We start from the raw sequence: 144,179 nt of genomic DNA on the forward strand, positions 1-144,179 counted from the left end.
GGGGCTCTTAAAGGGGCCCTCTCTGTTCTGTGTTTTTTCCTTAGTAAAAATCCTGGTCCCACGCCCTGAAAGATTGGGCGTGTGCACCGCGGAAATTCCCCCGCCATAAAGTACGTCACTGAGCGAGTTTCTATTGGTAAGACTTCCGTGAGTTGTTCAGGTTCCATGTTATGGATCTGTTTCAGGGAGTTGTCAGAGCCTCCTCCTCACGAAGCTCCTCCTCAGGGAGAAGTGCCTTCTGTGAGTTCGGACCCTCCTTCCCAGTGAGGGAGCCTCCTCAGAGTTTCAGAGCCTCCTCCTCAGATTGTCAAGGTGAGTAGAACTTCAAAAAGGAGTTCTGCTCTATTGTATGTGTATTCGATTCAATTCGATTATTGAGTGTGTATTGGTTCAGAGCCTCCTCCTCGGAGAGTCCTAACCCAAGTATTACATAGCTCAATGTTGCAATATTTCTTTTCAATCTATACAGCTCGCGTGGGAAGTCTCTCTGGGGGTTCCCCGTCCTCTCCTTTTTGGAGTAGGTGGATGGGGTATTGTTTAGGGTTTCCCTGACTCCTCGCCTTACAGGTCTGTTGAGTCATGGGTTTCCCCCCGTCATAGGGGTACGTCGCTCACCGTCCCCTCTTATGAAGTGTGGTTGACGGGGTGGTGTTTCCCTCAGCTGCGTCGCATGGGACCCATGTCCGTTTTATTATTTTTTTTTCTGAAAAATGTAAAATAAAAAAAACTGCTTCTTGTTGTTCCCCAGGCGGCTTGGAGGAACGGTATCTGGTGTCTTGTTAGACTATCCATTGATGTGTTTTGGGTCTCGACGTGTACATAGTGCTGGCTCTGGGTGTTTCTGATAGGAATCACGCATGAGGCTGGTGCGCCTTGGTTGCTCGTTATTAAAACTGCGTTTTTATAGGGCAACTGGGATGGAGTTTTTCTCTTCCAAGCGCCAGTTTACTAGGTTTGTCTCGACGAATTCTCGTTCATATCTGGGGGATGTTAACGGAATAGATCAAAGCATAGGTAGAGGGGTCTCACGCCCTTGGGGTGGGCCACTGAGCACGGTACGAATAGGACCGTCTGGGTGGCGCCCTCTATAATGTTTTAGATCGACACGCGTACCTACCCCCTCTCCTGGAGTGGGGATGTTGGCGTGATTAGGGCACGGGACTGGTTCTGGTCACGCTGGTCCAGGTCAGTTAACCCGTTGTCCGCCGGGGACGCAGATCTTCTGTTCTGGTACCCCGAGGGACTTGTGCTTTTTTCAGGGGGAAAAATTCCGGGTCAGCCCGGGTGTCACAGGGTTGGTTGTTGGAGACACTGTTGTTTGGTACATGTTGTACCTTGTGCTGTCATGAAGGGGCTTGGTTCTCCATTCTTTTCGCCCCTCTCTTCTCCCGCTTACGCATGGCTGAGAGGGGGCTGTTGAGGTGGTCTTTATAGAACGCCTCTGGCATCCCTGTGTGCTTCCCGGTCCGCCGGGCCCGGTCCGAAGTTGTTTTCGTCGCCCCGTAGGCCTGGGATAACCCTTTTTTGAAAACTAAAATACTTGTACTGCGGTATAGCCAGTGTATACCCGCAGGTGTGTTTTGGAGTTTTTCTTGAGGGGTTATAGGAACAACCACCGCATGTGGTACCAAGAGGGTGGTTGATTTCCTGGTGTGTTGGAGCGGAGTCAACTCCCGGGTTACCCGGTTTGAGTGTGCCCCTGCACGTTCATGACATCTGCCAATCGTGTCAGCCTTCTCTGCCTCGGCCCCTCTGGAGTATCAGGGTTTTTTGGTGGAGGCTTTGTCATGGTGCTCAACAATGCCAGCATACGCCCCTTCCGCCGGGGTGCTGTTTTCAGTTGACCCCTTTGGCGCCTGTCTCGTCCGCAGTGCTCCAGGCTCGGGTCAAGTGCCTGCTGCCTGGATTGAGGGATCGACCTCTTCTGGAGGTTGTCTCCCCGGTACACTGCCTGCTCCCACTGTAGTGTAGCCTCTTGAGTGCTTCGAGTTACAGCCATGCTGACTGCCTGAGTATGCCAGGGTCAGTATGCCAGGGTCAGTGTGCCAGGCGGCGTGCTAGTGGGGGGAAGGGCCTGCTCTTGGATGGGCCCTGTCCGAATACGCTGGCGATGATGGGGGCGGTGTCACTAGTGACCGCTTGGTGAGGTCTTGATGCTGTGGCGTTATTGGCCTCTCCGGGCCCCCTTTTTACGGGGAGATCCAGTCCCTTCTGGGTCTGGGTCTTCCTTCGCGCTCCGCTGCTACGGCCTTGCCACGGGGTTGAGTTTGCTCTTGACCCCGTGATTTTGGGGGCGGTAACGAGGTTTGTTCCTTCCGTTCGTTCCCTGGTGGCATGCGGGTTGTGCGTAGTCGTGGGGTCAAGCCACGGTCTGCTCACCCTGTGCGTTGAGTTGCTCAAGTTCCTCTTCGCACGGTCGGATCCGTCTCCCTCCCGTCCTCCAATAGGGAGGGTATCCCTCCATTAGGGAGGGTCGGGGGGCTCGGTCCTCCCCGGTTCTGATGGTTGTGGGGGGCCTCAGTGGGGTACATTTGTCGAGCTTCAGCTCCCGCTCAGACAATTGGTTTGTCATGACAAACTAATAAAAAATCGCGATTTCCGTTCATTGTAAACAATGATGAATGTAGTCTCTGTGTGTTGTTGTAGCCACCGGGTAAATCGCGATTTTTTATTAGTTTGTCATGACAAACCAATTACATAATCCAACATATGTGTAAAGGCACAACATATTCCAGTTAACGGTATATATATATTTTTTTTTTTTTTTTGATCTTTTTCCCCCTCCATTTTCCTCCGATTTTCTCCCATCCCAATGTTAGTCGTATGCCAATTCCCAGTCCCTTCCTGGTCGCTGCGCACTTACCCCCCACAGTCAGATCATCTGGGAGAGTGGAGGCTACCACGTGCTTCCTCCGACACACGTCCAGCCAATCACCGCTTCTTTTCACCTGGCAGCGCGGATTCTCATCGAGAGGGCGTAGCGTGTGGGAGGATCACACTATCCCCCTCAAGTCCTATCCGCGCTTAGCAGGCGCCCCGACCGAACTGTAGGAGTCGCTGTTTACAACGACCCGGACCCACCCCGCCAGCTTCTCCCACCCTCTAATACAGCCAATTGTATTAGTGCAGACGGCCAGCCAAGCTGGTGACAACCCCGGAGCTGTGAGCTGGATTCGAACAGGCGAATCCAGCTCACAGCTCCGGGGTTGGTGACGAACGCAATCTCCGCTCGGCCACCTAACCGCCTAACGGTATATTTTTTTAATGATTTGTTACGGCGCAATCAATACTTCCATGCGTTCGGGACCTCCATGTTTTGGGGGTATTCATCAGAAAAATCGGATCCGGGATTCGGCTCCCATCAGTCGGGCAAGAATTGCGTGTTTTCAGCCTCTCTCCTCTCTCCTGGAGCTTAAGGGGGAGCTTAGTATTCCTGCCTCTGAGGAGCGCGTTGCGGCTCATGCGCACGCTCGGCCAATCAGAGCAATTCAGAGCAACGCGGAAGCGCATGTTGGTTGCCTAAAGTCTTCACGCGCCCGAGCCACCATACAGACTGCTGTGCGCACTCCCTGCACTTTACCATCCCCTGGTGGCCTTCATGCAGCCTGGCAAGCACATCATTTCTCATTGTTGAAGGGATTACAAGCCTGCTTCCCCTCAGCAACAGTCCATCCTCTACTGTGAGTGACGCCTGTTCTGCCCAGTACAGCCTGAGAGCCGGTTCACTGTTGTGTGCTGGCCATCCCTCTGCACACCGCTGCTTCACCTGTGCGCACACACTGTCCCCCTCCAACTGCTCTCTCAGCTCGTCCAGGTAGGCAGTGCTCGCTGGCAGGTTCTCCATTATCATGTCCACATAAATATTTGTATTCTCAAATAACTCCTTCTCCTCTGGTGTCTCTCTCCTCTTCACAAGAGCACGTGAGAGCGTATCAGCAGTCCACAGGCTCTTCCCTGGCACATGTGCAATGGAATAGGAATAGCGCATCAGGCGCATCCGGAAGCGCAGAATCCGTGGAGGGAGATCATCCAACGCCTGAGACCCCAGGAGACTCAGGAGAGGCTTGTGGTCCGTCTCCAGCTGGAAGTGTCTGCCGATGAGAACATTTCGAAACCTCTCGCAAGCCCAGGTCAAGCCCAGGGCCTCCTTCTCAACCTGCGCGTATCTCTGCTCAGTCTGTGTGAGAGTCCGCGACACATAGGCTACTGGTCTCCACACTCCATCCCATGGAAGCACACTCCCCAAGCCGTACGACGACTCATCCGCTGAGACCTTGCACTAGACATCTAGTGGACTCCTCCCAGGACCCATCAGTGGTTTTGTTGCTTTCTGTAGGGTAGGTGGATCCTTGTGTCTGTAGATCTCTCTGAATACAGTGTGAGGCATCACAGTAACATCAGCGCCGATGTCTATTTTGAATGGCACACGTCGGCCATTGATGTCTATGTTGACCATCCATGGCTCACCATCAGTTGTGATGCTGCCCAAGAACATGTGCTCCTCCTCCCCATCACAGGAGCAGGAATAGTCCTCTTCAACCTCATGTACATTTTTGGATGATTTACACACACGCTTATAATGCCCCATCTTCCCACATGAATGGCATTTCACCTCATTAGCAGGGCAATCGCACTGTGGGTGGAACTGAGAACTGGCACATTTATGACACTGGACACTTCTCCCCCTTGAGTACTGGGCACTGTGTGATTTGGCTGGGTAGCTGTTAGCCTGTTGCGGGCTGTTCTTAGCATAATTCTTGCTACTGCTCTTAAACACCCTGTCCACCGATTTAATGTCACTTGCCTCTGTCCTGGCGTCCCCTTGCAGAGAGGATTGCTGTCGTTTCACCTCTTCACTCTGCCTCACCATGTTCATTGCCCTCTCCAGGGTCAAGTCCGGGTCCAGCTGCATGCGTTCTGACAGCCGCTTATCCATCAGACCGACGACAAGCCTGTCACGTATAAGTTCATCATGTAACACTCCGTATGTACAATGCCGTCACAAAGGAGTCGACTGTTTCACATTCTCCCTGTTTGCGCATATTAAATTTGGCGCGTTCGTAGATCACGTTTTTCTTGACCACGAAGAAACCCTGTAATCCATCCCGCACTCCTTGGTACGTACGTCGTAGATCAACAGTCAGATTTAATCCACGTAAAATATCGTCCGCCTCATCGCCCATACAATATATTAGCGTGTTGACTTGATTATCTTCAGAGCTAGCATTTAGGTTACTTGCCAGATGGAATCTTTCGAACCTGCGTATCCACTTGGCCCACTCTTGCGGCTTTGAAAAGTCGAAGGACTCGGGAGGCTGGATGCTAAACGTAGCACTTGAAACCGCTGCCGCTCCCGGGGCTACAGCGTTATTAGCCACGTTCATCTTTTTTTCTTCTTTTTTTCTTCTTCTTTTTTTTTCTTCTTTTTTTTTCTTTGTCTGTTAACGAGTCTCAAATGGCACTTATCGTCCGACCGAACTCATACACAACTCTTGCAGGACTTCTGACACTATGTTGTGTTACTTCACACGGTAACAAATACTGTACGTGAGTCCTCTGCTTTGGTTGTTAGTATCTTTATATCCGTAGCTACATTACACAGGTGTCCATTCCAAGTTCCTGTCGCTGTCGTACTCTGCCTGAACCTGAGTACGGTGGCCTGTACCTCTCGTATAGCGCACACACATTAACATAACACCACACTATGGACATTAGGGAAGCTAAATCTCTTAATATTTTCAAAAATAAGCTAAAAACGTACCTCTTCACCATAGCCTTCTAATACACTCCGCTGTTGATTGTACTGTAGCACTATTTTACTCTGTCCATTCTATTGCATAATTTTACTATCTATTCTATTCTACTATTTTATTGCACTGTATTATTTTACTCTGTCTATTGCTTTTTATTACAGGTTCAAAATTGTCAGGTATTAAACTATGTGGGAATCAAACAAGAGACTGTCAGGCTTTAAAACTGTAGGACCCAGGCCTAGAACTCCTACTCTCCTACCATTGTTATGCCGACGATACTCAACTCTTCCTCTCCTTCCCTCCCTCAGATATCCATGTCTCTGAGCGGATCTCGGCCTGTCTGTCCGACATCTCCGCCTGGATGACGACCAACCACCTCAAACTGAACCTAAGCAAAACAGAATTGCTCCACCTGCCGGCCAAATCCTCCGCCCTGACCGACCTTTCCATCACAGTCGAGAATGCAGCTGTGACCGCGTCCCCGACCGCCAAGAACCTTGGTGTTGTCCTGGACGACCAGTTGAACTTCTCTGCTCACATCGCAGCGACAACCAGAACCTGCCGATTCCTCCTGAGCAACGTCAGAAGGATCCGCCCCTTCCTGACAAAAGAAGCCACCCAACTCCTCGTCCAATCAACAGTCATCTCCCACCTCGACTACTGCAACGCACTGCTCGCTGGCCTCCCGGCCACTGCCACTAAGCCTCTTCAACTCATTCAGAACGCAGCGGCCCGCCTGATCTCAAACCTACCGAAGTCGGCCCATGTCACCCCACTTCTTAGGGACCTGCACTGGCTCCCCATTGCTGCACGAATCCACTTCAAGGTCCTCGACCTAGCATACCGTGCGGGTCAATGGTCTCTAACTACACACCCTCAAGACCCCTACGCTCTGCATCTTCTGGCCGCCTCAGACCTACTCCTATCCAAGCTCCGGGAGGGTCATCAAAGAGAAGTCGCCTATTCTCGGTCCTTGACCCACAATGGTGGAATCAACTACCCACCCCAGTTAGGACAGCCGAAACATGTCCAATCTTTCGCCGTCGACTAAAAACGCACTTCTTCAACCATTATCTGAATAAAAATTAAAAAAATCTAACCCTAACTAACCGTACTGTCATGCACTTGTCCTAATAAACGAACCTACACTGTAGCACTCAACACTTTGATGAACATTGTTTCTCAGCTGATAGAGTTGTGCCCTTCCTGATGGCTTGTCGTACAGAACATGTAAGTCGCTTTGGATAAAAGCGTCAGCTAAATGACTAAATGTAAATGTAAATGTAGAACTGCACCCTGAGAGGGAGGTTTGCCCTGGGTGGGAGGTTCAAAGGGTCAAAGTGGGTATAGACTGTCAAGTTTTAAACTGTGGATATACCAAACAGAGAAGGTAAAGACGACTTTGAACTGTTGAACAGTAATCCAGAACTATTTTATTGCACTGTAAAATATAGATATATTTTAATCTATTCTATTCTACAATTTTATTGCACTGCACTATTTTATCTTGTCTTTTTATTATTGTCTATTTAAAACTGAATCAAACCATAAACAAGGTGGCCTGTTGGGATGATCCTAATGTGAAAAACTGTGATTTTATATGTCTGCACTTTATGTGCTCATTTTATGCCTGTCTTTTTTCTGTTGTGAAGCTGTGGTAAATATTGACGTTGAATTTCATAATTAATATGTGTGAATAAATTAGAGGACCACATCAAAAGCCAGATGTACCTTTCAATAGCAGAGTGGGTTTTCAGTGCTAAATATGACAGGGGGAACAGAGAGCCATTCTCAACCCCCACTCAAGCAATGACTAAATTAGAGAACAAACACCTTTTCGAACTGACTGTATGTAAATGAAGAAGCAGTGACAGCTGGGGTGACCACAGGGCAGACCAGTTTAGACTTGTTGAAGAGATGATTAGGCATGGACACTAAGTCACAAACAAAGTTATCTATAAATCAACTGTTTAGTATCAAAAGAGTAAACCATAATATTAGAAATGTGTAAATTCATATATACGGGAGATACAGTTGGTAAAAGGTTTATTGGAACAGGCCTCTGTAATCAGTTGAGTTGAAAGACCACATCAAGGGAGGGGGGGCCATAAAGACCCCCCTTCTGATCACTGAAACCACATCAAGGAAGGGGGGGCCATAAAGACCCCCCTTCTTATCACTGAGGGAAGATGACATCACACCAACCCCCACCTGGAGACAAGACCCAACCCCTCCCACAAGAAGACGCTGGATTGGACCAACCATATTATTAAGATGTGCTATTATTGGCTAGAAATTATAGGATAAAAGGGCCCACAAAGTGTTATTCTGGAGCCCAGACCCCACCCAGGTCTGCGTGCTCCAACCGCTCCCCACCGAGAGACTACTGCTGAGCTGTTTTAATGTAAGTAAGCCGAATGGAACCACCATGTTTGGTTAGAATAGAATGTAAACTTAGCTTAGAAACCAGGCTTACTTATATAGAAAAAGGGCTTACAGTGTTGTCAATGTATGTTCAAATTATGTTAACGAGTGACTGTTTTCTGTACATATTGGGGTTTGAGATGCAAACCTTGTTGTTGATTCCTGTACACAGCAGCCATCTAAATGTTTTCTGATAATCTTTTGTATGTGAAAGGCAACCTCTTATTCACTCTTGGCCTCTGGCTCAAATAAATGTTGAGTTGAACTATAGTTCTGGTTTGTCTGGCTACACGTTTATTCTTCATCTGCTTTAAGTCAGATGAGGAGACCAACAATTCTATCACGTATGATCCCTTTCTCCTCCTTCCAGTTAAGCAATCCCATTGTACTGTACTACAATAACCTTAGATTATTGTAGGATTCTGTAGGAATATACTACAAAGCACTTTGAGCTGCAGTTTCTGTATGAAAGGTGCTATACAAATAAAGTTTATTCTTTTTTTTTATCCACTTTTTCTCCCATTTTCTATATTTTCTCCCATCCCAATTTTGTATCATCCAATTCAACCCTCCCCTGTCACGAACGCTGTTTCTTGCCTCCCACAAGCCGGCTGCAATGTGGACTAAGTCATACATAGCACAAGTCCCCTCCGGTACTTGAGGTAACAGCAGTCGCATCTTTTCACCTGCGCAGCTCGATCTCTCAGTGGCGAGGAGTAACATGTGGGAGGCTCACGCTGCCCCAGACACTTCCTGATTCTACTCCGCAGGCGCACCAACCGACCTGTAGGAGTCGCTGTCCACAACGCCCGATCCCCACCCATCAGTTTCCCACCCCCTAATACGGCCAATGTGTATTAGTATGAACGACCAGCTAAACTGAAAGCAATGTGGAGCGCTGGGCTCGAACAGGCGAGCCCAGCGTCTCCGCATTCATGGCGAGCGCCTTGCCCACTACGCCACGTAGCCGCCCACCAAATAAAGTGTATTATTATTATTATTATTATTATTATTATTATTATTATTATTATTATTATTATTATTATTATTATTATTATTATTATTATTATTATTATTATTATTATTATTATTATTATTATTATTATTATTATTATTATTATTATTATTATTATTATTATTATTATTATTATTATTATTATTATTAGGGAAGGGAAGTAGAAGCCATTCTGGAAGGATTTCAGGTCTGAGACAATAATCAATAGTTTAACATAAAAATTCCTCAATAGGTGCTTAATCATGATTATTATGCCCTATACAAAAGTGCTTAATGAAGAAGTCATAAAATAAATGCAACACAACAATTGAAATAGGAATAAAACAACAACAAATAACTAGTGGTAATGAAGTAATGAATTAGATAAGAGCTAATAAAATAGCATGGTGATTGGTGAGACAGATACTCTGACCGCTATGAGGGCCGTCTCTGTGGAGTGACCAGTCCTGAAGCCTGACTGATCTAGGAGGTCATTCTGTGAAAGATAATCAGAAAGTTGGTTGGATACAGCACGTTCAAGTGATTTAGAAAGGAAGGAGAGAAGAGAGACAGGACGATAGTTGTCTATGACGGTGGGGTTTATGTTTTTTTTTATGAGCGGTGTGACTGGCTTGTTTTAGGGAGGTGGGAACCAGACCCTACCAAAGTAGTGCCAGACCGAATCACCCATGTCATTAGTTTAACCATTTATTATAATGCAGAATAAATGTCAATGGTAATAGTTATTCTTGGTGAGGTGGTTCTACTCTTAGGGGTGCTTCCTGCTACAAGAGATTAAAGCATAACGTTTAATGTTGCTCCAATGTTGCTCCATAGACCTTTAGGCCGTGGTGGGACATCTTAAATCCAAATGAAAACCTATAGCGATTAGCGAGCTGAAAGGTCCCACTCTATCCTTCCTCATCATAACTATATGGCTGAACACAGCTCTTCTGCTCAACGTTGACACTCTGACCCTCCAGATGTGTTCTGCACATTTACCACTAGAGGGCAGAATGTCCCCATGTATAACATGAACGTCACTCCTTACAGTGATACAGGTATATAGACACTATTGTAATAGAAATAGAGCAATAGGCTGCTCTAGGGACGTGTTAGCACACGGTGAATGAAAGTGATGGTGAGCAGAGAAGAGTCACAGTCAGATGACTGGTCAGGTTTGAAGACAGGAGAGAGTTCCACTTTAAACTCTCGTGGGTTTTATTCATCACGGAAATGGTGGGGAAATGCGTGTGTGTGCTGCAACAGACAGAAAGATTGATCAATTAATGGATACAATTTATATAATCTCAGTCATGCAAATAATAGTTATATAATAATAGGCAAATTAGATACTTTAAATAGCTCTTACCAAATAAAACAAGTATATCTCTTACCAAATAAAATAAGTATAAGTCTTTATTTGTCATCAGATTAACACAAACACACACATGCGATGGGCGACCCACAGGAACACACACATGCACTGAGTCGCTGATGAAATGTTCTCTGCACCTCCCATCCCGTCGTCCTTCCCCCCAAGGGCAGCCGGGAGCAGACAAGGGCTGCAGCGAGCGCCGCGCCCGGGGACCAATCCAAGTGCTCCTGTCCGTCTTCGTCAGGGACACAACAGCGTTAGCGATCTGTTGTGCATGTTTTTCCATTGGGTTTATTTTATTGGGTAAGCCTTGCAAGCACGGGGAGAACATGCAAACTCCACACAGAAAGGCCTGGGAGATACCCCACCTGGGTAACTGGCAACCTGGTCCCAAGCGGGAATCGAACCCACAACCTTCTAGCTCTGAGGCGACAGTGTTAACCACTATACCACAATTTGTTTTATGTATGATATTGTGAGGAAGGGGCAGGACTAGATAAGTAATTGCTTCCTTCTGCTCCTTCTCGAACTCATTTGTTTATCGTTTAATGAAGAATGGAAGATTTAATTTTTTATTTTGTTTATCCATTTTATTGTGTTTTTATATGGTTGATTGTTCGAGATCAAATAAACTCAACTCAATTCTCTGGGGCTCATACAGAACCAAGCATTTCACTGTAATGTACATATGTACTTTATACGTGACAAATAAAAGCAAACTTGAACTCGAAACTATGGGTAATAGTGCTAATCAGTAAGTCATACTGGTCAGCAGTGTAACTAGCGAGAGTACAGTAGGTAAAGGATATATACAGATATATATATATATTATATATCTACTGTGGTGTTGGGGAACACAACACAGACACTGTATTTAAGGGGCAAACACCATGTTTATTGTCCATAGGGGAGAGAGAAGAATTGAGGGCAAATTAGACAAATGATAAATATAATGAAGGGGAATATCTACTGCTTTCTACAACTAGCCTACACAGTAATCATAACTACCTACCTCATAATAATTAATATTATAATAATAATAATGATACACTTTATTTGAATAGCACCTTTCATAAAAGAATTGCAGCTCAAAGTGCTTCACCACAGTAAGAAAAGACAGGCATAAAATGAGCACAAAATTGGCAGATCAAGAGCAATGCATAACGTGCAGACATAAAACAAGTATAGAATAGACAGCAGCAGGCGGCTGAGTGGCGCAGTGGGCAAGGCGCTCGCCACTAACGCAGGATATGCTGGTATCGAGCCCAGCTCTCGGCGTTGCTACCGGCTTGGCTGGCCTTCGTACTAACACAATTGGGCAGTGTTAGAGGCTGGGAAAGCCGGTGGGTGGGGATTGGACGTTGTGGACAGCGACTCCTACAGGTCGGTTGGTGCGCCTGTACAGCAGAATCAGGAAGTATCGGGGGCAGCGTGAGCTGAGAGACCACTGAGAGATCGCGCTGTACAGGTGAAAAGATGCGACAGCTGCCTCCTTGTGTACCGGAGGGGACATGTGATGCAAGGCTTGGTCCACACTGCAGCCGACCAGTGGGAGGCATAGTCTAGCAACGTTCGAGACAGGGGAGGGGAGAATTGGAAATACGAAATTGGGATGGGAGAAAAATTGAAAAATGGGAGAAAAAGTGGATAAAAAAAAAAGAATAGACAGCAGCAAAATAGACAAAGTCAAGGTAAGACAGAGCATTAAATCACGTAGTTTTTCATATTAGGATCTAACACAGGGGTGGGCAATTATTTTTCCCAGGGGGCCAAATGAGCAACTGAAAATATGTTGGAGGGCCGGGCCAAAATTCCAAACTCAATTATGCATAATATACATTTTATTTCTATATAAAAAGCAGTAAATGGCATTGTTTTGACCCCTGGTAAGAGTGTATGTTATTATTTGGCAATTAAAAGGTGAGGTTAGCTTTCAAAAATATCATTTATTCAAATAGAATTTATTTCCAAAATGATAAACAAAATGTGAAACATTAATAACAAAGGGCATTTTGAGTTTCATATACTATTGAAACAAGGATTTTCTTAGCTTTCTAAAGACATCACATCATCTTATAGCAAAAATAAACAAGACATGTCACTGAACTGTGTAAAGAAAAGTGTCCCAGTTTTGTAGCCTTTTTTACTTTACATGCCTATATTAAACATTTAATGTTTTCAGAACTGTGCAAAAAAAAGAAAAGAAAATATCAAGTGTCCCATTTCACTTGTTATATTTCCACATTTTAGTGTTCTTCAGTTCTTTTTTTTTCATTCAGTGTGAGAAATCCAGTCTATGTTGAGCTTTAACAAGTCCATCAAAGTCAGGTTGCATGTCTGAGGTGGAGATGCGAAGCACAGCTGCCAGATATTCATCAGTGAGAGAGGATCTGTACCTGGACTTGGTAAACGTCATGACTGAGAATGTCTGTTCACATATGTATGTGGATCCAAAGAGAACCAACATCTTCTGAGCATGTCTCCTCATGTTTGGAAAGTTCTCCTCCTTGAGAGCAGAGTAGAACTCTAGCAATGATGCTGACTTAAAGTGCTCTTTCAGTAGTGAATCAGACTGCTGGTCAATGAGTTCAAGCTGAACAACTATCAACACTGCAGGTAAAGGGAGAGGAAACCAGCTGCATTTCATCCTCAACCTTTTTGAAATCTTGAAAACGCCTTGAAAATTTATCATGCAGTGCTCCCAACATGGATGAGTACCTGTGCCGGTGATCAGCTGATGGTTTGACTTCTTTCAGGGTTTTCAGGTGTTTGAGATTGTTGCTGCCTAGTTGCCTTGAAATTAATTGCAACTTTGTCATGAAGGCTTTCACATGGCTATGCATTTCATAAGCGTAAGCGTATATTGTGCGTGTGAACGTTGACATGAAAATAAAAAAGTTATAATAAAAAAAAAATTTAATTAAAAAAAATATATTTTTTTTATTATCATGTAATCTTTCGCGGGCCGGTCAGAATCATCCCGCGGGCCGTATCCGGCCCACGGGCCGTACAATGCCCAGGTCTGATCTAACATCTTAATAGGCATCTTTGTTTACGGTTTTATTATCACTGATACAGTGATTTGATACAACTATTTGATTCAATGGTTGGTTCGGTTTTATTTTATGCTGCTGGAGTATGGGGTTTTGATGATGCACCTGAATGTAATGCTATCCAGAACCGTGCCATGAGATACTTCTTGGGAGTCCCTAAATATACAGCAAAAGGGGCTATAGAAGGGGACATGGGTTGGGACTCATGCTTGGTCAAGCAAAAAGGTGAAATGGTTAGGTTATGGAACCGCCTGGTCCAGCTGCCAAATGACAGGGTGACAAAAAAGATAATTTAACTGGGACAGAGCACACGGTCATCCCTGGTCAATAGAGATGTCCATGATTTTTTCTTCTGCTGACTTAAGTATGATTTTTATGAACAATCTGCAGTGTAAGGTTCACATAATTAAAACAAAATTATCAACAATCCATCAGGATAAGTGGAAGGTGGAGATATGGAAAAAATCTAAACTTAGAAAATATGTTGAAATTAAAGATGAGTATTTTACTGAACCTTATGTAATGTTAAACTTAAAGAGAAGATGGAGGTCTCTGTGTGCCCAGTTGAGGTCTGGCACCCTGCCATTGGCTGTGGAAGTGGGTAGATTCCAAGGTAAACCTGAGGAGGAGCGGTTGTGTGTTCTCTGTGATCTGGGAGTGGTGGAAGATGAATATCATTTAGTTTTTTATTGCCCCTTGTACAACGATTTGAGGAGGGCTTTATTTGAGAAAATTCCATTTGTAAATCCGGATTTGTTTGGGCAGTCTGAGAGTTGTATGAGTTATTTCTTTGTGGAGATCTTCAGTTTTGCAGGATTTTTGGAGAAAACATGGCACTTGAGACAAAACACACTATATCCTATATAATTGTATATGAATTCCTCTTGTTTCTTTGTTTACATACATTGTTTACAGCTTGTTATCTTAAGTTTTATTTTGTTTTCTTTTTTGGTGGCCATCTTGGTCTATATAACGTATTATCATGTCAAGTATACTATTATATACTTATTGTTTACAGTATGTGTCTTGTAGGCCCATATGGGCTACACCAGGGCCCCGTTCCCCGTACCTGGCTAACTGAGTTAGCCGGATAATTTTCAGCATAGCTTGACTTAAGCCGGACCTTTCCGTTCCCCGAAGTCGGATTTTCTAAATCACCATGGTAACAGATCAGAAAGTTTGAACCTGGTCCGGAGCAGGGTTAAGTTCAGTTAGCTGGATGAACCATGGCCACGCCCTCGCAAAGAAATGCCAGCTCGCTTCCTGAAATATTTCTCACAGTCTAGATCCCATTATACCATTCTGAATTATGTTTTTGTGCTTCGTTTTCCTAGAGGGGGCTTTTGAAATGTATAATAATAGAACTAAATGCTGATAATAAATCATATTCAGCCTATAGATTTACTTTGTCCTAAATAAAATAATGCACGTCATATACGGCGCTCGGAGTCGCGATACACGCTGCATGTGGTTATTTTAATAACGGCGCATTGCAAATGTGAATCCCGCAGGGATATTTTTAATGAATGAAACCTATCGGCCGTTTGGCTCTGATTAGTTTCATATATTCTCCGCTGTAGATTTGCTTAACGGAGCGCCCGGATTGTGTTTCATTCAAGCATAAAATTGAAGTGTCTATGCGTGGATTGTGGTTTTTGTGGATTATCAATTACGAGGAATCTGAGGATTGTTGAATTGTATCATCACTCACACGTTATTGTGATATTGTAACTGGGATTAAAATGTCATTAATGCATTTGAGAATAAAGAGATAAAACTTCATTCAAAAGAAAAATATTCGAAACACGGGTCTCTTGTCCTTTGATGGATACACAATGGATATATCCCGTCTGGCACAGTGGTGCAACGGCTAGTGCTCACTCCTGTCAAGCGGACGACCCTAGTTCGAAACCCCGCGTTTCCAATATAATTTTTTTGGAATATAATATTAATGACTATACGCAAAAGTAGCCTAGTTTTAAGTTAAAATATTATAAATCTACATGCATTGAGGATGTCATTCTTTATATAGCTCTCAAAGTGCACCAAATTGAAGCATTTACATTGCAAAAAGAAAAACAAAAAATAGAAAAAGGGGGGATTCGAACGCGGGTCGTCCGCATGAAAGGCATAAGGACCAACCATCACACCACGTGCCAGATAAATAAAACATCCACCATACATCCATCAATGGACAAGAGAGCCGTATCCTTATTCTGAAAGAGTTGAACTAATTATTTTCGCTAGCAAGATCTCATTTGATTATTCATTCCATAAGCCTACTGCCAGCAGGCACGTTTAAAGAAATATAATCTGATTGATTGGGGTAATGAGGGACTTAAAATTAGGCTATAGATTATGCATTTAACTTGTCGGCGAGGCTATTGAGCCGTACTGCATTGTACCCATTCTGCAATCTGTTAATAAAGTTTTAAATCAATCAATCAATCAATGCCGTTAGAAAATCAGGATTTCTGCGATCGACACCTGCTGTCTTTTCAGCTGAAGCGGCCGCGCGCAATTATCCTGAGTCTCAAGTCTGGTTCAAATGAACGAGACTGAATCAGCGTTCGAGGAACAGGAAAATCCCGGATTCAAACATCGGGTTAATTGAATCTGGATAATGGGACTCTTGATCAACTTAGTTGAACCAGGTACGGGGAATAGGGCCCTGTATGTAAGACACGAAAATAAAAAAACATCAAATCAAATCAGATCATCCTTTTAACGTTAGCCTTTGTGATTTATGATCACAGGGATTCGAACCCACGATGGTCTAGTAATTTTGACACGAAAAATGACTTTGGAATTAACAAAAAAATTCTATGTACTCATACTATAGTCTACCCATATAACTCTGTATGATAGCATGTTCAATAGTGCTGTATATATACATTTACATTTACTGCATAATTTATATCCATATCTGTCTGAATATACCTGCATATAATGCTTCTATATACTTATACACCTGCATATCCCATAGGCTATAACTCTGTATGATGCCATGTACAATAATTCTGTATATAACGTACATATAATTATTGTCTTACCATATATGAATGAATGAATGAAAACTTTATTTAACAGATTGCAGAATGGGTACAATACAGTACGGCTCAATACACACAATTGTTAAGGGGATGCAGACCAGAGAAAGACGTTTGTCTTGTTTACATCAGGGTCCCCCATTTTCAATTCATAGTGACATTTATGACATACACAACATACATGACATCATGACATTTATGACATAGGGACATACATGACATACAGGTATATAGTACTGTTACATTTGTGACATATACGATATGCAAATATACAGTACTGTTACCCAGAGATCCTAACAGAAAATATATACATATGATGGGGAGGAGACTACATTAGGAGGGGGTGGGTGGGTGGGAGAAAATATATACATATGGTGGGGAGGAGGGGGGTTGGACATTTACGGTGGCCAGTTTCGAATTGTAGGTGCTCTTTAACACATCCAGTGCCGTTAACGTAGATCTACGTTTCTGTGGCCCAGCGGTTGAGTGCCAGAAACGTAGATCTACGTTTCTGTTTCGTTATTTCTTTCATTCGCTATTGCCATTCATAATCCATCGAGGCATCTTATGCAGGCTGTCCTGAATGTGTCCGACATCGCAAATGGCCAATACCGCCGCCTAACGCCTTGCTGCCGCTATTGCACTCCATTTGAAACGATTTCTTGGCCGAGCTGCGGCGTGGGGGCGGGGTCTGAACACTCCGGCAAGACAAGCGGTCACCACAGTTCCCTCGGCGAGGGTCCCCGCCCGCCAGATCATCTGCAATGCTGGATAACGTTGGACAAACGATCACGATGAATATTTGGAATGGCGATCAGATAATTGGATTATTCTGTAACACTTTATAATAACACTCAGTTATAAGACCTTTATAAGGTATTTTTAGATAATGAACTAATCATGAACAAACCATTTATATACATTTGTAAATTATTATTAACTCATTTATAACTATATTTGTATAACATTTACAAATTAGTTCTACATTATTTATAACTCATTATCAACATTGTTTGTACTTGATTTGTTCATCATTAAATAATGTTGTTTAATGTGTAGTAACACATTTGTAGATGCTTTGGAAAATGGATATGAAAAAACGACTATACTGTACCTCCATTTATTTGTTCATGTTCAACAAATGATTTGTTAAGACATTCATAAAACATCTATAAATCATTTGCAGATGCTATTGTGTGCCCTAATCTAAAGTGAAGCCTATTCATCATTAACAAATGTCTAATAGTTTGTTTATTTGTGGACTTTTATGAATACACACGAAGCAATTACCAGACTTGTCTTATCATGTTTAACAAATTATTTGTTAAGACATTCATAAAACATCTATAAATCATTTGCAGATGCTATTGTGTGCCCTAATCTGAAGTGAAGCCTATTCATCATTAACAAATGTCTAATACAGTTAATTATTTGTTAACTTTTTCATCACCTGTTACAAATGTTGTAGACAGCTTTCGGATACACCCTTCTTTGTGACATCAAACAGTGACAGAATTAGGACTAATAATAATAATAATAATAATAATAATAATAATAATAAATAATAATAATAAACTTTATTTGGTGGGCGGCTACGTGGCGTAGTGGGCAAGGCGCTCGCCACTAATGCAGGAGATGCTGGGTTCGAGCCAGCTCTCGGCATTGCTACCAGCTTGGCTGGTCGTTCATACTAACACAATTGGCAGTGTTAGGGGTGGAAAGCTGGTGGGTGGGGATCGGACGTTGTGGACAGCGACTCCTACAGGTCGGTTGGTGCGCCTGCGCAGTAGAAACAGGAAGCAACGGGGGCGGCGTGTCCCTCCCACGCAGACCCTCGCCGCTGAGAGATCGCGCTGTGCAGGTTAAAAGGTGCGACGGCTGCCTCCTCGTGTACCGGAGGGGACACGTGATGCAAGGCTTGGTCCACATTGCAGCCGGCCTGTGGGAGGCATGGCCTAACAGCGTTCGAGACAGGGGAGGGTAGAATTGGACAATACGAAATTGGGATGGGAGAAAAAGTAGATAAAAAAAAAGAAGAAAAAAATAATTTGTTGAACATGAACAAATAAATGGAGGTACAGCATAGTCGTTTTTTCATATCCATTTTTCAAAGCATCTACAAATGTGTTACTACACATTAAACAACATTATTTAATGATCAAGTACAAACAATGTTGATAATGACTTATAAATAATGTAGAACTAATTTGTAAATGTTATACAAATATAGTTATAAATTATTTAAAGGCGACATGCATTGCTATTCCTTGCACCATTTTCGGCAACTTTACACAATTCCTGTGAGTCTATTGAAGACATCTGTAAGTTTAAAAAAAAAATGCATTGTTTTATATTTCTAATCAAGTACTCAAAACCATAATTTTTCAGCCTCAGGATTTCAGGCTGTTATGGCCCCGCCCATAAGCACTTTGAGTGACAGTCAGCCCACACAGTCTGCGACTGGTAGACAGAGAGAGAGAGAGAGAGAGGGGGGGGGGGGGGGGGTGGGAGAGAGAGAGAGAGAGCTGAGAGAGAGAGGATTCACTTCCTTGTGTGTGTCCAGCAGACATGGGGCTGTTGCAGTGGAAAAAGACGGACCGTTATTTATTTTTTTAAATTTTTTTTTCATATTTAAAGTTTTTATTTTTCACAAGAAAGACAATACATACATGACAAGACAAACTAAGACAATAATAATAATAATAATAATAATAATAATAATAATAATAATAATAATAATAATAATAATAATAATAATAATAATAACAACAACAAGGGGGTGAGGGGGGGGGGGGTTGCAGAGTGTTACAAAGGTTCAGTACAGAAACATATTCCAGATAGTGATCTAATAAAGTTCAGGGGACCTTGAAGGCCATCGGGCCTATCACTCAGAGATAGAGCAGCCTGTTCCATTGATAACAAGTCCATGAAGTCCTTGCGCCAGTTCTCCAAACTGAAGCAGTTCGGTTTGCGTTCTTTCCAGTTCATTAAAATAATCCGTTTGCATGCTAGAAAAGCCAGTGCTACAATATTATTTACAATCTTTGCTTGAGCAGTGTCCATTTTTACACCCAATATACACGTTATAGGGCAAGGATTAATGTAAATTTGGAGAGTAACTGACAGGTCCTCAGCAATGTCCAACCAAAATTTCCTAATAAGCGGGCAGTGCCACAGCAAGTGCATGAGCGTACCCTCTACTCCACACGCATGCCAGCACAATTTGGGTAGGGTGCGATTCATTTTATTCAGTGTACAGGGTGTTATATAGGCCCTGTGTAGTATCTTTAATTGTATAATTTTATATCTAACACATTTTGATATTTTAGTACTATTCCTAAGTGCTGCTTCCCATTGTGTTTCAGATATGGGTATACCCATGTTTCGCTCCCATTGGACTTTAGTTTGGGTATTGGTATCAGGGGTGGTTGAACATGATAGTTTATACATTGCAGAGACAATACCTTTCCTGCCTGTAATTCCGCTTAATGTCTCTTCCAAGACTCTGTTTGTTCCTATAGCTATGCCTTTAGACAACAATGATTTAATAACTGATTGTATTTGTAAATAAGATAAAAATTCTGTATCTTTCAGCCCAAACTGTGTTTTAAGTTCATTAAAAGGTATCATATTTCCCCTTTCGATCACTTGCCCCACCTGTGTTATATTATGTTGTTGCCATACATTATTTTTAAGGGTTTTACCTCCTGCAGAGAGCAACAGGTTTTTCCATAATGGACATGATGGTAAGGAATATCCACTAAAGGTCAGGCGTTTATGTAAGATTTTCACTATTTCACATGAAAATTCTAAAAGCGGATTGTCCAGTCTGGGAGTGATTTCTGGGTTATACCACAACATTGAAAGAGATAGATCTTTGTTATGTTCTTCTATAATTTGTTCTTCAAGCCATTCCCAGCTGCCAGTTATATGTAATACTGGTGGATATCTGCTAGTCCTATTCCTACACTACTTCTTGGTTTTATAAGTTTTTTATGGCTGATTCTAGGTTTTATGTTGTTCCATAGGAAGCCAGAATTTTTTATTTCTTTGAACCAACTAGGAGGGAACTTTAACGGTATAGAGGACATCAAAAAAGCTAGCCTTGGTAACAAATTCATTTTTATAATATCAGATCTGCCCCATAGGGATAAAGGCAAGACTGTCCATCTTTTGATGTCCTCCTTTATATTCTTTAAAAGGTCCGATGTATTTACCTCAACCATTTTTTCAATGGGAGATCGGATTTTAATTCCCAGGTATTTAATTCCTTTTGGCTTCCAATTGAAAGGAGCAGAACCCAGATGTGATTGAAAAGTTAGGTTGTTAAGTGGAATAGCTTCACTACCCCTACCCTCTCTCCCTCCTTCTCTCTTCCTTTCTTCTTCTTTTTTTTCTTTCTTTCTTTCACTCTCTCCCTCTGTATCATTCTGCTCTCCGCGGGGCGGTGTGTGGGGGGGTGGGGACCTGCACGTGGAGTGTTTGCACAGTGGTCTCTCTCTCTCTGTCTCTCCCTCCCTCCCTCTCTCTTCCTTTCTTATTTTTTTTTCTTTCTTTCACTCTTATTTTTTTTTCTTTCTTTCACTCTCTCCCTCTGTATCATTCTGCTCTCTGCGGGGCGGTGTGTGGGGGGGGGGGACCTGCGCGCGGAGTGTTTGCACAGTGGTCTCCCTCTCTCTCTCTCTCTCTCCCTCTCTCTCAGAGTGCATGCAGAGGTGTCGGGTTTCACTCTGCCTCCCAGTATGAGGAAGTGGTTTCCACTCGCTGTTTAGTCTCGGTAGATTGTGGGCGGGCATTAGCTCCAACCACAGAGCCAATCGCATCACTGTCTGCTTACCCAGGCCCGGGTGACGTCACGACATGCCTCAAATCAGGATGACCTAATTAAATCTAGCAGGAAATGGTCTGAGCTGAATCAGAGCAATCCGCCAATATGGTATTTAGACACAAAGACACATTGATACTAACTCCTATTACTATAATACAATGCTAGAGACTGAAAAATGACATTTATAATGCATGTCACCTTTAATATTAATTTACGAATGTATATAAATGATTTGTTCATGATTAGTTAATTATCTACAAATACCTTATAAAGGTCTTATAACTGAGTGTTATTATAAAGTGTTACCGATTATTCTTTTTGCAGTACATCAGAGGCAAGGTAAGGACTATATGTTACCAATCTTGCGTTGATCCGATATTTCTTTTCCCGCGACCGAAGCGTGTCTGTGATGGTATGTGTGCTGGTGTGTCCCGTTGGTAATCACAGCACGGAGGGGCGCCCCGCTCCAAACCCCCTTTCATGCGTGCATGATGAAAGATAATACCGATAATCTAGCGTTGATTTCAGATTTATTGTTGATCCAAGCGAGGAATGGCAACGTGTTTAGTGGATTTCACTAAAGCGCTGTTTTCGCGTCTTTTCCTGGGATTACTCAGAATCACTCAAACTATACTCATATTCACCACGGTATAAAACGTTAACGTTAAATTATCTGTTTTTTGCATGTTGACCGGAAGAAACTCACCGACAATCGACAACGTTATTAGATCCATAGCTATAATATTTAATATAGTTTTTAGCACTGCAAACACGGCATTATCCCCATTGAACAAAGCGCTGGCACTGACAGCCCACAGCGCCCCCTGCTGAACGGCATTGGATGTGTTAAGAGCGGTTTTGAATGTGGGTAGGGATTTTTCTTTTACAGCTGTGGGTAGGGCGTTCCACATTGTTGTGGCATAATTGCGAAACGTGTTTAGTCCCTTGTTTGTGCCGAATCTGGGTTGCACATGATTTGTGGAACTCCCTCTGGTGTTGTGGGCGTGGTATTCACTGACCTTTGGGAAGTATTTCGACATGTACATGGGCACGTAACCTGAGTGGTGTAGTGTATCTTGTAGACCAGGCCCATTGCAAGTTGCTGTAGTGTACTCTGTCTTCTACTCTAAGCCATCCTACTAGGTATATATATAGTAGTATAGGAGTATATATATATGTAGTACATATATAGTAGGGGTGTACGGTACACGTATTCTCACCGAACTGTTTCGGTTGGGACCTTCGGTTCAGTAAGCGATGTGTACCGAACAAATGCAAGGTTATTTTAAGATAAACTGGAACAGAGCCAGAGACTAGTGACTTGTTGAGGATGGTTACTAAGCTAGGGCCAACAGAATTAAAAAACCTCCTTGCATGGATGTGGGTACAATATCTAGGGGGCTTGAGGAAGACTTTTGAGCTCACTGTGTGAGGGACTCAAGGGACCAACTCCAGTTGTAATGTCAGTACCTCGGTCAAGAGACCAACTCCAGTTGTAATGTCAGTACCTTGGTCAAGAGACCAACTCCAGTTGTAATGTCAGTACCTCGGTCAAGAGACCAACTCCAGTTGTAATGCCAGTACCTTGGTCAAGAGACCAACTCCAGTTGTAATGCCAGTACCTTGGTCAAGAGACCAACTCCAGTTGTAATGTCAGTACCTTGGTCAAGAGACCAACTCCAGTTGTAATGTCAGTACCTCGGTCAAGAGACCAACTCCAGTTGTAATGCCAGTACCTTGGTCAAGAGACCAACTCCAGTTGTAATGTCAGTACCTCGGTCAAGAGACCAACTCCAGTTGTAATGTCAGTACCTCGGTCAAGAGACCAACTCCAGTTGTAATGCCAGTACCTTGGTCAAGAGACCAACTCCAGTTGTAATGCCAGTACCTTGGTCAAGAGACCAACTCCAGTTGTAATGTCAGTACCTTGGTCAAGAGACCAACTCCAGTTGTAATGCCAGTACCTTGGTCAAGAGACCAACTCCAGTTGTAATGCCAGTACCTTGGTCAAGAGACCAACTCCAGTTGTAATGCCAGTACCTTGGTCGAGAGACCAACTCCAGTTGTAATGTCAGTATCTTGGTCAAGAGACCAACTCCAGTTGTAATGTCAGTACCTTGGTCAATGTTTGCTTTGTTCATTTCAAAAGAACATGCAATGCAAACAATATCTTAAAGGATTGTAATGACTCTTTGTGAACTGCAATACATTTGATTCCTAAAGATTGAAAATGTTCTGCCAAAGTGCTGGATTGTTTTAAATCAAGAAGTTTATTCCATTCAATCACATAATACAATCTTGTTGTGTCCTGCATGTCTTTCCATCTAAGTGGAACTACAAGATTAGTACCTACGACTGCACAATGACGAGAAGAAAATGAATACAAATGTATATTTACTGTTTAATGTTTATTCACTATGAACAGAATGTGAAAAATTTAAAGATATATCTTGAATGCATAAACATGTTACTTTGAGAGGATTATGTGCTCCAATATATTACACTCAGCACTATTAGTCTATATATGCAGATATCATTGTAAAAACATCACATATAAACATAACACTGCCTTCATGGCACAATCTTGATAACTAAGAGATTCTCTGAAAAGAAAAGAAAAATTTCATGCATGGATTACTAGATGTCAACCACAATACAATACGTTCTCTTGGGCATTTCCTGGTTGTTAACCAAGGTGAAATTAGTGGAGCTAAAGCCTGGTCTGGTTCAACAAAGGAAATCAATGATGAAATAACAACAGATTGGCCGCTAGCAGGTAAGAAGATTTTAAAATGTGTTTAAATAGAGGCCTTGCACTGAATGTTTGTGTAGTTCTGTATGTCATATGTTATGATGAATTGAAAATGTTACTGTATTGTACCCATTCTGCAATCTGTTAATAACATTTTCAATCAATCAATCAAACCTTGGTGCTCAACCAAAAATAAAGGGCATATAAAAAATATTTATATCAATATGGCAGTTGAAGAAATAGTGTACAGCGAATCAAGTTCCTCTCGTTTCTCTCCCAATCACTCATACACACACAGCAAATTGGGGAAAAAGTCAACAGCATGCAAAACACACTGAAGCTGCACTGGACTCCTGACAATCTGCACATTAATCGGAGGGGCTGTATGTGCAAATGCAAAGTTTACCCTCCCAGCACCCAAGTAATAAAACCGTGTAATGCCAAACAAAAACGTTTACATAGATTAACAGTTTATGAGTAATACAAACGTTTTGGATTGATAGTTTCACAATGTAAAATCCAGTTCTGTATCGTATCGCTCTCGCTCGGCATCGCTCTCTGCACTATCTCGCATACGTGCACGCGCACTGAATAAAGACCACAATGTACCTTTAATCCCAATATTCGTCTGACCACACCCCTATCAGCTTACCCATATAAGCAGGGGTGGGGCCACCCACTCTCCTCCTTCTCGCTTTCACCACAAGGAAGAAGTGCCTCGGTAGATCCCCACACTTGACACCATGATGGAAGAAAGGTTTAGGAGCAGCTTTGGGAAACAAGGATACGTTGACATCATATCTTTATTTTCTCTCTCACTATTTTCGAGAAAATACGGCGATATTGTCTTCGTACTGGAGTGTCTGGAAGATGATGATCATTCTAAAAACCCTCCACCGGTTTTCGTATTGGGAGCACGCCGCTGCATGCTTCTCAACTGCAGTTCCTTGCTGTGTTGTTGGGGTGAAACCTGTCAGGCCACAGCTGAACTGTCGGACATGCCGCTGTTGTGAGAAGCGGTGCGTTCCAGGTTGGGTGAGTAGTGTTTGCTGGCGGGCTCCACTTGTCTGTTAGTGCTATGGGGGCTACTTGACAAAGTTTATGGAAACCGGCCCCAGGCTAGGGTCCTTTGTTCAGCCACCTAGGCGACAGAAGGCCTTGGTCTGAAGACCATTATAGTTTTAACTAGTGGGCCGCGACCATTGACACTGGTGATCCCTGTGTGTTCTGGACGAGTGGATTCTCTCTGTCACCGTGTTAAGGCCCCATCTTTCATATCCAAATGAGAGTATTCCTTCACGAGGGGATATGTGCATGTAATGTGCGATAGCGGCAGATTCATGTTCAAAGTCAGCTACACAGGCCAGTTGGTACTGTGCTGATTCCGTCGGATGTGGTAAAGTCACCGTTGTGAAGCGGTGTTGACATCTTGTTTTCTATTTTCTCTTAAAAAGTGAGGAGAGGTTCAGAACGGCGGCCTGTCTGGGTGAGTGTTATGTCATTGTTTACATGTTCATAGCTTACGGTTAGCCAGTCAGCTGTTAACTGCTGCGTTAGCCTGCTGGATCGCTGCATGGCCTGCTTAGGGCCTACTATTAGCCAGTCAGCTGTTAGCTGCGGGGCTAGCATGTCGTGGTCGCTAGGTAACGTTAGCTTGCTGCTATGGCCATGGCCTGGCGCGGGGTAGCTTAGCTTCTCGCGCGCCGCCGTGAGCTCGCTTCTGATCGCGTGCGTCGTTAGATCGGCGTCTCGCGAGCAGAAGCAGTAGCACCCGAACGGTTGGAGCGGCCGTTAGCTTGAGGCTATTCTGTTGAACGTGCTTTGATTTTAACATGTTTTACACTCTTGACCACGACGTCATCCTTGACAGGGGATGTTTTCGTCGACCCTGCCCTGAGCCAGGACGGCAAGGTTGCATCAACAGGGGACTGTAGTGCGGGTTGGGGCGGTGACGCTGCCCAGTTCGGACAACACAGGAGCGGCTGTGTTTCCTACGGTGTCTGTGACTGCACTTCGCTGATCTGCGTTCCGGGTAGGAACGGGGTTGACCAGACCTCATAACACGTCTTCTGGTTTTACTTTGCTAAATGTATTGTGAATAACGGTGTTTTTCCCAAAACGTGTGTTGCTACAATGCATTTAGGATACGTTGCGGGTTATGTGTGAGCTGTTTTTGTCACTGGCAGTTAGCTTCTCCGTGCAAACGGGATGTAATGATCTGGTTGTTGTGTGAGAAACACGGCCGTGTACTCACAACTAAGGTAACTAACCTATGAAGCTATGCTTGGTGACAAGTGAGTAAAAGAATGTTCCTGGTCCCACGGCCTGGTATATTGGGCGTGTGCACCGCAGGAATTCCCCCGCCATAGAGTACGTCACCGTGCGCGTCTCTGTTGGTAGGACTTCCGTATGCTGTTCAGGTCCATGTGATGGATCTGTTTTCAGGGGGGGTGGTCAGGGCTCCTCCTCACCAAGCGCCTATTCAGGCCTTCTGTGAGTTCGGACTCCTTCTTCCATGTGAGGAAGCCTCCATCAGAGTACAGAGCCTTCCTCCTCAGATTGTCAAAGTGAGTGGACCCTCTAGAAGGGTCCTTTTCTATTGTATGTATATTCGATTCAATTCGTTTATTGAGTGTGTATGGGTTCAGTGCCTCTTCCCCGGAGGCCCTAAAACCAGTTTTTTACATGGCTCAAGGTGCAATATATTCTTTTCAATCTGTACAGCTCGCGTGGGAAGTCTCTCTGGGGATCCCCGTCTCTTTCCTATGGGAGGGTGGTGGGATGTAAAAATGTGAACATTTTTTACCCCGGCTGTGTAGACTGGGATACATACTGTTGATGCTTCCTTCTTTCTATTCCAGAAGTGTTGGAGTTAGGGAGTGTCACACCCCTCTTGTCGTTCCCCTGGGCGCCTTGGGGATTCAATGACAGGTCTAAATAGCCTGTTCATTGATGGGGGTGTGTCCCGACGCACGTATAGTGCTAGCTCGCTGTAAACAGGCGATTGACTGGCACGCCTTGGTTGCTTGTGGTTGAAACAGCGTTTTTATAAAGCAACTGAGATGGGGGTTTTTCCTCTTCCGACGACCACATCCCATGACCTGGGTGGGTTGTCGACGGATTCTCGTTCATGTCTGGGGGATGATGACGGGATGGATCTGAACATATGTGGTGGGGTCTCACGCCCTTGGGGTGGGCCACCAGGCGCGGTTCGTCCGAACGTCTGGGTGGCGCCTTCTTTTCATGTTAAGATCAACACGCATATCTGCCCTTCTCCTGGAGTAGGCATGTCGGCGTGGTTAGGGCACGGGACTGGTTCTGGTCACGCTGGTCCAGATCAGTTGAACCCGTTGTCCGCCGGGGATGCAGATCTGCTGTTCTGGTACCCTGAGGGACTTGGGCTTTTTTCAGGGGGAAAAATGCCAGGTCGGTCTGGGTGTCACAGGGTTAAGCGCTATGGAGACCCTGGTTGGGTATGTTTTTACTCAGCACTGTCGTCATGGCTTACAGCCATGCCATTCTGTACGCGCTCGATCTCGTCGGATCTCGGCCGCTACACAGGTTGGTCCTGGTTAGTACTTGGTTGGGAGACCGCCGGGGAATACCAGGTACGGTGTGCTTAGGGGCTGGTTCTCCATTATTTTTCGCTCCTCTCTCACGCATGGCGAAGAGGGGCCTGTGGGGGTGGTTTTTTGACCTCCTCTGGTGACCCTGTGCTTCCCGTACCGCCAGGCCCGGTCCGAAGTGATGTTTGCGACCCGTAGGCCTGGGTTAACCCTTTTTGGAAACTGAAACACTTGTACTGCGGTATAGCCGGTGTATACCCGCAGGTGTGTTTTGGAGTTTTTTCTTGAGGGGTTATAGGAACAACCACCGCATTGGGTAACACCGAGGTGGTTGATTCCCTGGTGTGTTGGAGCAGTGTCAACTCCCGGGTTCACCGTTTGAGGGTGCCCCTGCACGTTCATGACGTCTGCCAATCGTGTCAGCCTTCTCTGCCTCGACCCCTCTGGGTGGGGGTTTTTAAATGGAGGCTTGGTCATGCAACACCGCCAGCTTACGCTCCTTCCGCCGGGGCGGCTGTGTTCAGCTGTCCCCTCTGGCGCCTGTCTCGTCCGCAGTCTCCAGGCTAGGGTTAACAGCCTGTTGCCTGGTTTTTCCCCGGTGCGCTGCCTGCTTCCGTTGGTTAACCTTTTTTGTGTGCTTACGGCCATGCTGACTGCCTGTTCTGCAGGGTCAGTGTGCCAGGCGGTGTACTATTGGGGGGACAGGGCCCGCTCGGCTTACGGCCATAACAACCTGAACACGCCCGATCTCGTCCGATCTCGGAAGCTAAGCAGGTTCTGGCCTGGTTAGTACTTGGATGGGATTCCGCCTGGGAATACCAGGTGCAGTAACTGAGGGGCCTTTGTCCGAATACGCTGGCGATGTGGGGGGCGGGGCACTACGTGCCCACCTGGTGGGGTCTTGATGCTGGCATCATGGACTTCTCCGGGCCCCCATTCTAGGGAGTCCAGTCCTTTTGGTGGGTCTGGGTCTTCCTTCGTGCTCCGCTGCTACGGCCTTGCCACGGGGTTGGGTTTGCCCTTGACCCCGTGATTCTGGGGGCAGTAACGAGGTTGTTCCTCCGTTCGTTCCCGGGTGGCATGCGGGTTGTGCGTGTGTGTAGTCGTGGGGTCAAGCCACGGTCTGCTCACCCTGTGCGTTGAGTTGCTTGAGTGCCTCTTCGCACGGTCGGGTCCGTCGCCCTCCCGTGAAGCCCCTAATAGGGGGGGTGCCCGCCATTAGGGTGGGTCGGGGGGGCTCGGCCCTCCCTGTTCTGATGGTTTGTGGGGGGCTGTCAGCGGGGTGTATTTGTCGGCCGTTGGCTCTCGCTCGGCCTCCCTTGTGCAGAGAGCGATGCCGAGCGAGAGCGATACGATACAGAACGTTAGGTTATGACTATAACCAAGTTCTGTTAGTATAGCGACGCTCGGCATCCGACGCCGCTGCAGCCTTTGACCTCGCCTTGTGGCGAAAGCTTGGGAAGGAGGAGAGTGGGTGGCCCCACCCCTGCTTATATGGGTAAGCTGATAGGGGTGTGGTCAGACGAATATTGGGATTAAAGGTACATTGTGGTCTTTATTCAGTGCGCGTGCACGTATGCGAGATAGTGCAGAGAGCGATGCCGAGCGTCGCTATACTAACAGAACTTGGTTATAGTCATAACCTAACGTTTTTTTGCACTGTTGCTCATTCGCAGCGATGTCAGGTATAACAAGAAATATTTTAAATAAATATTTAAATGATGATCTTCATACTCAGGAGATATTGTCTCTTTCTGCATCCTGCCCTGCTCTACCTAGGAGCCACCCCTCCTAAACCACATGCAGTATTTCCTAGTGAGTCATGTTGCAAAGATTACAGATGTCAAAGAATAGTTGGGAGGGACGCAATATTTCAAAACTTAGAAATACATTGTTACATCTATATTTAGCACACATTTGATAGAATTGCAATAGAAAATAACTAGAGGTGGACATAGATAATTTTTTTTAATCTAGATTAATCTATCTGCAATCCTGGATTTAATCTAGATTAATCTAGATTAAAATGGCTAAAAAAAAAAAAAAAAACCTGCCGAAGGCATTCAAAATATGTGTGTTCTACCCAAATAATGACCAGAAGTAAGTCCTTACTTTTTCTTTCCTCCTTATGTTTCTCAGGCCAGGTGGCCCATTACACCATGAGCCCATCTCCCGTTTCCAAAATGCATTACAGACTGTTTGAAAAAGCTGTTTTGCTATGATAATTGGTAATGAAATATCAAAATAATGTTCAATAAGATGTACTTGTGTTTAATAAGTTGTTTTATTCAGAAGTTAACACAAATTAATAATATTACCAGTACAGTACAGTATCTAGCACACTCTCAGGAGCAAAACAGAAAGAATCATTTCAAACTTGAACTATGTGACATGGCTTGAATCAACTGCTCCAGTGGAGTTGCTCAGTGGTCAATGGTGTCAACTGTGGTTGTACTGGGCAGCTCCCAGGTGTGAATGGAACTGTGTGAATGTGAAGCAGGGCGTTCCTGAAAAAGAGCATCTGTGCTCAGCGAACCTACCCTGGGTAAATAAAGGCAAAAAAGAAAAAATGTAAAAATAACATTTCAATTAAATACAATTACCACCAGCCATTTTTTTTACTCTGAGGGAAAAAGGGCAAGTGCTCAAGCACCCCTTGGGCCCTATGTGTGTCTGTTTACAGTCATGTTGGAAGAGAGACAACTAGGGATGCCCCGATCACGTTTTTTGCCACCGATACCGATCACCGATACCGATCAGGTCTATGAGCCATATCGGCCGATACCGATCGTTTTTGGTTTTATATTAATTTTTATTTTATTTAAATATATACTTTTTATTTTATTAAATAAAATATATATATTATATAATTATACTTGTAGTTGTATTATCTGCGAGACATCGCCACCACACAACAAGTCAAAATGCTCGCTATCTGCAAACAGCTCCACTGTCTGTGTGTATACTCTGCTTTGGTCAAATCACATTCAGCATGGCCTCAGCTAGCCCCTTTCGTGACTGCGATGCAAGCCAGGGGCTCGAATACGCATCGAATCAATGTTATAAGACATTGATACCAGGAGCTATCTGTAGCTACTGCTAGCCGGCTAGATAACGTTAAGACAACGCCTCAGTGAACTATTTAGTTTACTTGGTCATTTCGTGTAAACAGTGAGCCAACGTGAGCTACCTAGCTAACGGAGGTATCATGCACTACTAGACTATTGCTGGAGCATTTGTTGATATCAGGAGCTATCAGTAGCTAGCCGGCTAGATAACGTTAAGACAACTCCTCAGTGAACTATTTAGTTTACTGGGACATTTCATTTAAACAGTGAGCTAACGTGAGCTAACGTTAGCTACCGAGCTACCTAGCTAACGGAAGTATCATGCACTACTAGACTATTGCTGGAGCATTTGTTGATATCAGGAGCTATCAGTAGCTAGCCAGCTAGATACCGTTAGACAATGCCTCATGTATTAAACTAAAAGTGGATAGTTGACTGGGTCATTTTGTTTAAACAGTAACATTAGCTAGGTAGCTAACGTTAGCTTACAGAGGTTGCATGCACTAGACTAGAGCAGACTATTGCCGGAGCCTCTGTTGACACAAGTCTGGGAGGGGTAGGAGGAGGAGGGGCAGTGCGCTGCAGCTCTGTGTGCTTGAGAGAGAAGTCAGCGAGTGAGAACTCCGCTAAGAATTGAATCATGTTTTTCGATCGGTTTTCATGATCTGCGAAAATAAAGCATTATCGGAATTCACCGATCTCATATTTATACTGAATATCGGCCGATACCGATCGCTGACCGATCGATCAGGGCATCCCTAGAGACAACTATTGTTGGAAGAGAGGACTAGAGAGCAAGGCTCTATTAAAATCATGAAACTGGTGTTTGAAGATGAGTGTCAGAAGTTGAATGAATGAATAGTTTTATTTTCGTGTGGACTTTCAAAAGGAAAAGAAAAAAATCACAAATGCACATATTCAAAGTAAGCTCACACACAAAATCCAAACTCAATGACCAAAAAAAGGAATAGGCTGAAGCACATGGTTATTTTTGCCTATCCTTTACAATTCTTAAAAACTAAATATAGTTTAATATAAGAAAGGACATTTTTAAATATGCTGCAAGATATAATTTTTTCTTTCTTTTTCTTTAAGAGAAAAGTTCTTCAGATGCAGACCACATTAGTTGGATTGCTGTCCAGGATGAATGTGTTGTTACTGTGAAGGTACATACATGTCATATACCCAGGGATTAAAGCAAAAAATATCTCCTGACTGAACTTTTTTTCAGGCCAAGTCATATTCTTATTTTAACCTCCACTGTATATATATATATTTTTTTAATAGCGTTAGCGTTTTAAGGGAACTAGATTATTTTGAACATCTTTTCTATTGCCAGTTTGCTTTTACGTAATATCAATGCTGTTTTCAATTCATTAAATAAAATTGATTGACTCCGACTTTGTCATACAAATAAACAAATGTACATACTGTAACTTTTCAATGCACGTTTTTATTTACATTGTAACACCGGAACAAGCTTATGACTTGAACAAGGAACTAAACAAGGGAAACAGTGCTTTAATAATACATAATGCAATTTTACAACAAAAAAGTGCAGCTTACATACAGAAAACTCCTGATTCTGGGTTTTATGCAAGCATAACATAAAATATAGATTTCAAACGTATGTGTCTTGTACTTAATCCACATGTCTTCTGCATCCAGAGGTTCCTCTAGTCTTTGGACTATAGACCACTGTGTTGTAGAGCCTACTGTCCCGACTGTGTCTATAGACCACTGTGTTGTAGCCTACTGTCCTGACTGTGACTATAGACCACTGTGTTGTAGCCTACGGTCCTGACTGTGACTATAGACCACTGTGTTGTAGAGCCTACTGTCCTGACTGTGACTATAGACCCTACTGTTGTGGTCGTCACGCCAGGCAGGGAGGCTGTGTGCTGGAGATCGCAAATGGGAGTCTTGTGGCTAGCTTCTGATTGATGGCGAGCTAGCATCCTTTTCCCATTACTGCCATACTGTAATTTCCTGTGGGATACGTTGCAAAAACACACACCTGGCAGGTCGGTCAGACCAAGTTTAAAAGAATAAAAGTGATTAACATTTATATGTTTAAAGAGAATGTAGCGTATATCAGCCTATGATTTATGGTAAAGTCGATTCCCACGGGGGTGCGTCATATAAAAAACATCTCCTGACTGAATTCTTTTTTTCAGGCAAAGTCATTCTTATTTTAACCTCCACTGTATATTTTTATTTAATAGCGTTAGCTAAAAGGAAAAGACAACCCGTACCAGGGTCTGACAGCACTACAATAACATTTTCATATAACAGGCTGACGCACTCAGCGGTAGAGCCGCGCCGCCGCCGCTAACCCTTCAATAAGCTTTGTGGTCCGGGCATAAATGTGTCCATGAATCCATTTAGTTAAATCCAACACTGTCTGAATGTATCTTGCGATTATTATACATTTCCGACGACGAACTATTAGCACAATCCTGTCTCTCTAGTCGCTGCATCCTGCCATTATTGCTCGCAAATTACTCTGCTTGGCGCGGCAATGGTAGAAAAAAAAATCCCTTTTTCATCATATTTGACGCCTCCGATCGGCTCAATTTAGTTTCAATCTGTATGCATCTACAAATCATATTATACCAGGTAGCCAATTGACGGAAAATCCGTCACGACTCCGAATCAAATTGACGGAAATCCATCTCAAGACGGAACGCTTTAATGCCTGTATACCTTTGATTTGGGAGTATTTGGGGACCAGCCTGATTCAGCCAGAACGCTTTGGGCTTATTGCACATAACGCGTTTTATCTCGCGACCTATGAAAAAATACTGGATTATCTTGGAAATGCGCGATGTTTAGCGTGTAATAAATTACAAACTACAGCATGTGGAAACAAACTATTATTCCCATGTTGCACTACAAGTAATGTTTGTCAAAATAAGCCACACCATGTCTCCACAGCTATAATACAGAACATACAGCTTCGCAAACAGTGAAACGACCGCGGAAACGACTATAAAGCTGGCATTCTAGGGGTAAAGATACGGGTGGCACCCAAAGTGTTAACACATTGGCGGCCATTTGGATGCGTCTAAAATCACTGTAGACGGCCAGCATATGTAAACAGACTTGCACAGTTCGTGAGGCTGTTTGTAGAGCTAAATCTATACTTTATAGTATTGCTATCTGTCCATTCTCATTGTCAATTGAGACCATAAAGTGTCCCTTCAAAATGGCTTAAAGAAATAATTTTTTCATCAATACATTCTCATTTTATAGCGTCTTGAATATAAGCGGTATACTTCCTGGAAGGCTGGATAAAGGGCTAATAGCTACTAACGTTATATCCAATGGCATTTCGGTTATACAGAAGCTACAGTTAAAACTCAAACTGCATATGATCGGTACGATCCTCAAGCATCAATGCATGAAAGGGGGGGGGGGGGGCGGGGGACGTCGTTTCTGATTATTGATTACCAATAACCGTGTTCGTCTCAGTAGCCACATACGCTGATGGGCTGGTTGAGTATCATAACAAGGCCTGATCGGGCTGTAATTTACGTGAAAAAGATCTTACCATGAGCCGGTTGGATCCGCCAGACCATTTCCCAGTTATCGATCGCCATCTGGTAGATCAATATGTCCATTGACCGATGATATATTCCCTTACTGCACACTGAAATACGCGATCCAAAACTTATTCCAAGCTTCAGGTGAGTAGAAAACTACATTGGAACTCCAGAAAAAAAAGACAACTTCTATCACAGGGAACTTCGATACAGCGCCCCTAAGAGGATCTGGCCGGTAATACACTTTTTCGAATTCAAAGAGTAGGGTGCATCTGCAGTGCCACTCAGCGACCTTGAATAGGTTATTAAAATGGAATAAAAGCCAAAACAACCTTGCCACGGAGATATCCGTGGTTAGTCCTTTAAGCATGGATTCGAACCACGGATTTATCCGTGCTTCGTCCCCAATGTGTTAAGGCTTCGCTCCTGTATGAATGCGCTGGTGTTTCTTTAAGTGTCCAGTTTGACTGACGCTCTTCTCACACTGGTCACAGTTATAAGGCTTATCTCTAGGGATCTCCGATATTATCGGCCTACCGATATTATCGGCCGATATCGGCATAAAAATGTGATATCGGAAAATATCGGTATTCAAATATATATATATATTTTTTACATTTATTTAACCTTTATTTACCCAGGCAAGCAAGTAAGAACAAATTATTATTTTATTTATTGTCAAAGTATGCATAATGTTGTGTTAATTACACAACAAGAGATATGTAATGTTAATTACCTGAAATGATTCCGTTTTTGGGTCGGTTGGGTCGGTCGGTATCGGTTGATATCGGTATTGGAAATTAAGAGTTAAGTTGGACAATATCGGTATATCGGTATCGGTAAAAAAGCCAATATTGAGCATCCCTACTTATCTCCTGTATGACTCCGCTGGTGACTCTTTAAGCTGTCATGTCTACTGAAGCTTTTCTCACACTGGTCACAGTTATAGGGCTTCTCTCCTGTATGAATACGCTGGTGTATCTTTAAGTATCCAGAGGTACTGAAGCTCTTCTCACACTGGCCACAGTTATAGGGCTTCTCTCCTGTATGAGTGCGCTGGTGTTTCTTTAAGTCTGTAGAGGTAGTGAAGCTCTTCTCACATTGGTCACAGTTATAGGGCTTCTCTCCGGTATGAATGCGCTGGTGTTTCTTTAAGCCTCCAGATTTACTGAAGCGTGTTCCACAAAAGTCACAGTAGTAAGGCTTCTCTCCTGTATGAATGCGCTGGTGTGTCCTTAAGCCTCCAGAGATACTGAAGCTCTTCTCACACTGGTCACAGTTATAAGGCTTCTCTCCTGTATGAATGCGCTTGTGTATCTTTAAGCTTCCAGAGTTACTGAAGCTCTTCTCACACTGGTCACAGTTATAGGGCTTCTCACAGTTATAGGGCTTCTCTCCTGTATGACTGTGCTGGTGTATCTTTAAGCTGCCAGATTGAGTGAAGCTCTTCTCACACTGGTCACAGTTATAGGGCTTATCTCCTGTATGAATGCGCTGGTGTCTCTTTAAGTGTCCAGATCTACTGAAGCTCTTCTCACACTGGTCACAGTTATAGGGCTTCTCTCCTCTATGAATGCGCTGGTGTTCCTTTAAGTGTCCAGAGGCATTAAAGCTCTTCTCACACTGGTCACAGTTATAGGGCTTCTCTCCTGTATGAATGCGCTGATGTTGCCTTAAGTTGCCAGATTGACTGAAGCTCTTCTCACAATAATCACAGCTATAGGGCTTCTCTCCTGTATGAATGTGCTGGTGTATTAGAAAAGTGGCCTTGTTGATGAAGCGCTTTCCACACTGGTCACAGCAGTGAGGCCTTGACTCGTTCATATCTCTGCTTGTTGTTGGGGAGCAATGCAGCAATTGTACCTGGAGAAGAGAGAAGTACACCAATGACGAGTTCAGATCTTGTGTGTTTTGTATTTGTTCAGTTTGTATTTCTCAATTTCTAAAAAAAATTGTATCCTCCAAATGTAGTTGTTGATGTGATTTAAAGATGCATCTGCTCCAAGGGCGGTTATTGAAAACTGGCCAACATTAATAAAATAATGAGATAAAACCCACCAGGCAGTTGCCTGCAATATGACATTGTGGTTGTATCTGTCCTTGTAACAATATCAATGTTGCTCCTAGTTTGTGTTGTTCTGGGGAGCAATTAAGAGTACACAGACCACTAGTACATATAATTCAGTCTGAAATTATATTTTCAATGGAATGGATATTATATTAGCAATATAAATTACATGTCAATGAATCCATGTATTGTTTAGCAAGAGTAGCCTATTGATCAATCGTTTGTAATGTTTATCAGATCAAGATCATGAATTAAGATCACATTTTGTCTGTTTCTTTCAACAGTCTTATAGTATCCAGCATCTGCCCAGCACCAAGACAACTGTTGCAGCCTTGATGCTGCTTGTTAATCCTGTTGTGGCCTATGGCTGAAAGGCAAAGGAGGAAAGACTTGTTACCTTTATCCGTTGATTTGGTCATAACTGTCTACAGTAGCAGTGCAATGTTGTTATTATGCTACTACTTATATTTTCATCTAAAGTAGTAGTTAAGGCAGATACACTTTTATTTTGAAGGAGCAAAGTGGGCAAGTTCGACTTTTATGTTGTTGGGGGTAACTTCCTGGTTTTTAGTCATTAATTTCCAAGTGTTTAGTTATAGATTTTTTTGGTTGTATTATTATTAAGGCTGTCAAAGTTAACGCTGTATTAACGCGTTATCGCCTGATTCTATTAACGCCACTATTTTTTTTAACTCACGATTAACTTTTAAGCAAAACAAATTTAATTTTTTTTTACATTTTTTTTTACTAGACTTCACTCAGGTGTATTATTGATGCTCTTATTGATACTATGTTTGTTTCTGAAGTGTGTAGTGTGTGTGAGATATATATAGAGAGAGGGGGGTGAGAGAGATGAGGAAGGGGCAAGAGAGAAAGAGAGCTGGGAGAGTGTGTGTGAGAGAGAGAGGGGGGTGTGTGATTACTCAGCCCTTGTGTGGGTGAATGTAACAAGTTCCTAACGTTTTCTTTTCCCTATTATTTCATGCACACTTTATTCATTGTTTTTAATTATTATTTTCTTTTAAGTTATTTTGTGCATCACTCTGTTTTGAATTTGATGCAAATGTGCAATGTATGAGGGTCATCCTTTTGTTTTGTTAAATGGCTGCATAAAGCAAGCATTTGTTGACTCGCATGTTGATAAGAGTATTAAAACTTGGAACTTGAAAACGATCTGTTTAAGGTAGAAAAAAAAAGAAAAAGAAAAATTCGATTCATTTGCGATTAATCGCGAGTTAACTATGGACATTCATGCGATTAATCAAGTTAAATATTTTAATCGATTGACAGCACTAATTATTATGTCTGCATTGTTATTGGGTGTTATTGGTTTAGTTTTGGTGCTGCAATTTTCATGTGTTTTGATAACTATTTTGTCCTGTGTCAAAAAGCTAAAATACTAGGGGTGTAACGATCCGATGTTTTCGGTTCTGCTATCAGTAGTCTGGGAGTGGATTAGCTACGGAGCTAACAGAGTGTACCATCCAGCAACACTGGAAACGGCGTAATGTTAACATATTGGTCGCCAAAAACGGCGTAAGTCGTTATTGCCCGCCATGCGTTGAATGCCAACAACGGCGTAAATAATTTTTGGGATCAATATTTCATTTTTTCGACATAGCATTCATAATTCATCCAGCCTCCCTCCGGACTGCAGTGGCACCCTGTCTGAGATTGCAACGCCTCAATACCGGCGCCTGGTGGATGGTCGGGCAAGTTACACTCACAGCAAAACCGGAAGTGGCCATCTGTGCATCGAGGAAATCCCTCCGGCAGTCATATCTTGTTACGTGGATCCAGACAAACACTAGAGTGCATTTAGATCGCTTTCGAAACGCAATAAAGAAAATATGATTTCGGTGTTTATTGTGCCATACAAACCGGAAATGGATGTAGGAGATCGACGTCAAATAATTGGGATCTTTTTCCTCCAGTCTCATCGGCGAACGGTAAGAGGAATATAACGTTATTTTCAGCCAGATTGTTTATTCATTTCACTGCAAACCATCTGCTCAACATATCAAACCATACTAAATAAAGCCGTTACTGACGATCAAGGAATTATAAACGACCCCCCCCCCCCCCCCCTTTCCTCCACGCATGATGAAGCATAACGTATACGATCATATACAGTTGCATTTTTTAATATAGCGTGTATAGGGAATAAACGGCAATCGATAATCTATATATGCGTTTAGGCCTATAACTCACATTCTAGGAATTACTGCAGAAAACGATAAAAACACTTATATTCTAGAAGGTATTTTTGTATGAATAGATAGATAATTGATGTTGAATGGGCCATAGTAATGTCAATATACCAATACAATTTAAAAAGTTATAGCCCTGCAAAGAAGGTGAGCCACTCCATAGACTTATAGCACTGGCAGAGAGGGGCATTAGATGGGTACAATGCTCGGCAGGCAATGTGTTAATATATATATATATATATATATATATATATATATATATATATATATATATATATATATATTTTTTTTTTATTATTATTATTATAATTTTTATTAGAAATGTTTTCCTCTGTGAAAAAAACCATGCCAGTGAATTATTTTTCTTCAAAAATGTCCAAGTGACAGCTCTGAGCTCTCTGATCTGGCCTGATCCCATAACTGCAGTAATGGCCAGATGTCAATCACTCAGTGCAAAAATAGGTGCACAGGTTGGGCTTAAGAATATAATTATCTAATCAAAATAGGGTATTTGAGTTTTAAAAAGGCGGGTAATGAGGTGCAGCGCACTTGATTGATTGGTTCACGCCGTGACACATTGTGTTGATAACCTTCAAATCCAATCAGAGATTGGCCCCAGCTAAACCTACGGAAGTGCAGCTGGACTGTTTTGACTGTGTGCACTGTCAGCCTTGAAAGCTGACATAGAAAAGAAGAGATTAATTTGCCTAATATAATAATTCATATTTTAAGATCTTTATTCAATTGTTGAACTTCATGAACTTATTGTGCACTGCATCGTTTGATGATATATATATATTTTTTTATCTCAGTTGAAGTAGTGTAGTTGTAGTTGACGTGAACGTGCCGTCTTGGACTGTGTAAGCTAACTTGTAGCTAGCTACTAGCTTAGCAAGGTAGTAGTTTAGTAAGCTCCTGTCCTGTCTCTCAATTTTTTTTCCCAAAGTCATCGAAACGTTCGCCCAGAGGAAGAACCGCTGTGCTGCCTTCCTCTTCATGTGAGTAGCACACAGCTTTGGTGAGTGAGTGCTACTGCGGACATTTCTTAGTTGGCAACTTGGTCCATATATGGGCTTATGAGAGTGCGTGACGCGAGGGATTCCCCTCTGCAGTCTGCAAGCATCCAGTTTACGGAGACCAGACTTACGACGGAGGAGGTCACCAGCGCGTGTGAGTAACGAGCGATTTGTTTTGGTCCGCTGTGGCCTGTGTGTGTGTGTGTGCACTAGGGTTGCACGGTATACCGGTATTAGTATAGTACCGCGGTACTAGAGTGTTCAAAATGATACTATACTGCGTTTGGGAAAAAACTGTACCTTAAAAAAAAATATTTATTCATTTATGCATGCAAATGCCTTCCTATTGGAGCACAGCGCTGCTGTCAGTGGTGATGTTGTGCTAGTTTACCGGAAGCAACCTTCTGGAATGAAGAACAACAAACTCTAGTTGAGACGAGAGCTAGCATAGCTCGTCCAACGAATGTTGGCATCAATGACATGACTACAGTACTGATAGGAGCTACTGTAGCACGTAACGTTAGTTATCATAACCATCGGCAATTGCAGTGAGGATCTTTATTGATTAACGTTAGCTAGCTAGCTTTAACTAGAATTATAGTTCGCTAGCCATATAAGCTAACGTTAGCCGAGTTTACTCTATGCAAAATGTGCTAGCTAGCTAACGTTAATCAATAAAGATCCTCACTGCAATTGCCGATGGTTATGATAACTAACTAATCGCAGTGAGGATCTTTATTGATTAACGTTAGCTAGCTAGCACATTTTGCATAGAGTAAACTCGGCTAACATTAGCTTATATAGCTAGCGAACTATAATTCTAGTTAAAGCTAGCTAGCTAACGTTAATCAATAAAGATCCTCACTGCGATTGTCGATGGTTGTGATAACTAACGTTACGTGGTACAGTAGCTCCTATCAGTACTGTAGTCATGTCATTGATGCCAACATTCGTTGGATGAGCTATGCTAGCTCTCGTGACTACAGTTCCTTATACGAGCATTAGAAAATGTCCACAATGCTATTCGCAAGAATAGAAAATAAATTGAAAAGCCTAATAATAAGCTATACACAGCCTAAACTGCCGTGGTGAAAGCTAGTAAACACAGCATCCCCTGTTTGTTGCCTACCCACAACAGAAATTAATTGATGCACACGTGCATCTCATCTCTATGGCTTAGTCACAAACGTGATATATACAGAGACATTTGACAATTGCCCATTAATGGTTCATACATACTGTATAAAGACAATGGAAATCTATTTTATTTTTGTTAAACAGCCTACAATATGACATAACCTAGTTCTAGAATTATGATAAGGCTATAATCAGTCTCACTCATCAAAATGTTTTCTGGGTAACTTATGGTATCTCAAACTAATTAGGCCCTCTGCTATGACAAATTTATAATAATACAACCATACTTTTTCTACCCCTTGAATTTTTTTTAACTACAGTAGTCTGCTGCATTTGGCTCACAGAGTGACTCCCCCCATTCAGAAGCAACCTAAACTCCGCTTTTTTTTAGCAGCATATTAAGTACACAAATTAGTCCAAAGATGATAAAAGGATCAACAGGGCAGTCGCAGAGTTCATCTGTATGGACCAAGTTCCAATATATATACAGTTGAGAAAGCTGGGTTCAGAAACCTTGTACAGCAAGTGTTTTGAGTGCAAAAAAAGTTCTCCAGCATTTTGAATGCCATTGCTTTTAATTTAATTTATTTATTCTTGTCATTGTTCATTGTTGTGTTTTAAAATAAAGAACAATAATGACATCAGAGAGTTTTTCCCTGATTTTGAGGAAAAGTATCGAAATTAATATTGGTATAGTATCGAAACTAAAATGTTGGTATCGTGACAACCCTAGTGTGCACGCGCGTGTGTGTGTTGTTCATTTCCTATAGTGCTGAGTGATGTGCATGTGAGATTGATCTGGTGATGCGTTCTGTACATCCAGGCGAAATGACCAACAAGTCCCAAGCTGTCGCGAGCGGAGGGTCCGTTTCACTAGCCTGGTGTGACGAAAACATGCAAGGGATAAACGTGCGAGCTACGGATCAGATCTGCTGTTATCTCCGCTGCTCTGCATGAGAATACGGCTTGGTCCAACAATCCCAAACGGTTTAGATTTCAAACGAATAATAACAATAAATAAGATGCGACCATCACTGCAGTGCCAGTGTGAATCCCTGGACTTGTGGGTTGCTTTGTTGAGTTACTTTAGTTAGACTGGGTGGTCAGTGTGTGTGTGTGTGTGTGTGTGTGTGTGTGTGTGATAAGACTGGGGTTGACTCCAGACCTATAATCATAAGTGATTGTAAGTCAAGCATGCAATTATGACTTTTGAAGAGAAAAGGATTATTATTGCAATAGGCTTTTATGACAAAGACATCGCAGAATTCACAAAGAATGATCGGAGGATGGACTTCATGTACAAATAAGGTAGGAAGTGTGCATATTTTGAGCATTATTTTGTATATTTGTGTATTGCATTGTAAATAGCTGCTGCGATTTGTTGGCCCGCTGTGGCCGTTGTGTTTATTGTGTGTGTGTGTGTGTGTGTGTGTGTGTGTGTGTGTGTGTGTGTGTGTGTGTGATTGGGTCTGTGCTAAATGAGATTCAAGATTCAAGATTCAAGATTCAAGAGTTTTAATTGTCACGGCATACAGGTATACAATGAAATGCGGCTGGTCTTGCCCGCGACGATGTGCAATACAGTGGTACAACATATAATAGAATCCAATAAAAATACAGTGGTACAACATATTAATAGAATCCAATAAAACAGTGCAATAAACAGGTACATGGTGTGCCATCTCGGTATCTGTACATTAGTATTTACAGAGCATATAGGACATGCTAGTTAGCTTTAGTAGTGCAATACACTGTTCCTGATGTTATACTACTTTAAGTGGCCTTTCCTCTGGCCATAAGTGTGCGTGTGTGCGGCATGAGTGTTAAAGTGGCTGCTAGTGTGTGAGCGTGCTCAGCGTGCGTGTCGTGTATGTACTTGTGTGTGGATAGTTCAGTTTCTGTGTCTCTCAATGTTCATTGTTCAAGGCTCTGATGGCCTGGGGGAAGAAGCTTAGCCTAAGCCTCTCCGTCTTAGTCTCTAGAATTCGCAGGCGTCTGCCTGACCTCAGCAGCTGGAACAGGCTGTTATTGGGGTGGTGGGGGTCTTTCATTATCCTGCAGGCTCTGGATTTGCACCTCTTGTTGTATAGAGCCTGCAGGGGAGGTAGCGCAATACCCGTGGTACGCTCGGCTGAGCGCACCACTCTCTGTAGGGCCTTCTTGTCCTGTGCCGTGCTGTTCCCATACCAGGCAGTGATGTTTCCGGTCAAGATGCTCTCTACAGCTCCTGAGTAGAAGGACTGGAGTATCTTCCCCGATACTCTGAACTTCCTTAACTGTCTCAGGTGGTAGAGGCGCTGCTTCGCTTTCTTTACTACTGTGTCTATGTGTCTTGACCATGTCAGGTCCTCTGAGATGTGGACCCCCAGGTACTTGAAGCTGCTCACCCTGTCCACGGTAGCCCCGTTAATCCTCAGTGGTGTGTGTGTCTCCCGCTGTCCTCTCCTATAATCCACGATCAGCTCCTTGGTTTTACCAATGTTCAGGAGCAGGCTGTTGTCCTGGCACCAACGTTCCAGTACCTCAACCTCCTCCCGGTAGGCCTTCTCGTCGTTGTCCGAGATCAGCCCCACCACCACCGTGTCGTCGGCGAACTTCACAATGGAGTTGGAGCTGAACTTGGCCACACAGTCGTGTGTGTAGAGTGAGTACAGCAGGGGGCTTAGAACACAGCCCTGGGGGGACCCGATGACAGTGAGTGCAGAGGTTTTCTAGCATCAGATGTAGCTTGTAGGCCTGTTTGAAGTGTGAGATGGAGGTTATTGCTCTGATGTGGAATGGGATCTCGTTCCAGATTTTGCTGTTTGTGTGGAAGAATGATCTTAGTCGTCCATAATTATTTGTGTAAGCCGGTAATGGAATGAGTGCATGTGGGATTGATGTGGTGATACTTCTTGACTTGTAGTCTATTGTGTCTTGGCAGTAAAGCTGTGAGTGTTGGGGAAGTGTTATTTCTGAGCATAAAATAGAACTTAGTGGCTAGATTTTTTGTGTAGTTCTGAAAGGTTGTAGCAGGGAAGTGTGAGTGACAGTGGTCGTGAGTCCAGGATGGACATTTACCATGCATTTTATAAGCTCCTTTTGCATGAAATTGCAAACAATTGCATGTAGATGTGTTTGAAACAGTGAGGATGAGAAATGGTCTGATCTTGCTGTAAACAAATAGTTTTTGATTTGCCTTCTTGACTAAGCTATTGTTGTGATGTGTGTAAGTGAGGTGTGTGTCAAGAGTTACTCCAAGGTATTTATTACTAGTGCCTGTTGTCTTTAACTGTAGTGTCTGTCTGCTGTCTTCATAACTACACTGTGTCTGTACTTCTTTATTACATTTTTTTTTATCTCTCCCGTCCTCCCCAATTTTTGAACTCACCAGCCACTACTGACACACATTGGGGGATGTTTTATAAATATAATATAATAATTTGTGCTTCACCAAAAAAAATTGGTCAGCAGCCGCCACTGATGTATATATATATATAAATGTGCGAATTGGCTATAATAAGGTAATTTATAAGCCTCCTATTCTATATTCTATAATAATATTTCAAATTGCATTGGTCCGGATGGGAGAATTCAGTACTGTATCTACAGAACCTTCTGTTTAATCATCTTCCCTTTATTAATTTCCTTAGATCTTTTGTACACATGATCTCAAGATGGTACTGAACGAGATCAGTGGCAGTTTTTTATGTTTGGTCATTATTAGCATGGTGTTATTCACTGTCAAAGATGCAAAGAAAAATCATAATTCATATTCTCCTTTGTTTCATCACAATTTAAGCAAGCCTAGTAATAGACACAATATTTCTGACACTGTGAATACATTCCATGAGGTCCATAGATGTACCTAGATACCAAGAATATGCAAATAGCCCTTGTAGAAGTGGAGCAATATTTACCTAGGTATATATTTTAGGCGGATTTTCACCACGGGTGGAACAGGTTAAAGGAAGACAGACACAGGATAACATAAGGAAGACAGTGCAGATAGTAGAGGAGATACAAAAGGAAGGAGGAAGTGCAGTATTAGTTAGCCTAGATGCAGAAAAAGCATTCGACAGTGTAAGCTGGATATTTCTAGGGCATTATATCAAGAACCGACGGCAAGGATTAAGGTAAATGGTAGTCTGACCGACCGGATTAAACTAGAGAGAGCTACCAGACAGGGTTGTTGTCTTTCGCCGACGCTCTTCGATGTATTCATCAAACCACTGGCTCAACTAATTAGACAGACCAAAGACATCAAAGGGGTGGAGATAAGGGGAACAGAACATAAATTGGGACTGTTCGCAGACGAAGTGATAGTATATATGAGACAACCAGACACAAGCTTTCCGATACTGATGGATTTACTGACAGAATATGGACATTACTCAGGGTATAGACTCAACGTGACGAAGACACAGACTTTAACACTGAACTACACTCCAACGATAGAGATCAAAGAAAAATACAAAATTAAATGGGACATGGACAGGATCAAGTACCTAGGGGTGAACATTACACGAGGGGTGGAGGGGTTATACCAGTGGTGCCCAACCAGTCGATCGCGATCGACAGGTAGATCGCGGGCTGATTTCAAGTAGATCTTGATTAATAAAATTTGATTATTAAAAAAAAAAAAAAAAAAAAAAAAAAATTGCTAAATCAACTCTTCCTCTCCTTGTTAACTACAACAAGCAATGCTGTTTGTTATTTAAGATGAGGTCGGACTCAGCACTGACAGATTTGTGTTCATTATGCTGCTTTTATAAAGCCTCAAATGACGGCTTACAATATACAATTTTGGCTGGTAGCTCTCGGGCTAGGTGGTAAATAAAAAAGTAGATCTTGGTTCAAAAAAGGTTGGCCACCCCTGGGTTATACGATGCAAACTATACACGGATTAATCAGAAAATCAAGAGAGACCTAGAAAGATGGACAGTAATGCCCCTAGATTTCAGCTCAAGGATCTAAATCATTAAGATGAACATATTACCAAGGTTATTATACCTATATCAGTCTTTACCTATATTAATACCACAAAAACAATTCAGAGAATGGGATAGACAGATATCAAGATTCATTTGGGGGGGAAAAGGCCAAGGAACAGATATGTGACTCTACAACTACCAAAGGAGAAAGGAGGAATGGAAGTACCCAGTTTAGAAGACTATTACTATGCAGCACAGCTTGGAACAGTAGCATGCTGGTGCAATGTGAATTATGAAGCCAAATGGAAAGACATAGAAACCAAAAGAGAGGGATTCAAAGTGCAGGCACTAATAGGAGATAGGGAGCTGTTCAGAAGACAGGAACAACTACTAGACCCAATTACCAAATTCACTATAAACATATGGAACACAATAGTAAAGAAATAAAAGCTAGAAAAAGAATCCAAGATACTGAGATGGATAACACATGACAACTAATTCAAACCAGGGATAGACGACCAAGGGTTCAAAAGATGGGAATGGGGGGGTATAACAGCAATATGTACAATGATAGAAGGAGTGGAGATGCAGACTCTACAAAAATTGAAAGAAAGATTTGGACTAGAGAATAGAGACCACTTTAGCCATCTACAGATTAGAGATTACTATAACAAAGAAATAAAACAAGACAGAGACAAAGAACAGAATGGGATAATTAAGATAATGGTAAAATCATATGAAGGAAGGAAGGGGAGGGTTATATCAGCACTATATCAGGCAATAATGGACAGTAAGGAAATTACAACCTTGTATATAAAAGAAAAGTGGGAGAAAGAATTAGAAATAGAGATAACAGAGGAGGAATGGTATAACACATGTAAGATACAACAATCAACCACAGGATCAAGGATATGGAGGGAGTTTGGGTGGAAAAACATAATTAGATTCTTTATAACACCAGAAATACAGGGCAATTACATGCCAACACAAAAGCCATGTTGGAGAAAATGTGGGCAAGAAGTAGCGAACCACACACATATTCTGGGAATGTCAAAAAATAAGAAACTACTGGGAGGAGATAGGAGGGATAATAAATGAAATAGTAGGATATGAAATACCCCAGACAGGTCAAGTACTATACCTAGGGAACTTAACACAGAAAGAAATTCAGGGAGAAGACAAATATCTGATTAAGATACTATTAGTAGCAGCCAAGAAAGCTTTGACTAAACTGTGGTACAGGGTAGAAGCACAGACGAAGGAACAATGGATAGAGATAATAGAGGGGATACAGGAAATGGAGAGAATCACATGCTGAGGCTACAAGAGGAGAAATTAGAGTCAAAATGGGAAAAGTGGGAGGAATATAGGAAGAAAGGAAACAACATCACAGAAGAATGAAAAAGAAACAAGAAAATAAATTGAAACGTAAATAAACAATGTATGGACCGATGAACCCATGTCACTCCTTTTTATTTATTTATTTTTGTCCCCCTTTTATTTGTTTTTTGATATTATTTTTGTATAATTTTGTCAGTAACTGTATTGTCTTTGATGTTTAAAAAATCGCAAATAGAAATGTAAGTAAAAAAAAAAGTGTATATAAAATCTGCAAATGGATTATGCAAAACAACTCCCAATGTAATATTTTCATCCCGATCTTACCGCTGACAATCTCTTGAGCGGGATTTCCAAGAGTCTTGTCTGTAGTTTAGCTCCACCTTTCTCTCCAAGCTCCTCATAACCTTGGATTACAAACCAGTCTGTGTCCTTTTCTGAAACTGAGAGAAGAGTCATATTTTTATTTGTTTATTAAAACGGATCCCCATCCAACGGCGACATCAATCATCAATTCATTCAACCTAGCGTGCACTTATTTTCAACCTAGAACCTAAGCGCTCTCTCTCTCTCTCTCTCTCTCTCTCTGTGTGTGTGAGAGAGGGAGGGAGGGGGGGAGGGAGTAAGGAAGGAAGGAAGGGGTGGGGAGTGAGGAAGAAAGGGGGAGAATGAGAGACGGAGAGCTAAGAGACATACTAGGAGAGAGATTAGTGGAAACTGTCAAAATGATTAACAGATGTTGACTGTAAGAATCTGTAAGGGCATCAATGGGAGCTATTTTTTTTTAAAGTAACTAAATAGTTACTTTTCACAGTAACGCATTACTTTTGGGTGTAAGTAACTAGTAAAGTAACTGAGTTACTATTTTTCAGTAACTAGCACAACACTGCGTAGAACACATATTTTGAATGCCTTCGGCAGACTTCAAATGAGCCATTTGTATCTAGATTAACTCCAGGATTGCAGATAGATTCATCTAGATTAAAAAAAATTATCTATGCCCACCTCTAATATATATATATATAAATGCCATTACCCATTTTCTTAGCCACTGTGTCAATGTGCTCTACCCATGTCAGTCGACTATCTATTATTACTCCCAGTAATTTAACCGTATCAACCTGTTGTATGGGTTCGCCAGACAAGTGCAGACTCACAGTTGCAGAGTGTAGGATTGGCTAATAGTTTGTGACTGGTTATGACTACTATGTGTACAGCTGTAGTGAAGATGTCTCTGTTCTCTCAGTTAGTTTACTATGTGTACAGATGTAGTGAAGATGTCTCTGTTCTCTCAGTTAGTTTACTATGTGTACAGATGTAGTGAAGATGTCTCGGTTCTCTCAGTTAGTTTACTATGTGTACAGATGTAGTGAAGATGTCTCTGTTCTCTCAGTTAGTTTACTATGTGTACAGATGTAGTGAATTTAATTGAAACTGAACATTTTAACTGAATTTAAACAATTTTTTTTTTTAAATGTTCGGGTCCAATATTCGGTCTTAACACATCCACCGCCAAAAACGGCTTACGACGGGTTTCAAGGTCATGCGAATTCCGCCAGTCCACGGCGTACGACGTTATTGAGATCATATTTCATTTTTTCACCATGGTATTCATAATTCCCTCACCCAGCCTCGGCTGAGACAGTGGGACTCGGCACAACCGTGTAACGCTTCAATACCGCTGCATGGTGGATGATCGGGCGAGTTACAACCGGAAATGGATCTCTGGTGATCTCCGTGCATCTGGGAAATGCGTCCGGCAGGCACATATTGTTGCGGGACTCTAGACACACATCCGTGTATATGGATCGCTGCCATAACTCAATAATCGATATGATTTGGGCGTTTATTTCGCCATACAAACCGGAAATGGATCTAGTCGATTGCGTCAAATAAGTGGGATCTTTTCCTCCAGTGTCATCAGCGAACGGTAAGAGGACAGTAACGTTACTTTCAGCGTGATTGTTTATTATTATTAATGCAAACTGCTCTGATCAATATATCACCCATACTACATAAAGCATTTACTGACGATCACGAAATTATAAACGACCCCCCCCCCCACGTTCATCCGCGCATGATGAGTCATAACGTTTAGGATCATGTACAGTTGACATTTTTTATATAGCGTGTATCGGCAACAAACGGCAGTTGATAATCTATATGCGTTTATGCCTATAACTCACGTTCTAGGAATTACTGCAGAAAACAATAAAAACATATTTATATTCTAGACGTATTTTCGTATGAATGAAAAAGTATAACGTTCCTACATCCTGAACGATAGATAATCGATGTTGAATGGGCCATAGTAATGTCAATTTAGCAATACAATTAAAAAAGTTATAGCCCTGCAAAGAAGGTGACCATCTCCATAGGCTTAGAGTGGTGGCAGAGAGTGGTATGAGAGGGGCAAACTGCGTGGCAGTTAATGTGTTAAGAACCAGCGATTTTCAAATAGCACATTTGCTAGAAAGTCTTATCCCTAGTACAGATGTAGTGAAGATGTCTGTTCTCTCAGTTAGTTTAGTATGTGTACAGATGTATTTGTTCAGAGAATATTGTACACCACTGCAGGGTTTCCCCCCCCCAAAAAACGGAATAATTAACATTACATATCTCTTGTCGTGTAATTAACACATTATGCATACTTTGACAATAAATAAAATAAGAATTTGTTCTTACTTGCTTGGGTAAATAAAGGTTAAATAAATGTAAAAATAAAAAAATAAAAAATTACAATTTTTCTTTTTTTTAAACAGATACCGATATTTTCCAATATCACATTTTTATGCCAATATCGGTAGGCCGATAATATCGGACATCCCTAGTATTTTCTTTTCTTATCTTTTAAACTATGTTTTATGTGTAATTTATTCTATGTATTGTCCTGTCTTTTATATGGACCCTGAGTCCGTAATAAAATGTAGATTGATTGACATCCATGAGGTGTTTAGGAATGATAGAAATTAAGAACAAAATTACTTTAAAGAATGTAATGAATGTAAATGAAGTGGTAAAATTATCACCTCTGGCAAGCTCGTCTATGTCCAGCAGACCATCCTTGTTGCCACGGGTGATGGGAAGCGTGTGGAGGTCTGGACAATCCATTAGGGTTTTCTCTAGATGTCGACACAAAGATGCCCAAAACAAATTCATCATGGTGGATTATTTGCCAAAAAAACTAAAGGCTAAATTACAGCAGGTTAAGAGAAAAAGATACCTTCATGTCATGGTTCATAATGTACCGACAATAGCCTACATCTAGGCCTGCCGCGATAAGCAATAAATCGATTAATTGCCGCGATAATTAATGCAATGATTTTGACGGGCGCGATTAATTGCTATTTGCGCGTTTGTTTTAATGAGGCGGAACCAGTAGTACCCCTCGTCAGTCACTCCGTGTGGGGGGCCGCTGGCCTTACTACAGAGCACAGCACGGGAGCTCCGTGGGGCACTAGCAACGCCACATATAGCTTAACTACATTTCTCAATAGTGTTGCTCCTTTTAACCAAATAGCGTTCTTTGTAGTGTAACGTTAGCTATTTTTAGACCCAAGTAGTTACTCGCTACTGCCCGGAGAAACTGGACTGCTAAATAAAGATTAAAGATCTAGTGTTGATGCTCATTCAATGCCAACAACATTAGCTAAATAGCTAACAAACGAAATACAACGTATAGCATAGCTACAACACAGAATAACGTTAATACAATTACATGCATCATTGTTTACAATGAACGGGTGGGACTAGTCAAAGGACTGGACACAGGGACAAGTTAAACATGAATACATTTATTATAACAGGTAATCGAGTTGCGCTCCCGTGCCTACGCACCACAGGGCTATTCTATTCTATACGGCTTTGACGCTTCCTCCTCATCGTTGATTGCCTGTAGTAGCTGCATCTAACGTTAGTAGCTAACGTTAAAACTAACCTAAAGTTAGTTGCTCACCAACAATCTCAACATTTGTTTTATCATTAGCTCAAAAACACAGAACCGGACGAGATGCTGCTAGGATAATAACAACAATACTTCCGCTCCGGTCGGTGGGCTTCAAAATAAAAGTCTAAAACCGGAAAAGACGGAGCGGTGGGCTTCAAAATAAAAGTTTTGGGAAATAAATTTCTCAAAAAAAAAATCTCTAACCGGTCGCAATAATATCGCTTATCGCGATATTTTCGGGGGCAATTAATCGCCCAGCAAAATGTGTTATCGTGGCAGGCCTACCTACATCTGTCAAACTTATTTTTGTTGTACTGTACTTGTGCTGTATAATGACAGCTAATCTAATCTAAATGAGGGAAACCTCCACTTCCTAACAAGTTGAAATAAAGGTTTGAAATGGAAAAAAAGGAAATGTTAGCTTTAGGCTAGAGCGGGGGTGGCCAACCAGTCAGAGACTAAGAGCCACAAAAAATACTGTGGTACCACAAAGAGCCACACCATATACCAGCGTTTCTCAACCTTTTTTTTCAGTCACGGCACCCTTCATAATAATAATAATAATAATAATGGATTCGATTTGTACCGCGCTCCACATTCGCGAGAATCTCAGAGCGCTTACAGGAGACAAATACAAAAGTTAAATGAATAAAACAATTTAAAATGAATAAAAACTATTAAAAAGACTAACAACCAGTAAATTGGTAGAACCTAAGAGTAAAATAAAATAAAAATAATAGTAAAATGAATAGAAGTAAAAAAAATAAAAGTAAAAGAAAATTCAGGCAAAAGCCTTGTTAAAAAGAAATGTTTTTAGGCCCCTTTTAAAAACCTCGACGGATTGTGGTGCTCTCAGGTGGATGGGGAGAGCATTCCACAGTCTGGGTGCGGCGGAGCAGAAGGCGCGATCACCCATGGAGTGCAGCTTAGTCCTGGGGGCTTTGAGGAGGTAGGCTGTGCCGGAGCGGAGGGAACGTGAGGAGGACTGGGGGGTGAGGAGTTCCTTGAGATAGGCAGGGGCACCACCGTGTACGCACTGGTGAGTGAGGAGGGACACCTTGAACTCAATTCTGTGTTCCACGGGGAGCCAGTGAAGGGATCTGAGGGTGGGGGTGATGTGATCATATTTGCGCACCCTCATCAGGATCCTAGCAGCGACATTCTGAATGGTTTGCAGTTTTTTAATGCTTTTGCTAGGAATCCCGATGAGGAGTGCATTGCAATAGTCCAGCCTGGAGGAAACAAAAGCGTGGACGAGTTTCTCCGAGTCTGCCAGGGTGAGTGAGGGGCGGAGTTTGGTGATGTTACGGAGGTGAAAGAAAGAGGTCTTGCAGAGGTGTTTGATGTGTGTATCATATGTGAGGTGGGGGTCCATTTTCACGCCCAAGTTGGTGACAAGGGTGGAAAGGGGAATGTCCTGACCGGAGAAGGAGATGGTGGTGATGGTGGTTGACCGGACCTGGTGTGGGGTACCGATCAGCATGGCTTGTGTTTTGGAGCTGTTGACCTGGAGAAACCTGTGGTTCATCCATGCCTTAGTCTCCTCCAGGCAAGTGGTCAGTGTGGGGGGTGATGAAGGTGATGATGGTGTGATCCGGATATATAACTGGGTGTCGTCAGCGTAGCAGTGGAAAGACACACCGTGCCGGCCGATGATGCGGCCGAGGGGGAGCATGTACAGGGTGAACAGCAGGGGGCCGAGGACGGATCCCTGGGGGACACCGCAGGTGACAGGGTGGTTGGAGGATGTTGCGCCCCCGAGGGAGACACACTCAGTCCGACCAGCCAAGAGGGACTGGAATAAGCCAAGGGCTAGGTCGCGGAGTCCGACATTGGAGTGGAGACAGTCCAGTAGAATGGGATGATCCACTGTGTCGAAGGCTGCCGATAGGTCGAGAAGGACCAGAATGGATGGGGTTCCCGCATCCGCCGCCATCAGTAGATCGTTGGTTACCCTGACCAGGGCTGTCTCTGTACTGTGCGCGGAGCGGAAACCAGACTGGAACTTCTCGAAGATGTTGTTGTCTCCGAGGTGTGCTAGGAGCTGCTTCGCAACTACCTTCTCCAGCACCTTGTAAAGGAACGGGAGGTTGGAGATGGGCCGGTAGTTGACGAGGGCCTCTGGGTCCAGGGTGGGTTTCTTCAGGAGGGGGGTGATGATGGCAGTTTTGAGGGCAGGCGGAACGTGGCCAGCCTGCAAGCAGAGGTTGATGGTGCTGGTCATGAGGGGGCCAATAGTGCGGATGTTGGCTTTCACCAGGGCTGTGGGGAGGGGATCCAGAGCACACGTGGATGACTTCATCCTCCCGATGATGGCCTCGACCTCCCGCTGCGTGGTGTCGCTGAAACAGCGGAGGAGCTGGGAGACTTCAGGCTGTAAGACAGCAGGTGGAGCAGGTGAGGAAGAGGAGCCGGGGAGGAGAGAGCGGATGCCCTCAACCTTGGATGTGAAAAATGACATAAAGTCATTACACCGCTTCTCAGTGGTCTCTCTGTGTGCCTGGGTTTGGGGTTTGAGGAGGTAGTGTATGGTGGAAAAAAGCTGTTTGGAATTGCCGGGGCTATTGTTGATGATGTTGGAGTAGAACCGTGACCGAGCGTCCTTCAGGGCTTTGGAGTAGGCCTTTTGGTGCTCTCTGTAGACCTCTCTGTGCACGGTGAGTCCCGACGCAGTGAGGCGTCGCTCAAGGACACGGCCAGCCACCTTCATCTCCCTCAGCTCGCTGGTGTACCAGGGGGCAGAGCGTGAGAAGGTGACCATCTTGGATTTCACGGGGGCGTGAACATCCAGGAGGCCACTCAGGGCTTTGTTGTAATAGCCTACCAAGTCACTGGCTGAGGAGAGGGCAGGAGGGGCAAGATGTTGAAGATCCAAGGCCAGAGCATCCAGGTTGATGTTTTTTATGTTTCTGAAACATATCTGGCGCTTGGGCTTTGAATGGGTGGGGGGGGGGGAACAGCATATCCATGGAAACGGCCATGTGATCCGACATGCCTGGGTCGTATACACACAAGTTGTTAATAGGGGCAGCAGGGTCGGAAATCACAAGTGTTTATAGGTCTCACCCTCTGGCCTCTGAAGTTGCTAATGTCTTTTTTATTTGGGCCTCACAGGGTTAAAAGGTACACTGTGAGACCCACGGTTGCAAAATTACAAAGTCACTTTTAGCCATTTAAAAAAAATAATGTTTATTTAAAAAATGTAAGCACATGTATAGTCAATTGGTCCTGTTGTTCAGCCTCACAATGCTATTTGATAGTAAATGTGTTTGTATGTCCCACCCTCTGGACTCTGAAGTTACTAATGTCTTTTTAATTTGGGCCTCACAGGGTTAACCTCTTAAGCCCGAGATATACAGTAAAAGTGTATATTTTCCACATTACTTTCGTTTACCAATGATTTTAACTGTTATTAGTGAAATATAAGATTATAGAAATCTCAGGGCATTGAGTCGGAAACCGGCGCATATTGACAGGAGGAAGTGGCACAGCCAAAAGTGAGTGTAGTCTTTTAAAGGAAGAGACTCAGGGCTTTCGAATTTCAAAAAACGACCCTACCCAGCTCACACCAGCCCCTGTCAATCATCTGACTTCTGGATTTACTTTTTTATTTCTCTTATTTTTTGGGATTATCTCCCACAAACCTGAACGTTATTGCCATAAAACAGAACGCAGTTAGTTTCTCTACCTTTCTGTGAACGTCTTGCAAAAAACGGTGTTGCAATACGATAAAAAATGGTGGAGAAATTTACATTATAAAAAAGATGGCAGAATTCAGTACTGTATCTACAAAACCTTCTGTTTAATCATCTTCCCTTTATTCATTTGCTTCGATTTTTCAGGTCTGGTAAATTTTAGCATGGTGTTATTCACAGTCAAAGATAGATTTGTATTTTTTTTTAAATAGAATTGATATTCTCCTTTGGTTCATTACAATTTACTCAAGCCTAGTAACAGACACACTATTTCTGACACTGATCCATATGTCCCTAGATTCAGATACCAAGAACATGCAAATGGACCATTTAGAAAAATTGTAAATGTTTATTCTATGTCCTTATGACATAAAAAAAAATTAAAAAAAATAGTATAATTTGATTTAAAAAAATGTATGGATGGAAGAGCCACACATTGACGGGCAAAGAGCCGCATGTGGCTCGCGAGCCGCGGGTTGGCCACCCCTGGGCTAGAGTGTAATGTAGCCTCCTAGCTCTCCAAACCATGCAACAGTAAAAAGTATAGGTACTGATCACAGACAGGTAGGATAGTTCTATGTATTGATCACAGAAATGTAGGATAGTTCTATGTACTGTCCACAGACATGTAGGATAGTTCTATGCTCTATACTGTCCACAGACATGTAGGATAGTTCTAGTATTGATCAAACATGTAGGATAGTTTTTATTTAATTTTTTTTATCTACGGTACTTTTTCTCCCCATTTTCTATTTTTCTCCCATCCCAATTTCGTATGATCCAATTCTTCCCTCCCCTGTCTCGAACGTCGCTAGACCATGCCTCCCACTGGTCAGCTGCAATGTGGACGAAGCCTTGCATCACGTGTCCCCTCCGGTACACAAGGAGGCAGCCGTTGCATCTTTTCACCTGTACAGTGCGATCTCTCAGTGGCGAGGAGTAACACGTGGGAGGCTCACGCTGCCCCCGATACATCCTGATTCTGCTGTACAGGCGCACCAACCGACCTGTAGGAGTCGCTGTCCACAACGTCCAATCCCCACCCACCGGCTTTCCCACCCCCTAATACTGCCAATTGTATTAGTATGAACGACCAGCCAAGCCGGAAGCAACGCCGAGAGCTGGGCTCAAACTAGGGTTGCACGATTTTGGGAAATAATCTAATTGCGTTTTTTCTGACAGATATTGCGATTGCGATTAAATTTGCGATTATAAAAAAAAAATTAAGCAGCCCCACAGAGGTTTATTGTAAAATGCGGCTTGCATCTGGCCTACGCGGTGGGTCTTTTCGGGACACCGAGCCTGAAAATGTTTCTTTTTACCTGGGAATCGATACCGGTACCCAACGGTACCTTTTTTTCTGTACTTTACTCTCCCTCTCTGAAGTCTAAACTTCACAACACACAATCTAAAACCCCTTACCTCCCTCTCCCAAACCGATCTTGTATCTCAATGGGAATTCCTGGTTAAACAAAATTAAAAAAAAAGTTTAAAAAAAATTGCGATATTTAGTTTTTTTTGCGATTTGATAATTGCATCATTCCAAATCGCGATTTCGATTTAAAATCTATTAATCGTGCAGCCCTAGCTCGAACCCAGCGTCTCCTGCGTTAGTGGTGAGCGCCTTGCCCACTGCGCCACTTAGCCGCCATCATGTAGGGTAGTTCTATGTATTGATCACAGACATGTAGGATAGTATTGATCACAGACATGTAGGATAGTATTGATCACAGACACAAGTGTTAATTTACGTATTGTGAATTAATGCTCAATGGTAATGTCCATCATCACTTACTTTATCAATTTTGATTGGAAGCTGGAATCAAAGTGCTTGAATCTTCCAAGAGATTGTAACGCAAGCTTCGTAACAAAGACCTGTGTCAAGCTAGCGACAACAATATGACTTTCTATCAGAATCTTTCAAAATAAAATTAAAAGCTGCAACGTATGCGTCTTTTCAGCTTTTTATACCATTTTAAAACATAGCCTACCAGGAATTATCTAGTTTCATAAAAAAATAAGTGATGGTAAAGGAGTGTAGGTGCAGGATATAGTCCGAATCAGGCCGGGGTCCAGTTTTTAACCGTTTAAAAATGTGACAGTGATCCTACAACACTGTTCTCCTGACCTGGAAACTTTCTCACTTTTTCATGAATTGTAAACCCTTCTACTCCCCCCGCAAGTTACATATTTTTTTTATTTCAGAATTATATTATATTGTGCTTCTATCTTAACTTAGTTCATAATTCATTTTATTTTACTCCACCTTTTTATTTTATTATCTGTCTGTTATTGTCTGTCCGTTAGTGTCGCACCGAAAATGACCAAAGCAAATTACTTGTATGTGAAAACTAGTTGACAATAAACACCTTTCTGATTCTGATGGTTGCTGGCTTGGTAGTGGCGGCTTGTTGCTTGAGGCACAGCAACTAACTGAGAGACTGGTGCTGGAGGGGCCTCAGTCTGTAACTAACAGAGAGACTGGTGCTGGAGGGGCCTCAGTCTGTAGCAACTAACTTGAGAGACTGGTGCTGGAGGGGCCTCAGTCTGTAACTAACTGAGAGACTGGTGCTGGAGGGGCCTCAGTCTGTAACTAACTGAGAGACTGGTGCTGGAGGGGCCTCAGTCTGTAACTAACTGAGAGACTGGTGCTGGAGGGGCCTCAGTCTGTAACTATAAACTGAGACTGGTGCTGGAGGGGCCTCAGTCTGTAACTAACTGAGAGACTGGTGCTGGAGGGGCCTCAGTCTGTAACTAACTGTTTTAACCCAGTAGCTGCTGCTAGCTGGAGTCTTGTGAGCCTGGTCTGTAGGTGAAGGTCGTAAGTCCTGCCTGTCTTGTGCTCCTGTTACCTCCTCCTCATCTCTTTCTATCTCTCTGGACACTTTGTAGTAATCCAAGTGTACTTTGCTTCACTTCATAACCGGTGTCTGTGTAGACAGAGAGAAATATGTTATGTGAAAGAATTCCTTTGAAATGTTTGAATAAATACACTGTTGCATAATGTCCATTTAGTTATTTATTAACTATAGTCAAGTTAGACCGCGCTCACAAGTTCTCACACTGGGTGCTGTAATCCCATAAAGTTCAGTATATCAAAAAGCAGGGTAGCCGGACCAGCACTCACAGGTTCAATGTTTTTTAATGGCAGCCTGAATAAATAGCAGACATGTTTCGGACAATGTCCTTCTTCTAGCCATATCACTGAAGAAGGACATTGTCCGAAACATGTCTGCTATTTATTCAGGCTGCCATTAAAAAACATTGAACCTGTGAGTGCTGGTCCGGCTACCCTGCTTTTTGATATACTGTTATTTATTAACTAAGAATGAGTTTTGATAATGGATGATTTATACATGGGGTTGAGCTGAACTTTATGGTGTTGTATTATTAGTCATACTGTGACTTTAGGTGGTGGGCAACTGGGGTTAGGCGGAAATAGTAGTATTCATATGGGATTTCATCCTCCTTTTAACTGGTGTTGATATTTTATGGAGAGAGGGGGTGAGTTCAGGAGAGAGGGGGTGAGCTCAGGAGAGAGGGGGTGACAGTGTTTCCCTTATATGCATTCAGCAGCGGCGCTGAATTAGGACCGCCGCTGCTATGAACTAGACTATTAAAAAAAATGATTAACAAAATAAAAAATTTAAATAATAATATATATATATTCTTTTTTTTATCATTTCATTTGGGCTGTGGGGGTGCTTAATGTAAAAGACTGACCTGAGGAAAAGGCTGCACGGAGACCATCTGGCCGCTTGTATGCGTCTCAGCATCAATGGGGCCCCTACCAGTGAATTCCCCTACCAAAGAGCCCTGGGCCCTCATTTATCAATGGTGCGTACGCACAGATATGTGTGTAACCCGTGCGTACGATAATTTCTAAGCAAAGTGTGTGACTTATCAATTTGAACGTGTGCTAGACTTTGTACGTATATTTACGCACAGCCCAGAGCATGCGTACCTGGCGCCCAGCGGTAGAATATGAATATTGCAACGCGGAAATAAGCTTCCGTGCATTAGTTTCAACACTGGCGTGTTCTGTAGGACCCATAATTCATTATAGTTAATTGTAATATAGCGACAGTAGTGTAATTATAACGGGTGTTTTATTATTTGTATTACTGAAAAACTGATTTACCTTACCTTGCTACCTCTCTATCTTTTTGTATTTAATTTTTTATGCTCGCTTATGCCTGTATTTTTTACTGTTGTGAAGCACTTTGAACTGCAACTTCTGTATGAAAAGTGCTATACAAATAGTTATTATTATTATTATTATTATTATTATTATTATTATTATTATTATTATTATTATTATTATTATTATTATTATTATTATTATTATTATTATTATATAAAAACTCAGGCTTAGAGGTGTGGATGCTGTTATTGTAGAATGTGACTGTATTTAAGACAAGCCTTTTATCTACCGATAACCATAAGAGTTCCCTATGCATACTGTTTATGTTTGTTGTTATGGGGCAATGTAGGACCGTCTGGCAGCTCTGTTCTGGGTAATTTGTAGTTTCCTCTGTGCACTGTCAGATGCAGAGGCCCAAACAGGTGAGCAGTAGTCCAGATGGCTTAAAACTAATGACTTAATGACCTGTCCCATATGTGCTGGAACATAAGGAAGGCATTTTCTTAATAATAATAATAATAATAATAATAATAATAATAATAATAATAATAATAATAATAATAATAATAATAATAATAATAATAATAATAATAATAATAACAGGGCGGCTAGGTGGTGTAGTGGGCAAGGCACTCGCCACCAGTGTGGAGACGCTAGGATTCGCGTGTTCGAATCCAGCTCTCCACATTGTTTTCAGTTTAGCTGGTCGTCCGCAGTAATACACATTGGCCGTATTACGGGGAGGGAAAACTGAAGGGTGGGGATCGGGCGTTGTGAACAAGCGACTCCTACAAGTCGGTTGGTGCGCCTGCGCAGTAGAATCAGGAAGTGTCGGGGGCAGCGTGAGCCTCCCACGCGTTACTCCTCGACACTGAGAGATCGAGCTGCGCAGGTGAAAAGATGCGACTGCTGTTACCTCAAGTACCGGAGGGGACTTGTGCTATGTATGACTTAGTCCACATTGCAGCCGGCTTGTGGGAGGCAAGAAACAGCGTTCGTGACAGGGGAGGGTTGAATTGGATGATACGAAATTGGGATGGGAGAAAATATAGAAAATGGGAGAAAAAAGTGGATCAAAAAAAAATAATAATAATAATAATAATAATAATAATAATAATAATAATAATAATAATAGATCAAATTTCTATAGCGCCTTTCATAGAACCCAAGGTCGCTTCACAATCAGGACAAAAGATAGGGCTAGGGAAGTAGGGGGGGGAATATATATATATATATATATATATATATATATATTAACACTTTGGATGCCACGCCTCCCCGTCTCAAAACCTCGTTGCGTGCCACCACCCACTTCAATGATAGCACTCTCATATTTGCGAACGCATAAACTACATCTTAAATTATGGCTATGTGTCTAATCTGGCCGTCGCTTATCAATGACTTGTTTGCAGTCAACATTGTCGAAACAGATTTTTTTTTTTTTTTATCGGTTCATTTCCGTTTGTATACCATTTTGAAAAACGCTCGTTTCTTGAAACTTCCCAGAAGATTTCAGAAGATTCTGTCATAAACGCCATTTACTGTAATACACAAAACACGTTGTCATTCTTCGGCCTATTTATGAATCGTTTTCAAATAAACGCTAGATTATCGATAGTATATGTGTACTTATGCACGCTATAGAAGCGGGCTGAAAAATCAAATCTCTTATTTCCTGATCGCACACACACACACACACACACACACACACAGGGCCCACGTTGATATCTCTGTGAAAAAAGCTCTGATTATCCTAAGACTGGTGAAATAGATTCCTTACCTCAGATCAGATGTTCTCCAAAAAGATTATTCCAATTCCTGATCGCCATTCCAAATATCGATCGCGTTTATTGATCCAACGCTGGGTGGTCGAAACACAGATTCCACGCTGTTCTGATGGTCCAGAATGAATCCGATCGTCTCGGGTGACTTGTCTGAGAAGTAAAATGAGGAAGCAGGATTCCCCCCCCCCCCCCCCATGCTTTTCATTCAGTCTAATCCAATGGGGTGCAGTACCACAGGGAGAGACAATAGGGGGCGGTATTTTCCCAATAGAGCTCAGAGAGAGTTCCAGTGGTAACGGGAGGCTAGATTGATGAAATATGAAGGAAATCGCTCGGGCTGTCTTAAATACTTCGAAGCTTCGTTCGATGGCACAAGCTTCGAAAAAAAAATCGAAGTTTAAAAAATATATATATATCTTGCGCCTCCATTCCAATGAAACTAAAGTAAGCGGCGCCTCGACTCCACCTCTCTACAACAAGCACGTGGAGATTATCTGTGTTGAAAACAACAAGGACATGTGCAGCAGACATGTCGACAAAGAAGTCATCAGACGTGTGGTTAGTTACACTTTAAAATGTGCAAAGACAATTCCTAAAAAGCCGAGTGCCAGATATGCCAGAAGAAAATGGCATATCACAACTCTACAACAACTTTGTCAAATCACCAAAAAAACGTAAGTATCGTTGTACACGGCGGCGACGCCACACAAAACATTAATAAGGCTATGCCTATGCTGCTATGACTAATGTGTTACCAAGTTGGCTAATTTAATTGTAATCATCTGCTTTTGTAGGTGCATTGTCTGATATAATTATAAATTATAAATTAAATATAATTGTTTGCTTGATAGATGAAGGTTGCAACATAATTATGTAATGTCATGTCGTTGGCTGTGAAAGCAGCCCCACTGCACCCAGGCAGCGCAGCCGAGTGAAACCTTGTTGGCTGCGTCACAGTCACGAAAGGGGCTACTTAATTAATTAATCCAATCCACTTTATTTATAGAGCACATTTAAAAACAACAACGTTTACCAAAGTGCTGTACAAGTCCCACAACATGAGATAAAAAAAATAAAAAATAAAAAATATATATTATATATATATTTTTTTCTCAAAGCTTTGAATTAAAATCGAAGCTCGGCCCCAAAGCTTCGATTGCCAAAAAAAGCTTTGAAGGTCAGCCCTAACGTGCACATATAGAGCCCAAGGGGTGCTCGAGCACCTGCCGTTTTGAGCGTCATAAAAAAGTGCCCTTAAAAAAATATATATATATATATAATTTTTTCCCAAAGAAATTCAGGATAGAATCAAAATATTAGGTAAAGAGAGAGATGCCCCGTATTCCATTGCAGTTTGCACGGCCTCCTCAGCGTGCCTCTCCGCGGACCTATATATTTTATGCATAGCGTGGGTGGTGATGATGATGATGATAGAAACCGCTGTGGCGCATTACAGTTGAATGCTGGTATTACACTCACTGAGGGACACGAAGAAGTCAAGTCCGATGGGATTTGGGAATCTCAAATACAAAGCGGGATTGGAATAAAAAATGCATTTATATTAAACAATACAGAATATACAGCACTTCTTGGGGTCTGTAGGGTAAGCACTTATCCCTCCCCCCTGAACATTTATGGAGATGTATGGGCCTTTTAAGTCAGTGATAAAAGTGTCTTTCAAGGATAAGTGAGTTGCTGCACTGATTATTATGTAAGGGATAATGTATAGCTACGAGGTCATTGTCGCAAAATAATTGACCGACACGTAGTTTAAAATACCGAGCCGCCTCGGCGAGGTGTTTTAAACGTCAGTGAAGGTCAATTATTTTGCGATGATGACCGAGTAAAGCTATACATTATCCCGCTTATTACATGGCTAACTTACTAACAATATACCTAATTCATTTGACAAATCGCAGTTCTGTGGCTCTGTCAGCCCAAATAAAGTGATTATTATTATCGCGGGCAGCCTCTGTTCTGGCTCCGCGTCACACACACTCCGCTGTCAGTGCAGCCGCGGCAGGTGTGTCCGATTTGCTGCACTGATGTGGGCTTGATTGCGAACAGCTGCGCACATCGGTCATTATTGTCCCACAGCGGTCATTATTGTGTAATAATGACCGCTGTCGGGGGGCTATTGACCAATCACAAGCAAGCATTTCGACGAATGTGAAAACGCCATGTAATAAAGTTCATTATTACATGGCGTTTTAACATTCGCCGAAATGCTTGATTGTGATTGGTCAATAGCCCCTGACAACGGTGAATTATTTTTCGATAACCACCGGTGATTATTGTTTTTCGCAGCTGGAGCAATCAAGCCCACTGACACACACTGTTTCAGTGCAATCAGACACACCTGCCGGCGATAATAATAATCACTTTATTTAGGCTGACAGAGCCACAGAACAACTGCATCTGCATTTGATCTCGTCTTGTCAATGGTGTAAAATGAATTAGGTATATTGTTAGTAAGTTAGCCATGTAATAAGCGGGATAATGTATAGCTATACTCGGTCATTGTCGCAAAATAATTGACCTTCACTGACGTTTAAAAAACCTCGGCGAGGCGCCTCGGTGTTCTAAACTCTGTGTCGGTCAATTATTTTGCGACAATGACCTCGTAGCTATACATTATCCCTTACATATTTGATCCCCAAAAAACATAAAAAGGGGGCGCCCCGCCCAAAAAGGACCCCGAAAAATCGTGCGCTTGGTTCTAATTCACACAGGTATAGTGCCCTTTTCAGCCTTTGAGCACCTGCCCCTCTAAAGTCCTGTGCACGTCCCTGGTACTAAGAACTAATCAAACTCACCAGATTCCTCCGGTTCCTTCTCCTCCTCCTCGTCCGCAGACTCCTGTGGGTTCTGAGAGAGAGAAGGACGTTCAGAGCATCGTGACCGTGTTCCACTACATTATCTTCATGTCAAGGTGAGCTAGGGCTGGGCGATTAATCGATTTAATCGATTAATTCGAATTCATGATTTAGGATGATTTTCTTTTAATGAAAATCGATTTTCAAAACAAAAAAAATCATTTTTATCCCCCCCCCCCCCCAAGAGTCACCTTTTATTTTACAAAAAGTGATGTTTGGTGAAAGTTAGATTTTCACTTTATTAATCCCAATGGGGAAATTCATTCTTGTTTGATGATCAAGAGGCACCTTTTATTTGTTTTTAAGTGAAGTTTGGTGCCCGATTGGATAAATGACAATGTTGGTGCTCTAGTGCGACATCTAGTGGCTGAACGTTATCTTCAGCACCTTTAAAAGCTCCCAATTATTTTCTGGACCCCCTGGAACCCCCTTCAAGGCCCCCCGGGGGTCCCCGACCCCCCGTTGAGACCCTGCCGTCTACATACCTCCTTGTAGGAGGCGATCTCCGTCTCGTAGTCCCGGTTGTGCTTGCGGATCTTCTGCCGCAGCGTGCTCAGGGCCTTGGCGTTGTTATTGTTAATCTTCTTCTTCCCCTCCTTGTCCTCCCAAAGCTGCAGGGACAGAACAGCAAGAACATTATGGGATGGTTTCAGACCCAAAGCTGCAGGGACAGAACAGCAAGGCTACATTATGGGATGGTTTCAGACCCAAAGCTGCAGGGACAGAACAGCAAGAACATTATGGGATGGTTTCAGACCCAAAGCTGCAGGGACAGAACAGCAAGGCTACATTATGGGATGGTAGAGTGAGAGGGGGGAGGGGGGGAAGCCTGTATACTTCCCACAAGCAAGTTGTCCTTTTGCGCGATCTGATTGGCCACTGACGTTTCTGGTCATGTGACATGTGCGCCCAATCGTGTGACGGCAAGTTCTTTGGACGGTTAAGCTTAGGCGCTCTTTCGAAGTTGGTTAAGGTTAGAGTTTGTCTTAGAGCATGGCGATAGAACGCCAGCCATGATTCCAAACTCTAACCTTAACCAACTGCGAAAGAGTCGCCTAAGCTTAACCAGTGATAAACTAGGCGTTAGGCCGTTTGCAGGCTGTTCGACGCGGAAATGGGCTAAGACACTGCTCGTCATGCGATTGGGCGCACATGTCACATGACCAGAAACGTGCGTGGCCAATCAGAGGCAAAACGGGAATGCGGAAGGACAACTTGCTTGTGGGAAGTATAGACGCGGGGGGAAGTGACACACCTGGGAGGGGGGGGGGGGGGGGGGGGGGGGTGAGTGACACACCGTGACCTGGGAGGGGGGGGGGCAGTGACACACCTGGGGGGGGGGGGGAGGAGTGACACACCTGGGAGGCGTCTATTCTTTCCCCAATACATTTCCAGTTCCGCGTTCACGTTCTGCGATCTGATTGGCCACTGCGTTTCTGGTGCGATCTGATTGGCCACTGACGTTTCTGGTGATGTGACATATGCGCCCAATCGCGTGACGCGCCCATTTCCGGCTCTAACAGCCTGCAAACTACCTAACGCCTAGTTTATCACTGGTTAAGCTTAGGCGACTCTTTCGAAGTTGGTTAAGGTTAGAGTTTGGAATCAGTGCTGGCGTTCTATCGCCCTGCTCTAAGACAAACTCTAACCTTAACCAACTTCGAAAGAGTGCCTAAGCTTAACCGGCGAAAGAACTTGCCGTCACACGATTGGCGCAACCAGAAACGTCAGTGGCCAATCAGAGCGCAGAAGGCAAACGCAGAACTGGAAATGTATTGGGGAAAGAATTCAGGCACCTGGGAGGGGGGGGAGTGACACACCTGGGAGGGGGGGGGGGAGCGTAGAGCGAGAGGGGGGAGGGGGGGAGCATAGAGCAAGAGGGGGGGAGCGTAGAGTGAGAGAGGGGGGGGAGATCGTAGAGCGAGAGAGGGGGGAGGGTAGAGCGAGAGGGGAGAGCGTAGAGCGAGAGAGAGCGTAGAGTGAGAGAGGGGGGAGCGTAGAGCGAGAGAGGGGGGGAGCGTAGAGTGAGAGGGTAGTGAGAGAGGGGGGAGCGTAGAGTGAGAGAGGGGGGAGCGTCGCCATAGAGTGAGAGAGGGGGGAGCGTAGAGCGTAGGGCTGGGCGATATAACGATAACGATAAATATTGCGATATATTTTAATAATCGATATCGAATATCGAAATTTTAAAAAAAATCGAAAAATCGTTTTATTTTTTACCTGCAACAGGGCAGTTTTAAAACCAGAGACAGTGGACAGACTTGTCTTTCTTGCCTGCAACTTAAAGTAATGGCTTTGCTTGTCCAAATGACAATACTGACCAAATTCAGATTTCTTTTTCTCTTGTCCATTTATTTTGTTTGCTTTCTAATTTAAAATACATTTTGAAACCGTCTGTACACAGTAGGCTATGTGTGCTAGCAGAACTAGACTCCAGTCACGAGTCACAGTGCACATGTGCGGTGGTTTGTCCACCAAAAAAGCGCCAAAAGATCGAAAATAAACTAGCAGAGCCAGAACTGTTCAACTCCTCTGGAGCCACAGCCAGCAGAGAAGCCGGTTTACTTTAGCTTTTAAACCAGCTGCAGCCTGAGAACTGGAGTGTGAGGGGATGTAACACTAAAGATGGCGGCAATGACAAAGAATTGCTGCAAAATAAACATACATCTGTTGATAAAAAAAAAAAAAAATTATACTTATAACAATTCGATAATTATCGATATCGAGAAATAAAATAAAATTATCATATCGTTATCGCGATATGATTTTTTTCCATATCGCCCAGCCCTAGTAGAGCGAGAGAGGGGGGAGCGTAGATTGAGAGGGTAGTGAGAGAGGGGGGAGCGTCGCCATAGAGTGAGAGAGGGGGGAGGGTAGAGTGAGAGAGAGGAGGGGGGTTACACTACACGCATGCAATTAACATTTCTCTGAGCCAAACCAAGCCGGAGTAGGATGTACAATATATATAGTTAGAGCTCTGTAACATGAATACATTTTAACATAAAGAATCGAAAATGGAATTGAATCGTGACTCGGAGTCAGAATATGTGTTGAATCTGGAGAACATGTTCCTTGCATCATATCCTGAATGAACTCCCAACAGTGTCACTGCTCTGCAGCAGGGCTTCGATTGGGACTCGCGGGAAACACAGATGTTACAGTCGATTACATCAAATATCAGTCGACAAATTCCACGACTATTAGCCGACCAAGCGTTTCTTGTAGTGATGCACGATATATCGGCCGATATGGCAGTTTTTTTACACCGGTATCGGTCCGATGTCAAGATAGGGCCGATATTAAAAAAAATATATATGTTTTGGCCTTAAATAGTTTCAAAATATCAGTAATTTCTGAAAATAAGTTACAAAAGTTACAAAAAAATACGCGTTTTGGAAAATAGCTCTTTATTTGATTATCATAAAAAAGTGTTTTCTATACAGATATGTCGACATCGGTAAATATCGGTATCGGCCAGAACAGCAATATTAATATCGGTTATCGGTATCTGCCACAATTTTCACATCGGTGCATCACTAGTTTCTCACGGTGGATGACGGCGGAGGGGAGCGGGGAGCTGACCTGGTTGAGGTCAGAGGAGGAGGGGAGCGGGGAGCTGACCTGGTTGAGGTCAGAGGAGGAGGGGAGCGGGGAGCTGACCTGGTTGAGGTCAGAGGAGGAGGGAGGAGGGGAGCTGACCTGGTTGAGGTCAGAGGAGGAGGGGAGCGGGGAGCTGACCTGGTTGAGGTCAGAGGAGGAGGGGAGCGGGGACTCCGGGGAGCTGACCTGGTTGAGGTCAGAGGAGGAGGGAGGAGGGGAGCTGACCTGGTTGAGGTCAGAGGAGGAGGGGAGCGGGGAGCTGACCTGGTTGAGGTCAGAGGAGGAGGGAGGAGGGGAGCTGACCTGGTTGAGGTCAGAGGAGGAGGGGAGCGGGGAGCTGACCTGGTTGAGGTCAGAGGAGGAGGGAGGAGGGGAGCTGACCTGGTTGAGGTCAGAGGAGGAGGGGAGCGGGGAGCTGACCTGGTTGAGGTCAGAGGAGGAGGGGAGCGGGGACTCCGGGGAGCTGACCTGGTTGAGGTCAGAGGAGGAGGGAGGAGGGGAGCTGACCTGGTTGAGGTCAGAGGAGGAGGGGAGCGGGGAGCTGACCTGGTTGAGGTCAGAGGAGGAGGGAGGAGGGGAGCTGACCTGGTTGAGGTCAGAGGAGGAGGGGAGCGGGGAGCTGACCTGGTTGAGGTCAGAGGAGGAGGGAGGAGGGGAGCTGACCTGGTTGAGGTCAGAGGAGGAGGGGAGCGGGGAGCTGACCTGGTTGAGGTCAGAGGAGGAGGGGAGCGGGGAGCTGACCTGGTTGAGGTCAGAGGAGGAGGGAGGAGGGGAGCGGGGAGCTGACCTGGTTGAGGTCAGAGGAGGAGGGAGGAGGGGAGCTGATCTGGTTGAGACAAGACACGTAACACGGGCCCTAACTGCTCCCGATGAGCAGGTTGGCACCTTGCATGGTTGCCTCCGCCATCTGTGTGTGAATGTGTGGCATACATTTTACAGCGCTTTGGATAAAAGCGCTATAAAAATGCAGTCCATTTAGTCCATTTTTAGAGGAGGGAGGAGGGGAGTGGGGAGCTGACCTGGTTGAGGTCAGAGGAGGAGGGAGGAGGGGAGCTGACCTGGTTGAGGTCAGAGGAGGAGGGAGGAGGGGAGCGGGGTGCTGACCTGGTTGAGGTCAGAGGAGGAGGGAGGAGGGGAGCGGGGAGCTGACCTGGTTGAGGTCAGAGGAGGAGGAGGAGGGAGGAGGGGAGCTGACCTGGTTGAGGTCAGAGGAGGAGGAGGAGGGAGGAGGGGAGCGGGGTGCTGACCTGGTTGAGGTCAGAGGAGGAGGGAGGAGGGGAGCGGGGAGCTGACCTGGTTGAGGTCAGAGGAGGAGGAGGAGGGAGGAGGGGAGCGGGGTGCTGACCTGGTTGAGGTAGTCCTCCAGGTCGGCCAGCAGACGGATGTAGAAGGGCGGCACGCCCTCCTTGTCCACTATAGTCTTGCTCTTGAGGAACGCCCGACAGAGCTGCTCGAACTCCTCCAGGCACTTGGCCATGTCTCGGATCTTCATGGCGTTACGGATGGTCTTGATGAGGTTGGTCAGCTCCTCGAACCTGTAGCGTCAAAATATGTTTAGGTTTTTTTTTTGTTTTTGTAGGAAAGCTATCACACTGAAATGAACAGACGGGGGAAAACCTGGAATCTAGATTAGATTCAAACGTATTGTCATCATGCAGCACAAGTACAGTACAACCAAAGAAGTTTGGCATCCAACCAGAGTGCAAATGTAACAGTAAAGTGCAACAGTAATATACAATGTACAGGTGATTAAACTGGGTATAACATATATAAATTAGTACTACTGAGTAATCAAGATGTTTGTACTAGGGTTGTCACGATACCAACATTTTAGTTTAGATACTATACCAATATTAATTTCGATACTTTTCTATACTTTCCCTCAAAATCAGGGAAAAACTCTCATTATTGTTCTTTATTTTAAAACACAACAATGAACAATGACCAAAATAAATAAATTTAATTAAAAGCAATTTTTGCACTCAAAACAGTTGCTGTACAAGGTTTCTGAACCCAGCTTTCTCAACTTGGTCCATACAGATGAACTCTGCGACTGCCCTGTTGAGCCTTTTATCATCTTTGGACTAATTTGTGTACTTAATATGCTGCTCAAAAAAAGCGGAGGTTAGGTTGCTTCTGAGTGGGGGGAGTCAGTCTGTGAGCCAAATGCAGCAGACTTCTGTAGTTAAAAAATATTCAAGGGGTAGAAAAAGTATGGTTGTATTATTATACATTTGTCATAGCAGAGGGCCTAATTAGTTTGAGATACCATAAGTTACCTAGAAAACATTTTGATGAGTGAGACTGATTATATATAGCCTATCATAATCTAGAACTAGGTTGTGTCATATTGTAGGCTGTTTAACAAAAATAAAATAGATTTCCGTTGTCTTTATACAGTATGTATGAACCATTAATGGGCAATTGTCAAATGTCTCTGTATAAATCACGTTTGTGACTAAGCCATAGAGATGCTGTGTTTACTAGCTTTCAGCATGGCAGTTTAGGCTATGTATAGCTTATTATTAGGCTTTTCAATTTATTTTCTATTCTTGCGAATAGCATTGTGGACATTTTCTAATGCTCTGTAGTCACGAGAGGTAGCATAGCCCATCCAACGAACGTTGGCATCAACGGCACGACCACAGCACCGACAGGAGCCACCGCAGCACGCAACGTCAGCCACCACAACCATCGACAATCGCAGCGAGGATCCCCACTGATCAACGCCAGCTAGCCAGCCCCAACTAGAACTACAGCTCGCCAGCTACACAAGCCAACGTCAGCCGAGTTCCCCCTATGCAAAATGTGCCAGCCAGCCAATGCCAATCAACAAAGATCCCCACTGCAACTGCCGATGGTTATGATAACTAACTATTGCAGTGAGGATCTTTATTGACCAACGCCAGCTAGCCAGCACACGCTGCCAGAGTAAACTCGGCCAACGTTAGCCCACACAGCTAGCGAACTACAACTCTAGTCAAAGCTAGCCAGCCAACGCCAATCAACAAAGATCCTCACCGCGACTGCCGATGGCCACGACAACCAACGCTGCGCGCCACAGCAGCCCCCATCAGCACTGCAGTCGTGCCACCGATGCCAACAGTCGCCGGACGAGCCATGCCAGCTCCCGTCCCAACTCCCAACTAGAGTTTGTTGTTCTTCATTCCAGAAGGTTGCTTCCGGTAAACTAGCGCAACGTCACCACTGACAGCAGCGCTGTGCTCCAATAGGAAGGCATTCGCATGCATAAATGAATAAATAAAATAAATAAAAAAAGTACCGTTTTTCCCCCCAAACGCAGTATAGTATAATTTCAAACACTCTAGTACCGCGGCACTATACCAATACCGGTATACCGTGCAACCCTAGTATGTACAGAGTTGTAGTATTACAGTGATACAGGTATAGAGACACTATGGTAGTAAGTCATACTGGCCAGCAGTGTAACTAGTAAGAGTAGGTAAGGGATATGTACAGATAGATATAGTATCTACAGATATGTAAAAAGAGTTATATGCAGGTATGTACAGACAGATGTGTGCATATATATATATATATATATATATATATACAATAAGAATAAATATATATATGGTATATACAGCATTAGTGTACATCATAGTTATATGGGTTAGATGCAGGTGTTAGTTATATGGGTTAGATGCAGGTGTTAGTTATATGGGTTAGATGCAGGTGTTAGTTATATGGGTTAGATGCAGGTGTTAGTTATATGGGTTAGATGCAGGTGTTAGTTATATGGGTTAGATGCAGGTGTTAGTTATATGGGTTAGATGCAGGTGTTAGTTATATGGGTTAGAGATGCAGGTGTTAGTTATATGGGTTAGATCAGGGGTGGGCAATTATTTTTCCCGGGGGGCCGAATGAGCAACTGAAAATATGTTGGGGGGCCGGGCCAAAATTCCAAACTCAATTATGCATAATATACATTTTATTTCTATATAAAAAGCAGTAAATGGCATTGTTTTGACCCCTGGTAAGAGTGTATGTTATTATTTGGCAATTAAAAGGTGAGGTTAGCTTTCAAAAATATCATTTATTCAAATAGAATTTATTTCCAAAATGATAAACAAAATGTGAAACATTAATAACAAAGGGCATTTTGAGTTTCATATACTATTGAAACAAGGATTTTCTTAGCTTTCTAAAGACATCACATCATCTTATAGCAAAAATAAACAAGACATGTCACTGAACTGTGTAAAGAAAAGTGTCCCAGTTTTGTAGCCTTTTTTACTTTACATGCCTATATTAAACATTTAAGAAAAAAAAATATCAAGTGTCCCATTTCACTTGTTATATTTCCACATTTTAGTGTTCTTCGGTTTTTTTTTGTTTCATTCAGTGTGAGAAATCCAGTCTATGTTGAGCTTTAACAAGTCCATCAAAGTCAGGTTGCATGTCTGAGGTGGAGATGCGAAGCACAGCTGCCAGATGTTCATCAGTGAGAGAGGATCTGTACCTGGACTTGGTAAACGAGAATGAGAATGTCTGTTCACATATGTAGGTGGATCCAAAGAGAACCAACATCTTCTGAGCATGTCTCCTAAGCGTATGTTGTGCGTGTGAACGTTGACATGAAAAGAAAAAAGTAAAAAAAAAAAAAAAAAAATATTAAAAAAAAAAAAAAAAAAAATATTATCATGTAATCTTTCGCGGGCCGGTCAGAATCATCCCGCGTACAATGCCCAGGTCTGGGTTAGATGCAGGTGTTAGTTACATGGGTTAGATGCAGGTGTTAGTTATATGGGTTAGATGCAGGTGTTAGTTATATGGGTTAGATGCAGGTGTTAGTTATATGGGTTAGATGCAGGTGTTAGTTATATGGGTTAGATGCAGGTGTTAGTTATATGGGTTAGAGATGCAGGTGTTAGTTATATGGGTTAGATCAGGGGTGGGCAATTATTTAAAAAAAAAAAAAAAAAAAAAATTATTATCATGTAATCTTTCGCGGGCCGGTCAGAATCATCCCGCGTACAATGCCCAGGTCTGGGTTAGATGCAGGTGTTAGTTACATGGGTTATATGCAGGTGTTAGTTATATGGGTTAGATGCAGGTGTTAGTTATATGGGTTAGATGCAGGTGTTAGTTATATGGGTTAGATGCAGGTGTTAGTTATATGGGTTAGATGCAGGTGTTAGTTATATGGGTTATATGCAGGTGTTAGTTATATGGGTTAGATGCAGGTGTTAGTTATATGGGTTAGATGCAGGTGTTAGTTATATGGGTTAGATGCAGGTGTTAGTTACATGGGTTATATGCAGGTGTTAGTTATATGGGTTATATGCAGGTGTTAGTTAATCAGGTCTTGTACTCGTGTGCCGCATCACCTCTTGTCTTTGGCGCTGCGCACCACTCTCTTAGTATCTTCCTCATCGTCACTCAGCAGCATAGACCTGGAGGAGACAACATGGAGGAGGTGAGATACTTCTGAGGAGACAACATGGAGGTGAGATACTTCTGAAACATGAATGTGCAGAGCCGGCCGTTGGGGGTACTGACTGCTTGAAGTTTCCCCCGGCTGCTTTAGGAGTGATCTCATCCGCAGACGAGGACTCCTCAGACTCACTGTCTGACCCGGTCGCAAAGAAACGAGACATTTCTGAAGAGAGCTGTGAAGCTGTGAAGAACACAATCATTATCATCATCATCATCATCATCATCATCATCATCATCATCACCATAATCATCATCATCATCATCATCACACACAGACAATCATTGATTGAAAACTTTAATTAACAGATTGCAGAATGGGTACAATACAGTACGGCTCAATACACACAATTGTTATGTTGTGTATTGACATTTATGGCATAGGGACATACAGGTATTTAGTACTGATACATTTGTGACATATACAGTATTCAAATATACAGTACTGTTACCCCTAGATCCTGACAGAGTATATACATATGATGGGGAGGAGAGTCAGGAGACTGTACATTAGGAGGGGGTGGGTGGGTGGGAGAGAAATATACATACGGCGGGGAGAGAATATATACATGCGGTGGGGAGGAGACTGTCTATTAGGAGGGGGTGGGGGGGTTTGGACATTTACGGTGGCCAGTTTCGAATTGCAGCCTCCCGTAGGTGCTCTTTAAGAGCGGTTTTAAATGTGGGCAGGGATTCACATTCCTTTACAGCTTTGGGTAGGGCGTTCCACATTGATGTGGCATAATTGCGAAACGTGTTTAGTCCCTTGTTTGAGCCGAATCTGGGTTTAACATGATTTGTTGAGCTTCCTCTGGTGTTGTGGTCGTGGTATTCACTGACCTTTGGAAAGTATTTTGACATGTACATGGGTACCTTGGTCGTGTAGTGTATCTTGTAGACCAGGCCCATTGCAAGTTGCTGTGCTCTGTCGTCTACTCTAAGCCATCCTAGGTTGTCAAAGTGGGCAGGGGTCAGGTGGGTTCTAGGGGTAAGGTCAAGTAGTAGTCTGACCAGTTTGTTTTGTGATGTTTGTAATCTTGTTTTTAGCGCCTTTGAGGTGCTTTGGTACCATGAGGTGCAAGCATAGTCATAGTACCCTTGAATGAGTGCTCCTGCCAGAGTCTTCAGGGTATTCTTGTTTACCAGAAAGGAGATCCGGTACAAGAATCTAGTTCGTTGGTTGACTTTTTTTATTACATTGGATGCCATTTTGTCACAGGAAAGATTTGCCTCTAGGATGGAACCCAGGTAGGTAATTTCATCTTTCCTTGTGACAATATTGTCACCCACTGTAACTGAGAAGCCGTCGGTCTTGCTGAGTTTGTTATTTAAACCGAAGAGAATGGACTGTTTTATTTTTTATTTTTTTTTATTTTAAATCTTTATTTCGAACATGTAAATGAATACAAACAAAATAAATAACTAAACTAAATCAAAACATAACTCAAACAAAATAATAACTAAACAAAAGCAAAACATAACTCAATTTACATGTTCGAAAAGGAGTAGGAAGAAGTATACACTTATTTAATCCTACCCCTTTTCCACTACTCAAATGAGTGTACTAATTTAAAACATAAAAAAAAAAATATATATATATATATGCAAAACAGAAAGAAACTAAAACTATATATGTAAAACATGAAAGAAATAAAATAAAAATGTAAACACCCATGAATATCAAGTCCCTTCCTCATCCCTGTACCTCGTGAACATAATTTCCTTATACATCAGTTTGAATTCTCATGTTTGGACATTGCTTTAGCACCACATTTAGACTGTTCCACAGTTTCACTCCACATATTGAGATGCAGTGTCTTCTCATGGTAGTGCGTACATTTAGAACTTTTAAATTGAGTTCTCCCCTCAGATTATAACCCCCCTCCATATCAAAGAACAGTTCTTGAATGTTTCCTGGAAGTACATGACCTTTTGCTTTATACATTAATTGTGCAGTTTTAAATTCCACAAGATCATTTAACTTTAATGTTTTTGACTTTAAAAATAATATGTTTGTGTGATCACGATAACCTGCAATGTGAACTATCCTTATGGCCCTTTTTTCCTTATTGCCCATGTGTAATGATAGTTTGTTATCAGCGAGCCATATGCAGATTTTGCCTACCGTAGTTCCGAGCTGAGGGTTTTTTCAACCTGCAACTTGTTCTTGTCAGAGACCAGCAGGGCTGAGTCATCCGCAAACAGGAACAAGTTGCAGTCACAAGCTGACGACATGTCATTTGCATAAATTAGGAACAGTAGCGGTCCTAGTATGCTTCCTTGTGGAACACCACAGCTCACCGTTTACCTCCACCATCTGTTCTCTCCCCTCCAGGTAGGATTGCATCCAGCTCACTGATAAACTATCAAAACCAATTGCTTTTAGCTTGTCAATCAGAATGGAGTGATTGACAGTGTCGAAGGCCTTTTGTAGGTCCAGCATGACCATGCCGCAGTATTTGCCCGCGTCCACCTCTTGTTTGATGTGGTCGTTCAAATAGAGAAGGCATGTGTCAGTGGAGTGGGATGTTCTGAAGCCAGATTGGAATTCGTAGATTAGATTTTTTTTCGCCAGGTACTTTTCGACCTGCATTCATTCAGTACACAGCGCCGCATACTGAAACGAAGGTCCCAACCGAAACAGTTCGGTGAGAATACGTGTACCGGTCCGTATATATACGGTATATACAGCATATATGTGCAGGTGTATAAGTAGGTATAAAAGCATTATATGCAGGTATATTCAGACAGATATGGATATATATATATATATATATGCAGTAAATATAAATGTATATATCCAGCACTATTGTACATGCTATATGAATTGAAAATGGGGGACCCTGATGGAAACAAGACAAACGTCTTTCTCAGGTCTGCATCCCCTTAACAATTGTATGTATTGAGCCGTACTGTATTGTACCCATTCTGCAATCTGTTAAATAAAGTTTTCATCCATTCATTCATTCTATCATACAGAATTATATGGGTAGACTATAGTATGAGTACATAGACATTTTTTGTTAATAATAATGAGTCATTTTCGGGTAAAAATTACTAGACCATCGTGGGTTCGAGTCCCTATGATTATAAATCACAAAGGCTAAAGTTAAAAGGATGTGTATCAGTGATAATCAAACCGTAAACAAAGATGCCTATTAAGATGTTAGATCCTAATATTAAAAACGATTTGATTTAATGCTATATATCTTACCTTGACTTTGTCTATTTTGCTGCTGTCTATTCTATACTAGTTTTATGTCTGCACTTTATGCATTGCTCTTGATCTGCCCATTTTGTGGTCATTTTATGCCTGTTTTTCTTACTGCGGTGAAGCACTTTGAGCTGCAATTCTTCTATGAAAGGTGCTATTCAAATAAAGTGTATTATTATTATTATTATTATTATTATTATTATTATTATTATTATTATTATTATTATTATTATTATTATTATTATTATTATTATTATAATTATTATTATTGAGGTAGGTAGTTATGATTACAGTGTAGGCTAGTTGTAGAAAGCAGTAAATATTCCCCTTCATTATACTTATTTGTCTAAGTAATTTGCCTTCAAATCCACTTGAATCTTTGTCCCAATGTTTGATCCCAACCAGCTGATATAGAAACATCATCTGAGTCGCCTCCAAAAGTCTTGTTTGTCAGGAATCCTCTCATCCATTTGTCCTCAGAGGAGCTGGAGGACTGGGACAGGAGCAGTTAGGGGTAGGGCTGGGCGATATGGCCTAAATATGATATCACGATATTTTCTGACCTTTCGGCGATACACGATACGCATCACGATGTTTTTCTTTTTCCCCCCAAACAATTCATTATGAGGCTTACCAAGACAGTATTTGAGTTTGCAAGCTAACATTAAAGACAAAATAAAATACCCATGCATTTAGCATTTTTATATTATATATTAGATTTAGATTATTGGATTATTAGATTATATATTGCATATATTTAGCAATGAGATATTATATAATTTAGATATGAAATATGATGAATCTAAAATGGGGGACCCTGATGTAAACAAGACGAAAGTCTTTCACTGGTCTGCATCCCCTTAACAATTGTATGTATTGAGCTGTACTGTACCCATTCTGCAATATGTTAATAAAGTTTTAAATCAATCAATCAATCAATCAATCAATAGGATTTTAGCATTTTTATGAAACTACTGTATATTTGTATGTCTCTAAATGTTTTGATGAATTGAAAATGGAGGACCCTTATGTAAAAAAGCCGAAAGTCTTTTTCTGGTCTTCATCCTCCAGTCAGTCCACTGTTGTTGTATTGAGCTGTACTGTATTGTACCCATTCTGCAATCGTTAATAACGTTCATTCGTTCAATCATTCAGCCGGCAACATAATAATTTTGATTGACAGTCGAGTCTGCCAATTACGTCACACCGCTTGTACCCGCCCTGCTGTTCTTAGCACCAATCGGCAAGCAGCGCTATTCTTTTTTTACTTCCTGAATGCCCTCCTTGATTTTAACGAGAGCTCAGCTCAACGACAACAACAACAGCTCACCGCAGCCGACGAGTGATTACTAGCGCACCGCAGCATGACAACGAGGCATAATGATTTTACTGCAACAAATGTTATAATAAAAGCCTTTCCATACATCTGTCTGATTGAAAACTTTATTAACAGACCGCAGAATGGGCACGCACAACTCGGCACGGACTGAGATATGAACAGTAACGCTTGCTATCTATGTCGTCATTGGACGTTGCTATGTTTGGGTAAATACGCTGATGTGTAACTATATAACGTGTAACTATATAATGTTGATGCCAGAAAACGAATGCCTTTGTTAATCATACGTACTAACTTTGATGCAGTAGTGTGTGTGTGGGAGCGGCGTTGTTCAAAAGTTTGAACGGGGTGGACCAGATTGACGCGACACAATCCTCTTGGGCAAAACATCACGATATCCACGATACGTTAAAAAAGTGTATCGTTAATGAACTGTACCCGATATTTATATAATATCGTCATATCGCCCAGCCCTAGTTAGGGGTTAAGTGTCTTGCTCAAGGACACTTCAAGACGCTGCCTGAGAGGAGCGGGAATCGAACCGGAAACCTTACGATCACCAGACACTCTACCTCGTGAGCCACTGTCGCACTGTAGTTGGGTAGAAAACAGTTCCTACAGGAAAGGGCTCACAACAAGGTCTGTGTCTTGATTGAATAACGTGGGTCATGACTTCTTGAAAGAGACATTGCTTTTAGGTTTTGATGAAATGTATTCTGAGCCCCACAAGCTGAGTGCCATTCATGAATCAAAAAGACGCTGAAAAACTGATCCATGCCTTTATCTCAAGCTGACTTGACTACTGTAATCCACTCCTCACTGGCCTCCAAAAAAACCACAGAACGACTCCAACTCATTCAAAACTCGGCAGCTATAGGCTACTAACTAGAACCAAGAGGAGAGACCACATCAGTCCAGTATTAGCTAACCTACACTGGCTTCCGGTAACATTTAGAATTGATTTCAAGGTCCTCCTCCTTACAAAGCACTAAATGGAACAGGACCAATCCACCGATCATCTACTACTGGTCTGGTCTATTGAAGGTTCCAAGCCACAGTCTAAGGAAAATCGGGGATGCAGCCTTTGCAAACTATGCACCAAAGTTATGGAACACACTACCTATGGACAAGCTAGATCTCTTAATATTTTCAAAAATAAGCTAAAAACGTACCTCTTCACCATAGCCTTCTAATACACTCCGCTGTTGATTGTACTGTAGCACTATTTTACTCTGTCCATTCTATTGCATAATTTTACTATCTATTCTACTATTTTATTGCACTGTATTATTTTACTCTGTCTATTGCTTTTTATTACAGGTTCAAAATGGTCAGGTATTAAACTATGTGGGAATCAAACAAGAGACTGTCTGTCAGGCTTTAAAACTGTGTAGGACCCAGGCCTAGAACTGCACCCTGAGAGGGAGGTTTGCCCTGGGTGGAAGGTTTCAAAGGGTCAAAGTGGGTATAAAACAGGAGCGAAGACTGTCAAGTTTTAAACTATGGATATTCATTCAATCTTAATATCTTAATCGATAATACACTGAGTAATTAAACTCATTTACAGTGCCGTCGAGATGTTACATACACAAGTGTCACAGTGTGTTCATAAATATACCAAACAGAGAAGGTAAAGAGGACTTTGAACTGTTGAACAGTAATCCAGAACTATTTTATTGCACTGTAAAATATAGATATATTTTAATCTATTCTATTCTACAATTGTATTGCACTGCACTATTTTACTCTGTCTATTTTATCTTAGTCTTTTTATTATTGTCTTATTTAAAACTGAATCAAACCATAAACAAGGTGGCCTGTTGGGATGTTAGATCCTAATGTGAAAAACTGTGATTTATATGTCTGCACTTTATGTGCTCATTTTATGCCTGTCTTTTTTCTGTTGTGAAGCACTTTGAGCTGCAGTTTCTGTATGAAAGGTGCTATACAAATAAAGTGTATTATTATTATTGGAAGGGAAGTAGAAGCCATTCTGGAAGGATTTCAGGTCTGAGACTTGAGTAACAATAATCAATAGTTTAACATCAAAATTCCTCAATATGTGCTTAATCATGATTATTATGCCCTATACAAAAGTGCTTAATGAAGAAGTCATAAAATAAATGCAACACAACAATTGAAATAGGAATAAAACAACAACAAAGAACTAGTGGTAATGAAGTAATGAATTAGATAAGAGCTAATAAAATAAAATAGCATGGTGAGACAGAGACTCTGACCGAGTGACCAGTCCTGAAGCCTGACTGATTAGGGTCTAGATAATCAGAAAGTTGGTTGGATACAGCACGTTCAAGTGATTTAGAAAGGAAGGAGAGAAGAGAGACAGGACGATAGTTGTCTATGACGGTGGGGTTTATGTTTTTTTTTATGAGCGGTGTGACTGGCTTGTTTTAGGGAGGTGGGAACCAGACCGTACCAAAGTAGTGCCAGACCGAATCACCCATGTCATTAGTTTAACCATTTATTATAATGCAGAATAAATGTCAATGGTAATAGTTATTCTTGGTGAGGGGGCTCTTAGGGGTGCTTCCTGCTACAAGAGAATGATTAAAGCATAACGTTTAATGTTGCTCCAATGTTGCTCCATAGACCTTTAGGCCGTGGTGGGACATCTTAAATCCAAATGAAAACCTATAGCGAGCTGAAAGGTCCCACTCTATCCTTCCTCATCATAACTATATGGCTGAACACAGCTCTTCTGCTCAACGTTGACACTCTGACCCTCCAGATGTGTTCTGCACATTTACCACTAGAGGGCAGAATGTCCCCATGTATAACCTGAACGTCACGGCTTACAGTGATACAGGTATATAGACACTATTGTAAATAGAGCAATAGGCTGCTCTAGGGACGTGTTACTTGGCACAGGGTGAATGAAAGTGATGGTGAACAGAGAAGAGTCACGGTCAGATGACTGGTCAGGTTTGAAGACAGGAGAGAGTTCCACTTTAAACTCTCTGTGGGTTTTATTCATGACGGAAATGTGTGTGTGTGTGTGTGTGCTGCAACAGACAGAAAGATTTATCAATTAATGGATACTCATAATAATCTCAGTCTTAACTGCAAATAATAGTTATATAATAATAAGCAAATTAGATACTTTAAATATCTCTTACCAAATAAAATAAGTATATCTCTTACCAAATAAAATAGTCTTTATTTGTCATCAGATTAACACAAACACACACATGCGATGGGCGACCCACAGGAACACACATGCACTGAGCCGCTGAGGAAATGTTCTCTGCACCTCCCATCCCGTCGTCCTTCCCCCCTAAGGGCAGCTGGGAGCGCCGTGCCCAGGGACCAATCCAAGTGCTCCTATCCGTCTTCGTCAGGGACACAACAGCGTTAGCGATCTGTTGTGCATGTTTTTCCATTAGGTTTATCTTATTGGGTAAGCCTTGCAAGCACGGGGAGAACATGCAAACTCCACACAGAAAGGCCCGGGAGATACCCCACCTGGGTAACTGGCAACCTGGTCCCCAAGTGGGAATCGAACCACTATACCACCGTTTGTTTTATGTATGATATTGTGAGGAAGGGGCAGGACTAGATAAGTAATTGCTTCCTTCTGCTCCTTCTCGAACTCATTTGTTTATCATTTAATGAAGAATTGAAGATTTCATTTTCAATTTCTTTATTTTGTTTATCCATTTTATTGTGTTTTTAATGGTTGATTGTTAGAGATGAAATAAACTCAACTCAATTATCTGGGGCTCATACAGAACCAAGCATTTCACTGTAATGTACATAAAATAAAACCCACCTCATCCCTGCCCACTTGACTACCTAGGATGGCTTAGAGTAGACGACAGAGTCGTCAAGATACACTACACCACACAGGTACCCATGTACATGTCGAAATACTTCCCAAAGGTCAGTGAATACCACGCCCACAACACCAGAGGGAGTTCCACAAATCATTTGCAACCCAGATTCGGCACAAACAAGGGACTAAACACGTTTCGCAATTATGCCACAACAATGTGGAACACCCTACCCACAGCCGTAAAAAGATGTGAATCCCTACACACATTCAAAACCGCTCTTAAAGAGCACCCCAAGGGTACTACGACTATGCTTGCACCTCATGGTACCAAAGCACCTCAAAGGCGCTAAAAACAAAATTACAAACATCTCAAAACAAACTGGTCAGACTACTGCTTGACCTTACTCCTAGAACCCACCTCACCCCTGCCCACTTTGACAACCTAGGATGGCTTAGAGTAGACGACAGAGTACAGCAACTTGCAATGGGCCTGGTCTACAAGATACACTACATTCCTTTACAGCTTTGGGTAGGGTGTTCCACATTGATGTGGCATAATTGCGAAACGTGTTTAGTCCCTTGTTTGAGCCGAATCTGGGTTTAACATGATTTGTGGAACTCCCTCTGGTGTTGTGATCGTGGTATTCACTGACCTTTGGGAAGTATTTTGACATGTACATGGGTACCTTGGTCGTGTAGTGCATCTTGTAGACCAGGCCCATTGCAAGTTGCTGTACTCTGTCGTCTACTCTAAGCCATCATAGGTTGTCAAAGTGGGCAGGGGTGAGGTGGGTTCTAGGAGTAAGGTCAAGCAGTAGTCTGAGATGTTTGTAATTTTGTTTTTAGCGCCTTTGAGGTGCTTTGGTACCTTGAGGTGCAAGCATAGTCGTAGTACCCTTGAATGAGTGCTCCTGCCAGAGTCTTCAGGGTATTCTTGTTTACCAGAGAGGAGATCCGGTACAAGAATCTAGTTCGTTGGTTGACTTTTTTTTATTACATTGAATGCCATTTTGTCACAGGAAAGATTATCCTCTAGGATTGAGCCCAGGTAGGTAATTTCATCTTTCCTTGTGACAATATTTCGCAGTCACGAAAGGGGCTAGGGGAAACACTGGGTGAGTTCAGGAGAGAGAGAGGGTGAGCTCAGGGAGCGTATTATTTTCTATTGACCGCAAGTATTGCAAGAGTGCAAGTAACGCAAGATCGCAACAGTATTAGTTTATGTACGTGTGAAAGAATAAATAGTTTAAAAGCATATTCTGGACGTGGAACTGAATTATTATACGATGCGCGTCACAGTGTTTATACTCCTCGCGGCCTTTTTATTGACAGCCTACATGTAGCCGCAACAGTTCCGTTCAAGCCGCTGATGCAAGGAAGGAGCAATAAGAGGAAAACAATGTGAATATAATTGTACTTACATATGTTGTGATGTCCACAGTCTGATCTGTTTCCAGAAGAAGAACGTGTTGATCCAGATGTGAAGTCTTGGTCCAGTACAGTTCTGCCAGAGACGTTAGCAAGAGACTCGTTTAATTGTCTCCAAGATGGATGTCTCTGGTCCGACTCACAACAAAGGCAACACACTTGATCTTGTTCACAATCGGGTTAAAACTTAAAAGTCAATAATGTTTGCACGGAGGAGTTGACGGTGACCGATCACAAATGTGTTCTGTTTAACTTGTCCTTTGATAACGGTTGTGTGTACCAGAGAAGCGAGTTAAAAGCTCCACAATGTAAATAGCCTGGCTGTAGCTTCTTCTTCTTCTTCGTGTACTTTCCGGCAGACTGGACACCTTCCGGCGTATTGCTGCCTAACAGATTTATCTGCTCACAAGTTCTCCTCTCCTTCTACTCTACCGCCATCTACTGGAATCCTTCCTCCCCCACATTGTCCAATGACGTGCAGCTAACACTGCTTCCTCCTGACTGACTCCCCCTCTGTGACACACGCTTCGCCCCCCGCGGCCTGACTCGGTCCTACTCGCTCACTCACACCCCCCTTCCCTAACGCTACCTGACCAGCCACCCTGTTTAACTCCGTCAAAACATCCTCCACTGTCAACCCCTCCATACCCAAGTGTCCCACTGCTGCTAAAACTATCAACCTAGTCCTCTCTGTCCTACTACTAACCGCCGCTGTCGTATTCACTACTCCTGCCACAAAGGCCACCATACCTAACTTCTCCCTAAACACCCTCTCTTTCTTTGCCTGAACCTCCTCTACCACCCGATGCCCTATCCTAAAACCCTGCCCCCTATCTTGCCTTCCCTGATCCTCCTGCACTACCCTTACTGCCAACTGCCCTTCCCTAAACCCCTGTCCCTTGTCTTGCTGTCCCTGTCCTACCTTCCTAGCTGCCTCCGCATATGAAATTCTACCTTCCCTTCGCACCTGCTGAACCATTACCTCTACCTTCATCGCCTCACAACCCCAATACGCTACACTATGCTTCCCACCACAACTACAACACTTTGGCTCCACTCCCAGCTCACACTCCCCATACTTATGCTCCCCACTACACCTACCACATCTCTGTCCCTTCCTACACCACTTAGCTACATGTCCAAACTCCTGGCACCTATAACACCTCAACGGATTTGGCACAAACTCCCTAACCCTATATGCCAAATACCCTAAAAACACCACTCTCGGACTAACCTCACCCTCAAACTGAATAACTATGGTCCCTGTCTCCTCCTTCTCTGCCCCTCTCTTCATCCTCTCTACACTCTTAACTTTCCCATTGCGTTCGTCACTCCTCAAATCCCCTAACAGCTGATCCATACTAACCTTCATTGGAATTCCCCCAATCACCCCCTTGCACCCACTATCCCTCTTCTCCCCTACTATCCCTACTTCACAGACCTCCACTCTCCCAATGCTCTTCATTTCCCTTGCCCTCTCTACCTGCACTACACTTACACACGCTATAAACAAGTTCCCATCCCTCAACACCTTCCCGTACCTTACCTCACCTAACTGTGCTTTAATGAGCTTCGACAGCTGGTCCGGCTCTATATCCCCAACTCCATTTCCTCCCTCAAAACGCACCACTACATTCAACCCTCCAAAACCCTTTCCTCTACCCTCATCCTCTGACCCACTCAAGCTATCTCCCCTCTCTTTCTTCCTCTTACTCCCCTTCCCCTCCCTTTCCCTACTCTTCTTCCCCACCTCTTTCCACTCTTCTCCCCCACCCTCTTCCCCACTACACTCCATACTGGCCCCACCCGTCCCCTCCCCTTCGTCATGGCCATTCTTATCCCTACCGCTATCTTCCTCGCCCTTCTCACACCATTTACTTCCATCACGATCCTCCCAATACCCTGGACAGCCGTTCACAGGCCAGGGCCACCACTCGCGAGGTCTTCGCTGTTCCTGATCTCTCACAGCCACTCTCTCCGCCTCCCACCACCGACTACTGCTCCCACACATACCTTCGCTGCACAGTTCCGACGGACGCAGACGCCGCCACTCGGCGCACCTCTCAAAGTCCTTCCTCCCACATGAACAAACCGCACTTCTGTCTTCCTCTCCAAACAACAGCCGCCCCCCTTGAACACACGGCATGGCCTGCTCAGTTCGAATCTTCCCCTCTCAACCCCTGGCTGTAGCAACGTTTGCTGCTAGTTTTAACGCGTTATTTTTTTCCGTAGCCGCATTTCTGGCAAGACGCTCTCTGATTGGCCGACGCCTGTTTCTACACTGGTTAAGTTTAGGCACTCTTCGAAGTTGGTTAAGGTTAGAGTTTGTCTAAAGAGCATGGCGATAGAACGCCATGTACGTGTCAAAATACTTCCCAAAGGTCAGTGAATACCACGATCACAACACCAGAGGGAGCTCCACAAATCATGTTAAACCCAGATTCGTCTCAAACAATAAAGGAATGTGAATCACTACCCACTTTCAAAAACACTCTCAAAAAACACCTACGGGAGACTGCAATTCGAAACTGGCCCCTGTAAATGTCCTAACACAACCCCCCCCCCAATGTACAGTAAAAATTACCAAGTATGGTCTTGTCAATATTCCAATGTACAGTTTTGCTTGTACAGTGTCCCCCACCCACCCCTCCTACCAGTGTTGCGTTGTTATTATGGACTGAGCCGGCACGCAGGATAATACGCCGCGCGCACACGCGCGCACGCGCACGCGCGGCCCCGCGCGCATGCGCATATGTTCCCTCGCGCACAATAATACACTTTGTTTGTATAGCCTTTCATACAGAAACTGCAGCTCAAAGTGCTTCACAACAGAAGAAAGACATAAGGCATAAAATGAGCACATAAAGTGCAGACATATAAAATCAGTTTTTCACATTAGGATCTAACATCCCAACAGGCAACCTTGTTTATGGTTTGATTCAGTTTTAATATAAATAATAAAAATAAAGAGAAGATTAATTAATTATCTACTCAGTCCCAAAGTTTGTGATGTAGATATGGAATGTCCCGGGTTGCTGCTGTTTGCAGAGTGTGTTGTTGTCCGGGGGTGAGTGGTGGTGGGTGGGGGGTTGAATCAAAACAGTTGTCAATTCGGAATTGACGGCTGTTTTGATTTGGCCCTTCGTTCGCCGTCGTTCACCTTTGGACGGCGGTGCACTCTGTGGGCAGCGGCAACTTGGGACGTTCCATATTTACATCACAAAGAGTCCCCTGCGTGGTTGAAGACACCAGCCTATAGCGGCTATTGTTATGATAATGCGAGGTAGCGCCGGGGCCCGGGAGGCAGGTAAACACAACGAGCCAAGTCGAGCGCAGCGCGTTCTCGCGAGCGCGTGCACAAGCTTCTGCTCAAATCTTTAATACTCAGTGAGGTAGCACACCGTGCTACCCCGTCCCATGAACAACGCATGCCTGCCTCCTACCCAACCTCCCCCACCCACCCAACCACCTCCAATGTACAGTACCCAGCTCGTCACGCGATTGGGCATACATGTCAGTGGCCAATCAGAGAGCGTCAGTCAGTGGCCAATCAGAGAGCGTCTGCCAGAAATGCGGCTACGGAAAAGAATAACGCTTACTGGTTCTGACGTCATAGGTCACGTGACTTTTGCCGTAGCAAAGCAGGCTTTAAAGCAGGGTTTGGTGGAAATGTAGTTTCGAGTTTGACGCTTGTATCGGAGCATTGGTTTCATAGGGCATCAACTCCTCCTTGCAAACATTACTGACTTTTAACCCGATTGTGAACAAGATCAAGTGTGTTGGCTTTGTTGTGAGTCGGACCAGAGACATCCATGTTGGAGACAATTAAACGAGTCTCTTGCTAACGTCTCTGTGGCAGAACTGTACTGGACCAAGAGACGTTCTTGTGGAAACAGATCAGACTATGGACACCACAACATCTGTAAGTACAATTATATTTACATCTTTATCTTTATTACGGATCCCCATTTGTCATCACCGCAGCAACAACTAGTCTTCCTGGGGTCCACACACAACAAAAACAGTGTATACATGCATAACATTATAGTAGCATACATTTAAAAATATATTCCAATATTCCTACATATAAAAATAATTCCAAATAGCATTACAGTACACAAACAGAGTATCAGATCACAGAAAATACAATAAAAGGGATTAAACTATTTATGTCACAAATGTATCAGTACTTATACCTATATGTCCCTATGCCATAAATGTCATGTATGTATGTCATAAATGTCTATATGAATTGAAAATGGGGGACCCTGATGGAAACAAGACAAACGTCTTTCTCAGGGCTGCATCCCTTTAACAATTGTGTGTATTGAGCCGTATGGTATTGTACCCATTCTGCAATCTGTTAAATAAAGTTTTCATTCATTCATTCATTCATTCATTCATTCAGACAGTCATATCTGTACAGTGTAAACTACAGTATCTGTGTTTTTCTTTAATGTAAACTAATTTCTTTTTCTCTCGATGCTCTTTTCAAATTATTTTTAAAACTTATCTTACTGGTTATCTGAGTAAGATGTACTGGCAGTTTATTCCAATATGACATAGCTCTATGCAGTTTTCTTTGCTGCATTGGTTTTTGATAGTAGCAGTGTGAACGTTTCCCTACAGGCATGCCTAGTATTATACTTATGTCGATCATGTGTACATGTTAGCTGTGAATACAAACAGATAGGTTCTCTTGAGATATATATATTCCTCATGAACAAGATCAGGCTGCAATCCAGTCTGTCTTCCACCTTCAACCACGACAGCTTGGTATGCATCCCCTCCACACTGTTTCTCATTGAGCAGTTCAGGGCCAGACGGGCCGCTCTGTTCTGAGTGAGCTGGATCTTATTGAGCTCTTGTCTTGAGGCATTAGACCAGACAGCTGGACAGTAGTCAAGGTGAGAAAGAACTAATGACTGTATCACTTGCTTCAATATCAGATCGGCTAGAAAATACCTACACCTTCTGATAATTGAAATACCTCTGCTCATTTTGGCAACCACATTGTTGGTGTGAGTTGACCGAGAGTGTTCCATCAAGTGTGACACCCAACAGCTTTGCCTCTCTAACTTGCTCAATAGCTGTTCCGTCTAAAGATATACTTAGCTTCACGTCTTTTCTTATAGCATGTGAAGTAACAATTTATGTTCATATGACCAATAGATTTGATATTATAGTGTATTTTTGATTGATTAGTAATAGTTATTTCAACAGTATTATAGCATTATTCAGAATGGCTAGTTGACCACAGTTTGGCTTGACCTTTGTAAACCTGATTAAGTTGGCACACACACACACACTATCTCACCCCCACCCAGGAACCAGTTTTGTTGTAAACCTGATGAACGAGAGAGAGACACGCACTAGATGCATGTGACACACACACACACACACACACACACCCACACGAAACTACATACCCCACATACCGGTGGAACAAGATTACCCTCCACACAGGAGTCAGAATGAGTGAATTACCATGTTAATGTCTAGAACGAAAGTCAGTCAGGCAAATACTGCGGCATGGTCATGCTGGACCTACAAAAGGCCTTCGACACTGTCAATCACACCATTCTGATTGACAAGCTAAAAGCAATTGGTTTTGATAGTCTATCAGTGAGCTGGATGCAATCCTACCTGGAGGGGAGAGAGCAGATGGTGGAGGTAAACGGTACCCTATCCCCCCCCCTCACAGTAAGCTGTGGTGTTCCACAAGGAAGCATTCTAGGTCCGCTACTGTTCCTAATTTATGGTAATATCAAGGGGGGATCTCCCTTCTTAGATGTTGGTGATAGTAGTGTTGCAGACGGACAGTTGGTAAGCATGCACTCATGTGTGTGGTGAAACACAGATGAGTGCATGCAATAGCAACTGTACATTTTGAAAGATTAAAGATAGAGCTAATAGCGATAGCAACTGAACATTTTGAAAGATTAAAGATAGAGTTGATAGCGGATCTATTTGAGGCACAGGGGCGGCGCAAAGAGGGTCACGTCCTCCCCGTCTTAGTCACGGGACATTCAACACTCCGGTCGTTGCTCAGGGACAGCCGGAGACAGGGAGATAGGGGGTGGCGCAGAGAGGGTCGCGAACTCCCCGACATCATCGCGGGACATCCGGCACTCCGGTCACCACTACGAGACCTCCGGAGACAGGGGGGCACGCAGAGGGGGTCGCAATCTCCCAGCCTTCGTCACGGGACGTCCAACACTCCGGTCAACACTCCAGGACAGCAAGTCATAGGGAGACAGGGAGACGGAACAGGCGTTAGACAGCTCATGAGATTGTAGTAGGCGGACATAGCAATAGATACAAGTGGTAGGCATATATGTGAATGGAGTAGATATATGAAGTAAGCGTATTATGTGAATAGAATAGAAGTACTTAACCCAGCAATGAAGTAAAAAATTAATACGCGCTTGCCGATTGGTGCTAAGAACAGCAGGGCGGGTGCTAGCGGTGTGACGTAATTGGCAGACTCGACTGTCAATAAAAATAATTCTGTTTGCCGTCTGAATGAATGAAAACGTTATTAACAGATTGCAGAATGGGTACAATACAGTACAGCTCAATACAACAACAGTGGACTGGAGGATGCAGACCAGAGAGAGACTTTCGTCTTGTTTACATCAGGGTCCCCCATTTTCAATTAATCATATTTCATATCTAAATCATATAATATCTCATTGCTAAATATATGCAATATATAATCTAATAATCCAATCATCTAAATCTAATATATAATATAAAAATGCTAAATGCATGGGTATTTTATTTTGTCTTTAATGTTAGCTTGCAAACTCAAATACTGTCTTGGTAAGCCTCATAATGAATTGTTTGGGGGAAAAAAGAAAAACATCGTGATGCGTATCGTGTATCGCCGAAAGGTCAGAAAATATCGTGATATCATATTTAGGCCATATCGCCCAGCCCTACTTCACACTCTATTATCTTATGCAACTCATATTCACTCCACAAACTGAAATATACATACATTGTTGAATGAACAGCCTGTTTCTTGAAGTTAGACTCTCCTCTAAATTGTAACCCCCCTCTCTATAACAGAACTTTTGGATGTTACCCGGGAGTGAATTGTTTCGTGCTTTAAACATGATTTGTGCAGTCTTAAATTCAGCCAGGTCCCAGAGTTTCATGGCATGTGATTTAAAAAATAGTGTTTGTGTGTTCCAGATATCCTACCTTATTGATAATCAAATCAAAATCAAATGTATTTGTAAGGCCCGACAACACACGTTAATGTCCCTTCAGGCCCATGTCCCTTCAGGCTATGGATTTGCGGTGTTTTCCAGCTTATACAAAAAATATATATATTATTTTGGAATATTGCAACTATACTACACAAAAACGTGAGTACACAAGTTCAACTCATGTTCAGCCCTATGTTACTCATTAGCACTAAAAATGATTTTTCTTTATTGTGTACAAAACTTCAGAATGTTATCTTTCAAAAGAGACCAGGCTTATGCATGTGCTATAAGCATAATGTATAAAGATAAGCTTTGCAAAAGAAGTATGCAGTCCTCAAGTTCAAGTATAAAAAGAAAATGGCCGCTTTTCTGGGCGCATGTTTCCAAGCATATGTTAAAACAATAAAGGTATCTTTGAGTAAACTTTGAGTAGAGATTCAAGAGGTTTATTCATCACATACAGTACAGTACACAAGACATAGTGAAATGAAGGTGGCCATGCCTGCTTCGATTGTGCAAAGTATCATTAAGTATCTCGAGGCTGGGGCCAGCATGTCCTCTTTTTTGGAAATCAAAATATGGTCACCCTAGCTAACGTTACTGTTTAACCAAAATGGCTCAGTAACTATTCACTTTAGTTTAATACATGAAGCGTTGTCTAACATTATCTAACTGGCTAGCTACTGATAGCTCCTGATATCAATGTCTGATATCATCATTGCCATTCGTTTTCGCAGCTGTTATAGGGGTGGAATGGTACACATTCAAACCGTACACCGTTCGGCACGACCTCCACGGTTCGGGGCATGGGTGCAGGGCCGCCTCAGGGGGTGTGCGAACAGTGCGGTCGCACAGGGCCTCACGGGAAGGGGGGCCTCGCACAAAAGAAATAATAAAAAAAATATATATATATATTTTTTTTTATTATTATAATTTTTTTTTGCAAGGCCCCCCTTCCCGCGAGGCCCTTTTTCATAACAGACCTAAAATCTAGTTTTGCTTATATATTTCCATTAGACACGTTTGTAGAATGTGTCTGACTTGTTCCTGGCTCTGCGGCTCTGCAGCAGACATACTCACTATTGGAGCTCTGGGGCTCTGCAGCAGACATACTATTGGTTTCAACGAAGGGATGGGTTACATGTGTACAGTCGGCCGGCGTGCGTCAGCTGCGTTTGACTATTTCGCGCGTGCAGCATTGGAGGTTATGCTTATGCCAGCCAAGACGAAGAGGATGGTCGTTCCGACTCGTTCGGCAGATGGACTGAAGATGAAAGTTGTTGCATGTTAGACAGTTCAGTCAGGCTAGCCATGTCGGCTTAGCTAAAGGCAGGGACAGCTAGTTAGCTTTAGCTATGTTATGATATCGAGTGCTAACGTGTGGTTCAGTCGGGATAGCCATGTGTCGGCTAGTAGCTAGCTTAGCTAAAGGCTAACTAGCGTTAGCTAACCTAGAGAGAGCGCGTGCAGCATTGTTATGCCAAGATGAAGAGGACTGTCGTTCGGCAGATGAACTTCGTCAACTCCACGCGGTTGTCTCCATCCTCTTGGACGTTTGGTGAGTTTTTAATGCACTCTATTCTATTCCCGCCGTGGATATATATCTCTCTCTCTCTCTCTCTCGGGCCGGCTAGCTATCGTGGCTAAGGCTAACGTTATGTTGGCTAACGTTATGTTGAGCCAAGCGGGCTGGCTAGCTAACGTAGCTAATGTTATATTGAGCCAAACGGGCCGGCTAGCTGTTGTAGCTAATGTTATATTGAGCCAAGCGGGCCGGCTAGCTAACGTAGCTAACGTTATATTGAGCCAAACGGGCCGGCTAGCTGTTGTAGCTAATGTTATATTGAGCCAAAGCGGGCCGGCTAGCTAACGTAGCTAACGTTATATTGAGCGAAACGGGCCGGCTAGCTGTTGTAGCTAACGGTGTGTACCTGGTGTCAGTACCTGGCTACTCTATTTGCAGTTAGCCTATTTAGCTGATGTCGGCCGTTGGCTCCTTGCTACTTTGTTTTCTCTGGTATAGACCCTCTTCTCTTTGGATTTAAGTGTTGATCTTTGTCCTTTTGGATCTATGTATATTCATGTTGCCTTTGTGAAGTTATCTTTTCCTTCTGTTCAAGTTCAAGTTCAAGTTCTTTAATAGTTGTCATACAGAAGTACAGAATACTTTCATACAAAATGCTTCTTACTGTTACGCTGTTCGCATTTCTCTCTTCTGTTTTGTTCTTCCATTAAAAGTTGAATATCCTTTAGGGGCTCATCTTAGCTGTCTTGCTTATCTCTCTCATACATGCTCTCTCTCTAACACACACACACAGACATGCTCTATCTCTCTAACACACAAACACACATGCTCTCTCTCTCTCTTTCTAACACACACAGACATGCTCTATATCTCTCTCTAACACACAAAATGACATGCTCTCTCTCTATATTTCTCTCTCTTTCTAACACACATATACATGCTCTCTCTCTAACACACACACACACAAACAGACATGCTCTCTCTCTATCTCTCTCTTTCTAACACACACAGACATGCTCTATCTATCTCTCTCTCTTCAATTCAAATGGGCTTTATTTCACATTCTTGTATTTCTCCCAGTAGGTATGGGAGTTTTGAGTTATTGTCCATGTTTTCAAAGTCTCTTTGGGTGTTTGCAATTTGTGGGAAGTATATGTCTTGGTATAGTGGGCAGGTTGTTAAGAAGTGGAAGTGGAGCTCGGTTTCCACCTCATCTTGTGTGCAGTGGGTCTGTCTTCGCTTGGGAGCCAGGTCTGCCTATGGCGGCCTTTCTCGATGGCTAGGCTGTGCTCGCTGATTCTGTACCTAGTCAAGGGTCTTCTTAGTATTGGGTCAGTCACAGTGCTCAGGTATTCTGCCACTGTGTACTCTCTGTTTAGGGCCAAATCGCACAGGGCCTCGCATTTCTCTCAGGCGGCCCTGCATGGGTGTATTGTTTGGTTATAACGGTTAGCCTCGAGCTAGGCTAACGTTAACTAACTTTAGCCGCAAGCTAACCGTGGAAACCAGTTCCATTTGGGGAAGGGGGGTATATTGACGAAGCTTGACAACAGAGGTTGTGTCTGTCTGTGTAAAATAAGCCAGGAGACTAGAGCTGTGTGTCAAGTGTCAACTGCGTCTGTTTACATCCTGGTCCCTGCTGGGACATACCAACTCGACACACCACTGTGGGGGGGTTTATATAACATTCCCCATTCCCTTGTAACATCTCCTTTTTTTGTTGATAACAACAGTTACAACATTCCTTAGTGCAAATTATTATTAATACAAGAAACCCCATAAACGTCCTCATTTAAAACTCTAATAATCTTTTCTGTGACTTTTCCTTTTTGATAAGAAAGTTTAGTGCTGGTTGAGCATATACTTTGTTGATGGCCTTTGTCTATAATGTGGCCACAAAAATAGAAAGGTTTAATTATTTAGTTTGTTTGCACTAAGTTAATACTTTGACAAATATAGCCTATTTTTCAGTCAGTTTGGTCTTTGTGTGCCAAACATTATTTAAGGCAAACCGCTGTAAATCTTAATTTTATTTTTTTCAAATAAATGAGAAGCATGTTTACATTTTTGGAGTGTTACATGTTTCTTTAATAAAAAAACAACGTATATCGAACCGAACCGAAGACCGTGACCACAAAACCGTAATATGAACCGAACCGTTGATTTTGTGAACCGTTCCACCCCTAGTTGGCTAACTAGCTATCCTTCCGTTGGCTAACGTTACTGTTTAAACAAAATGGCCCAGTAAACTATTCACTTTAGTTTAATACATGAGGCGTTGTCTAACATTATCTAGCTGGCTAGAAGTAGCTACAGATAGCTCCTGATATCAACGTCTGATAACATCATTAACATTTGTTTTTGCAGCTGTTGGCTAATTAGCTATCGTTATTCATAGCTGTAACTGAATGCCAATGATGCTAGCCTTATGTGATCTTATGAGTTTCAGTTCATAGGAAAATACTTTGACTATAATGGTCAGAAGTAAATTAACTTAGATATTGTTATGCTTAACACCCAGTACTATTCACTTTACTTAATTTCTAAGATTAGATTAGATAATTTAGACCAGACTTTGAGAATGCCTGTGTTAGACCTACAGTATAATACTGCCAGCTGCTATAAGAAAACCAAAAACGATCGGTATCGGCCGATATGGCTCATAGACGATCAGTGATCGGTATCTGTGGCAAAAAACATGATCGGGGCACCGCGCAGGTGATTGATTGAATGACATTTTTATTAACAGATTGCAGAATGGGTACAGTACAGTACAGCTCAATACACACAATTGTTAAGGGGATGCAGACCAGAGTAAGACTTTCGTCTTGTTTACATCAGGGTCCCCCATTTTCAATTCATAATGAATTGTAAGTAAGGGTGCAATTAGCACTGTGCAATCCATTCCTCAGTGTTCGAGAAGGAACAGTGGGAAGTAAAAAAAAAAAAAAAAAAAAAAAACATATCAAGCCCTGCCCCTTCCTTACAATATTTTACATTATAATTTAATAATATAACAAATAATGAAAAATAAATAAATTTTTAATTTTTTATATCTGGTCTGACATCAGAGGAGTTTGATAGTATTTACTGAGGATTGCCAGATAATGTTGATATTTAAACATAAAAATAATTATAATACAAAATAAATATACATGATCATGCAACATCATGTTGTATGTTGCATGACAAATTGTTGTAGGAACGGTTTGGGAGAGGGAGGTAAGGGGTTTTAGATTGTGTGTTGTGAAGTTTAGACTTCAGAGAGGGAGAGTAAAGTACAGAAAAAAAGGTACAGTTGGGTACCGGTATCGATTCCCAGGTAAAAAGAGATTTTCAGGCTCTGTGTCCCGAACAGACCCACCGCGTAGGCCATGCAAGCCGCATTTTACAATAAACCTCTGTGGGGCTGCTTAAAAAAAAGAATAATTATAATCGTAATTTAATCGCAATCGCAATATCTGTCAGAAAAATTGCAATTAGATTATTTCACAAAATCGTGCAGCCATACTCGCATCCAGACCATTCCAGAGTGATACCCCACAAACTGCAATGCACATACGCTTAAGAGTTGTACGTACAGTATGTTGTTTTAAAGCTAATGTCCCTCTAAAATTATAAACACTCTCTCTAGCCATGATTTTTTTTTAATGTTGCTTGGTAATTTGTTTTTTATTGCCAGAAACATAATTTGTGCAGATTTGAATTTGATTAAGTCCATGAATTTTAATGTTTGACTCTTTACAAACAGACTATTTGTGTGATCTAAATATCTACCATGATATATTATCTGTATGGCTCTTTTTTGCAGTGTGCATATCTTTTGTAAGTTGCTTTTATAAGTAAGTTGCTTTTATAAGTTTCAAAACAATATGATAGATATGGTACAATGAATGAATGAAAACGTTTATTTAAAATGGACACCACAGTTACATTGGACCAGTGGACAGACCAGATGCGTTGTTTTGCGTGTTTATAGCACAAGTGCTAGTTTGCAACACTAGCTAGTCCATTGAGGCTTTTCTAAAAGATATAATACAATTAACAGTAAAATACAGAATTAAAATCACAAATCAAAACAAATAGTTATCAGAGCAAGAGTCCATGATCAAAACAACAAAACCAGTCTACGTCTACATATGTGAGCACTGCTGCTTTGATTTCAGCCATACCTTGAGTCCTCTGAGTGTGCAATATAATGTATATAGAGTTTTCTGATTCAGGATATATCTAGTCTTGCCCTGTATACCAATACTTCTTGCTAACTTTGAACTAGGGCTGTCTTAAATACTTCAAAGCTTCATTCGATGGGCATGGGATTTGAATGGGAAAATAAAATTTGAATATAAAAAAAATAATTTTTTATTTTATTTTTTACCTGCAAAATCAACTCTGCCTATCTTTGTTAACGATAGGTTATGACTATAACCAAGTTCTGTTAATTAGGGGTGACGCTTGGCATCACTCATGCACTCCCTCGCGTACGTGCACGCGCACTGAATAAATTCCACAAATGTACCTTTAATACCAGTATTAGTCTGACCACACCCCTCATCAGCTTACCTTCATAAGCAGGTGTGTGGTCACCTGCTCTCCTCCTACCCAAGCTTTCACCACAAGGTGAGGTCAAGGGCTGCAGTGGCGTCGGATGCCAAGCGTCACCCCTAATTAACAGAACTTGGTTATAGTCATAACCTATCGTTCTGTATCATTAAGGGGTTCCGCTTGGCATCACTCATGCACAAAGGGAGGCCAAGCGGAGCCACTGGCCGACAAATACACCCCGCTGAAGGCCCCCCACAACCAACAGAACAGGGAGGGCCGAGCCCCCCCGACCCCCCCTAATGGAGGGCACCCCCCCTATTAGAGGTTTACCGGGAGGGCGACGGACCCGACCGTGCGAAGAGGCACTCAAGCAACTCAACGCACAGGGTGAGCAGACGGGAGAATCACGGGGTCAAGGGCAAACCCAACCCCGTGGCAAGGCCGTAGCAGCGGAGCGCGAAGGAAGACCCAGACCCACCAAAGGGACTGGACCCCCTGGAACGGGGGCCCGGAGAAGTCCATGATGCCAGCATCAAGACCCCACCAGGTGGGCACGCAGTGCCCCGCCCCCCACATCGCCAGCGTATTCGGACAAAGGCCCCTCAGCCGAGCGGGCCTCGTCCTCCCCGATAGTACACTGCCCGGCACACTGACCCTGCAACAGGCAGTCAGCATGGCCGTAAGCACACAAAAAGGTTAACCAACGGAAGCAGGCAGCGCACCGAGGAAAACCAGGCAACAGGCTGTGAACCCTAGCCCGGAGACTGCGGACGAGACAGGCGCCAGAAAGGACAGCTGAACACAGCCGCCCCGGCGGAAGGGGCGTATGCTGGCGTAGTTGCATGACCAAGACTCCATCTAAAAAAAAAAAACCACCCAGAGGGGTCGAGGCAGAGAAGGCTGACACGATTGGCAGACGTCATGAACGTGCAGGGGCACCCTCAAACTGGTTAACCTGGGAGTTGACACCGCAGCAATACACCAGAGAACCAACCACCAAGGTGTTACCCCATGCGGTGGTTGGTCCCATAACCCCTCAGGAAAAACCCCCAAAATACACCTGCGCTGCCGCAGCCCGTGTTCCAGTTTCCAACAGGGTTATCACGGGCCTACAGGTCAACGAAACATTACCTCGGACCGGGCCCGGTGATACGGGGAGCACAGGGTCCCCCGAGGAGGTCAAGACCACCCCAACAGGCCCCTCTTCGCCATGCGTAAGAGAAGAGCGTAAGAATGGAAAACCAGCCCCAGCACCGTACTTGGTATTCCCAGGAGGTCACCCAACCAAGTACTAACCAAGACCAACCTGTATGGCGGCCGAGATCCGACGAGATCGGACGCGTACAGGCTGGCACAGCCGTAAGCCATTACGACAGAGTAGAATACAATGTACCCAACAAGGGTTCCATAGCGCCCAACCCTGTGACACCCGGACCGACCTAGCATTTTTTCCCCTGAAAAAACCCAAGTCCCTCAGGGTACCAGAACAGCAGATCTGCATCCCCGGCGGACAACGGGTTCAACTGATCCGGACCAGCGCGACCAGAACCAGTCCCGTGCCCTAACCACGCCGACATGCCAACTCCAGGAGAAGGGGCAGATGCGTGTTGATCTTAAACATAAAAAGAAGGCACCACTCAGACGTTCCGGTGCGAACCGCGCCCGGCAGCCCACCCCCAGGGCGTGAGACCCTTCCACATATGTTCAGATCCATTCCGTCATCATCCCCTGATATGAACGAGAACCCGTCGACAACCACACAGGGCGTCGGAAGAGGAAAAACCCCCATCCCGATTGCTTGGGGTTAAAACAGCGTTTTTATAAAGCAATCAAGGCGCGCCAGTCAGTTACCTAATGTCCAACAGAACATCCTGGGTTAGCACTATGTGTGCGTTGGGCATATCCACATCAATAATAGGCTATTTAGACCATCTTATTGAATCCCCAAGACGCCCAGGGGAACGACAAGAGGGCGGGATGCAACCAACTCCATGAATGAATGAGAACTTTAACCAACAGATTGCAGAAAGGGCACAACATAGTACGGCTCAAAACACACAATCGGTAAGGGGAGGCAGACCTGAGAAAGACGTTAGTCTTGTTTCCATCAGGGGCCCCCATTTCCAATTCATCTAGACACATCCAACTCTTTATAATAATAAAGAAGAAGCATCACCCGTATGAACCCAACTGCACAGCTGGGAGTAAAAAACCTGTTTTCACATGATTTTACATCCAGTCACTCTTCTTTAATCGGAGAGTAAAGACTAGACCCTCCCAGAAAACCTTCCCACACGAGTGGTAGTCATGAGAAAGACATGCAAACCGTGAGTCACGTGACCAACTGACTCAGGTTTACATAAATCGAGCGCAGCAGACCCGTGAGCCCTACGCTCTAACTCGACACCTTAAGACACCGCAACTCATGGAAGGCGTCGCCATAGCAACACCGCTATGACGGGGGGAAATGCTGCCTTTTTGACTCCTCTCTGTAATAGGAGTTGGCAGGATAACCCCCCCCCCCCCTGCCAAGACGTCTCACCGGCTCAGCCCTGACTGGCTCAGCAGAAGAGATAAAAAACCCCTAAACCAATCAAGTGGGAAGGAGGGGTTTATTCGACACCCCCTCACAAAAAACCCTTCGTTCCCTACACACAGAAAACAACCGTAGCCATTTTGAAAACCTCCGGTAGAATGCTAATGTATAGCGTAAGCTAATACAATGCCCGCTACCCACAAAATGTGAACAGGATTTACAACAAAAACAAGTCGCATGTGTGTGAATCCTACACCCGTTGACTATGTCGTACATAGCAAAAAACGCTGACCGAGAGTAACGGCTAGGCCGTGGAACGTGCGTGTACGAGTATTACTGCAACTTAACAACACAGCATTGTGAGACACATATACTTAGTTCAAGCAATGGAATAACACCAGTTTCTACCTGCATGTGGAGCATCAAGCTAATAGAACCTATTACTGAGTGTATGTTGCAGACCTTGCTTAACCTCGTAACACAACACGACTCATCTCACAACGTAAAAGTGCAGATTCATATTTACACAACCCCACCATATGAATTGTTGAAGAAACGCACAGTTTGTTCGGCCAAAACATAGTCCCCCTTATGTCGGGGAACTTCTTTATTTATCATAATGTTTTAAGGCACAAAATCATAGAGGGGCCGGGGAGGGTGTAAAGGAGAGGGGACACAGAGGGGAAAAGTCACTCTCAGCGGCGTCTGCCACCTCGTGCCGCTCGAGTCTTGCCACCCCGAGGAGCCCCGGAGGGACGGTAGGTTACTGTCTGCTGGTCACGACGTTCCCTACCGTCTCCTCCGGTCGTGGATGGGCCGGCGGTAGCAGAAGCGCCGTCTCTTCTCCTGGCCTTCTTGGAAGGGCCAGCAGCGGCGGCGGAGGCAGTGGTAGGGGCGACGGAGACAGCTCGACGTCGCTGAAGCCTTCTGACTCCACCGGCAAGGACGGGAGGCGGAAAATGGGGTTGGAGGATGGATCTCTCCTCTGCCATCTCTCTGCATGTTGAGGTCATCAACCGCAGGGCCTTCCCGAACAGACCAGCGTCGGAGAGGGCGGCCGTCAGAAGAGGGGCTCTCTTCCGTTCCGGCACACGGGCCTGCTCCAGCCAAAGATGACGCTGGCCCAGGGTAGCCAGGGCGCGCACTTTCCCCATGGCTATGGCCAGCACCTGGGAAAGGTGCAGGACAGCTCCTGCCGCCTGGGTGATCTGATCGCATTTTACCTCGTTCAGATCCGTGCTGCCCGTCATAATCCCCGATACAAATCTAGCCAGGTGGGCGATGTTAGACGCCGCAGCCAGCGATTGTGTACCAGCGATGAATGACTGGTCACCCCAATAAGCCAATCGCCTAGCCGATTTCCCCTGGAGGACCGGCTTGCATAAGGGTTCCCACACCATATCCGGACAGAGGAGAGCGGCCATCGGACTGTCAAGCCGAGGCACGCCCTCCCCCATACCTTTGACTAACCCCGACACCCGCGTAACTGGTACGTAGGTGGGGGTTAGTCCCATGATGTTGGAAACCGCCTGACCCTGACGAACATAGGCCCCCATTGAGGGGAAAAATGGGTAGACAACGTCCACCCCTCTCACTGGGCGACAGTGCCAGCGATGACCTATGAGATCATCAGGGACAGGTGCAGGCAATGGCAGCGGCACGCCGTTTGCGGCGGCGGCTACCGCCATGAGCTCGGGAAACAAAGCCTGCAGTTCCCCCTGCGGACCTTCCTCCACCGAACCCGCATCCCTCACATGCAGCAGGCTGCAACTGGTCAAGGAGCCACAGTCTGATGTGGCCGACAGTAGGGCATCCTGCTGATGAGGCCAAGGTGGTTCCTCGACATCCTCGAACAGGGAGCCCCATGGAGCCATTTCTCCCCCCTCCGGTGTTTCCTGAGGAGGGATACTCTCCTCCACGGGACCATCATATAAGAATCCGTCCGCCTCTTCCATGAAGTCCTCAGTTTCCATCGGAAATCCAGAGTCGGACGCATCCTTGCTGGTCTCCAGCAGTTCCCCAAACCCAGGCCGTTCGCGCCTGCATGCTACCATCTTGCGACGTGAACGGGCAGACGCGAAAAGTTTGCGTCGCAAATCCTCCGGCTCCAAAACAACCGACCGTTCACCAACGGACGATTCCCTGGAACCAGAAGAACCAGAGTCGAGATCAGGCCATCGCCGGAGCGACGGCACCGACTCCTCGGCTCTTCGGAGAGGCAAACTATCCATCGGCTGTCTCCTGGGCTGGGTCGGCAACCACGAAAGTGGCAACAGCCCAGCACCAGAACGCACAACGGAGGCGGGAATGGAGAACCGCTGGTGAAGAGTAGGTCTAGCGGGTCTACTCTCCGCAGAATACATTATGACCCAAACTTTTTCTTTACAACAGATATGAGAGAAGAAAAAATTAAGCACAATGTAGACTTGTCACAACTCTTTTCAACTAATCAACACGTCAAGTGGGGTACTACCGAGGCACTTCCTTGTGGTGAAAGCGAGAAGGAGGAGAGCAGGTGACCACACGGCGAGTTTTCATCTATCCAGACTACTGCCGAAGTGATGGAGCAGCGGCGAGCGTTCCGCGAGGTTATGCAAGCGCTGCGTGAGTCGGAGATAAAACACAGCCTATGCTTCCCGGCCGCGTCTAGTTTTTTTACCAACCCATTTCCAGTTCCGCGTTCGCGTTCTGTGATCTGATTGGCCACTGACGTTTCTGGTCGTGTGACATGTGCGGCCAATCGTGTGACGCCTGTTTCTTTCACCGGTTAAGCTTAGGCACTTAGAGCTGGGCAATGGAACACCAGCCCTGATTCCAAACGCTAACCTTAACCAACTTCGAAAGAGTCGCCTAAGCTTAACCAGTGATAAACTAGGCGTTAGGTAGTTTGCAGGCTGTGCGAGGTGGAAATGGGCAAAGACACAGGCGTCATGCGATTGGGCGCACATGTCACATGACCAGAAACGTTAGTGGCCAATCAGAGCGCACCAGAAACGTCAGTGGCCAATCAGATCACAGACCGCAAACGCGGAACTGGAAATGGGTTGGTAAAAAACTAGACTCTTCCTGGCCAAACTCCATCTCCAACACAACGGGCAGCAAATGGTATTCGCTTCCCCCGAAGAAGCGAAGAGATTTGTGGACGGGAACCTGAGACACAACTAGGGATGCACCGATCCGACTTTTTCAGTCCCGATACCAATAACGATACCTGGGTTTGGGTATCGGCCAATACCGATCCGATACCCATTGTCCAAACCCCCCCCCCCCCCAAAAAGTAAAAAAATAAAAATGTAATCCACGTTTTTTTTTTATTAAAATAGATTTAGTTTTTAAGAATTGTAAAGGATCACAAGTGTGTTTTTGATTTGTTGTAAACAAAGACAGAAAATAAACTTCATTCATTCAATTAATAACCTGTATGCCTCACTGTCACTGTGTGGAAGAGACTGGGATCATTCTTTTGTGCAAGGCAATAATGGATTGGACATCAGGCTTGACTTAAAACATTACTTTCAGGGGAGGAAACTAACTTTTTGGCTTACCAGCCAACTGGCGAGTATCTGATTTTTTTTACCAGCCAAACAGATTTTTTACCAGACAAAAAAAATCGCTGATTGTGATAATTACTTCTTTGTATGTCAAGCCGTGTCAATGTTGTGTATGCATCTGGGTAGGCACACTGTGCCTTTAAGACAGCACGGTGGTCTTACGACAGTGCTGTGAAGTACCGTCAAGTGTTGTGGTAACGTCAGTTGGGTTGGTGTGCTGTTGTGCACAGTGCACTGGTTGAGCTAGCCCCTTTCGTGACTGCGATGTGCAAGCCAGGGGCTTTTGAGCATGAAATAAAATGTCTAACCTTACGTCGTAGTCCGGTGCTTTTTTGGAAACATTATAGTCATAACAGATACACCTAGCTGGCTGCTTTGAGCACACGGGGCTAACGTTAGCTAGCAAGCAGCTATAGCTAAAACGCTAACTAGAAGCTAACCACTGTATACAGTTCCAGTAGACTAACATTACACCTCTGTGATTTAAATGTGTCCTTAGTAACTTATACTCGAGGGTTGTACTAGGGTTGGATGCAGTTCCCCGTTGGTCAGTCTGTCTGTTTTCCATCTTCTGCTGTGTTTAACGTTATCTGTTTGCGAGTGCTCCTGATGGCTAGCCTAGTACCGCAGGACTTTTATTATTATATGTCCGCGGGTTGGCCAGTACTGCGCAAACGTTTATTAAACATTATATGTCCGCGGGTGGTCTTGTGCAGTGCTCTCGTGGCACTGTCAACTAAAGCGAACACTCAGAAGACGCGCACCGTTTGCCAGTGCAGTGATTGCAGAATGTTTTATTTTTTTGTATACTCGCCAGCAGGGGAGGAAACTAACTTTTTGGCTTACCAGCCAACTGGCGGGTATCTGATTTTTTTTACCAGCCAAACGTAAAAAATACCAGCATTTGGCCAGTAAAGTGGCCTAATTTCCTCCCCTGATTACTTTCCTAACTTAGTGAAACTAAATGTAACAAATGAACACATAGATATAAATGTACTGAATGGTTATTTCTTATTTTATTTATTATAATTCTTTTTTTTAAATCCGATATATATATATTTTTTTACTGATACCCGATCCAGCTATTTTACTGATATCGGCGGCCTATACCAATATCGGATCGGTGCATCCCTAGACACAACGCTAAAGTGGGCATTGAACAGATAGGATGAATCCATGGGACAGTGGTAATTTTCGCAGAGAGCACTAAGGAACACTTCAAAATACATGACGGTATCATTTATAACATTTATAATATTCAATTTTATTTGTAACTGTAGAGGGGCAATCGGCTGGCCAAAGTTTGCATTTGTTTACAGGCTGGTTAGTTGGCGGGCTTTCATATTAAGCAGTTTTACAAGTCATACGCCTGGTGGGCCTCAGTTATTGAGATGGGGAATACGATGCTTTGACGGGGGAAGTGTTCGGGGGCGGGAGTTGGGGTTTATCTGTGTTGAATGTTGTCCAGAGCTGCCAGACTTATTGTTTTTGTTTATCGTTCATTTTCATTCTAGTGTGCTTTTCCAGGCTGTTCTCATTATTTAAATTGTATAGCCTACATGTCAGGATCCACTTGTATAAATCAGACAGATATATAACGTTGGTCTCGTGGAATGTACGCGGTCTTGGGCATGCTCTAAAGTAGGGCTGGGCGATATGGCCTCTAAATGATATCGCAATATTTGTTGGCCATATCACGATACACGATATATATCGCGATATTTTGACATTTCCTCTAAAGCACATAAAAATGCTTGATTTAACCCTTTGATGCATACAGTCACGCCAATATGATGATTATAATAAGTCCCTGCAACATATGTTTGCATTATTAAACCATGAAGATGCTTTAAAAAATAATTAAATGAAAATGTACTAAGAGTAGTCTACTGACACACTAATAAAAAATGTATTTACATCTAAGACAATTTATATAAAAACTCTTGGGTGCCTAAGACTTTTGCACAGTACTGTGTTTTCTATCCACTTTAGCCAAACACACAGACACACATATATATATATATATATATATATATATATATATATATATATATATATATATATATATATATAGCAGGGCTGTACGCTAAGCTTTTTCACTAGGGGCACACTTGCCCCTAAATGAGAAATTTAGGGGCAAAGAATATTTTTTAGGGGAACATTTTTAAATAACTATTTTACCATTATAGTAGGGCTGGGCGATATGGCCTCTAAATGATATCGCAATATTTTTTGGCCATATCACGATACACGATATATATCGCAATATTTTGACATTTCCTCTAAAGCACTTAAAAATGCTTGATTTAACCCTTTGATGCATACAGTCACGCCAATATGATGATTATAATAAGTCCCTGCAACATATGTTTGCATTATTAAACCATGAAGATGCTTTAAAAAATAATTTAATGAAAATGTACTAAGAGTAGTCTACTAAGAGTAGTCTATTTACATCTAAGACCATTTATATAAAAACTTTTGGGTGCATATATATATATATATATATATATATATATATATATATATATATATATAATATACACACACTACTGTGAGAAAATAATAATCACACACAAAGGGATAATGGCTTATAGCAGACTTAATGATTTTAGAATATTTCAGATAATGAAATTAAATGTTTATATCATCAACTATCCAGTTAGTATTTATACTGTCTGTAACGTTTGGCTACTTTAAATCATTGAATGTAGAGAGAGCTGTACTGTATTGTACCCATTCTGCAATCTGTTAATAAAGTTTTCAATCACACGGACAATAAATATAATGTCTAAATGAAATGCACAAAACAAAAAATGTATGTATCATAACGTTACCCTGGTATAGATCTGTATGCATGTATTTATTCATAACGTTATACATATTCGTTCACGTTAGATTGTGCATGGCTTTTACATTGAAAAATTTACTTGTCACGTGGTTCCGTTCTCCATTCTTCACATCAAAAACGAAAAACGAACTATCAAAACGTACACGGCCCATTATTGACTCGTTTTTTTCATTTGATTCTGATACCAAAATACGAAAAACAGGTCCGTATTTCAGTTTTCCCCCGTTTTTTCGAGTTTGGTTTCAAACGGAAATAGGAAACACCTCGTATTTCCGTGTTTTTTCGTTTTTTCGTTTTTCCTTTTGAAACGAAAAACGAACTATCAAAACGTACACGGACCCGTCACACTCTAATGTAAACAGGAAGCGTTTAACAGACGGAGATGGAAAGTGGATGATATACAGTAACAGAAACGAATAACCAATAAATATGAAGTTATGTTTAAACTTCTGTTGTCAAGCGTTGTCAATATAACCCACCCCCTTTCCTCCCGAATGGAACTAGTGTTGTGGAGTCCGCTTTGACTGGTGTCCAGGGTTAGCAGCAGCTAACGCTAGTTAGCTTAGCATAATCCTAATGGTACCGTGGATAGCAGCTAACGTTAGCCCATTGCTCGTGTCAATCAAATTGCATGTTATTAAAGGTCCGCGCTGGTCTGTCTAATGAAATTACAACCGCAACATTATGCCCTGGTTGTAGGCTAATGTTTTATCCAATTTGTATGGATTAATTTAGGAGTCAAATGCGAATGAAGGGTTGCAATCACTACTCGCAAGCTTGCCCCCAGATGATATTTTCCACTTGCACCGGCCAGATTAGGGGGCAATTTGCGACGAGATGCTCGCAGTGTACAGCCCTGTTAATATATACACACACACTACTGTGAGCAAATTATAATCACACACAAAGGGATAATGGCTTATAGCTGACTTAATGATTTTAGAATATTTCAGATAATTAAATGTTTATATCATCAACTATCCAGCTATCCAACGTTTGGCTACTTTAAATCATTGAATGTAGAGAGAGCGAGAGAGAGAGAGGGAGAGGGAGGGCGAGAACGTGCGAGAAGAGAGCCAGCCCCCCCCCCCCCCCCCCCTGTTTTAGGTTCGCGTTTTGAGCGTATAAGCTGCCGTAGGCGATGCTGTCACACTCAAACCTCAATGGGGAGAGTTTAACACATGGAGATTGAAACTGGATGCCCAATATAAAGAAACGAATAACCAATAAATATGAAGTTATCTTTAAACCTCTGTTGTCAAGCGTCGTCAATATAACCCACCCCCTTTCCTCACGAATGGAACTAGTGTCGCGGAGTCGCTTTGAGCGCTTCCAGGGTTAGCAGCTAACGCTAGTTAGCTTAGCCTATTTATGGGATAACTTAGCAGCTAACGTTAGCCCATTGCTCGCATCAATTATATTGCATGTCACTGGTCTATAGAAATAAATGCATTTGAACAAGAAACCAATGTATAGACATAGCAATGTCAAAAAAAAATGGCCAGGCCTAATGCGAGCCAGGGAAGTCTTGGGCTTGTAACGTGGCTTCATCTCGAAGTTTTAGGATTAGCAGCTAACGCTAGTTAGCCTAGTCATGGGTAGGCATGTGCCGGTAACCGGTTTCACGGTTCACCGCGGTTTGAAAATGTCGCGGTGTCAAAACCTTTAAAATTACGTTAAGACTGTAGCCCCCGACGGTATTTTGCGAATCTGCCTGTCTGTTTACAAACTGTCAGTAGCTGGCTAACTAGCTAACTTAACATTAACTAGCTCCCGTTAAAACGAACGGGTTGGTATGGCCATTGCGTTATTCATACTTGACATTAGCTATTGATGGGTGGAATATTCGGATTCTAGCTCACTAGATCAGTCACATTAAACGTTCTTTGACTATAGCTTGCTAGATATGTAGCTAACGTTAGCTAGGCTAACGTCGGAAGCTGTAGCTAATGTTACTGTCCAGTGGCCATGCAATATTGGTCTACGTTCCGTTACATATTCATAATCATGAGAAGGATAGGAGTCTGAGGCGGGGATGTCGAAAGACGACGATAAACATTTATTTAATGTTAAACTCTGTTGACGTTAAGCTAACAGTTAGTGTGCTGACAGGAAAGTAACAAGCAATATGGTCCGTGCGGAAGTTCTAGGGGTGGGAATCACCAGTTTCATCACGATACGATACGATATCGATTCTTTGGACAACGATACGATATTATCCGATATCACACAGTCTGCCACGATACGATACGATTCGATTCAGGTGCCTGCGATCGATATGAGACGATATTATATGCCCATTTAACACAATCAGTAACATTTAAATCAACAAAAAAAAGGCAATGGAAATATCATTTGACATTTTCATTTTTGAGCTCTTCCAGACATTTAAATGAAAAACAATCTATTGTTTTTAATACAAATAGACCTCCTGTTCACTGTTTTTGGTTTGTTTTTCTTTTTTTCCTCGATATTAATATCCTATTCACTGTCACAGAGCTGTATTTTGGCTGGAAAAGCCGTCCAGATCCTGTTAGTGGGGCTATCCCGAGAATGCACCCTCCTTCCCAGTCCCCACTTCTCTCTGCCTATGGCTCTGGGTTAGCTTGTTAGCTTGTCGCTAATGTAACGTTATCTTCGATCTTTAACGCGACGTGGGCATAATGGAGTGGCGAGGATTGCAAAGCAGGTTAGATGCATTGGACCCGTTGCGGAATAAAACAGCAGGGACATGTTTTGGGTCACAGAATAGGCACAATAGTCTTGCTCTAGTGACGCTCTGTGTGCTGTTGATGTTAAACGGAGTTTCACAACACTGGGCGCGGGGCGATGACGTCGCCGTCGCCGGATTTTCAAAATAAGAGTATCGCAATATGAATCAATCTTTTTACGTGGCATCGATCCTATTTGATTATTGATAATAGATCGATATATCGATCTGGATCGATGTATCGTCCCACCCCTATGCGGAACCCTTATCGCCAACACATAGTTCCGTGGGTGGTTGTTGATCTTCCACAAAAGATAAATTGTTTAAATGTACGTTTAATCCAGTAAGAATAGTACTAGGCTATATAACATACATCTGTGTGTTACATTACATTAACAAAAACCTCCATCATACTGCTGAACACCTATAGGTCTGGTGGAAGCAGACAGTTCCCTCTGTGTGTAATACAGACAGTCTTCACACATTCATAAATAACACTTACAGAAAAGCTGATTTGTGCACTGTAATAAAAGTGCGTTTATTGCATCATACAAACGGGAAATGGATCTAGCAGATCGACGTCAAATAATTGGAATATTTTTCCTCCAGTCTCATCGGCGAACGGTAAGAGGAATATAACGTTATTTTCAGCCCGATTGTTTATTAATTTCACGGCAATCCATCTGATCAACGTATCAACCCATAGTAAGAAAAGACGCTACTGACGATCAAGGAATTATAAACGCCCCCCCCCCCCCCCCCTTTCCTTCACGCATGATGAAGCATAATGTATACCGATCATATACATTTGAATTTTTTAATATAGCGTGTATAGGAAAGAAACGCCAATCGATAATCTATCATATGCGTCAGGGCCTATAACTCGCGTTTTAGGAATTACTGCAGAAAACCTTAAAAACACTTATATTCTCGACGGTACTAACACGACAATGTATGAATGAAAAAATATAACATTCCCACATCCAACACATGTTGAATGGGCCATAGTAATGTCGATATAGCTATAATATTTAAAAGGTTATAGCCCTGCAAAGAAGGTAAACATCTCCATAGGGTTACAGCACTGGCAGACTGGGCATAAGGATGGGTACAATGCATGGTGGACAATGTGTTAAAGCGGACATAATGTTTCTACAAGAAACTCACATAAAAGCTACAGAGCAGAGGCGACTGGATATCTCAAGTTTAGAGTAAAATTTCACCTTTCACATCCAAAGCTAGAGGTGTCGCTATTCTTTTCCGCAAGAATATCAGCAAAGTTATGTCTTACCTGGAGCAGTTTTGTGTTCAGTGTCCCCCTGTACGCTCTATCATGTCTCTGGAAAGTAATCCACTCGCAATCTGACATTGGTCACACACATGCACTGAGTCGTGAGTCGTGCGTGTGTGTGTGTGTGTGTGCAACCAATGTCAGATTGCGAGTGGATTACTTTCCAGAGACATGATAGAGCGTACAGGGGGACACTGAACACAAAACTGCTCCAGGTAAGACCTAACTTTGCTGTTACTCCCGGAGGCGCAGAGAAGTGGGGCAGACTGGTGTCAATTCTGATCAGCGTTTTTTCAATAATTGAATATTCTCTGCGATGCAACGAAACGCACGTCTGGCATACCTCTGGCAACACCGCAAATCAAAGGCAATCGATCCTGCCCCGATATATTTGATTCCCTGTTTATGTAATATAATTTGTGGAACCAAATAAAGTATTCAAATGTGTGTGTCTGTGTCGTGTGTGTGTGCGATCGGACGTGCGCTAAGGCTGCCTCGCTAAGCCGTTTATTTATTTATTTATATTTATTTCTGGCGCATTAAATGCATTTATCCTCTCTGGTTGGATGGTGTATTGTACTTGTGCTGTATAATAACAATACATTTTAATCTAATCTCATTTTGAGATCAGTCGCAACTCGCAAACCACTTCCTGTTGAATGGATCAGCATGCAATACCAGAAACTCTCGAGCTGTTTTGCATACACCTCACATGCCTTATAAGGAGCATGTGGGCATGACTCTATGCAAAATGAAGTGAGCGCGAACCCTAAGGGCCCTTTCTCACTTACGTTTGGGGATCGAATCACTGCTCCCGGGAACGGGGGGGAGTGTTCTCACTCACCCCTTTTGGGATGCGAAACGGCGTTGATTCGTTTTACCCCCCGCTGAACGGGATCAGTTGGATTAGGTGGTCTCGGAATCGGGCCATGCGGGTGCGGGGGGCGTGACACACACAGCGTCGTTACTGTCATGCTTGCTTGAATTTTGGGCAGATAACACCACACACCGCAACAACTGGAGAATACCCACAAAAACGATATTTATGGGCAATTTGAGAGTTCAGACCTCAACCAAAAACAAGTGGATGAAAACATGAAACCACGTTACAAACGCACAGCACTTCCCTGGCTCGCATTAGGCCTGGCAATTTTTGTTTGCCATGCTATTTTCTATACATTCGTTTCTTGTTTGAATGCATTTATTTCTATTAGACCAGTGGTGCCCAACCAGTCGGCCGTGGTCGACCAGTAGATCAATGACATGTAATATAATTGCCACGAATGATGGGATAATGTTAGCTGCTGGACAGGCTAAGCTAACTAGCGTTAGCTTAGCGTTAACGTTAACCCTGCAAAACGCTCAAAAGCGGACTCTACAACAGCGTTCCATTCGTGAGAAAAGAGGCAGAACACACAGTGAATGTATCCGTTTTGTTTATTGCACGTTCTTTGCTGAAAAGAAAAAGTGCTACAGGCTATACTAGACTAGGCTAAGCTAACTAGCGTTAACCGTTAGCTTAGCGTTAGCCCTGGGAAACGCTCAAAAGCGAACTCTACAACACCATCCATTCGTGATAAAATGGGGTGGGTTATATTGACAAGGCTTGACAACAGAGGTTCAAATATAACTTCATATTTGTTGCTTATTTATTCATTTTATATCAGCATCTCCAATCTCCAGCGCCATGTTAACACTTCCTTTGTTTACATTTTCGAACGTGACATCATCACCTACGGCAAGCGTAAACGCTCAAAAGGCAAACCGTAAACAGAACCCGGAACGAAACAAGACTGCAGTGTGTACGCAAACTAGAGGGGGGAGAGGGGGGGGGGGGGGTTTGCATCAGATCTCGGAACGGGCCAGAACGGAACGAAATAGAAACGAATAGGGTGAGTGAGAAAGGGCCCTAAGAATGAGTGGGATGCATGATGTAACCGACCTGGGTAGGAACAGATTTGGATGTTAAGAACGGCTTGATGAATGTGGCGGTGGCTTTTCTTATTGTTCTCTTAACAGACCGGTAAGCAAGAATATAAGAAAAATAGTAAGAGAGTATTTTTGAATGAGGCCCATTGAGAATACCAAATATCATAATATATTAATATCGGATCACAGTCCAGTTTCACTAAAAATAAAGCTTGCTTTGCCCAAACAAAGCTACTGTTGGCGCTTTAACCCATGGTTGCTCACAGACCAAGAGTTTATTAATTGTATGACAGCTCACTTGGAGGAGTTCCTTGAGATCAATGACACAGGGGAGGTGTCAGACTCTATACTCTGGGAGACTCTCAAAGCAGTAATGAGAGGTCATATAATTTCCTTTGAAAGTTAAAAAAAAACAGCGCCATCGTCTGGCGAAAATCGAAAACACACTCCCGGCCTTTGAGCAGATTTACCGGAACTCTCTTTTGCAAGAAGACTATAATAAGATCTTGAATTTAAAGTATGAATATAAATGGAAACATCAGTAAACTCTTATTGAAGCTCAAACAGAGACACTTCGAACTGAGCGACAAACCAGAGAGGCTGCTGGCCAGACAGTTGAAGGGAGCACAGGTGAGCCGTGCAATCCACAAAATGAAATCCAAAACAGGTGATTTGTTAATTAACCCTAAGGAAATAAACAACCGCTTTAAAGAATTGTATTCAGAATTATATACCGCAAAGTCTCAGGCCACTAACGCAGACTTTACACATTTTTTTGACTCCCTCAACCTGCCAAAACTGCATGCGTCATCCAGGTTAGAACTTGATTCAGATTTTTCAGAGAGTGAGCTAGTTGAGGCAATTAAGTCATTTCCTTCTGGTAAGGCAGCAGGCCCAGATGGATTTGGCTGTGAATTTTACAAGATATTTCATAAGACACTTGCCCCAATCCTACTCAGAATGATCAATGACTCCATTAAGAATAACAGATTTCCGAACTCCCTGTATGAAGCAAATATATGTATTTTACTGAAGAAGGGCAAGGAGGAAACGGAGCCTGGGAGTTACCGGCCCCTCGCCCTCCTTAATTTTGATCAAAAAGCTATCACAAAAGTATTAGCCAATAGATTAGGGAGACATATTCCATCAATCATACACCCTGACCAAACAGGGTTTATCCCAGGCAGATTTTCATTTTGTAATGTGCGTCGGCTCCTGAACAATGTTTATACCAACCATGAGGACAACTCCAGAGTGGCCATTTTGTCCCTAGATGCAGCCAAAGCGTTTGATCAAATAAAGTGCCCCTACATGCTTGAGGCACTTAAAAGATTTGGATTTGGAGACTCTTTTATTGCATGGGTCAAAATATTGTATCTCTGCCCTCCATCCTCACTAATAATGATAAATCTGGACCTTTTGACTTGCAACGTGGGGTCAGACAGGGCGATCCGCTTTCTCCCTTACTATTCGACATCGCTCTGGAGCCCCTCGCGATAGGAATCGGGAGCCACCCCAATATCAGAGGTATTAAGATAGGGGACCTGGAAAGCCGGTGAGCCTTTACGCTGATGACACATTATATTATCTCTCAGACCCAGAAGCCTCTGTTCCTCCCTTGTTAGATTTCATTAAATCATTTGGTAAGCTTTCTGGCTACACAATCAATTGGGGTAAGAGTGAGTTCATGCCTCTCTTGGGCGGCCTGGACTCAGAGTTTCTTAATGCTCTACCATTTAAAGTAGTAAATGACAATTTTTCATATTTAGGACTCAGAATATCCAGAAATCCCAAACTATTATTAAAACTTAACTATGCATTGCTGACATGGTCACAAAGTTAAAACTCAACATAGAGAAGTGGAGGAACTTGCCTTTATCTATGGTGGGGCGTATTGACGCAATCAAGACGGTGTCTCTTCCTAGATTCTTGTATCTATTTCAAAATCTGCCAATCTTCCTCACTGCAGAATTCTTTAAGAAACTAGACTCTATTATCTTCCCATTTGTTTGGGGGTATAAAACCCATCGCATATCAAAAGGGCATCTGCAGAAGCCAACACAGGATGGAGGCCTAAGCCTGCCTGTATTTAGGAATTATTATTGGGCAGCTAATGCTAGAGCGTTGACCTATTGGCAGGGGGGACTCTCTGGTGAGACACCATCTAATAACTCCCCCCTGTGGCTAAACATTGAAGCCACAGCAGTAAAAGGCTCCTCTCTCTGTACTTTACTTTTCTCTAAAACAGAATCCCCTCAAAAGCTAATTGGTGACAATTTTATCTTAAGGAACTCACTTAGGATTTTGAATCAGATAAGAGGTGTTCACAAGCCGCCAAATGTCTGTATGTATACTCTTATATGTCATAACCACTCCTTTTTGCCATCTCGGACAGATGGGGCATTTGCTGTCTGGAGGGACAAGGGACTCGCAACCCTTGGAGACTTGTACATAGACAAACAGTTTGCATCATTCGACCAACTGAAAACAAAATGTAACATCCCTAACTCCCACTTTTTTCGATATCTCCAAATCAGACACTATGTCAAAGAAAACATTCCACATTTTGAAACCAAGCCAGTGAACTGCCCATTCTATGATCTCCTGAAGCTCCCTCCAGACTCCAGACACCTGATATCTCGCTTTATGTCCCTGTTTTCCACCTCTGTGTCCACTGACCATCTGAGAGATGCCTGGTCCACTGAGCTGAATCTCGAGGTGTCTGAGTGCACCTGGAATGAAGGTTTGACTAGAATCCAGACTTGCTCGATCAATGCTAGGTACAAATTGATTCAATTTAAAGTCATGATTCCATAGACTCCACTATTCAAAGACCAAACTACACAGAATTTATCCATCTCTTTCTCCATTATGTGATGGGTGTAAAGTTGCAGAGGGCTCCTTAACACATCTCTTTTGGCTCTGTCCTCATTTACAAAAATTCTGGGGTGAAATATTCCAGTGGTTTTTCAGGGTCTATGAAAAGGACATTCCCCCCGATCCAGAGTTGGCACTCTTTGGGTGTTCAGAGACTGCCTTAAGGTACACAAGGGAGGAACAACAGACACTAATGCTCGGCATGGTAGCCGCAATTTTTTTTTATTCTAACAGATTGGAAATCACCTACACCCCGTGTTTCCAGAAATGGCTCAATGAAATGATCACAATCATACAGATGGAGATGATCCGCTTTTACAGATCCAAAGAGCACAACAGGTTTTCGGACATATGGAGCCCATTCATTGACTATCTGAAGGACAAATAACTGCATTCTGCAGAGACGCACCCCTGTATATGTTTTTTTATCAACTTTTTCTCCTCTTTTTAAATTTTTTCTCACATCCCAATTTAGCCGTGCCAATTCTCCCCTCCCCTGTCTTGAACGTTGCTCGCATATGCCCTCCACTGGTCGGTTGTAGGGAGGATAGAAGCCTTGCATCTAGGGCTGGGCGATATGGCCTCTAAAATGATATCGCGATATTTTTGAGAGAGAGAGAGAGAGACGGGTTTTAGGTTTGCGTTTTGAGCGTATAAGCTGCCGTAGGCGATGACGTCACACTCGAATGTCAACACAGGAAGTTGAACACACAAAGTTTTAAACTGGATGCCCGATATAAAGAAACTAATAACCAATAAATATGAAGTTATCTTTAAACCTCTGTTGTCAAGCGTCGTCAATATAACCCACCCCCTTTTCTCACGAATGGAACTAGTGTCGCGGAGTCCGCTTTGAGCGCTTCCAGGGTTAGCAGCTAACGCTAGTTAGCTTAGCCTATTTATGGGATAACTTAGCAGCTAACGTCAGCCCATTGCTTGCGTCAATTATATTGCGTGTCATTGAAGGTCCGCGCTGGTCTGTGTAATGAAATTACAATTGCATGTCATTTAAGGTCCGCGCTGGTCTGTCTATAATGAAATGAGAGGAAAGCTCTGCACTAAAGCAAGTCTCATCTCAGCCGTGACGTGACAACATATACTCGATGTTCACGATATAGTAATTTACAAGCCGCGATACATCGAGTATACTCGATATATCGCCCAGCCCTACTTGCATCACATGTCCCCTCCGATACATGTGGAGGCAGCCTGTCACATCTTTTCACCTGCCAGCGCGGACTCTCGTTTGGCGAGGTGTAACGTGTGGGAGGCTCACACTACCCCCGCCATTTTCCTGTCTCTGCTGTGCAGGCGTCCCCCAACCGACCTGTAGGAGTCGCTGTCTACAACGTCCAGATTACCACCCATCGACTTCCGTATGACGGCCGGCCCAAGCCGGAGGCAACGCAGACAGCCGGAGTCGAACCCGGTGTCTCTTGCGTTGGTGACGAGCACAATGTCCGCTGCGCCACCCAGCCGCCCACCCCTGTATATCTCATGTTTTACCTGTACTCTTGTAACACCTGGCTATACAACACACTGTGTAATGCTTTGAGTTAAGTCACACAGTTATTTTATTTATCTGTCTGGCAGTCTTTTTAGTTTTGTTATGTCTGTTTATTTTTGTTCTGTCTCCTCCTTTTTGTATGTCTGTTCTTGTTTACAGTAAACTGAAAAACTGAAAATAAAGTATTTAAAAAAAAATAAAAAAAATATGAGGTCGGACTCGGCACTGACAGATTTGTGTTCATTGTGCTGCTTTTATAAAGCCTCAAATGACGGCTTACAATATTTCATGAAAGCAAAGTGTTTCGTTTGTCTAAGATTTAAAAAGGTTTAAACTTTACAGCACTGACAATTCTCTATAGTATTTTTTATAGTGTCCTGACCCATATAAAAACATGTCTTAATAAAAAATTAAGTTGAATTCTGCCTTTGTCTCTATTAACAACATATAAATATTTATATAATTGTTTGCTTTATAGACAAAGGTTGCAACATATTATGTAATGTAATGTTGTTGGCTGTGTAACGGAGAGCAGCCGCCCAGGCAGCGCAGCTCCCGACTCATTATTAATTTATTTAATTAATCCAATCCAATCCACTTTATTTATAGAGCACATTTAAAAACAACAAAGTTGACCAAGTGCTGTACAAGTCCCACAACATAAATTAAAATTAAATAAAATAATATTTCTTTTTTATATATTCTTTTTTAATCTCTGCCCCAAAGCTTCGAATGCCAAAAATAATTTCGAAGGTCACCCCTACTTTTTTATTTATTTTTTTTAACCTTTTTTCCCCCTCCTTTTTTCCGATTTTTCTCCCATCCCACTGTTAGTCGTTATGCCAATTCCCAACCCCCTTCCTGGTTGTTGCGCACCCCCCCCTACTGTTGGTCCGAGAGGCCGGAGACTGTCACATGCTTTCCTCCGACGCATGTGCAGCCAGCAGGCAGCCAGCCTGGCAGCGCAGATTCTCACTGGGAGAGTGTAACGTGTGGAAGGTCGCACTACCTCTCTCCAGATCCTACCCTCGCTGTCCACAACGCCCAGGACCCACCCACGGCTTCCCTCCCCCTAACTCAGCCAAACGAGTTAGTATAGCGATCAGCCCAAGCCAAGGCAATGCTGACTCTCCGGAAATCGAGACCGCAGCCTCTTGCATTGGTGACGAGCACAATCTCCGCTACGCCACCTGAGGTCAGCCCTACTTTGAACACAAATATTTTATATGGGGTTTCCAGCAGAGTTTGTGGTCTATTAAAACCCCTAGAAACTTGTTTGTATATACTCTCTAAATCTTTACATTATCAATTTTCAGTTGAGGATCAGTGTTTATTGTGACTTATGCTGACCAATCAAAACAAATTGCTGCCTGTTACTAATATAGCTTTTCAGCCACTCTAGAGCAACCCTTCTGACACCAAACCTGTCCATCTTTTTCAGTAAAATCTCATGATCTATTGTATCAAAAGTTTTTTTTTAGGTCAATGAATATTCCTAAGGCCTAAAAGAAAAAATTGTTTGGTTCCGGTTGCCGACCGACCCTGCCGATTTAGGCGCGACCCAATTTATTTTATGAGTTAAAATATATATAAAAAAATAATAATAATAATCTTTTTTTATTTTATTTTTTTACAATAAAGTTTCCTAAAAATCTTAGTCAAACCTTTAGTATTATGGATATTAAACATGCTGGCAGAGTACATACATCCATGTTGTCGTGAACATTTTAATTAAATAAAGAAATTCCCTATCCATATAATTTAATAATTTAATAAAAAAAAAATTTTTAATAAAAAATAAAATAAAATAAATTCCCTACCTACCCATGGCCTTAACTGACAACCAACAGGAACCAAACAATATTTCCTTTTATGCCTAATACATATTTTTTTTTCTCTATACCGTCCGTTATTTCCTCTACAAGCTCCATTAATGCTATGGAGGTAGATCTAGCTGTTCTATAACCATACTGGATGTCCATTAGGAAATTATGTTTTTCAATTAAAGTGTCTAATCTTGCAACATATAGTTTTTCGAGTATCTTTGAGAACTGTGATAGCAGGGATACCGGTAATTGGTAAAGAAATGCTTGTCTCCAGCTTTAAATAATGGTATAACCTTTGCAATTTTCATTTTGAGGGAATGCTCCCATTTTGAACGACAACTTGAATATATGAGATAGTGGCTCCACAATTCCTTGAATAATATTTTTTACCAGAGACATATCAATGTCATCCCCATCTGTGGAGGTTTTATTCATGCATTTGTTTACCTCAATAATGTCCTCTTTCTTTACAGATCCCAGAGATATTGAAGTAGGGTTTCTTTCTCCACAATCTTCCACCCCAAAACTCTTCCCAGTATTGACTATTTCATTGGCTAGTTTTGGTCCCACATCAACAAAAAAGTTGTTAAACCCATCCACTACCTCATTTATAAGAGTAATCTTTCTGTCCTTTTCTGTAAAATAATCAGGGTAAGCTAGGTTGGTTTATTTCTAATAATACTATTTAATATGTCCCATATTCCTTTAACATGATTTTTCCAATAATTTGGTATAATAATCCTTCTTGCATTTCCTCATAATACTAATTAGTTTGTTTTTGTATTTTTTATATTTTAACTCTGCTTCTTTTGTTTTGTCTTTAATAAATATCCTATATAAAGTATTCTTTTTTTTGGCATGCATTTTATATACCTTTTGACATCCACGGATTTTCTGCCAACTTGTTCTTATTGCTACTAGGGCTGAACGATTAATCGATTTTAAATCGAAATCGCGATTTGGAATGATGCAATTAGCAAATCGCACACAAAAAAAGTTGCAATTTTAAATTTTTTTTTTTTTTTATTTAACCAGGAAGTCCCATTGAGATACAAGATCGGTTTGGGAGAGGGCGGTAAGCAGTGGCGTCCTTTGAGTAAAAGGCAAGGTATGGCAAGGATGGGGTGGGGGGGGGGGTAAAGGGGGTGTTTCCCCCCCTTGGTGGAATTTCTTTGTCAAATCAGTTGTGCAATAGTTACTTTTGGTGAGTTGTTTCTATACAATTCAGTTATATGACATTTAGGTATGACACAGGACTACACAAGCATTTTTAGTATAGAAATGTGTCAACAGACTAAAGCAGGGAACCACAATGTTTTGCATACGAATTATGCAGAATGTAATATCATAACTGTCTATTACTTTTCTTGCAATTGAGCCAATTTTCCTTAGGTACAGTTTTGAGGTGTGTGTTCAACAGAATGTAGTATCAAAAACACATTCACAAAAAGTATGGGTTACTGAATGCTGAACTGCACTATTATAATCACTAAGCCAGACCTTACCCGTGTCCCTGTATCACTTGTCTCTGCTGCCCTTTGATAAAAAAACGTCCCTATGTCCATTTCCTTTTTTTTGGGCATATTTCAGTTAGTCACAGCAAAAGTCACCTAGTAAAAGTGAGATAATTGACAATATCAAAACATGCTAGGGCTGTACCGAATAGTTCGAAGCTTCGTTCATAATGTTGACATTCGAATTCTAAATCAACATAAAAAATTGTAAAAAAAAAAAAAAAAAAACGATTTTTACATTTTTATTTGCCAAGGTATGGCGAGTGCCATATCTTGCCATACCAAATGGACGCCCCTGGCGGTAAGGGGTTTTAGATTGTGTGTTGTGAAGTTTAGACTTCAGAGAGGGAGAGTAAAGTACAGAAAAAAAGGTACCGTTGGGTACCGTATCGATTCCCAGGTAAAAAGAAAAACTTTCAGGCTCTGTGTCCCGAACAGACCCACCGCGTAGGCCAGATGCAAGCCGGATTTTACAATAAACCTCTGTGGGGCTGCTTAAAAATAATTATAATTATAATCGCAAATTTTATTGCAATCGCAAATCTGTCCGAAAAATCGCAATTAGATTATTTCCCAAAATCGTGCAGCCCTGATTGCTACACTGTTTCAGTGGGCAGTTTTTGTCATACAGGACTTTAAATTTGTCTAGAAATAACCCAGAAGCTTCATCAACATCTAATTCATCACATACTCTTCCAGTTGCATTGCAATAACTAATTTCTGAAAGCAGATATTGTTTCTTCAGTTCTTATTCTCTTATATTTAGTTTCCTTTGACACTCTCCTCTTCCTATAATTACACTCGAACTGTAAAAAAATAAGAAAATTACCGATTAGGGTAGCACACTCGTATGTTATTCTACTAGGTCTTGTAATTGTTGGGAAAAGGCTCATACTGTACATTATTTCCATGAATTCATCAGTTTTTCCATGTTTGTTAGGGTTCAACAGGTCGATGTTAAAGTCCACTCCCCACAGACATACTTAACCTTTTGCTTTGACGTGGAAAACAACCTCTCCATTAGGTATCATTTTTTTCATACTGTCATACCTTGCTGACATCATACCCCGGTATGGGTATTATGACGGTATGACGTTCATCAGCGGGGGGGGGGGGGGGGGGGGGGGCGCTAAGTTAACACTTTGACTGCCGGGACACGTCTTTTCACGTCTTTGCTGGCCATGCTAAAGTTGCCGGGGGACGCTGTACAGCGTCCTTATATCAATATTTCAAAAATCTGCGATCGGATTCATATTCCCCCTCCGCTGGCCTGAGATCCACCAGCAGGACCCACTGAGCTCTCTGGCGGTTCAGGAGCGCCATCTGGTGGCCGATCGGCGCAATCGCCACACAGGATATTGAATAGAGGTTGTCATGACGACCGTAGTACTTCCGGGCGCTCGCTATGGTTCATGGGACTCTGGCTCGTCACGCTACACGGTGATCGATTGGCAATAACTCGATAAACAACATGATTTGGACGTATATACCATTATACAAGCTGGAGATGGACCGGGTAAAAATATATCCCATAATGATAAAATTTCTACTCGACGATGATCGCCCAACGGCGCGCGGAGACTGGGGTGAGTTTTAGCGTGTAACGTTACCATCTTAGATACTAACTGCTATTATCAACATTTGACCCACATTAGATGATTGGTATAACGCTGCCCACGGAATTATAAACGCCCCCTCGCCCATCCGGTCAACATCAGATGACGTGTAGTAACTTCTAGAAGTACGTCTAGTTGGAATTTTTTATATCGCGCTGATTGCCATCAAACTGTATTTCATCATCAATATAATGCATTTGGGGCTATATATCACGTTCTGGAGAAAGCTGCAGAAAGAGATGAAAACATACTTATACATTAGACCATACTTTACTATGAATATGTGAATGAAAAAGTTTAACGTTGCTACACAATGAACAATACATATAGGACTTTGAATGGGCCCTAATAATGGCAATGTAGCAATAGAATTTAAAAAGTTATAGCCCTGCAAAGAAGGGGACTTTCTCCATAGACAAATAGCGCTGGCAATCTATGGTATATCATTAATTTAACCCAAGGCAACCAAAGTGTTAACAATAGGGTTGGGCATCGTTTGGATTTGAATGATTCCGGTTCCGATTCTCCATTTCGATTCCTGTTCTAAACAATTCTCGATTCCGATTCTTTGAGGTGCAGGTCAAAACAGGTCACAGCTTATTTCGCAGGAGAATATATACCGTAGTTTTCGGACTATAAGCCGCGGCTTTTTTCCCCATTTTTCAACCCTGCGGCTTATATAACGGTGCGGCTTATATGTGGACAAAACCCGAAAATCGAAATATTGCTTTTTTTTACTGCATTGAAATGTTATTTATCTGTTCCCTTATTTGCTAAACTTAATACAACTTGTAAATGAGTTAATGTTATTTGTCCGACAGTATTGTGTCCCAATGGGAGTCATTCTCTGTAGAGGTTAGGGATGCACAATATTGATTTTTTGACACCGATATCGATACCGATAACTTTATGCTCCTCAAGCCGATAACCGATACCGATAACCGATATTTATTGTATTATTAAAATAATATTTTGATAATTTTTTTTTTTCTAACATGAAACAAAACATATCACAATACAATAATAATACGTCAAATGTATATACTCTCTTTTCTGGACTCTTCGTATCACAAACAGTACTGTATTTGCAAATCTGGTATGTCATGTATAGATGTAGGCAGCACTGTCTATCTGTATGTCATGCATGTCATTATGTTATGATGAATTGTAAATGGGGGACCCTGTCCCTGATGTAAACAAGACTAAAGTCTTTCTCTGGTCTGCATCCCCTTAACAATTGTATGTATTGAGCTGTACTGTATTGTACCCATTCTGCAATCGGTTAATAAACTTTTAACCAGACAACAGAAACAAAAGCCAAGACAACCGTTTTGACTGATAAAGTGACCATATTTATTTTTCCAAATGAAAATTCACAATCCGTCAACAACTTATAATACATCCAACCTAAGACGCTCAAAGCTTTTTTTTTCTTCTTTTTTCAAAGCTGTCCGCCTTGAAAGAAAGGCTTTGAGTGGACACATAGCAGGTCGCCTGCGGCATCACCACCGCTGGTGTACGACGGCGCGAGCACGCTTAGTTGTACCTATTGACGAGTCGTTTGCTAAATTAAATAAGTTTGACAGAAATGACCCAAGGGCTCAAGCCGCTAGCTTTTAAGCAGTCCTTGGTGGTGCAAATTAACCTGGCTACTACGGAGCAATAAGTGACTGCGTATTCAACCAAAGGTTGCATCACAGCCATGAAAGGGGCTAGCTTTGCTTAGCTCCCCGCGTCGTTGCAGGCTTTTAAGTTAACACAACACACCATCGCAGCGGTGTTGATGCCGCAGGTGACCTGCTAGGTTGGATGTATCACAAGCCGCTGCACTTTTCCCTCCTCGTGGAACTTCTCCATTGCATTTATTACAAATAGCAAGCGAACTTTTCCTCTCTGAAACAATCCCCACTAGCGTCGCCATCTTTGTTTACAACGCGCTGCTTTCAAGAAACGTACTACGTGGCTACGTCACAGCCAAGAAAGGGAGAGCTGGATTTGTGTAAAACACCCTGTTCCTAAACCACACACTATCAGTGGTACCACAGTACTGGCAAAACGGGAGGAGCGGACAGTCAAAACAAACGCACTTCATCCAAATTCACCCACACCGCATTTTTTTTTACCAAAAAATATATTATATTATCGGAGCTATTAATAACGTTATCGGGTTTATCGGGATGACGTCATAATTGCTGATATCGGCCCGATAATTATCGGCCCGATAATTATCGTGCATCCCTAGTAGAGGTGGGAACTTAGAGCTCAATATAAGAACGGCCATGCACCACCACTCACAGAATCGAGAAAGAGCAATCAATCTGTCAATCCTTTCCGTGTCCGGGCCGGGTGAGGTTTCCCGTGTTGAGTCAAATTAAGCTGCAGGCTCCACTCCTTACATATGGTAATTAAACATTAAAACACATGCAGCTTATAGTCCAGTGCAGCTTATATATGTACACATCATTAAATTTAGCTGCTGCGGCTTATAGTCAGGTGCGGCTTATAGTGCGAAAAGTACAGTATATATTTTTTTAATCTTACATTTTTTTCATACTATTCACATTGTCAGTTGACTTGATACAGTTTAATTTGGTTGCTGTACTGTAACTATGGTATTAATTAACAAAGTAAAAAATAATCTAAATTAAGAATCGAAATGCAAATATGTTACTTCCAGAACCGGAAGTTAGGAACCGGTTCTCGGTGCCCAACCCTAACAATTATACTCGTTATCACCATACATAACGCTTATATTGAAGCCTCGAACCTAAATTCCTTAGCGACCCGTCTTGCCAAAGTAAACAAATCAGTGCGCACATTCGAGACACACGTATGAAACGAGTCATAACGTATTGTTTGGTGTTCGCTATCAAGTATGACACTGATGGTATTCAGTTGTGTACTTTATTAAACACTCGCATCAAGTCCAGCTACTAGCATACAATGCATATCCTTCAGTCTCCTTCCACCGTCTCTACATATGACTCGCCTCTCTCAGGTGGAGAGCGCCCTCTCCTGGCCTGGTGGAGGTATCGTAACATCTCTCTTTACATAACAAATTGAAAGCATAAATGTGTCTTTTAGACTACCCACATCTGTGTCACTTAGATTAACTCAACAAGTGTACTACTGGGTTATGATAACTTCATATGCCCTTAACCTTAAACTTATACATCACTAACATTTTGATGAAAACTCTTAACATTGTAATAACATTGTTCAACGCTCTCACCCCTTGTCTTTGTTCTCTCTTTATGTTACATAGTCTTTTGAGTATCTCACAGGTCTCTGAATGTTGGATCTGGTTCTAGTGTGTTTTGGGGTTTGGGTGTCTTGGTGATATTCTGACTCCCCCCTTGCGACCTGTGGTTCTCTATTCTCTGGTGTGTCTGTATCAGTCTCTGTATCCCAGTCGATTAGTTCTTCCCCAGGGGATATAGGGATCTTTTCTGTCACTGGCCGGATGTCCTTTCGGTTCCGGCGGTATTTCCTTCCCTTTACCAGAACGATGTAAGAGCGGTCACTGTGTTGATCGATGCATGTTCCGAGTGACCATCTACTGTCTGGGTCTTTGGGGTGAAGCAGGACTCTCACAGTTTGTCCTTGGATGATCACAGGCATGTCCCGTGCTTGTGTGTCATATTGGCGTTTCATTGTCACTGTTTTGGCTTGCTTCCGTTCAATGACATTCCTCACCACGGTGGGCTTCATCTGCGTGTCCCTGGTGGGCAGGAGTGTCCGTGTCCTCCTGGACATGAGTCTCTGCACTGGAGAGCTCCCTAGACCCTCTGTTGGAGTGTTCCTCCATGCCAGGATGGCTTTCCATGGGTCTTCTCCATCCAGGATGGTCTTCTTCAGCAGAGTCTTTGCTATTTTCACTGCCGCCTCTGCTTTGCCGTTGCTCTGACTGTGGTAGGGTGATGATGTCTTGTGGCTGAAATCCCATTCCTGCGCAAAACATTGAAAGTCTATTCCTGAAAACGGAGGCCCATTGTCCGTGAACACAATGTGAGGGATTCCATGTCTGCTGAAGTGCTTTTTGCAGCATTCCATAACGGTAGATGATGTGTAGTCTGCCAGCTCGTCTAGTTCCCAGTAATCTGAGTAGTAATCCACCATGATGAGGTATGTTGACTTGTTGACTGTGAGCAAGTCCATTCCCACCTTTGACCATGGGATGTGAGGGATTGGTTGGGGAATCAGTGTTTCCCTTTGTTGTCTTCGTTGGACTGCGTTGCATGTGGAGCAGTCATTGACAAAGTTCTTTACGTCGTTCGTTATGCCTGGCCAAAAGACGGTCTCTCTGGCTTTCCTGAGGCTGGCTTCTACGCCTGAGTGGCCTGTGTGAATCTTTGATAAGAACATGGGGTGTAACACTGTAGGAATGAGTACTCTGTCCCCTTTAAAAATAAGTCCATTTTCGACCATGAGTTCCTCTTTGTAGGTCCAGAATGGATGTAGTAAGTGGCCTACGTCCTGTTTGTACTCTGGCCATCCCTTGATGACTCTCGCTTGTAGTGTTTGAAACACTGGGTCTTGTGCTGACTGAGTTCTGATGGTTTTCAGCGTCTGTGTGGAGATGTTGATGTTACTTGCGTGCTCTACGTGTTCTATTTCCTTCGTAGTGAGGCCCATGGCGTAGATCGTGGTTGGTGTCTGCATCTCTGTGTGCACCGTGTTGGGTAGTGGCGCCCTGGATAGGAAGTCGGCCACATGTAGGTCTTTGCCTTGTTTGTATATCACCTGTAGTTGGTATCTCTGTAGTCTGAGCAGCATCCTCTGTAGCCTCTTGGGTGCTGAAAGTAAAGACTTTTTAAAGATAATTTCTAGTGGTTTGTGATCAGTGTGTATTGTGATATAGTCTCTGCCATGTATGTACTGGTCGAACTTGTCGCACGCGAACACAATGGCTAGACATTCCTTCTCTATCTGTGCATACCTTTGTTCTGTGGGTGTCAGCGTCCTGGAGGTGAATGCTACAGGTTGTCCATGTTGTAGGAGGACTGCTCCTAGGCCTGTCTCGCTGGCGTCACACTGGAGGGTGACCTCTTCCTTGAGATCGTAGTATTTGAGTACTGGGTGGTGTGTGACCAAGTGTTTTATGTTCTCTAGTGCTGAGTCATGTTTCGGTAACCATGTCCATTCTATGTCTTTATCGGTCAGTCGTCGCAGTGGTTCGCATACGTCTGATAGACTAGGTAGGAACCTTGACAGATAGTTAACAAACCCCAACAGCCGTTGGAGTGACTTGACATCTGTCGGCGTCTGCATGTTCTGGATGGCAGTGATTTTCTCCGGATCTGGACACAAACCTTCTGCCGTGAGACGATGACCCATGTATGTCACGCTGGGAAGCTTCAGCCTGAGTTTCTTCTTGTTGAGTTTCAAGTTGGACTCTCTGGCTCTCTGCAGCAGGGCTCTGAGATTTCCGTCGTGGTCAGCCATCGCTTCTTCATTGGTGTTTCCACATCCGTACACCAAAATGTCATCTGCTATCACACTCACCCCCTTTAGGCCCACCAATATTTCATGCTGCCTCCTTTGATATTCTTCTGCTGCTGGTTTTATACCAAAAGGCATCCTCAGCCATCTGTATCGTCCTTCGGGAGTCCAGAATGTGGTTAGATGACTGCTCGCTTCATCTAACTTCACCTGCCAGTATCCATCTTTGGCGTCCAGCACCGAAAATATTTTTGCATTTGCTATGTCTGGTAACACTTCTTCTACCGTGGGCATCTGGTAATGTGACCTCAACAAAGCCTTGTTTAGTGCACCTGGGTCAAGGCATATGCGCAGTTTGTCCTTCTTCTCTGTGACCACCATGTTGCTGATCCATGGCGTCGGCTCTGTGACCTTGGTTATGATGGCTCCCTGTTCCATTGCTCTTATGGCTTTGATTACCCTCTCTCTTATTGGAATAGGCGTCCGTCGTGGCAGTTGTTGTACTGGCTGCACTTTGGGGTCTATTTCCAGGTGTAACTCTCCTGGTAGACAGCCAAGCCCCTCAAAGACATCTTCATATTTAGAAATAATCTCTTCTGCTGTCTGGGGATTATCTGTGTTCGGCTGGCTCTGGATGTCAACACTGTGAATTACATGTTTATGATTCACATTGATCAGGTTCAGTCTCATGCAGGTTTCCGCTGAGAGCAGTGGGGTCTGCTCTGTATCCATTATCTGAAATCTGAGGTTGTATATCGTCCCTTCGTGATCCGCTTTGAGTTCATATTCTCCTCTGGGCTTTATCAGTGTGCCATCATATAGCTTCAGTGTGGCTTCGCTGTGTAGTAGGTTCGGGTTCCCGTCCTGTAGGATGCGTTGTAGGTCAGTGAAGCCCATTACATTGACTGTAGATCCTGTGTCAAGCTGACACTTCAGAGTCTCGCTGGGATCATAACTCAATGGTTTATCCGTCTGTGCTGTTAGTTTGAGATTAATGAACCATTTGTTTGTAGCGTTTTCAAGTGAGTTCACTTGAGAGATATACCACATTTCCTCTGATTGTTCATCCGAGTCTCCCTCTTTGTCCATCATGTGTAGTTGACGTTTGTGTTGGTCCTTCTTACACACTCGGGCAAAGTGATTCCGTTTGCCACATGCTTTACAGGTGACCCCATATGCTGGGCATTTGGCCTTCTCATGCATTGATCCACAGTAGTGGCAGAGAGAGTCTTTTTGTGGTCTGTGTTTGGTGTCACTGTAAGTATTGGGTTAATAATAATAATAATGACTTGGATTTATATAGCGCTCTTCATGAGACCCTATACGTCTTCTGGGTACGTGGTTCTGACTGACGTCCTCGTGAGGTATAGCTTGATTCAAAGCTGCGTCCCCGGGAAGCGTAATGTACAGCCTCCTGTTCTCCTCCTATTTTCTTAATTTGGATTTGTGTCTGTTCACTGGATCTACACGTGTCTATTGCTTTCATTAGTGTGAGTTTTGGTTCTCTCAGCATTCGTGCTTGTGCACTGGAATCTTTGGTGCCCATGACTATCCTGTCTCGAATGAGCTCTTCTTTTAGTGCATTAAATTCACATGTGTCTGCTAGCTTCCTCAATTTGGCTACATATTGGTCTGACGTTTCACATTGGCTTTGTTTACAGTCATTAAACAGAAATCGTTCATATATTACATTCCTGTTTGGTTCAAAATGTGCCTGTAATGCCTGTAGTATTTTCACTACGTCATCCCTGTCTTCATCTTGCATGTGTAGGTGTCGTTGTAGCTGATGGCATTCTTTACCCATAATAGTTAGTAGAGTAGCCACTCGTATCTTCATTTCCTTTTTATCTCGTCCCGTGGCTATTTCATAGTTTTCCCATTGTGCGCGAAAAAACGTCCAGTTATTGTAGACGTCTCCTTTCATGTCCATTGGTTCTGGAACTGGGATGTTGTACGTCGTCATGTTAGCCACTTAGCTGTCCGTGTCGTTACCTTAGCAAGTTAGCTGTTCGTGCGGCTACTGGTTAGGTTATTGTTCGACGTATTTTTAATTTCTTTTTTTCATCTTTATCCTTGTCTTACTTGTCCTCTTGGCATGGTTCTGGCTTCTGACACCATGTTTGGTGTTCGCTATCAAGTATGACACTGATGGTATTCAGTTGTGTACTTTATTAAACACTCGCATCAAGTCCAGCTACTAGCATACAATGCATATCCTTCAGTCTCCTTCTACCGTCTCTACATATGACTCGCCTCTCTCAGGTGGAGAGCGCCCTCTCCTGGCCTGGTGGAGGTATCGTAACACGTATAACGGAGGCTGAAATTAGACCAATGTGACTCACAAACTCACGGCAGTAGTACACAACTACACATACAGACACACAAAATTGATTCTGCATTGATTAAGTGATAATCAAAACTCAGGTTAAGCCGTTAAACCCCTGTAGTGAATCGTGAAGCCAATACGCACACACACAGTCGAACTGGAACGCTTTACCAAACATACACTTCCGGCATTCATAACTCGTACGTTCATCTTCCATACGCTTAACCATAATAACATAACTTACGTACCGGTACCCAAACAACGTGTCCCAGAGTCCACATTCATGCACGAATCCATTTCAAAACGTTAGAAAAACACTCCCGATTCCTCAATCATCCAATGTCTGGAAGTGGACCCATGGTCCATCCATTCGACCTTAATAAACGGATGGCCATTGGTCCATAACCGCATTCTATAGAAGAATAAGTCTTTATTTGTCATGCAGATTAACACATGCGATGCGAGATGGGCGACCGACAGGAACACACACGTTGCGTCACCTGGGCCCTGTTTCATGTACGTGGTTCAACTAAGTCGATCAACATGTCCATTATCCAGCTTCAGTTAACCCGATGTTCAAAGCCGGGATTTTCCTGTTTCACAAAGGAGGATTCAGTCTCGTTAACTCAAGCCAGACTTGAGAGTCAGGCTCAAGTCAGGCTAGATGCGCGCTCCCGTTTTAGGTGGAAAGCCAGCACGTATCGATGGCAGAGACCCTGATTCTCAACGGCATTGATTGATTAATTGATTTAAGACTTTATTGACAGATTGCAATAGGCTCAATCGCCTCGCCGACAAGTTAAATGCGTTATCTATAGGCTAATTCTAAGTCCCTCATTACCTCAATCAATCAGATTATATTTCTTTAAACTTGCCTGCTGGATTGAATAATCAAATGAGATCTTGCTAGCGAAAATAACTAGTTAACTGTTATACAGAATTACGAGACGGCTTTCTTGCCCATTGATTGATGTATAGTCAATATTTAACTTATCTCCAATGTGGTCCAACGGGTTGTTCTTTTGACTTCCACACGGACGACCCGGGTTCAAGACCGGGGTCCTTCTTTTTGCAATATAGGAATAATTCAATTTGGTGCACGTTGAGAGCTATATAAAGAATGACATCCTCAATGCATGTAGATTTATAATATTTTAACTTAAAACCAGGCTACTTTGGCGTATAATCATTAATATTATATTCAAAAAAATCATACTGGGAACACGGGGATTTGAACCCCGGTCGGTGGATTGGGAGGCTTGAGCACTACCGCTGGGCCACTGGGCCAGATGAGATAAATTCATTGTTTATACATTAATGAACGAGAGACCCGTGTTTAGAATATCCTTTGTTTTGAATGAAGTTTATCTCTTTATCCTCATTCATTAATGTGACGTCAACGGCTCATTCAATTTCTCAAATCCGTCAAACAGCGCATCTCATCAGACATCTTAATCCCAGTTACAATTAAAATAACCACATCATGTGTACATCGCACGAGCGAGCGCCACCGTCGCCACGGTATATATAACGTGCATTATTTAGGACAAAGTGAATTTAATATCAGCATTTTGGGTCTATTTTACATTTCAAAAGCCCCCTCTGGAAGAATGGAGCACAAAAACGTAATTCAGAATGGTATAATGCAGATCGTAGACTGTGGGAATAGTTTCAGGAAACGGGCTGTCACTTCTTTGCGGGGGCGTGGCGATAGTTCAGGCTAACTTGAACTTGAACTCTGCTTTCGACCAGGCTCAAACTTTTGGATATGTTGTCATGGTGATTTGGAAAATCCAGGTACATGAAATCGGAAAGTCAGGCTAACCCAGTTACCCAGCTAAAGTTATCCGGCTAACTCGGTTATCCCGGTACATGAAACGGGCCCCTGCTCAGCTCAGCTCTGCTAAACTCTGACTGAGAGAGTGAAAGACAGACTGCCCTGCCCTCTGCTGGCGTGTGCTGTGCACTACAACCAATTCTCCACTTGCACAACCTGAAAGTCGGCACTTCCGGCTGACTTCCGGTTGCCAATGGTACTTCCTGTCCCATCCAAATACATTGGTTTTAGCTACTTTTCTCCCCTTATTTAAACAACTTTGTCGTCACAGAGAGGCAATGAAACGTTTGTATTATTATAGTATAGAATGTATTTAATAAGCAAACGTTTGTCAGCAGGGTTTTTGGGCTGTATTTCATGTAAAAACGTTCACTGTTAGTTTACTTGCTCACGCTAATTAAGGCTAATACTGGCTAACAGAAGCTAGCGCAAGAAACGACGCCGCAAAGTATTGTTTATAGTGCATTTCTTGCCACCTTATAGCATTTGTACATTTGTATGACAGTCTATAATGCTCCCGTGAGGTTTTTCTGGACGTTTTGGTAATGATTTTCACTATAAAATCATATTTCTAAATGACAGGAAGTTGATGAAAACTGTCCGGAATAGCTTTGAGCTAACTATCTTTGCCGATGCATTGCAAGAAACGACGCCGCAAAGTATTGTTTATAGTGCATTTCTTGCCACCTTATAGCATTTGTACATTTGTATGACAGTCTATAATGCTCCCGTGAGGTTTTTCCGGACGTTTTGGTAATGATTTTCACTATAAAATCATATTTCTAAATGACAGGAAGTTGATGAAAACTGTCCGGAATAGCTTTGAGCTAACGATCTTTGCCGATACATTCCATTCTAAACGTAACGTTAGTTGTTCAAAACATTACCCGTCTATATAATTTGTTCCTCAACGTTATATAGACGGGTAATGTTTTGTAAACTAACTGCAGCCTGCTACAGTTAGAAGCTAACGTTAGCCAGCAAGCTGCAGCTTGCTACAGTTAGAAGCTAACGTTAGCCAGCAAGCTGCAGCCTGCTACAGTTAGAAGCTAACGTTAGCCAGCAAGCTGCAGCCTGCTACAGTTAGAAGCTAACGTTAGCCAGCAAGCTGCAGCCTGCTACAGTTAGAAGCTAATGTTGAGGAACAAATTATATAGACGGGTAATGTTTTGAACAACTAACGTTGCGTCGTTTCTTGCAATGCATCGGCAAAGATAGTTAGCTCAAAGCTATTCCGGACAGTTTTCATCAACTTCCTGTCATTTAGAAATATGATTTTATAGTGAAAATCATTACCAAAACGTCCGGAAAAACCTCACAGGAGCATTATAGACTGTCATACAAATGTACAAATGCTATAAGGTGGCAAGAAATGCACTATAAACAATACTTTGCGGCGTCGTTTCTTGCAATGCATCGGCAAAGATAGTTAGCTCAAAGCTATTCCGGACAGTTTTCATCAACTTCCTGTCATTTAGAAATATGATTTTATAGTGAAAATCATTACCAAAACGTCCGGAAAAACCTCACGGGAGCATTATAGACTGTCATACAAATGTACAAATGCTATAAGGTGGCAAGAAATGCACTATAAACAATACTTTGCGGTGTCGTTTCTTGCGCTAGCTTCTGTTAGCCAGTATTAGCCTTAATTAGCGTGAGCAAGTAAACTAACCGTGAACGTTTTTACATGAAATACAGCCCAAAAACCCTGCTGACAAATGTTTGCTTATTAAATACATTCTATACTATAATAATACAAACGTTTTATTGCCTCTCTGTGACGACAAAGTTGTTTAAATAAGGGGAGAAAAGTAGCTAAAACCAATGTATTTGGATGGGACAGGAAGTACCATTGGCAACCGGAAGTCAGCCGGAAGTGCCTACTTTTAGGTTGTGCAAGTGGAGAATGCCGTCCCTGTTACAACTCTGTGTCAGTGTAATAGAAGGAAACGCATCTGTGATTTGGCGCACAGTCTGTGACGTCACGGTAGGGGTGGACGGTATAAACGGTATGAATTTGCTCTACGGTATGGATTTTGACTATACCTTGTAACCGGTAGAGCAGCTCTAAAATAGCATTGACGTCATGTAACCACAGCGCGACTATTTCACTCGCATTTGCCCCTAAAAATAGATAGAATTAGTCATAGATAATAGATATGTGCAAACTGGAAAAAGTTATTTAGGAGACTTCGCGCAGTGGGCGTGTCAACACGCAATTGTCATTTCATAATAAACACATATCACCGCGGCGCACAGCAAGTTTCAATTTCAGTTCCTGGCATTTTTAACCAGTGGAGAAAGGTAAGATATTTCCCTATTGTTTTTCTTATATGAATTATTCTACGTTAATAAAACATACCTGGTGATCAACTACAGTTTGCTGTGAACATTATGATGTGTAGTGTTCTGACGGCTGGGCAGCGCGAGCTGGATGTTGGATTTTGCGACTGCATGCAGCTGCAGAGCCGCAGAATCCACCATAACCCACCCATCTGTACCGGCACCGTGCAGTACTCCAATTCAGCCATTGGCAATTCAGCTGTTGGGTGGGGGGCGCTGTTGAGCGGTCCCCAGATAGAGCCTTAAAACAGCTGAATCTGCTGCTCTGCAGCGACATACTCTTTGCAAATAAGTCGTTGTGAGGTGGAGAGAGTCATCACGCAAACCCACGATAATGTTGCCGTCTCTCTCTGCCAAATTTCTCAGTTCTTCGCTTGATATAATTAATACAAATGTCCAGTATAACGGAATTCGTTAGCTCATAAAAATGTGATTATAACAGACTGCTGTTTATTAATGTCGGGCGACTGCCCACAGACACCCATTTGATTTAAAGTCGGCAGCAGCACGGAGTCTCTGGACTTATTTTATTTGGAATATAATTACTGTATACGCAAAAGTAGCCTAGTTTTAAGTTAAAATATTATAAATCTACATGCCTTGAGGATGTCATTATTTATATAGCCTGCCTATCAGGCAAAAAAAATAATTCTAACGGAAACACTGATACCGTGATATATACCGTTACCGTCTATGCTTCAAATTATACCGTGATATAAACTTTAGACCATACCGTCCACCCCTACGTCACGGTATTGAAAATCATACCGACGGGATTTCGAAATACCCTGGTATACCGTAATACCGTCATACCGCCCAAGCCTACTCTCCATATTCACCATGAATGTGTCAATGTTAGATCCTGGTTTTCTATACACACAGCTCACAATTACATTTTTCATTTTTTCCATAGATTCATTGACATGCAATTTATATTGCTTATATAATATCCATTCCATTGAAAATATTATTTCAGACTTAATTATCTGTACTAGTGGTAGGACAGATACAACCACAATGTCATATTGCAGGCAACTGCCTGTTGGTTTTATCTCAGTATTTTATTAATGTTGGCCAGTTTTCAATAACCGCCCTTGGAGCAGATTCATCTTTAAATCACATCAACAACTACATTTGGAGGATACATTTATTTTTTAACTTGAGAAATACAAACTGAACGAATACAAAACACAAAAGATCTGAACTCTTCATTGGTGTACTTCTCTCTTCTCCAGGTACAATTGCTGCATTGCTCCCCAACAACAAGCAGAGATATGAACGAGTCAAGGCCTCACTGCTGTGACCAGTGTGGAAAGAGCTTCATCAACAAGGCCACTTTTCTATTACACCAGTGCATTCATACAGGAGAGAAGCCCTATAACTGTGACCAGTGTGAGAAGAGCTTCAGTACCTCTGGACAATTAAAGAGACACCAGCGTATTCATACAGGAGAGAAGCCCTATAACTGTGACCAGTGTGAGAAGAGCTTCAGTACCTCTGGACAATTAAAGATACATCAGCGCATTCATACAGGAGAGAAGCCTTATAACTGTGACCAGTGTGAGAAGAGCTTCAGTACCTCTGGAGGCTTAAAGGAACACCAGCGCATTCATACAGGAGAGAGGCCCTATAACTGTGACCAGTGTGAGAAGAGCTTCACTACCTCTGGAAGCTTAAAGAAACACCAGCGCCTTCATACAGGAGAGAAGCCCTATAACTGTGACCAGTGTGAGAAGAGCTTCAGTAGATCTGAACGCTTAAAGACACATCAGCGCATTCATACAGGAGAGAAGCCCTATAACTGTGACCAGTGTGAGAAGAGCTTCAGTACCTCTGGACAATTAAAGACACATCAGCGCATTCATACAGGAGAGAAGCCTTATAACTGTGACCAGTGTGAGAAGAGCTTCAGTACCTCTGGAGGCTTAAAGGAACACCAGCGCATTCATACAGGAGAGAGGCCCTATAACTGTGACCAGTGTGAGAAGAGCTTCACTACCTCTGGAAGCTTAAAGATACACCAGCGCATTCATACAGAAGAAAAGCCTGCTTCTGTAGTTATGGAGAAATATGCACAAAGTTTAACCTCACCGAGTCTACATGGCTTTTTTACATACAGTTACGCCTATGTTTGAAGTCTCACGGTGTTCCATTACACATACCAGTTGAACACCACAGATACCACAAATTTTTCTATGAAAGAGAAACATTGGGAGGTTTTGTATCAGGTTTTTATTATCAATTACTAACGTCCTCGTATGAAACCCTTCAACTAGACACTGTCTGGAGGAGGGATATTCCAGACCTGGAAAGTGACTTTGATTGGCAAGAAGCATGGGCAAATGTCCGTCTTACATCAAGGAACCCGGACCATCAACAAATCAATCTTAACTATATTCACAGGACATACTTGACTCCTATAAGACTGAACAGAATGGGCCTGAAACAGGACTCAAAATGCTCCCAATGTACAAATGGAGACGAAGGGACATTTATGCACATGTATTGGGACTGCCCACCAGTTAAGGCATTCTGGAAAGATGTGACCCATCAATTATCAAAACTCGTATCTTGGAATATACCAGTACACCCCTCTGTATTGCTTTTAAATGATGTTTTTGAGTTTGCAGTAAATCCACAGCTAAAGAGATTGGTCTTATCGGGTATCACAGTAGCTAAAAAACTGATCGCATCACGCTGGTTTCAACCGGAAAAAATGTGCCGGAAAGTTTGGTCTCTTACATACCTCGATGTGATATATCAAGAAATATCTACAGCAAGAATTCTGGGTCTCAACGAATCCAAAATATCAATGTGGGTAGAAGTGGTGGAGAGAATAAAAGCTAGCTTATAATGGTAGTGTCTGGTTAGGAGTGAGGGATAATGGAGGTACTATCCAAGGAGGGGTCCGGGAGGGGGGGGTTCGAGCTGGAGCATATGTGTGTAGGGCTTTAGAAAATAGGTATTAGGGGTATGTCCTATATAAACATTTATATAATTGTTAATTTCGCTGGATATACACTGTATACGGTTAAAATGTTATTATAGACTTTTTTTTGTGTCTTGTTTCTGTACTTGCATGTAATTTTAACCACCTTGACTGTTAGTTTCATTATGCATTATGTGTTGAGTACTGACTTTTAATAATTTGTTTTGCAATAATAAAAAAAATATATAAAAAAAAAAGAAGAAAAGCCCTATAACTGTGACCAGTGTGAGAAGAGATTCAGTAATTCTGGAAGCTTAAAGAAACACCAGCGCGTTCATACAGGAGAGAAGCTCTATAACTGTGACCAGTGTGAGAAGAGCTTCAATAGCTCTGGAGGCTTAAGGACACACCAGCGCATTCATACAGGAGAGAAGCCCTATAACTGTGACCAGTGTGAGAAGAGCTTCAGTAGATATGACAGCTTAAAGATACACCAGCGCATTCATACAGGAGAGAAGCCCTATAACTGTGGCCAGTGTGAGAAGAGCTTCAGTACCTCTGGATACTTAAAGATACACCAGCGCATTCATACAGGAGAGAAGCCCTATAACTGTGACCAGTGTTCGAAGAGCTTCAGTAGATATGACCACTTAAAGAGTCACCAGCACAGTCATACAGGAGATAAGCCTTATAACTGTGACCAGTGTGAGAAGAGCTTCAGTCAAACTGGCAACTTAAAGATACACCAGCGTATTCATAATTGAGAGAAGCCCTATAACTGTGACAAGTGTGAGAAGAGCTTCACAGGGCTGTACAGTGCGAGATATATGTTGCACGTGCTACACTGACGTCAGTCTGTGCTTAATGGATTTACCTCAGTAGCACTGGTGCGATGGCCCGTGTGTGGCGCATAAAAAAAGAAAAAATAAGTGTGTCGGTATTAAGTTGAATGGGCCACGGCGCCACGCTATCCACTTGGTAGTTGTAGTCTCGTGCGATTAAAAACAATGTCCCGTCTGCGTAGAGTCCATATATCAAACACCAAATCCCATAATTCCTAGTGAACAATATGCCAGCGAGTCGCAAGCTCAATGTACACTGACTGAGTGACTTAGACAAAATGAAGCGCTTTTTTAAGGTATTAAATCCAACAAAAGAAGGATTAGTACAAGATCAAAACCCCAAACGAGCCCGAGAGGGACCACCATTAATAGAAACGAGACAAAAGGAGAAGATTAACAAGATGTACAGATATAACTCAGAGTGGGAAAATGATTTTCCGTGGCTAATTTGTATCTGTTGTAGCATCTGTTGCATCGGTCAAAACCGATTCATTCATATAATTTCCTCTCATCCACTTCTGTCAGCAGTGCACTGTGACTGCACACAGCAGATACTATCTTTGCTTCGCTACTACAGAAGGCGAGAGCCGCGTCACAGTTATCAACAAACAGTGGAAGTCGAGGAGACATGAATAGAATTGATCAACTGGCTAACGCTAGTAGCCTCTGGCCACTAGCTAACGCTAAACTACAGTGTCTAACTAACTAACGTGACTCTGCAACACAGTTCCATTAGTGAGGAAATGGGGGGGGTATATCGACGACGCTTGACAACAGGTTCAAAGATAACTTCACATTTATTGGCAATTTGTTTCTTTATATCGCTTGCCAGGTTCAAACTGTGTTGTTGACAAAATGCCATCATGGTGTGGTGGTCAGCTACGGAGCATCAGAACGCTCAAACTCAAACGCGCGCTCTCTCTCTCTCTCTCTCTCTCTCTCTCTGTGTTCAATGATTTAAAGTGGCCAAACGTTACAATATAAATACTAACTGGATAGTTGATGATAAACATTTAATTTCATTATCTGAAATATTATAAAATCATTAAGTCTGCTATAAGCCGGATTAAGTATATAAATTTGGATTTTGTGTGCCCTGTATGCAAGATTCATGTCCCTTGCCAGTCACATACCTATTTAAGTAATGAACTGCACTACTTGTGGTTGTTTTTAGAGATTTTAGAGACGTTTTATACTCGTGCTACAAGATTTTGCCCTGTGCTACAAAACTATCAACCTCTGTAGCACCAGTGCTATGTGCAAAAAAAGTTGCTTCCTGCTTCAGTAGATATGACCACTTAAAGAATCACCAGTGCATTCAGACAGGAGAGAAGCCTTAAAGACAGTGGAGGAAACATTTAATTTGATCATTCAATTTAAAGACACACCAGCACATTCATACAGGGGGAAGCCCTGCCACTGTGACCAGCATGGGAAGAGCTTCAGACAATCTCAAGATTTAAAGAAGCACCAATATATTCCAGTATATTCATTCAGGTGTCAACCCCTAAAATTGTGTAATCTGCTTTAAAAAATCATCCTGGACAGCAATCCAACTAATGTGATCTGCATCTGAAGAACTTCTGACACTCATCTTCAAACACCAGTTTCATGGTTTAGAGCCTTGCTCTCTAGTCCTCTCTTCCAACAATAGTTGTCTCTCTTCCAACATGACCGTAAACAGACACACATAGGGCCCAAGGGGTGCTTGAGCACTTGCTCTTTTCCCATCAGAGTCAAAAAATGGCTTGTGGTAATTGTATTTCATTAAAATGTTATTTTCTATTGCAATTCTATCATATGTGCTAAATATAGATGTAACAATGCATTCCTGAGTTTTGAAAGATTGCGTCCCTCCCAACTATTCTTTGACATCTGTAATCTTTGCAACATGACTCACTAGGAAATACTGCATGTGACTTCCGGTTTAGCGTTAGAATGGAGTAGGTCGCATGTGACACAGCTGCTCACCCGTTCTTTTTTTTTTCGTTTTAAAAACATTTATAAACCATTAATGCGTTTAAAACGTGACGCATATATCAACTGAGACTATCAACTAACTATATTGACCAAAAGAATCGAGATGAAACCAAAGAAAAACACAACAAGTCCAAAAACAGTCGTAGAGGTCCCGCCGCAGGAATCAGGATTCGTACGGCATACAGCAGAAAATATAGACTTGACAGTGGCCGCTTCAAGTTCAACCCCATCAAATACCTCCGCAGACACCGAACATATCATCCGGAAAATGGAGGAAATGGGGAAGACAATGGAGAAGAGAATGGAGGAAATGGAGAAGATAATAACCCAAAAAGTAGATGCTATTAAAAAATCTATTGAAGGCAAAATAGATGCGCTGAGAGCGGACGCCGACGCACATATTAAACGCACCGAGGCTCTGGAAACAGTAATGGAAGCCCACGAAAAAAAAATCGCTCGAATCTACAAAGAAGTAGAGGTTATTAACGTTAACCTAACTGCTGAGATGAAGGGAAACTACAAAGAAATCAATACGGAGCTCAGCGATATAACGATGGAGCTTAAGCGAATCAATGAAGAACAGAAAGCCAAGATATTCGAGATGGAATATCAAAAACGCAAGCTGAATATTCGTATAGTCGGTTTGGACGAGTCAGTTGCTCGCCCCCGAAGAGTTTGCCACAGAATTACAGAAAATCTTGGGAACAGAGATCCTTCCTAAAGTACCAGAGGTGGAACAGTGCTACAGATTGGGGTCCCGTTCCATTGGCAATAACGCTAAGCCCAGAGTGATATTGGTTATCCTGCGCCAAGTCAGAATAAAATAAATGATTATTCGTGAAACTCGCAGGATGAAAGGCAATCTGAAATACATGGATGTACCAATACACTGCTTTGAAGATTATTGTCGTGATGTAGTGGACCTGCGTCCCAAGTTCAAGACGGTGATGTCTCAACTATATCTGGAGAAATACAGACCCATATTAACATACCCTGCAATACTTTGCATAGTCGATAAAAAAGGAGCAAGGGTTTTCCTCAACTCGCCTGAAGATGCAGCCAAATACTTGTCTGCACAACACGCAGAATAGTGTATAAATGGCCTTTTAATCTCTGTTATGCAAGGTCACCATATAGTACAATCTTTAATGAACCGAGGATTTGGGACAGAGAGACCTACGTGCTCAGAGTTATGGAATGCTTTCCCCGTCGGGTTTCTATTATTGTGATTTATTGAGGCTCTCTCTTCAGTTCAATACCTCCATATTATTCATGGGTTACTATAAATTACACAAGTTCATATAAAATGTAAGTGATTAGGGCATGACAATTGAAGCTTATTTTTGGTCTTTATTTTTAGTTTTATCTTATTTTAATTTTAATTTTACGGGAAAGTGGCCAAGCCACAGTCGACATTCTACTTATGGTAGAATTTAGAGTGTTAGATCCTATGGTATACATAGGAATGTTAAGGATAATTGGATCATTCTGGGATATCCGGTGGTGCAAGGGAGGGGGTCATACGCAAAGGCTGTGTTCATGGAACACAATCCTGTACGACTCTCGGTGGGAGGGAAGGGTAGGGGATTTTTATTTGTATATATGTATGTTTTTAAGCTCGGCTCTCAACGGGACCTCACTAGTGGGATGTATATCTATTATTGCCTCGCACTCTAGAAGCATTACCAAAAATTACAATACAACATGTATAGATTATGGCTAGTTTGAATATAATGATATGGAACACCGGGGGAATAAATAACCAACTCAAACGCAAAAGCGTGCTCACACTGATGAAAAAAGAACATGTGGACATTGCTCTGCTAAGCGAAATGCACATTCTAGAGAAAGACATAGATAAATTAGCGGACAGCACATACCATAATATTAGTCACTCTTCTATTTGTACGAGAACTCGGGGTGTAGCCATAGTCGTTAAACGTAAGTTGAATATTGTACTAAAGGGAGTATGGTCTGATGTAGAAGGTCGGATAACTATAGCTAAGATTGAACATAAGAACAGGAAAATAGCGTTGGTAGCGGTATACGCCCCAAATTTGTACGAAGAAGATTTCTTCACTACACTAACCAATGCAATGTTAGACATTCCCGATTACTCATTTATAATAGGTGCGGATTTTAATGCCATCTGGAACCCAAGGATGGACAAATCTTACCTCGCCTTTTCCAGCGAACAAAAGAATTCACCGAAGGCATTAAAGGATTGGTCGAAGATTACAGGTGTAAATGACTTATGGCGGTTACTTAATCCCACGACCCGAAAGTACTCTTGTCGATCTGCGAGACATAATACACTATCCAGAATAGATTATGTCTTTGCATCACAGAGACTATTTGATAATTATGAAGTGGAAATGATACCCAACGCACTATCAGATCACTGTTATTTACTCCTTAAAGGTACATTTGGTATACTATCCTCCCGAGCCCCAAGATGGCGATTTAACTCGTTGCTGCTTAATAACAAGGAATTCATTACACAACTCAAAGAAGCTCTTATAGTATTCCAACGGGAGAATGCAAACTCGGTGCAAGACCCCAGAATAATATGGTTGTCGGTAAAGGGAATGATCAAAGATTTCACGGATAGCTTTTCCTCAAATGCGCAAGAATCAATGCACAAAACTGGCTGAGCTGGAAACGCTTTACTCAACGTTATTTAATTCTCTAAAATACAACAACTCAACTCGACTAGTGAATCAAGTTAACGTACTAAAAATAGAGATCAATGCCATATACAGACAACAATCGGAAATACAAATACGCAGCACAAGACAACAGCAGTACTCCCATGGTTCCAAACCCAGCCACCTATTAGCCATGCGATTAAGAATTAATGCAAAATTTGCAGATATAACTACCATTAGAGCACAACAAGTACTTGTAACAGATCCTGTAAAAATAAACGATACATTCAAAGAATTCTACTCCGACTTATATAAATCAGAAACGACCTTTGATCAAAACAAGATGGACACATTTCTTAATCAAATTATTCTCCGTAAACTTTCAGAGGATGACGCTAAACAGTTAGAAACACCGATCACACTAGAGGAACTCAAGAAGGCCATAACCGCAATGCAAAGTGGTAAGGCTCCTGGAAGAGACGGTTTCCCATCAGAAATGTACCTTTCTTGTTGGGACATAATTGGCCCCTTATTACTAAATATGATCTTATACTCAGTCAAGGAGGGGAACTTCCATAAGAATGACAATATTGCACTCATAACAGTCCTCCTTAAAAAAGACAAAGACCCCAACGAGTGCGGTAGTTATAGACCTTTAAGCCTCCTCGGAACCGATATCAAACTGTACTCTAAGGTATTAGCCATCAGATTACAAAAGCATATGACGTCTTTAGTTCACCCGGACCAAACTGGCTTCATAGGAGGCCGCCTGATCACTGAAAACATAAGACGAATACTGCACGTACTTGATGCCGACAAGGAGGACAACATACCTAAGGCGATGCTGTCCCTGGATGCTATGAAAGCCTTTGACAGGCTGGAATGGTCGTATCTATGGGCAGTACTAGAAAGGATGGGGTTAGGAAAAGGATTCATCTATATGATTAAAGTACTATACAAAGACCCATCGGCCATGATTACAACAGGCACAATCATCTCCAAAATCTTTCCGGTATCACGCTCTGCCAGACAGGGTTGTCCTCTTAGTCCCGGACTGTTCAATCTATCATTAGAGCCTTTAGCACAATATATAAGACAATCCCAATCCATAGAACCAATCGTAATCAAGGGCACACAACAAAAAATTAGTTTATATGCGGACGATGTAATATTGTTCATGCAAAACCCCAACACCACATTGCCTCATCTGCTCAAGTTGATTGAGGACTTTGGTGATTTATCGGGATTTAAGATAAATTGGCCGAAGTCGGCTTTCCTTCCACTTAACACCCCTGCAAAAAAAGATACAACCCTCCCAGGAGCGATACCGATGGTAAAACATTTCAGATGCTTGGGAGTGGAAATATTCCCCACCATAAGACAAACGGTGAAGCACAACTACACAAAAATCCAAAACAAAATCAAAGACGACCTTGATAGATGGGCAAAACTTAAAAACACAGTACAAGCACGGATATCAATAGTTAAGATGGATGTACTACCTAGAATCAACTTCTTCAGTTCAATGCTACCGTTACCCCCTCCAGAGGGTTACTGGAAAAGATTACACTCCTCCACATACACATTTATTTGGAATAACAAACCACCACGTATAAAAAGATCCACCGCACAGAGAAATAAAGCAGATGGTGGCATGGCATTTCCAGATTTTTTCCTATATTTTAAGGCGTACACATTAAGTCCATTGACAACATGGTTTGACCCCCAAGCATTAGTATCCTGGAGAAAATTAGAAGAAAACATAGTAGCCCCACATAGACTGAAGGACATAGCATACACTAAACTACCAATCAAGCACTGTGAACGAAAATTTGGCCCCATAATTACTCATGCGATCCGGATATGGCGCGAATCACAAAAAAAAAATCCTAACCCACAAAAATGGCACAATCATACTCCCTTATTCAATAACAATGCACTCTTAATTGGAAAACGACCTATAAGATTTTTGTAGTGATAAAGAAATACGCAAAAAATGTAATCTCACCAAGTCCACATGGCTTTTTTACAAACAGTTACAGCTATGTTTGAAGTCTCACGGTGTTCCATTAGACAGACCAATTGAACACCACAGATACCACAAATTCTTCTACGAAAGAGAAACATCGAGAGGTTTTGTGTCAGAATTTTATCATCAATTACTAACGTCCTCGTATGAAACCCTCCAACTAGACTCTGTCTGGAGGAGGGATATACCAGACCTGGAAAATGACTTTGATTGGCAAGGAGCCTGGGCAAATGTCCGACTTACATCAAGGAACCCGGATCATCAAAAAATCAATCTTAACTATATTCACAGGACATACTTGACTCCTATAAGACTGTGCCGAATGGGGCTTAAACAAGACTCCAAATGCTCCCAATGTACAAATGGGGACGAAGGGACATTTATGCACATGTATTGGGACTGCTCACCAGTTAAGGCATTCTGGAAAGATGTGACCCAACAAATATCAAAACTCGTATCTTGGAATATACCTGTACACCCCTCGGTATTACTATTGAATGATGTTTTTGAGTTTGCAGTGAATCCACAGCTAAAGAGATTGGTTTTATCGGGTATCACAGTAGCTAAAAAGCTGATCGCATCACGCTGGTTTCAACCGGAAAAAATTTGCCGTAAAGTTTGGTTTCTTACATATCTCGATGTAATTTACCAAGAAATATCTACAGCAAAAATTCTGGGTCTCAATGAATCCAAAATGTCAATGTGGTTAGAAGTGGTGGAGAGAATAAAAGCTAGCTTATAATGGTAGTGTCTGGTTAGGTGCGAGGGATAGTGGAGGTACTTCTCAAGGTGGGGTCCGGGAGGGGGGGGGTTCGAGCTGGAGCATATGTGTGTAGGTTTTTTTAGATAACAGGTATTAGGGGTATATCTTATATAAGACAACTAACTAAAATGTGATCTCATTGGATGTGCCCTGACAATTAATGCTTGTATATCTTATCGTGTGTTGTCATGTTTGTTTATATGTTTGTTTAAAAAATAATAAAAAAATTAAATACAAAAAAATAAATACTGCGTGTGGTTTATGAGGGGTGGCTCCTAGGTAGGGCAGGACGCAGAAAGAGACAATATGTGTATGAAGATCATCATTTCAATATTTTAAACAAATATTTCTTGTTATACCTGACATCGCTGCGAATGAGCAACAGTGTAAAAACCTGGATTTTACATCGTGAAACTATATAGATTGTTTACAATCAATCCAACATTTTTGTATTACTCAAAAAACTGTTAATCTATAAACGTTTTTGTTTGGCATTACGCAGTTTCATTACTTGGGTGCTGGGAGGGTAAACTTTGCATTCACACATACAGCCCCTCCCATTAATGTGCAGATTGTCAGGAGTCCAGTGCAGGTGTGGACGGGGCTTCACTGTGTTTTGCATGCTGTTGACTTTTTCCCCAATTTGCTGTGTGTGTGTGATTGGGAGAGAAACAAGAGGAACTTGATTCGCTGTACACTATTTCTTGAACTGCCGTATTGATATACATTTTTTTTTATATGCCCTTTATTTTTGGTTGAGCACCAAGGTTGAGATGTGAAACAAGCATATTATTGTTCCACTGGCTTTCCTGTTGATATATTTCTCAAATATTTACACATAGCAACCATTGTTTTTCACATAGCAACCATCCCTTCCATTGCCATATTCAAAACAATGGCCGCTATGTTACAGGCAGCCATGTTGGAAGACAAAACTACACAAACATTCAGTGCAAGGCCTCTATTTAAACACATTTTCAAATCTTCTTATGACCACCTGCTACCAGAAGGCCTTGTTGAGTCATGGTGTCCTACTCAATCAACCCTGCACCACCAGCGGCCAGTCTGTTGTTATTTCATCATTTATTTCCTTTGTTGAACCAGACCAGGCTTTAGCTCCACTCATTTCACCTTGGTTAACAACCAGGAAATGCCCAAGATAACGTATTGTATTGT

The 144,179-nt window shown here is 42.7% G+C and overlaps 1 protein-coding gene across 1 annotated transcript; it reads right to left on the reverse strand.

Moving 5' to 3' along the window:
- Positions 1-32,343: 32,343 nt before the first annotated feature.
- LOC311235285 (uncharacterized protein) lies at positions 32,344-82,483 on the reverse strand. The gene is made up of 8 exons (XM_084322705.1): positions 82,360-82,483; positions 72,659-72,776; positions 72,487-72,552; positions 68,481-68,670; positions 64,024-64,149; positions 63,479-63,530; positions 47,421-47,536; positions 32,344-36,274 (listed from the first exon to the last, which is right to left on the reverse strand). Exons 2-8 carry the CDS (start codon positions 72,754-72,756, stop codon positions 35,276-35,278), a joined length of 1,647 nt encoding a protein of 548 aa, XP_084178831.1. The 5' UTR covers positions 72,757-72,776; positions 82,360-82,483; the 3' UTR covers positions 32,344-35,275.
- Between the last annotated feature and the right edge of the window lie 61,696 nt (positions 82,484-144,179).

The sequence above is a fragment of the Notolepis coatsorum genome, assembly GCF_963971535.1.
Source record: "Notolepis coatsorum genome assembly, chromosome: 10".
Lineage (NCBI taxonomy): Eukaryota > Metazoa > Chordata > Actinopteri > Aulopiformes > Paralepididae > Notolepis > Notolepis coatsorum.

Coding starts and splice junctions, on each gene's coding strand:
- LOC311235285 (XM_084322705.1), bottom strand. CDS start 72,756: ATGTCTCGTTTCTTTGCGACCGGGTCAGACAGTGAGTCTGAGGAGTCC. Junction 63,531..64,023: donor AGATCGCCTCCTACAAGGAG/GTATGTAGACGG, acceptor TCTCTCTCTCAG/AACCCACAGGAGTCTGCGGA. Junction 36,275..47,420: donor CGCTCAAGAGATTGTCAGCG/GTAAGATCGGGA, acceptor TCTCTTCTCCAG/GTACAATTGCTGCATTGCTC.